The sequence below is a fragment of the Amblyomma maculatum genome, chromosome 2 (assembly GCF_055883805.1).
Source record: "Amblyomma maculatum isolate TAMU_Amacu chromosome 2, ASM5588380v1, whole genome shotgun sequence".
NCBI lineage: Eukaryota > Metazoa > Arthropoda > Arachnida > Ixodida > Ixodidae > Amblyomma > Amblyomma maculatum.
This window is the reverse complement of record NC_139345.1, coordinates 76,102,253-76,210,231: the sequence shown is the minus strand read 5'-3', so window position 1 is coordinate 76,210,231 and position 107,979 is coordinate 76,102,253. Positions and strand designations below refer to the sequence as shown.

At 45.2% G+C, this 107,979-nt stretch overlaps 3 protein-coding genes across 4 annotated transcripts; 2 read left to right on the top strand and 1 right to left on the bottom strand.

The window, feature by feature from the left end:
• Positions 1-13,370: 13,370 nt before the first annotated feature.
• On the bottom strand, positions 13,371-51,549 carry mys (position-specific antigen beta subunit myospheroid). 2 transcript variants are annotated; one of them, XM_084594541.1, is made up of 21 exons: positions 51,380-51,549; positions 50,295-50,423; positions 49,503-49,597; positions 48,691-48,795; positions 48,494-48,578; positions 46,660-46,888; positions 45,520-45,691; positions 44,821-44,904; positions 42,171-42,431; positions 41,216-41,295; positions 39,906-39,957; positions 38,890-39,045; positions 37,611-37,753; positions 36,311-36,383; positions 32,789-32,870; positions 31,306-31,415; positions 30,872-30,970; positions 24,881-25,010; positions 23,781-23,900; positions 16,143-16,309; positions 13,371-15,535 (listed from the first exon to the last, which is right to left on the bottom strand). In XM_084594541.1, the coding sequence occupies exons 2-21, from the start codon at positions 50,392-50,394 to the stop codon at positions 15,467-15,469; spliced, it is 2,412 nt and encodes an 803-aa protein (XP_084450667.1). In that variant the 5' UTR covers positions 50,395-50,423; positions 51,380-51,549; the 3' UTR covers positions 13,371-15,466. The 2 variants fall into 2 exon arrangements, with proteins under 2 accessions (XP_084450667.1, XP_084450666.1); XM_084594540.1 differs by lacking the exon at positions 51,380-51,549 and adding an exon at positions 51,001-51,174.
• Positions 51,550-52,155: 606 nt separating this feature from the next.
• On the top strand, positions 52,156-73,369 carry LOC146199052 (uncharacterized). The gene is made up of 7 exons (XM_084594539.1): positions 52,156-52,759; positions 52,894-53,403; positions 57,777-58,124; positions 63,375-63,575; positions 67,977-68,300; positions 68,818-69,160; positions 71,200-73,369. Exons 1-7 carry the CDS (start codon positions 52,706-52,708, stop codon positions 71,385-71,387), a joined length of 1,968 nt encoding a protein of 655 aa, XP_084450665.1. The 5' UTR covers positions 52,156-52,705; the 3' UTR covers positions 71,388-73,369.
• Positions 73,370-78,282: 4,913 nt separating this feature from the next.
• Positions 78,283-81,560, top strand: LOC146199051 (uncharacterized). The gene has a single exon (XM_084594538.1). It carries the CDS (start codon positions 78,580-78,582, stop codon positions 81,091-81,093), a length of 2,514 nt encoding a protein of 837 aa, XP_084450664.1. The 5' UTR covers positions 78,283-78,579; the 3' UTR covers positions 81,094-81,560.
• The last annotated feature ends 26,419 nt before the right edge of the window (positions 81,561-107,979 follow it).

Here is a 107,979-nt window from a genome sequence, read left to right as displayed (position 1 = left end):
GCATCAGTTTCTAGAAGGGAACGGTAGTTCAGGCGGTAGGGTTTGATCTCGGAGCGTCCCGTAGGAAAAGCAGGGCAATCCCAGAGTAGATGAGATATGCCGTCGCGAGTTAGAGTCGTACAGTGGGGGCACGTAATCATTTTCTCCGTATACTGACGCCAGCGGGCCATAATACGTGGCGTGTAAGCCGCATGGGCGATGAGCTTATTCTAAAAGACTTCTTGACTTCGGGTGAGGTGGGTTTTTCTCGTAAAAGGTGGGTCTGGTGTGGCCACCTGCATGCGATGCTGACTGAGGCTACGAAGACTGGTCCGAGTATAGTGCTGGTTGGTTGGTTGGTTGGTTGGGTTTAACGTCCCAAAGCAACTCAGGCTATGAGAGACGCCGTAGTGGAGGACTCCGGAAATTTCGACCACCTGGGGTTCTTTAACGTGCACTGACATCGCACAGCACACGGGCGCCTTGCTTTTCGCCTCCATCGAAAAGCTGCCGCCGAGGCCGGGATTCGATCCCGCGTCTTTGGGAACAGTAGTCGAGCGCCGTAACCACTGCGCCACCCCCCGCTCAAGGTCGAATAAGGATGAAGCAAGGGGGGTGGGGAAGTAAATGTGGACATCCCACCTGCCAAGGCAGCCGCGGCGTGTGCCGCCGCATTGCCCCCTGATTCATCCGAGTGACCTGGGGTCCAGTGAATAGCGACAGTTCTGGCTGCGAGTTGGTGGCGTTTAAGGAGGGGCTGTATGGCCGTAGCTGTTGCATCTTGTAACCCGGAGTAGCGATTTCCTTGCAAGCTTCATAGGAATCAGTAAGAATACGTATTGAACCAGTTCTAGTGCAAGGCACTCCTGACAAGGCTCCCCAAATCGCGAGGAGTTCTGCATGAAGAGGGGTACCTTGAGGTAGGTGGCAGGCATAAACGCCTGAAAGGGAAGGGTTGTCATCGCATACCCAGGCCATAGATGCAAATTCGCTTGTAATCGATGCGTCGGTATATATGTCAGTCGTATCAGGGATTCGCTCTTGTCGGTGATGGGCAGCGAGGAGCTCTCGGGGAATGACAGGATCGCGGTTTATAGGTCGGCGATGGAAGCGTGTGACTACTGGTATCTCCCAAGGGGGAAGAGATGCATATAGGGCTGGTGTTTTGTCGTTACGCTGTTCATCCGAGGCCAGCAGGCGACGCCCTTGGACAGTGTTCTCTAGACGTATTCGATGACGCGTCTGTGACTCGGTAACGATGGTAGTGAGCGGTGGAAGAGCGGTCAAACGCTCAAGTTCGGCTATAGGAGTGTGCTTAGGTAGACCGGTAATAGTGCGTAGTGTTGCGCGATGAAGGCATTCGACCTTAGCGAAGTCAGTCTTCGACGGTTGGAGGACGGGTGTGCCATAGAGGATTTTTCCGACCGCCGCTGCTCTGGCCATCGCACGGCAGACATGTTGCCGCGCACCGCCATGCCGGTTGGACAGGCGACGAATAGTATGTAGCAGTGCTGGCCAAAGGCGTTGTAGCTGATGAACCCATTTCTGGGGACTGTTTCAGCTTGAGATAGGCAGGCAAAGAATGCGGATTTGCCCATTTGAGGAGGTTATGGTGTTGCCTCCGATGTGAAGATGGATCTGCATACTGGGGTTGGTTTTATGTTTTCCGTCGATACTAATCAATTCTGTTTTATGTGGTACGAGCTCGAGGCCAATTTTGGTTAGTGTATCTTCAAGACAAAGAAGGGCTGCCTGAAGTTCAGTCTCCGTAGAATATTTGTCTACGTAATCCGCTGCCTCAGTCTAGAGCGAATCTTGCGCTTGTGCTGATTTCCAGATTCTCGCATCATAGAGAAAGGAAATTCATTATTAACGCGAAAGCCTTTAATGACTCATGCTGTCGTGGACAAAGTGCGTCCCGCTTTTGGGGCGTTCTGATTGGCCGAGGCAGGATGCGGCCCTGCCATCTGCAGTGCCACATTTGAACGCGCGCCAAGGAGCGCCATGCGACAGGAGCGATGGTGTACCGTCCAAACACACTTGCTGGAAAAAGTGTGATAGATACTGCGCATTTCCTTTCCTGCGCAACAACTGCTTCTTGCTTTACGCACGAACTATGTTTAAATCAGCACGAACAATGCGCCCACTTTGATGTTGCTGTGGATGAGAAAGCCAGGCATTAAGCGTATAGAGTTTTGAAACCATTTGATTTGGTTTTCTTTGTCGACAAGCAAGGTGTTTCAGTGCTCGATGCAAATGCGTCCGGCTGCAAGGTTTGCAAGGCGTGCAGTCCAGCGTGCGCCACCATCCGTGAAAGTTTCCGCTAAATAGACGGGCCGGTATAGAATTGATAGAACCAGCAGAAGTAGACTGTACAAAAGCTGAGGACCACGGGAAATGGCTCAAGTTTCCTCGCTCGTTTTAGCGTTTATTATTTGTCTTTCCGTAAAAAAATTCGAAAAATCTGTAGTCAGAATGGAGAAATGTGCTGAGGAGCCCCGTCTTCAGCCGATTCGTTGACCGACTTTCTTACCAGAGTGCGCCGGTAGACGTCGGTATGTCCCGTTCGTGCGCCATCGAGCACAGCGGAATCCCCGAAGACGTTACAACATGCCTGAAGCGCCTCCTTTCTACATCTCGTCTCTTCACCACTAAATGGGTTTCTGTATAAACATGGATAAGAAGCCTTGCAATCAACCGTACACAGTATTTGCCAAAGTGGTGCTCCTGTTTTGAGGCCAGCGGTGGACAGATGTAGTCAATACGTGCTCGCGTCAGTACAGCCATTGCGTGACGATATTCTCGGGCGAATTATACGCTAGCGCGCAAACGCACCACCACCGTCTCAGGATAAGCACTGGATTCAAAAAGGGCACCTACTACAACGTGACCTTCAGTGACAACCAGACGCTTGTGACCATGGGCAGAGAAACTGAGTGTGCATCGTGCGACTCGAGCGCCCTGCGCGCGTGTGAGCCGCTGCGGCTCACCAGACAGGTACCTCTCCTGGAGCACGAGCTTCGAGTCTACTATATATGCCCTTACATCTGCGAGCACCCTACGTTCCCGCTGCTACCAGAGGTTCTCCGTAACAAGGGAGCCATACTGACCACTATCCCGATAGATAACTCCAGTGAAAGCAAGCAGCACCTCGGCGAGCCTTCTTCATGCATAGCGTGAGCACAGTAGTCCACAATTTGGTCCCGGAGATCGGAAACATGGTCAAAGTTCCACATATATCGGCCCCCGTGTACTACGATTCATTCACATACTCGATCTTCGTCAGGCGACGTCACCCTCTACCGAAGAAGGCCGTGATCGAATTCCATTTAGCTGCCACGTCTGGATGGCCCTGACGGCCACCACGCTGATGGTTGCAACGACGCTACGGCTTCTTTCACGAGTGCGTTGGAGCAGGCGTGCTCGTAATGGGGCTCGCTTCGATGGAGCGAGCACGATGTACGTTTTCGTGCGACTGCTACTACCGCAGAGCTGCCAGCTTCCGGCGTCACTGAGGAAGTTTATGACAGCACGCCTGATCGTGGGCCTCTGGCCTCTGAGCGTAGTCGTGATCAGCACGGGCTCCAGGGCGTCCCTCATGTCTCTGCTACGCGAAGTTCCGCTGGATGGTCGGCCGTTTGAGTTCACCAGTGAGCGCGATGTTAGTAAGCATGGCTTTCACCAGTTGTAGACGCACGTACCAGGGAGACAGTATCTCGTTGAGCCTTCGAAAGTTTTCGCCTGTAAGGCGGGAGCGAAACGACTGCATATCTGCAGACAGCGAAGTCGAACACACGAGTTCCACGGACGTCGTGTACCTCTTGCACTGGCCCAGCATCATAACTCACGAAGGATACGTGAAGCAGCTGTACTGGAACGACTATGCGCCGCTGCCACAAAAGTTGTCTGCGTACCTGACTGGACCGTCGATCAGGTTCAACTCGAGGTACAAAAAGGCGGTGACAATAACCACTGTCCAAGCTTTCGAGTGCGACATTTGACCAGCACGTGAAGAGGTACAAGGCCACCCAGAACAAGCAACCTATAGAACCTGGAGACCGAACGCTGGCGTTCGGTGACCTTAAGGTCTGTCTGTACATCGGAGCTTATGGATTATGTGCTTGTTGGTAGAAGTCGTTTTGAAAGCTACTCTTGCCACCGCAGCTTCCTTCAAGGGCATGAACAGACTTTATTGGAAATCGAAGTAAATTCAATTGAGCGGCAGTGTTCAAAGCACCGTTTAATTCCCTGTGCAACATCAGTCGGGACATAAGTCGAGAATACCGCTGCATAGACGTGACATTGGTATTCTGTTTATAAGACAGCAATAAAGAGGGACCAATCAGTCATCGTGCATGTTCGCTTACTTTTCTCTTGTCCTTTTTGTTTTTCACATAGAGAATGTATAACAGGGGAGGTTAATTACAAAGTTAATGCAGTGATTATTCGCTGTTGTCGTTTATGTTATAATCAATGAACGATAATCTCACAGATATCATTCTGGAGTGCATAATAGGATAAAATAGTAAGACCAGGTGTCCTAGGAAACGAGCTGATTGAGAAACGTCAAGGCATGAAAGCCACTAAATCCACAGACATAACAGGACTGGCAGAGCTATAAAGGTTGATCAATAAGCGTAAGGTATAATAGACATAACGAAGCATACAGACTTTCCCTTTTGTCTGGAGCATGCGCGGTTGCGCACGATCGCGCTGTCATTCGCGGAGGCGGCATGTGATCGGAGCGGCAACAAGTGTAGATAAGGGCGACGGGAGTCCTGCTAGGGGCGGCTGCACAGTCGGCAAGCGGCACAGGCCAGCCTGATGTGTACACGGACAGTGGAGCGGACGAAGACTTGAGTTGCTGCCACGCGATAATGAGCAATTGTTCTTGTACCATTTGGAACCATTTGCCCATGTCGAATCGCCCGATTCACGCTGTAGTGTTTTATCCTGCCGCAGTGAAGCCCTAACCACCATTCTGTTTTAATCTTGGCTGTGTATTGTCGCGAGTCTCAACAGTATGCTTTATTTGCTGCTACAGTGTACTAGACGTCGTCCGATGGCTTTTCAAAGCACTTTTATATTGTCCGGAAGAATAACCCGTTTTTTTCTTTTTTTTTTTTTTTTTTTTTTTTTGAGACAGATTGGATTCGTCACTCGTCGGGCAAGACCATAGCTGGCAGTTCAGTCCTCTAGAAGGCAAAAAAAAAAAAAATGAAGAAAGGAGAGATAAAGGCGTGAACACTGAAATTTAGAATGACGGAGAGGCTATGATGTTGTCACAATCTCGTGGCACAGGCCCGTCCGCAATCGAGGGCACTGTCCCCTCTGAGAATGCTGTAGATGACGCGTTCATCTATAAACTCGCCACTGGCGGACGTTTATGTGGTACTAATTTTCCCCAAATTTGTATTTAATTGTAAAGCAACGGTTCGTCGTATACAGCGTTCATGGTGGTGTCATACGCAGGGCTCAAAGTCAGGGTGGTTACCCCCAGTAATATTTGAGAAGGGCTTGAGGCCCCCCGAGCTTGACAGTCAAGAACTCAATTTAACGAAACCCGATTTAACGAAAGTCCCGATTTAACGAATATATCCCGATCCCCCCTCAGACGCTCATATGGTCCAATGCTTTGAGCAGCTCGAAATAATGAAACTAATTTCGCTATCCTTCCCAATTTAAAGAACCTTTTGCTGAAAAACGAAGGTGAAAGTCTATTTTTGATGTATTTTGCACAAAACATTCAAGAATGTGTTGACCGCGAGCCAACGGTAACATCGTGCAGCAGCTACGTGCCGCTTTTGCCAAACCGAATACCAACATCGAGACAAATTATGGTTGCCCTTAATCTACTACGACAGTCTACCGGAACACATGAGGGAAGAACGCACGAGAAATCCAGGCAGATATTGCTTACAAACCGCAAGCAAAGATCAGCGATGTCTATTCTGGGAAAGATTTTTAATCCCCTGGGACCCTTCCCGTGGTAAAACTTTCGTTGCTACTTTCCATACGCGCTGTCGGAGTCGGTGGTTGCGCGGGTCGAAATTTCATTGTAGCAACATAGCACAGTGGACAAGTTAGTATTGGATTGAAAGATGACGTAACACCAATGCTTCTTTGGACCTTCGTTTATGTGGGCAGTCAAGTCCTTTCAAAACAAGATTTCGTTCCCAGCGCATATACGCTTCGCAAATATATCCAAATCCAAATCCACTTTATTTCCAACCTACAAGTTGGGGGCCCCCAGGAAAAAAGCTGTCACAGACAGCTTGACTGGGCCCTGGGGGCCTACAGGCAGCATCTCGCAGAGGATTTCACAACACAGTCAAAAAATGGATATGTACATGAGGTCAAAATCAAAAGAATTATACACACATCAGATATCAGAAATGAATATGACATCGCAGTATTTATTCATTGCCTCATCATAAAATTTGTTAATTCGTGTCTAAACGTGTTAAGCGGGGCAGTAAAGTCAATGTGGGCTTTAAGTTCATTATAAAGTGATGGTATGCGGTAGTCAAGAGTGGCCCGACCATAATTTGTTCGTGTATGTGGCACTGGCGTTAGTTTCCTGCGTAAGCTGTAAGCATGCAAGGGACGGTGCGTATCATTGGGAAGGTTACGTTTATGCATATAGAGAGACAGTTTGTAATCATATAATTTAGTTGCTTTAAGCATACTATGTTTAGTAAGTAAGGGATCAGTAGATAGCTGGCTAAGGTTTCCATAAAAGTTTTCAAGAATTCGTAGCACCTTTTTTTGTAGCCGCTCGAGTTTATTATAATTATGGATGGTTGTAACTCCCCGTGGTACTTCTTTGATGCCACGACGCCATATAATATTCGACTGTATCGGATTAAGTGACCGAGAAATACCTCCGTCGACTTAAGGAAGTTCCAGATTTAACGAAATATTTCGCGGGTCCCCTCAACTTCGTTAAATCGAGTTTTAACTGTATAAGGACTGTATAAATACAAAGCAGGCAACCATTTTTGTTCTTGTCAGTTGTGTAATCGAAAGGTTTCTTTTCTATTGTTTCGGCAGTTTCGCAATGAGTATTAATAAGAACCATCGAAAACCAGAGATGGAGAAAAATAATGAATTCTCCCCTTTGTATAAAACGATTTGCAAAACATACCACTAGCCGCTTTCTTTCTCTCTTTATTTTTTTTTTTTCCATCAGTGCTGGAATCACTACAGACACCCCTCCGATGACGCCAGACTTTAAGCACTGGTCATGCGATTTCTCGCTGTATTGCATGCCTCGGTTAGTCAATTGTAGAGGGCTATATCTCGCGAAAGGGTTTCGAGCCGAAGACCATGCGTACCTCGGCTGCGTGAAGCGCGCACGCGCACGCACGCACACACGCACAAACCCACACACACAAACACATACACACACAAAATACAATACTAGCAGAAAGAACATTATTACATGTTGAAAATTTTACTCGAAAATATTCCACCCGCGGGGCTAAAATGTTTATGAACCCTAAAATATTTTTGCACGCCAGGTATAAAGGAGGCTATGGCCAGGTATGCCCTCCCAGCCGTTGCGGGAACCGGACCCAACCCCATCAGCCTTTTTGTCCCTTAACGTACGCCTTTCTGTCTACCGCACACTATATACTGGGAAAAGAAATTAGAAACAGCTACATGGTACCGTTTTCTTACCCGCATGATGGGAAGGTGTGAAGTGACAAACAGAATAATCCGATAAGACGTCGTTCCTGTCGCGTTCCCACAGCGACTCAAGCTATGAGAGACGCCGTAATGCGTAGTGCGAGAGAAGCCGTAATGGGCTCCAGAAACTTAGACCATCTGAGGTTCTTTAACGTCCACTTGACGCCGCACAACCCACAGGCGCCTTGCTTTTCGCCTCCACCGAAAAGTGCGGCCGCCGTGGCCGTGATTCGATCCCGCATCCTTGGGCACAGTAGTCAAGCCCACTGCACCACAAGACGGGGCCAAAGAAATTCTTATTGAAGTTTTGTTTCTCTTTTGCTTTTCTCTTGAGCAAAGCAATACATTTATTTCTGGTAAGACATAGGCATCTGCGGTATTCATTGCAAAATGGAAGTGGCAGGACGTGCAGTAAAAGTTTTTTTTTTTTTTTTTTTGCGAAATAAAGCGGTCTTGATCCATAGGAAAAAAGAAATCCTGATTCGCATATAATCAGTGGGTCTGTATCGCATTGCAAGCAGCTCGCGAGCTACTACTTGACCCTATATTTATAACATCAAGCAGTGTTCAGAAAAGAAAAATGATGAAAACGATAACGGTGCTAAACAAAAAAAAAAATTCTTGGCAGGGAGCCCCTGCACTGGACTGCTTACCGCTAACGCTTCGTTACACGACGCTTATCGACTTGGCAGTCGACGCTCTCACGTTCAGGTTAAAAATTGGGAGGCTGTACGTAAACAGTCCTTTCTGTCTCTGCCGAACTTTTCTTTTCCCGCTGTACACTCAGATAAAACATCTCAGTATAACCTCAAAGCACTGCCTATTCCTCCATCGTCCTTCGCCGCAGCTCTTCAGTTTCGACCGTGCCTCCTTTTGCGCGGTGCTAAGGCTCTCGGGAGGGATCGCGCAATGCGCATTGCATATCGTTGGTCGTTGCGCCGCTGCTCGCGTTATTTTGCCCCGCGGGGGCGGATGGCGCTTAGCCAGTGAGATGATCGAACATGGGGAGAATAATCAGGGTAGTAAGTAGGCAGAATTTTGCAAAGTTGGCAAATTTAATTTATTGAATGGTTTTACACGCAACCCCACCAACCTTGCTCACCAGGCTCATTAGCTGCGAAGAACAGCCAACATCTCGGTGACGTTACGGGAGTACTCATTGGCGACAAAGAACTGCTGCTAGGCGCGTGCGAATATTAGAAACTTTTCGAACATCCTAAACATTTTACGAATATCTTGGTCATATGAACTCGCGGTGAATAACGAAAAAGAGCGCTATATCTTGCATGTGCCATATGAGTTACCTTGCTCTTTCCTTATGAATCGACTACAAGCATATGTTGCAAAAGAGGGCGAGTGGTAACGCCTTGTAGAAAAGCGCCTTTAAAACCACCTTTTAATTCCGCGGTTTTGACATCGATACCCTGGCACAGAGTTTTCGAAAGTGTTAAGCGTCTTTAGTTGGATTCTGGTTTGGTTTTGGGAGAAAGGAAGGTGTAGTGTACTTGTCTCACTTCGTCTGTCTGACTTCTCTATGGCAAACTTTCCTTCAGTTTGACTATACAGATGGATGCTTAATGGGGAGCGAAATGGTACAACACCACCCAGAATGCTGCACAAAGAACAGTTTGTTCGATACGAAATCACATGTGTCTGTACGCTTTGTCGACACCTTTCCCAAAATTAAACTAGGGTATGGCGACGGTTCTTCGGCACGAGCCCAATACGCTATCGCGTAAAATCAGTGCCCTGATGACAATCTAGTGTTAGTTACGGCCGCTGACGGCTCGCACGTCGGAAAACTAAATGCAGCGCTACGCGTCCCATCAACCTGTCGTACCATGCAGCAATCCAACTGGCTGTGAACCTAACTGGAAGCGATTATCTCATTTTGGCAGGGCGTCCTCATAGTTTCGTTTTCGCGTCTACGGTCGACAACTGTGTTTGGACCTAACATAGGACTCATGATGGGACCATGATCGGACTATATCATCGCGAAATCGAAGGCTAAGTAGAATGCGTACCATCGTGAACGTTGCATTCGGGGCGGCATTCCACAACTGGCCTTTTGTCTTAAGAAGTCGCGAGAAAGCATTTCAGGGATGCTCCTATCCGTGTTCCAGCTCGGACTTCTACTCGTGTCCTTTTCGCGAGTATTGATGTGTTTTGCTGGCATATGTCTTGCCCCACAGATAGACTGTAATTGACGCCATATGTATACAGTAGGTAGATACCTACCTAGCCACCGTACGCATGCTTAATGGCAGCATTCAGTGTACATCCGCTTGCTTTGTCATATGAGCAATCAAGCAAACTGCGATATCAGGCTTCCTTCTTTGAATGCGATTGATAACCAAAGAAACCTAAAGATGTCAGTGTGATAAGCGAAGTTCATTATTTTGACTCTTGCATGATCATACTCCCTCCCTTATTTAATGCCAACTAGCATGCAAGTGGCGGCGGTAGGTGATGATGGTGATCGGCGATACTGGCTGTACCCTTTTTAATGGGGAGAACGCGACGTCAACCACACGGTCAAGCTATAGTCAAGCTCTGTAGTCAAGCCGCGAAGTTTGGATTGGATTGGAATGGATTGATACTGAGGCTTCCCTTTTTTACCAGGTAGACCAGACAGGTCCTAGCCAAGTCAATTCCCTACTGTGACGGAGTCTGTCCCGCCCTGGTGCAACGCCACCAACACTATTTATCTAGTATTCCTTATCCAGTTCTCAAGGCGTCGTTTGGTTGTCTCCACAGCCGCAGCCCTCTCACCCCGCTGTATCGCATGGATGGATGGATGGATGGAATATAGGAGCGTCCCCTTTGAAACGGGGTGGTAGCAGTAGCTATCATGCTCATTTTTCTCCATATATCTTAATTATTGATTTAGAATTGTTAACAAAACAAACATTCTATTTATTAAATTTTGCTCCTACATTACTAACATTATGTTACTTCTCTGCTTTTAAGCCACCAATCTTCCATCCGTTTTTTGCTAGTTTCCACCGCCGGTTTATTCACCCGGCCACTGTTATCTCTAAACTCCAGAGCTTCAGGAACAGTGATTGCGCCTGCATCAACTTCCGGATGAATACCATTGCATTCGAGTATAATATGGTCAATTGTTTCACTGGAGTTTCTACATACAGCACATGCGTCATCTCCAAACTTCTTTTTGTAACTGCGTGTTCTAAGGCACCCTGATTTAGCTTCAAAAAGTAGGGCACTGCCTCTTGAGTTATCAAAGAAATCTTCCTTCCTGATCTACATTTTCCATTTTCGGTATAATTCCACACTCTGTTTTTTTTTTTTTTTCCATCGAATTTATCCAATTTTTACCTTCTGTGTTTTTCACCTGTTGCTTAATGCTCTTTATTTCTCCGCCCTGTCCACCGCAGCGTCTCCTTGCGGCTGTCCAGACGTGAACCCCAGCATCTGAGGTAAAGTTGACTCGCTAGGCTGACATGGCATGACATGACATGACAACATGACTATGGACATGGCAAGTACACCAGCTAGGGTTGCCAACTGTCCCGGATTTAGCGGGCCCACGTGCATTTTTATGTGGGCCAGACTTGCCCTTGTTAGGGTGTCCCTTGTCGGTACAGCGATGTCGGTACACGCATGGATGAAGCGAGCACTCTTAACTCGCTGGCCTACGTGCAGCGTTTTGCTTTTGCTTCCCTCATCGCACGCTCGCTTCATCTATGCGGACCACAGCCATTGCCGCCAGCAAAACCGTGCTGCCTAAGTCGCCATATCTGGAAAGAATGAATCTGTTCCTCCAGTGACAAAACGAGATAATATACGCAAAAAAAAATTTAACGGAAGCAAAATTATCGCAAACCGGATTAGCGCACCTCTCTGTGATGACGGCATGCAGCCTACCTGAGCTGGACCTTCCACGCGCTCCGCTGTTTGCATTTGTACCCCGCTGTTTGTACCCCCGCGGACAAAAGTGGTATATACCGCGCGCTGCGAAAAAACTGCCCGCCAGATTTTTCCGACAAAGAAGCAGTTATTTCTGAGATATGCATAATGTACCCTCCTTGATATACTTTCCATCTAGTCCAAGCAAATTTGTGTGGCACATTTTTTTATAACTGAAAAAAAAAAATGCAATCGTTGCGATTCGCGTGGAGTATACCGCTTTTGTCCGCGAGTGTACATGTAAAAAGCTCAGCCTTCAAAACTCGAGGAAGTGCTAAGAAGGGTTCGTTCATTCTAACGTAGTTGCATGACGCAATCACGGTCTCCACTCGGGGTTGTCTGCGGCAAGGGCGCCGCTGTCATGCGCATATGGGCTGCATGCAAGCGATGGCGGAAGGCGACGCGTGTACACGCGCTTTCACGCGCAGCATCTCCATTTTTTACGACGAGAATTCATATCGGACATAGTCAGTTTAAATTTTAAACATTGCGTAACTATCCGTTGAAATTTGTACAAGTCGGTTTGTACCACCTGGGGATCTTTAACGGGCACTGACATCGCACAGCACACGCTACTTCATTTCGCCTCCATGGAAACGCAGCTGCTGGAGGTCGGGATCGAACTCGGGTAGTCCGGGGGCCAATAAAGGAAAGCGTGGGTGGAAATTATGTGAGAGGCTCACTGCCGTATGATGTGAAGTGGTGGGTGCAACTAGCATTATTTCCAGGAGTGCCATTTCGATTTCACAAGCACGCGGCTCCAAAATTCTTCAAGCTAGCCGTAGCAACAACAATCACATTTTGGAAATTATAAAAACTGGCATGATTATTATGGCTTCTGCTCCTTGCTCCCTTTGCAGAACCTCGTTCAAGTATATGTGCATAGCAACTCACTGAACCACCAATCTAATAATTTGTGCTTGTATCATCTCTGCGCACTCAATAGCCTAGTCGTAAGCTATCACATTATGTGGAAGATCGCCCGATATAAAGCTCTGCTTTAGCCAAGCCACAAGAATATGCCTGCTTGGCCTAGAGGTCAGGTAGTATGTCTACGGTAGCAAACCAATCAAGGTTCAAGGTCAATTTGATTCCCAAATTCACCCATCTCAAAGGACCTGTCTTAGCAAGCAGCTTGTGCGAACTCAGTCATGTCACACGTCTTGTACTGTCACAAAAGTCGACAATATAATCAGCGACCAGACATGTCACTTGCCTACTATAGCCTGGCAGAGGTTTCTTACTTGCGATGATACCAATGCTGACATCAGATTTTTCGGTGAACCGTGTCTTTACCTTTAATGCCGTCACATTAAAATATCCCAGCAGTGGCCGCAACTGTTTGAAGCCTCGCAGCCTTTAAAAATAATTTCACAGACATATGCATGCATGACACAGAGGAGGGCTTACCAAATTTCGATGGCGATTGTTCTGTGCTACGTGTAGAAGTGTATTATTTGCCAGAGTTTCCAGGTCCCTTTAAAATATAACGTGAGGTACTTTCTCAATCACATGCTTAAAAGGTAGAGGTGACATTATACTCATGCATGTATGGTAGTACTGCTTTTGAATATGGGCCTTAGCAATGCCTATAGGCTTTAGCAATACCTAACACGAGAGACACAGCGGTTGCTTGCACAACGATGATATGAACAATCTTCAGTACACAGCGGTTTTTGATGCTGGCTTGCAACTGCACTCAAGTAAGAACATTCCTCAACCAAAGATGTCCCCTCGAAGGCAATTTTTCGCAATAAACACGACCAAGATCAGTCTCTTTAAAACCCAGTCTTTACTCCGAAACAAAATTTTGCTTCAAAACATTGTGTTGCGCATGAATACAGTACTAGTTGAACACGTTATTCACCAGAAGCCAGAAGTACTTGCTTGCCTCAGTGATACATATGGCATTGTGCTCTAGGAAGCACTCGACAACATGTGCGTGATCCACAACATAGCTCTCCTCTCAAAGTGTATTGCACACACACACGCACCTCAATGCCCACCCCACACATCGCACGTGCATGACGCAGCAGTTCACAGGTAACGCTCGGCTACAAAAGTTCATAGGACATGGGAACGGTGAACAAACTGAATCCCCTTACAACCAACATATGAACCCTGGATTTGAAATGTGCATTCCACGCATTTTTGCACTGTGACAGTGGAACACCTTTCGCTCCCAGGCTGCTTGTGCCGAGGATATGAGGAAATTCAGTCTTGATCACTGCTCTTGTGCTTAACAAACTTCAGTGAGCAGACAATATGCGCAGGCTCACCTTGTGCCAGTGTCGGACAACTCCAGCGGCTCCATAAAACAAATGATGCTATGTACAACAACTTTGGGCCTGTTGTTCCTCGGTTGTGATGCTTGTGCATCTTACAATTGGCAGTAAGTGTAGACAGTTACAGCATTCACTTTGTGCCAGAAAAATGAAACTTTCCTCCTTTCAGGGCAAATAAACGAGGCGCTGAAAAACTCAGTAACAAACAACGGGAAATGAGTTGACATTTAAGCAAGTAAACGAAACAGGAAAGTAAGCTGAATACTAGACACAGGCTTCAACATACAAATGCGGTATTCATAAATAGAGACACAAGACTAAACTTCTTACTATCAAGAAGGAAAATACAGACTGTATGATAAGATAAAGCCTTCACATGATGACCTGACTACATTAACCTTGTTCATGCATAAAGTAAGTCTTCTGTGCCGACTGGGTTACACGGCAAAGTAGGGCATACTCTTTTCTATGCTACCCAGTGGCTAAGGCAGCGTTGTTTACATGAATAAGATAAATAGACAAGACTAAAACAGTCCAAAGACTTGTGCAGCTAACTTTGTACTCAAAAGCAGCAGTGCTAGCAGTGACAGCGCATTCTAGATAAGGCCACCCAGCAGGTAAAGTACTTATGTATAACATGCTGCATCGTGGAGTCAGTGAATATGCAATCAAAATGCAGCACTGCCTACAGTGGCCGGTTAAAAAACTTTTGCTTGGCAACAGAAAAGGAAAAAGAATGCATAAGTGCATAAAAAATACTTTGAGACACTGTTGCAAGAGTAAACAAAGGGCATGGTAAAACCCCTAGAATTCTTCTACGTTCAGTCACCAGTTCCTCACTATAGCTTTATAACATTCACAAGCACCAGCAGTCAGGACGGGTATAAGTTGCGTTGGCAAGCTATTAATCATGCGGCTTAGAAGTACATACACCTTGAAACAACCAACAAGAAGGCAGCCAGCCAACAGTGTCAAAGATCTGCAATGCTAGTCACATATATCAAGCTCGTCTTAAAAAAGGCCGTGCCACCTGTGACTGACTGTAACCAGCTCAATGCTATCAATAGCAGGTACTTCATTTCCTAGCCTCGACAATCCAAAACCGATCGGAACAACAAGGGGTAAATCTGCCTGAGTTCAGCTCGGAGCCGATCAACTTCATCGAGCAAAATTATTAATCTCGCATTACAGAAAGTTCGTTGCACCCTATGATTAAAACTATATTGACAGAAAAAATGCAAAAGTCATCAGATATACACAACTTCATCCTGCAAAGTGCTACCCAGTAGCAAATCAATGACACTCAAGACGAAAATGATTACAAATATTGACCACCGATTCTACCTTGTAGTAAAATCTAGCCTCGCCCGACAGTTTGTGAACATAAATTAGAGGAATTAATACAACCAACGAAGCACAAAGGGACATAATGACAAGAATGATGACGCTCTCCTCAACCACAAAATCACTCGGCAAATTAAAAAATAGAGAGAGAGAGAGATGAGAGTCCACTAGTAGTTTTCGTTTGCCTAGACATGCAGACAACACAGTGGCTGCACATCTTTCCATCAAATGCTGGCCTACTGCTTTCCACCATAGGTAGGATTTTTGAATGTGGAAACTGCACCTTTGTAGATTGGGTTTTCTCCCTGGAAGAGATGACAAGTAACGAGATCAATCACAAGTCGCCAGACGGTCCTCCCTCTATAAACTCCACATGCTTTGCTGAGCACAGAATGGCTGTAGTTCCCCGGTTAAAATTTAACATTCCTCAAATTACACTTTACTTTTGCTACAATACACTTAAGTTCCTCAACCGGTACACAAAACATGCAATTAAGTGAAATATGACCTTGTCTTTGCCATTTGTGTTTAAACAAAAAATAACGACAATATTGCACAATACCAATAGAAACTCCTGCAACAGCCACATCATTTGATATGGTACTTAGTTGCTTTCAGCGCAATTTTTTTTTTTCTGGCATTATTTTGAGTCCTGCTTGCATTCCCATTTTTTTTAGTCTTCTTGACTATTTGGACCTGATATTACATATGTTTTGCTACATCAACTCATCAAGCAGCCCCCCCCCTCCCCCCCCCCCTCCCCCCTCCCCCCTCCTCCTTTTTCACCCTAGACACAACTGTCCATACTTTTTGCATCAGGTTATGCAGACTCCAATACATCGGAACCTTAAAGGTACACGTATGCCACCGAAACTAAAACAGGCAGACAGAGCACCGGAAGGACAAACTTACGGTGTCCCACTTGGCCATCTGTCGTTCCTTCTCAAACTTGGCAAACTCCCTGCGGTCATGGATCGTGGTGAAGAGCTTCCAGATAAGGAGCAGTGCGAGGCCGATGAGGACGATGCCAAGGATCACACCCAGGATGATGGCCCAGATGTTCACCGGCTCAGGGCACTCTGTGATCCAAGATGAAAGTTACCAGGTCGACAGCACTGTAACTGCATTCTTTGGGGGGGATAGGAACCGCGACTTAAAAAAAAAAAAGGGCATCTGTGCATTACAAGGAAAGAGGAACAATCCAAGATTATCCCTCGACAGAGGTAGGCGAGATAACCACTGATAAAGCACAGAAAAGTGCAATAACACGTGCGTCACAGGTTGATCAAAAACTGAGTTTCTTTATCCAAAAAAGCCACAGATGGCTCACTTACACACGTGTCTACAGTCACGATTCCTATCCCCCACAACAATGTCGAATCAAACTTCCCCTTGTTGAACATTCTTTGGGTTTCCTAACAAGAAGCTGCACTAAAGCAAGTGCTTTGCAAACCAATAAAATCTTAATGAATGGTTTTGCAGTAAGCATTTCACTTAGGCTGAACCAGTTTCTAATAGACCCATTACAGCTTTACCACGGTAAAATAGAAACAGTACTGTAAAAGCTCGTTAATTCGACATTGACGGGACCGTAAAAAATTGTCGAATTATTGAATGAAAAAAAAAAAAAAAAAAAAAAAAAAAAACGAAATGAGCCCCTGGATGACATACCTTTATTTGGTAAAGAAGTTAGTTATCACGATCTGTTTTTTCGGACGAATTTGATCGGCGACAATAACGCTAATCACTGCTAGATGCTCCGTGGCATGCGCACCATCGGTAATCTGTTCGCAGAATTCTTCCAGAACGGACAGCGCTTCTGCGGCTTCTTTAACCGTGCGCTTCGAAGGCGGGGGCAGCTGTTCACAATCATCTTCTGATGAATCGTCGTTGAAGGTACTTTTAACTTCCTGAATTATGTCGTCCTCAGTCAGCTGTCCGGCGACTGCGACACCATTATCGATGGCGATGTAATCAGCAAGCCGCACAGAAGAAGGCAAGACATTGTCAAAACAGCTGTCGTCCTCTGCGTTGCGTCAGCCATCTCACATGGCAGTGTCTCTGCATGGCAGCCTGATGATACAAAACCGCTATGCCTGAAGCAGTTAGCGATCACTTCTGGAGGCGTCTTGGTTCATTCATGAGCCAGAATGTTTATAGCTCTGAGGAGCGTAAGCTCGTATTTCTTCCCCGCTGCATGCACTGCAAGACGTGCTTTCTGCATTTGCATTTCACGAACTGAATTATTCCCTGATCCATGTGTTGTAAGGCTGAGGTTGTATTAGGTGGGAGAAACACCAGCTTGATCCATTCAAGGCCCGGCACCTTGCAATGAGCACTGCAATTATCTACAACCATGAGGACCTTGCGCTTCTCCATTCCAAAACGCCGGTCAAGCTGATACAGCCACGTCCGAAAAATGCTGGATGTCATCCAAGCCTTCCTGTTAGCGTGATAATTAACAGGAAGGTTCCTCACGTTTTTAAAGCATCTAGGCTTCTGCGCCTTTTTAATCACTAAGAGCCGCAACCGCTCTGTTCCCGTCATGTTGGCGGCAAGTAGAATAGTTACTCTTTCCTTCCTGCGTTTTCCTGCTGTGCACGGGTCACCTTTGAAAGTTATCGTCTTGTCCGGAAGAGCTTTAAAGTACAGTGCTGTTTCGTCAGCGTTGAATATGTTTCTCGCGTCATACACAGCCAGATGTTCAAGCAGGTCGTTGGTCCGCCACTCCTCGATTGCTTCTTCGCTCGCGGCAGCGCTTTCGCCACACACATTCTTGAACGTGAGATTGTGCCGGCTTTTAAAACGAGCGAGCCAACCTTCGGAGACTTTAAAATCTTCGACATTCATTCTTGCGGGTGAATCTTTCAGCCTGTACACAAATTAGTGGCCCACTCACGGGGAGATGGGCCTCTCGTGCGTTTGTGATCCAACGCAGTATGGCTTCTTCGAGCTCTGGGTGGGCCGCCGTCCGCAGTCTTTTCCTTTTAGCATTGAAGCTTGCACTGTCGAACGCCACCAAGATGCTCTTTTCATTTTTGACATACGTGGCCAAGGTTGTCTTCTTCACTCCATACTTGTACATCATGTCTTGGCGTGAAACGCCGTCCTTGATCGCCTTCAATATTTGCACTTTTGTGGCCAGGTCCTTCGCTTCATACTTCGGCCGCTTTGCTGGTGTCGCCATCGCAGCAGCACTCAGCGTCAAGTTGCGCAGGCACAGCACTCTATGCACACACGCAGCACAGTATAAACACGTAGGCGAAGCATGACCGTAAATGCAAAAAGCACGTGCAGACGACACACGCTGAGGCGAAGCTCGACGACTCCACTGCGCGAAGGTAGGGCTAGGAAAGAAAGAACTTCCAGCTGACCTCGCTCCCCTCGCATCATTCTGCTGATGGCAATGACAGTGCGGATGGCGTACACTGCCTTTTTTTTTTCAGCTTCACACTAGCGCCGCTCTTGGCAGAGTTTTTTTTCTTTTTTTTTTTTTACCCCTTCCGCAGTGAAATGCGAAATGGCGGGCTACGGGGCTATGGAGCTATGTTGAATTAACTGACCCACGGCAAAATTTGGTCACATTAATCAGAGTTTTGCCCCATAGACTCCTATGTATAATTGGTAGGACCTCGCGTGCACGTCGAATTAACCGATTTGCCGAATTAACGGGGGTCGAATTAACGAGCTTTCACTGCATTGTCATCAAAGGCCTAGCACATTTGTAGGTACTCTCCTAGTGCCGTGCAAATATTCTAAACGTTAAACAGTTTTCAAATACTATTTTCTATTGATTTGCACTGCACTTTCACATTTAGAACTACTTACAAGTAGTTTGAATAGTTGGAAGTGTGATTCACGAACCCCCTAAATGTTCTGAAACTATAGCAATTGTTACCAAGTACAGAAATACCTCTATACAAGAAAGTCCTACATGAAGCCGAAAATTTTGTTAAATTTCGTTACGTCGAAGTTCTTAAGTTTTACCTATCCAAATAAAGTAACAGCTTCGTGGAGCACTGCTAGTAGATGGGAACTTGTAAATTACGAATTCAAACAATAAATAAGAAACTCTAGCAATAATAGAACTAACAAGGGCATCGAATGTTCTTTTGTATATCAGGAGCATAATGAGCAAGATCAAACGGACGCGAAAGCGTTACTTTTTGGTGTGTGCAAAGCGAAGAGCGAGTGCAGCGCCTAATAATCAAAGCTGCCACCAGATGTCTTCACTGGTATCATCATCGCCATCATCCAACGTTTGCAAACGGAGACTAGAAACTCAAAATCAGCTGATCTAGAGACATTAATAGGGACGCTGTAGTATGTCTGCATCGCTGGCATGGCTACCTTACGCGTGGCAGTTTTTTGCTCAGGCCTCGCGTACGTGCACCGTATTTACTCACGTAATACACTCGAATAATGAGCCTTCCTTATTTTTGCCAATCATTAGTGGGTCCCTCCAGTTCACGCCGTTGCAGTGTACTGCGAAATTCTCGAAGTGCCTTTTGAAATGCCTTTTGAAGTGAACGACGCGAAAAGCTGGCGTCATGATCCCGGCTGACCGCCTGCTTTTTGTGATGATTGATGGATGGAAGGATGGACGACTCTCGCAAAAAAAAAATCTGTTAACTCACGAATTATCCCCTTTAAAATCCCATTTAAAGGTATAGGAAAGCTGTGTCGTATATCAAGCTCAATTTCAGCCATATTGAACTCCGCATCACGCACAGGAAGGCGCGCCTTCCCCGAAGACGAGATCGCATCACCCTTGGCCATTTGCTGCATGACGTTTCCAAGCCATGCACAGAAAGAATGAGAGGGAACAGTTAGCGACGGCTGGTCTAGGGCAGCTTTCTCTCCTCACTCTTTCCTGGTCTTAGTTCGCAGCAGCATGCACAGTGCCAAGACAAGCCAGCTCAGCCCGTGGCAGACAGAACGTCGGACGCTTTCTCCAGTGTGTGTTGTGAACCCTTCGCGAGCAGCGGCTAACGTGCGATGCGCGTCTCGTGTCCTCATGCTGAACGTGCTTAAGCGATGACGGCTGCGGACGTTAAGCAGCGGCAGGTGTGTAGGTGTGTGTTTTTTTTTGCAAGAGTCGTCCATTCTTGTCATGCTGAACATGTGGCGTAGCATAAGCTAAGGCGACTTTGGAAGTTAAGAAGTGGCAGATTTTGTTTTTTTGCGAGTTGTCCATCCTTGTTGTCATGCTGAACGTGTGGCGTAGCGTAAGCTATGACGACTTCAGAAGTTAAGAAATGGCAGATTTTTTTTTTTTTTTTTTTTTTTTTTTTTTTTGCTGAGAGTCGTCCATCCTTGCATCTATGAATCAATGAAAGCACGCGATCAGCTGCGATCGTTATACTGACTTTTAGCAATGTTTGTTTCAAACGGCATCTGCAGCTACAGTTGACTCCCGGCACAACGAACGCCACTTCAACGAAATTTTCGCCATAACGAAATATTTTCCATTCCCCGAGAAGCCCACATAGGAAGTAATGTTTAAAAATTCTCTCCAAAGAGAATTATTTGTGAGTACGCACACACTTCAACGAATTTTTCGCGAGTGTTCGCCATTCAGTGAGCCGTCCATTTTAAAAATTTTGGGGCTGTACGGGTTGGCTCGTCTTCGGCGCAGTCGGTTGAAGACGGCTGAAGACAAATCCAACGAAATCCACTGTCGCCAGCTCTCCCTCCCCTGCTTTCACATCGCGTCGCCGGCATCGCATCGCCATTTTCTCGTTGTATGTCATTCATGAGGATTATCGACCACGACCTCGCCGTTTCTGCCAGTCGCTACAATGTCGAAATCGCCACCAACTAAAAACAAAAGTTTCTTTCACTTGAAGATAAGGCATTATCGCCCAAGCGGACAGCGGACAGAAGAAGGCACTCATTGCAGCTGACTTCGGCATCGCCCCGAGTTTGCTGTCCATGATTTTGAAAAGCAAGGACAGCGTAAGCAAAGCACTTGCATCGGGAACATCGGCCAAACATAAAAAAGTGACGCAGCCGACGTATGACGCGCTGGACAAGGCTGTCTACACGTGGTTTAGACACTCGGGCGAAAAATATCCCGCTCAGTGGGCATATGGTGCAGCAGAAGGCCCTTAACTATGCCTGCTTACTAGGCCTAGACAATTTCAAGGCCATTACAGGATGGCTAAATCGTTTTAAAGCTAGGCACAATGTCGTCGGAAAGGTTTTGTGCGGCGAATCTGCTTCAGCGGACAAGGAAGGTGCCTCAGCATGGGCTGCAAATAACTTTCCTGACATCATGAGTCGGTACGCTCCATCCGATATATGTATATACAATGCCGACGAGACTGCCCTCTTCTACGAGATGCTCCCAGCGAAGACTCTCGACTTTAAAGGGCAACGTTGCCACGGAGGAAAACATAGTAAAAAAAAACATTACTGTGTTGCTATGCACTTAACTTGGACGGGTCGGATAAGCGCCCTCCATTAGTAATCGGGAAGAGTGCAAAACCGCGATGCTTTAAGGGAAATCAAAGCCTTCCTGTAAAGTATGTTGCGAATGCTTGTGCATGGATGACTCGTGCCATCTTTGCAGACTGAGTGAGTGCACTTGACAGTGATATGAGCAGACAAAAACTGAAAGGTTTGTTTGCTCGTAGACAATTGTTCGGCCCATTGCATTGACGACGCGAAGCTGACAAGTGTGCAGTTGCGCTACTTCACGCCCAACTGCACTTCTGTAATTCAACCGCTCGATCAGGAAATTATACGGAGTGTAAAGTGTGCCTACTGTGAGCGGCTTATCCAGCGGCTTCTCCTGAACACTCAGACGGAAAGAGAAACGAAAGTGGACCTCTTCGTAGCACTGCAAATGATGGCTGCTTCATGGATTGTCACACCGAGCACACTTCTCAGCAACTGCTTCAAGCACGCCAGTTTTTTTCTTGGCGCGGCGACCAGCACCATCGCAGCCCCAGAAGACGGCATACCATCGTCATCGACCCCAGAGATTGATGCGACATAGAGTTCGCTTCAAGAGACCGGGAGCATCTCTGCTGACATACAGCTGGAAGACTTCCTCGGCGTTGACACGGAGGTGGCTGTTCACGAGGAACTAAACGACGAGGACATTATAAAAAGTGTCCGTGAAATACAAGAACCGTCCGATGATGACGACTCCGTCTTCGACGTGATCCGGCATTTCCTTGGCGCTCACGATGATGATGTTGCCATGGCTCTGTTAGCAAAGCAGAAAAAGCTAGTGAAAAAGTGAAACCAAAGCAGAAAAAGCTAACAGATTTCTGGAAATAAAATAGTGTGGTTTCCAGAGTCATTTTTTGTCCCCTTTTTTTTTTCGGACTTCTTGACAACGAAATTCCGCGAAAACAAAATTTTTATCGCACCCCATGAGTTTCGTTGTGGCGGGAGTCAACTGTATCGCGCTTTCCAATGATTTTGTGGCAGTGGACTACACCCGCCCCAAGCGCAGCATGCTAAATCGAACCAGGCTTACGAAATCAAGGCATCAATGGCACTCTGCCAAGTTCGGTCCCCGCCAGCACAGGAGCTACCATCAAAAGTATAGTCGAAAGAGAAACATGCCCCAACGTTATTGCTGCGCAACATCTTGGCGCGCTGCCAATAAATGAGCTGTGGATGCGACGGCCAAAGTGGAGGGGCGCGCCACTGGCTAAAGGCTGTTTTCCATGCAAGCGAAAACGCTCGCGATTTCCGCCGCGGCGATGCAAAAACCTGTTTTGAGCTGCCACAGCGACAAGAGCGACGTCGCTCCAATAAGTTGGAAATTTTTCGCTCTGTCGCTGCCACTCGTCGCTGTGTTTGCTCAATCACTTGTATGTGAAGCGGCCTTAACGCTTTCTTTTTTTCAAATTCTCGGGGGCAAAAGTGGAAGGTGGGTTCATTATGTGAGTGTGTTGATTACGTGACAAATACGGTATCATTTTTCACAACGCAAGCGGCGACTCAGGCTGATTCCTGTATATGTCGAATTATCGATATATCGAACTATTTCGCGACCCCCTTCGAGTTGGTTATATTCGGGCTCGACTGTATTTCCGGTTAGCACTTTGCCATTCCAACTGGCCAGTGATGTCATGGCTTGACGCGTCCCAAAACTTCTGTACCGCGGGTTTTGTATGCACACTGCAGCTGGAACAGTAGTGCGCGCCTATCATCATTTTGCTTGGCTCACGGTTTCCAGACTGGCGACAAAATTGGCGAGTAAAGGCCAAACACAAACTGCGGTCTGCTTCGACTAAAGTTTTGGTTCTCAAGCAATTTTCAAAGTGGCTGCTGGTACATGCATGAGATGCGCAAGGACTTTATTAAATCGAAAGTGCAGCATAAAATTACTGCGTTAAATCACGAAAAAAATATGTGGCTTTCAATAGGGCAGAGAATGGGAAATAGAAAAAATGCGTTAACCGCAATATCCTTTTCGTCGCGCTCCACAGTTTGTAAGAGTACCCACTGAGTTTTGTACAAAATGTGCAAAATATTATTGGACAAGAAATTGCAATATGCAGTGCAGAGGATGATTTCCTCACTTACCGCGTTCGCTTTTGGCTCGCACCATGTACTCGTTTGTATTGGGGTCCAGCTTGTAGATGAAGGTGTACTTGCAGTCGTCTTCATCACGGAAAATACAGAGCTTCTCACCCTCATCGGCGACTGCAAAATCGCAAAACATAGTAATGTGAAGCATGCGTGTACTCAACACTAGCTGCACTAGATGTTTAAAGTATGATGTATATGATGCAAGCTGATAAGAAAGCTTCTGCGATGATAAAATATAGGAGAGGAGGGAGTACTGATTTTTGAGGAATGAATAGGCATACTATCTGTCCCACTTTTCAGTGACATCAATTCAGCATACAACTGGAGGCGAATATGTCGTCGTTTCGAATCACCGTTGCGAACTAGCCTTCAACTTGACCAGGAGATGGTTGCTAAATGGGAGCAAAATAGTACGACACCACCCTGAATGCTGCACAAGAACGGCTGCATCATAATTTTGATACAAAATCACGTGATATTATCGGTATCACTTCCAGCTCATGCCACTCATAAGCCAAGCAACGCTTTCGCAGTATGTGCGTGTTTTCGCAATAAAATTTTTTTCTTGGGCTCAATTTCTTTTGACCAACTGACTTTGTATTAACAAGGTTTTACTGTGAGGCACAGTATCTGTCACACTTGTTTTTGTGGACAGCTGACCCGTACCGTAAGGGAAGGGAGGAAGGTGGGAGTGAAAGGGGAAAGAGAAAAAGAGGAGCTGCAGTGGAGGGCTAAGGAATTATTTCAACCACCCGGGGATCTTTAACGTGCACTGACATCACACAGCACACGGACGCCTTTTTGTTTCGCCTTCATCAAAACGCTGCCACCGTGGTCGGGTTCGAACCCGGGTACTTCGGCACAGCAGATGGGCATCTTAGCCACTGCGCTACCACGGCAGGGCTTGAAAAGATCGCACCAGCAGAACTCAAGGCAAGGACGTCTATTGCCTTAATGTTGATACTAGCAGCATGCCCACTAAGTGACTTACTACAGGCATCGCTTAAAGCGGTGAAGCCTAAACAGCAGTAACTGCAGTATTCGCACGTTGAGGGTGAGTTTCAAAGCCCGACTTGTGCGAGCACTGCAGGCACCTTCGATTTGTGGCGCCTGGATGGCCAGGAACTCGCACTTGGTCTTGCACTCTTCCTCAGTGTAGGGGCCCAACTGGAATACTTGGCACAGCACACAGTCCTTGAAGGCCTCACATTTGCCGGGGCAAGTCTGCAAAGGTGGCAGAGAGACGCATACAACATAAGAACTCAGTCCTCGATAATCAGAGTTCACTCTACTCTTCCGGCGACAAAAACATTTTTTCAGGCTTTGAAGTCTATGGTCCCTTGGGTTATTGATGGTGGCACGTTTTTGCATGGGTGATCCGTGTACGGGCACTCCAACTCAGTGCATGTAGTATGGTGTAAAATGCAGCACCGAATTTCCTTCCAGTGAGTGCTATGTGTGACTTAACAACGAAGATCTAGCATTTTAAGCCTGCTAGATGCCGTATCATAAGTTACTTTGAGGAGTGAAAGCAAAGAAGGCAACCAAGCTTTCCTCTTTTCCTTCACCGTGCCAAAAATTTCGTAGCCAAAAACTCCCATCCAATGTGGCCATTCCTTTCCGAAAGAACAAGTGAACAGAACATGAGGCAGTAGGGTCATTTGTTTAACCTACACCAGCTACACCAATGCAAAATCCATTGTAGGTATAGGAGGTTTTCTACACTGGTGTAGCTGGTGTAGGTTAAACAAATGGCCCTAGTGTCTATCCAAATGTGTCCTAAAAAGCTGCTCACAAATCTTTCTGCATGAAAAGCATGTACAGTAGCCGACAGATTTCTCGGACGCCCGATTTCCGTGATCTGCTCCGCAGAGTCAATGTATAACACTGATCGAAATTTCGGACGTTTGAAACTTTTCTCATTCGATTTTCCGGCCTTCTTCTTTTGATCGCGGGTAAAAAGCTACCAAAAATTGCCGCAGCACTGCTTTCATTTTGTCTTTCTGCAACCTCGAACTCGCATGCATCCCACATACCCCTATATATAGTAGGCACCACTAGCTGTGACAAGTCAATGGACCTGCTACTCCCCGAAATTGGGTGGCCTGCACCATCCACGGTTCCATTGAGCGGGAACAAAGGAGCTTCGCCCCACAGAGGACGGGCCAGTAAGAGCAAGCGTGCTTCTATCACGTGACCATACATCACAGCTTGTGTGTAGCTGCGAGCAAGAGAGCCAGCGGTATGACTAGCCGCAGCGGATGAGTCTGCTTGCAAGCGGTGATACGCAAACACACAGGAAAACAACGAAAAATGTGCGCATGTCCAGTGCCCCGAAAAGCGCCCACTTCTAACTGATCACAGACGCCGATTTTACTTCATTCTGCAATACACCGGGCCTCCCAACTAAACACAACCTTCGTGCGAGCTTGCGGGACAGCAGCTCTTTTTTTCTTTTTCAAACGAATGAGCACGCAGCCCACGACTTGCACCGCTCCCGTGGAGACAACCACCGCTGCCACTACTTCTTTTTCTCTTCTTTTTCACATGAGAGAGAAAAAAAAAAAAAAGGTGCTGACATAGAGCGCCTTTGTTTTGGTTTGCCAGTGTTCCATGCCTCTCTGTTTGAGCATCCCACTGCTCCGGCTGTTGCGCTGTTTTCCCCGCCGCCGCGCCGCCCGTGAGAATGAGAAGACTGACACAGAAAGACGAAACAGTTTTTAAAGCTGCTCATTAAATACTGCGGTTGTTATTGTGAATTTGTCTTTTCAGGTTGCCTAGCTTTCCAGCCGCTTTTTCGGCCCCGGTCGGCGACTGTAATTAAATTGGCTAAGCATGGTTGCACCTAAGCATTCACGGCCAAAGGGGAGTGAATTTCTTTTATATATATATTGTGGGAATTCAACATTTCCCTCGCCCGCACGACGCGACGAACACCCTCTCTTTCTCTCGGGGAGCCCTCATCTTCCCCTTCTGGCCTCCTTCCTCCGGTGCTGTGGCGGAGAGCGCGGGGGTGAGAGAACGGCCCCTCCTTCCCCCTCCCCTCTCATCTTGGCGGACAGCAGCTTCACCCGAACAGACGACGCCACGACGCCGTAGCGTGCGGATGCTGCAATGACACTGAGGAAGAACATTGGGCGTTCCCAATAAAGAACTTGGCCAGCTGGCTATGTTTGCCTCGGTGTGACGTTCTTCACGGCCACTGCTGTGGTCGGAGCTAGCGGTGTGGCCTCGGTTCTCAGAGCGGAGCAGCAGCCCCATGAGAATCCCCACAAAATGGCGCACCAACGTGGGGCCCCAACCCACTGGCAGTCCAGTTGGGGAGGCTAGCTCACGAAGAATGGTGGAATTCCATGCAGTAAGTCGTCCGAAGTTGGCTGGGCGATCCTGGCTGGTATGCGAAGCCTAGCCCAATGGCAGGGGCTTCCAACCGCTATAGCGATACGCTTCAAGTTAAATCGCAGGTGTGGTCCGCCGAACGAGTCATTCTCAAGGAGATCCTGAGCTACTCGTCAAGCTACTGCCAGTTGCCTACGCTACCGCCCTTACACCCGCAGCTCGGGAAAGCCGGCCCGTTGGTCCAACTCACGATAAGTGCCCATTTGCCTACCTCCGCCTAGAACCGCCGATGCGGTAAGTCAGTACTGCCCGTTGCCTCAAAACCGCGCTATCTGTACAGCGGAGAATGCGGGTGAGAGCGCTGCCGAAGCGCGCCGAGCACAGGTTCAAAGTTCACCGGCTCAGGAGAGTCGAGAGCCAAGTTTACTTGAGCAGCGTCGCATGGATATGCGGTGGGGTCCCTCGCATTCGGCAGGTCAGTTCACGAGCAGCCAAATGCCGTTCGGAAAGGGAGCGTGAATTAGTCGCCTGTGCGATGTCACTAGGAGCCGTAGTACACCAAATTTGCGGAAAGAGGTCGCAGCGGGAAGCGCCCTATTGCAGAAACCTCCAAAGCACGTGCATCTCGTAAGAGTGGGGACACCCACTTGAGCTTGCGTTCAGCAGTTAAGAGCTGTCAGGGGTTATTAGGAAGGCTCATATTTTTTTATTTTGTCGTAAAAGGGTCGCTAGTCTTATTGAAGAGACAGAACCCCGCGACGATGCAGGCCAAATTGCGCTGTGAAGCCACTTGTACTGTGGTTGGCGTTAACTCTAGTGTAGCTGGTATTGCTACGAGTGAGTTGGAGACTTCCTGCTGATCTATGATTAAGCTTTGCTACATACGTGCTAGGCAATAACGCCTCAAATGAGGGCAGAAAAGCCGTTATTCGCAAAGGAGCGAGCGCCGATATCGGAATATAGAGCCGCTATAGGGTGAATATGCGCAATCGCATAACTACCGGAATGTGCAGTGGCACGCCATTTCCTTAGCTCTGAGCATGAACGCAAAGGTTGAGACCAATGTCAACGACTACGCAATGTGATCGCGCGAGATTGTGGCCAATGCCAATGGGAAGGCTAACCGCAGCCGCGGTAAGAACATTGCAAGTCCGATGGCTAGCTATGCTTACGCACTCAGCGACGTGACCTCGAGATCGCGACAAGTCGTGCGCCCAGATGGGTGGGACCGTTAGAGGTTGCTGAGATTGTTTCGCGGCTGTAAGCTGAAAGGCCTGAGGTCGGGCGGAATCGGCGAACCCATGCCAACAGTACTTCCTTTGAAAGTAACTGTAGAAGCGGACCCTGCATGCGCATAACAGCGCGTAGGCAAGCGATCCCGAGAGCGGTCTCTACGGGCACCGCTGCAAAACCCGAATCCAGCGCAGTCGCTGCGACAACGGGAAAAATGCCGTGCAAGTGCAATCACTCAAGCAGCGGCTCTGTAGCACCCACAGCCAGCGAAATCGCTGAATGACTGTCAAATGCTGCGCATGTGAGATCACGCGCACAGCTACTCCGTGGGCATCACTACAACACCCTCCGTCAGCGCGATCGCTGAAAGAAGGGGGAGTGCTCCGAGCGTGGAGGCCACGCACACAGAGCAGCGCCGGCAGAGTCGGCTGCCTGTGCAGCTTGAGCTGACGACGGACAAACGCCAGGAGCGGAGTTCGTGCGAGCAGATATAAGGGAAGGCAGTCCTTTCCGCGATGATACAGCGCGGAAGGTAGGCGCAATCGCCTAATGTCAACCGCAAGGGCACGAGCGGTCTTGTGTGAAGTTATCCAGCAGGTGTCGATACACAAGCCGGCAGTGTTCCTGTACGCGAAGCCTGTGCTGAGCATGTTCAGAGGGACCTAGCCCGCCAACTGGCCTTATTTATGACACCAGCACTCCGGGCGCATGGGCCACGCTGTCTGCATTCAGGCAGTGGGGAGCGGCAAAGGTGATGTTTAGTCTACCAGCCCAATGGCTGTGCAGGCATACAGTGGTTCCCGAAAAACAGCTCGAGCTCGTTCATGGAGCAGCTCGCATCCGAGCTCGAATTGAAGAAGAACCCGGCCCGTGTAGATATGCAGGCCGGAGTGGTTCCTGTACGCAGAGGGACGGAGCCTGCTGCCCTGATTTACGACTTGCGGGGAGTCGGCGCGGTCGTAGGCGATCAGCGCACTGCAGGTGCCGGCGGCACGCGACCGGATGGCGGGTCAGCGGACTTCGCCCCCTCTTCATCCCCTTGACGGCAGCGGCAGGGATTTGTGCGGCCTGCGGAGCCAGCCCGAGGCGGGGGCGGCCGTTCCTGCTTTGGCCGCCTGTCCTGCGGCATGGACCTGCTGAGGGATCAGCCGTGCAGCTTCAAGGGGGAAAACGGCGCCCAGGTAGAGGTCACGATTAAGGGAGGAAGGGTGTGGGAATTCAACATTTCCCTCGCCCGCACGACGCGACGAACACCCTCTCTTTCTCTCGGGGAGCCCTCATCTTCCCCTTCTGGCCTCCTTCCTCCGGTGCTGTGGCGGAGAGCGCGGGGGTGAGAGAACGGCCCCTCCTTCCCCCTCACCTCTCATCTTGGCAGACAGCAGCTTCACCCGGAGAGACGACGCCGCGACGCCGTAGCGCGCGGATGCTGCAATGACACCGAGGAAGAACATTGGGCGTTCCCAATAAAGAACTTGGCCCGCTGGCTATGTTTGCCTCGGTGTGACGTTCTTCACGGCCACTGTTGTGGTCAGAGCTAGCGGTGTGGCCTCGGTTCTCAGAGCGGAGCCGCAGCCCCGTGAGAACCCACACAAAATGGCGCACAAAAAATATAGCTATATATATATATATATATATATATATATATATATATATATATAGCTATATTTTTTGTCATCAGTACAAATGCGGAATGGCCATGGTTTTGGAATAGCATGCAAAATGTTTTGCAAATAGCGTAGTCGGGCAAATACAAAAAGAGCCAATAGCCATTGACACAAAGCAAAACATGGTATATATATTTTTTGTCATGTTGAGCAGTGTGAACTAATAAAATGATATATATATATATATAAATGTGTGGGTTCTTCACGGCCACTGTATATATATATATATGCTCCTTGAAAAAAATCAGCCTAATTCAGTCCAAGTGGATTGGTGAACCCCATGCATAATGGAAGGTGAATTGTCAGAACAGCTAATGAGTTGCTCTGCAAGATGTACGTCACCCTTTGTGCAACAACGCAAGCTGCAATTAGCCCGTCAGACTTCAATTATTTTTCATCATCAAAAATGAATCTTTCTTTGTATATATTTAGGCCTCGGACAACATTTTAGTACCGGTTTATTTTTTGTACAAATGTGGAAAATTTCATACATAGTGTCATAATTGAAGTAAACACTAACATCATTATGCCGCAGATTATTAAGTAAGTATCCAAAGAATCATAGCAATAATTTCTGTTTCAGTAGAGCACATCAAACTTGAAATTGCAGAAGAAAAATTTATTACAGGTGGCAGCATACGCCAGCACGAAAAGGCCAAACGACATGCTGCACATAATTGCGCATGCAGCTTGTCAAAGGTTCAAGACGTTGTGCTGTAAGGGCAGACAACGTGTAACCTCCCTTCCGACACATTCTGCCATCACCAGAAACCTATGCTACAAGTATAAACTGGATCCCAAACAAACAGCGGCATGAAGAATGTGCAACGAAGAGGGGTCGGCACTCACCGGGCAGTCCTCGCAGAAGAGTCCGCCGTAGCGCTCTTCATCCGTTTCGAGGCACTTGCACTGGCCACAGACACACTCGCCGTAACCGCTGCAGATTTTCTGTGTTGCAAATAAAAACGTTACCCAGCTCAGCGCTCATTCAAATTCCTCACAAGTGCAACTCAAATGCTCCTGGGCGAAACAAATTCATAGTGAACAGAACAATTTGCAGCAAACACAGCAAATGTGCACAAACCACACCATCGGCTTGCCCGTCAACCAATATAAAATCTTTCTCCAAGCTGCATGAAAGTGACAACAAGGCGGACTGCTTCCACTAAATGTTCGACTTCATAGCCCTCCAAGAGAGAAAGCAGCTATAGAATGCAAGCCTTGCACTTGCTTTATATCATGTGAAAACTATCACCAATGCTTTAGCCATAGCCACTACTAACCCCATTGGGACCGATGCAGGTGTCATTTGTGTCTCTGCAGTTGCAGTCAGGTCCAGTCCAGCCATCACGACACTCGCAGGCTCCGCAGATGCAGCTGCCCTGTTCTTCACCTGCGTACGTGAGGTCATGCTTAACCGCTTGGTCATCTCAAAATAAACCTTTTGGCAGTGCGAGAGAGCATAGGAGGAGTCAATTTTAGACTTCCGCGCTCATAGACCGACGGCCCTCTAAAGAGAAGCACAAAACGGCTCCCTATCCCAGCATTCGGAAGTGAAACCGATGCCAGCAGTAGTCAATGGCCAAGCAAAGATGAGTTTTGTTTTCAGGTGCATGCACGTGTATCTATCACAAGGGGAATCATGGGGGCCCATCCACCCCATCCACACTCTTCAGGCTCCGCTGAAACCTGGCACCATGAATGAGCAACCGTGCTCTTTGTGTGGCACTGTTGCTAGCATACAACAGCCAACTACAAGACATCGTGCTCGGAAAAAAGGCAGCCAAGGAAGCACTGTACACGATGCCAGCATTTAGCATCATTCACTTCAAAAGACCGTTGCTACTATCATGGCTCCAATGGGGTAGTGGAAGGGGGCTGTCCCAATCGCGGCATGGAAGTGAAGTACCAGAAAACAGGCTTGCACAACGGGATGAGCTGAGAAAGCCATCTCCGGCACTCCTGTCAAGGCCGCTGGCACTCTGCCAAGTTCACCCCGACCCCATTTGCCTCTACCTCTGGAGCTAACTTCAAAAAATACACATTGTGATGTTATCACCAGGCAGCATCTTGGCGCGCTGCCAAAAAGGCACTGCTACAAGGACTGCTAAAAAGGGATAGCACGTACTATAACTACTAACATTTTTTTCTTTTAGAGGGGGGAGTTATGCAAGTGGTTTGCTCTTCAGGCGAGTGTAGACATGAAAGTTGCTGTAATGCAAATGGTTCTTGTCAGTTTTTTCGGAGCCATTTGATAATTCGAACATTGAATAATTCAACTTTTTTCCTGGTCCCGTGAAGGTTGAATTAATGAGAATTTACTGTAGTCATGTTAAACCTTCATTTTCTAATTTACGACATGTACTGTTCTTGTACAACATTTGTCTCCTCAGTGCAAGCATGTTTCTGCCAACTGTATCGAGAAAATCCAAGACTATATAAATTTGTGTAACAAAGTATGTCTCTCCCTGGAGCATGCCTTTTAGAAGTAACATGGCTACTGAACTAGCTTTCTGCCACACTTGTTAATGGTGCAGGCTTTTTAAAAGAATAAGGAAGAAAATAAATCGAAAAAAAGAAAAACGTTGTTTTTTTTTTTTAGATATAGGAAAAATATAATTGTGCGAGAGCGCTCATATTATTATTTCTGATCTTGTCAGGAACTTTCCCGTAAGTCCATCAAAAAACAAAGACGTGTTAAAAGCTGTGCCCCTCCCCTAAAAAAATTGCTACAGGTTGAAAGGCAGATAGCTACAGTGAACTTGCCTCCACAAAGCAATCTGTCGACTCGGTCACATGAAAAGTTATCACACTCGCAGTACTTTCCAGTCACGGTTTCTTCACGGTTCTGAAAAAAAAAAAAAAAGAAAGAAAAAAGAAAAAAGTTGGAAGGTATTGACGGGTAATTGCCCTAATAAACATGACAGTAACAGCTGAAGACTGTCACACTGTCCTGCTCAGTAAAAAGAGAGGGAAAACAATCGCTATGCAGAAGAACGGTAACAAATAAGAAAGACACAGCACTGCATCACAACAGCTCACACAACTCAGCATGGGACTGATTTTTTTTTTTTCTCCAGGTATATTCACTACTGTACATTAAGAGCCATACTTAATGATCACTGCAGCATCTAACAAAGTGGCTCAAATGCAGCTTCAAAATCAAAACAATGCTGGACAGATAATATCAAAAAAGCGACAAAAGGAGGTGCCAACTTCATATCATTTTTGCATTAACCCTTTCACTGTCGGCTGTTTCTGACCGGGACGCACCCCCAGTGTCGGCTTGGTTTCAGAGAACGAGCATATCAGGGAACGAGCATAAAGATTTATTTTGCATTATGATGGGTATACAAATGAATTAGTCAATGCAATTTGCACATTTCAGTGTTTGCAGGTGTTTAAATAAACATCATCATCATCAGTGACTATAAATGATATATGATAAAATAAAAAAAAAACACGCTCAATACTTCTTCAGAGTGTGGTAGATCCTGAAGCATGGGTCCAAGCACAATCCCTTGTCGCACACAGGGCACATGACACGAGTGTCTTTCCTTTTCTTTTGCCCTCGAACAGTGTTCCAACAGACGTGACACCTCCGTTGAGTGCGGCTCCCCTTCGCTTCGCTTTGAGGAACCATCTGGGGAAAGTGTCGTGCCGTAAGCCTTGTCGGGTCATCACCACTCCGTTTCCTACCTCCACTCCTAGCAGTATGAAACTCTTGAATGAGTTGGTAAACGACACTCAATCGGAATTCACCGAATGTTTTGCGTCCACCATTTTCGCGCCACAGGATGAAGGCATTGAGGAGGCACATGTCCATGATATGAAAAAAAAACTTTTTGTACCACTTGAGGGTCTTCCTAATACTTTCCGAGAAACTCATCATCATGTCAGTCTTGTCCACTAATCCCATCTTCATATTGTATTCGAGGACACATGCGGGCTTCCACTTCTTCTCCCCTGTTACTCTATCCACTTTCCCTGTGTCTTCCAGACGTGCATCATGCATTGACGTTAGGACATGTACATCCCTCTTGTCATGCCATTTGAGCGCAAGAAGCGTCTTGGTGTGAAATGACTCCACTTCGCCTTTTTTCATCTTTTTTGAGAAAGTTGGAAGTCCCTTTCTGTTGCACCGAAGAGTTCCACATGCGTTAGTTTTTTTGTCTTGCAGGCAGTTGAATAATGCAGGACTACTATACCAATTGTCCACAAATAGCGAATGTCCTTTTCCGAGGTAGCCTTCCAGTAGCTCGAGAACGATAGAGCCAGAAAATCCCAAATCTGTGACCATGGTCATTTTTGTTGTGGCACCAGTATACACAACGAATTTCAATATGTAGCCGGTTTTGACGTCGCACAAAACAAACAACTTGATGCCAAAGCGGTGCCTCTTTGAAGGAATGTATTGTCGAAATGACAGCCGCCCTTTCCATGGCATCATAGACTCATCAATGCAAAGGTCTTGGTGGGGAATTAGTAGACTGCCTAGCTTGCTTTGAATTGCTTCGATAAATGGCCGCACCGTTCTCAGTCGATCGGCAGTATCTGTGGAGTCGCTGAGATGCAGGAGCCGCAGGAGGAGCGCGAACCGGTTGAATGAAAAAATTGTTGCAAAAAATGGTGTCTGCAACATAGGGTCAGTACTCCAATAGTCTTGCAAGGCATTCTTTCTGACCAGGCCCATCATCAAAACGACCGCAAGAAAACAGTACATTTCTGGCACACTTGTTTCCACCCAAGCTTTCAGCCGCGATGTGCGCGCCAGTCCTGGTGCGGTTGTCTTCACTCGCGCGAATCTGTTCGTTTCGCTAGCGATGTGCGAAACAATCGACTCATCAAAAAACAGCTTGAAATAATCAACTTCTTGCGCATCTGGCTGAAGAGTTGCGCTAGCGGACGGTCCGGAATGCGACGCGTCGAAAGGAAACAACTTCGGCGTGAAATCGCCTTTTTTCCATATAGTTTCGGTTTGCCGTGCACGCTTCCGGGATGATGGCCCCGCCGTTGCAATATCCGAATCTGATGACGAGGAACTCAACCCTTCCTCCGATGAGACGCTGTCAGAGTCCGAATCCGAGCTTGGCTGGTAATCAGAACCCGAAGAGCCATCGCTCCAGTCAGCCGTCGAAGGACCCGCGCGGTCCGCCATCCGAAAGTAAGCGCGCGCGGAGAAAGCACATTCAGTGGCCAGTACACGGGAGAGAAACGGCGCGTAGTGAAGTCGAAAGAGAAAAAGATGGAAAGAGGCTAAAACACTCGTGTGCTGCTGCTGCTAACGGCAAGCTGTCCTCAAGCGAGGGCGCGTGGAGAGAGCGAATGCAGCAATCGAGTCATATGTCAGTCGGAGAGAGGCAACCGCGTGTGGCCCTGAACTTGCCACGCCGTAGCGGAAGCGCGACAAAGAAATAAAATAAAAACCTCCAAACCTGCCGCAGATGGCAGAACAAACTTTGAACCCATAACCGCGCGCGCGCGCCGAAGGATCGCTCGCTCGAGAGAGTAGTGTCACGGAGCGACCACGCCCCCTCCCGCGAGCAAAGAACGGGCGGGCGCGGTCGCACCATACTCTTCCATATATGTGGTATATCGGCTCGGAGCGCGCATATCAGCTTGTAGAAAGATTCAACAGATGGCGGAGCAAGTCCAAGCGCGGTAGCTTTACGGTGAGGCGCGAAGATTTGAACGCAAGATAGAATACGTACGGGTACGTTATTGACACTGCGGGGAGGAAACGCGAATACGTACCGGTACGTTCGTGACAGTGAAAGGGTTAATATTATGCACATTTAAATATGTATTATACTAGTGCTAATTTATGTGCGCATATGTGCATGCATGCATCTACTTGTGTCACGCGAGGAAGGCACTGAGCTATACGGCTTAGAATAACTATTGTCAACGATGACAGTATAGAAAGCTAGCTGTACAAATAAATACAGTCAAACCTCATTATACCGAACAAGTGAAAAATTGTAGTAAAATAGTTCGATACATCCAAAACTTTCAATATAAACTTTCATGAGAAACGATCCTTGAAAAGTTCAATAAATATAGCCAACAATTTGCAATATCAGTGTTCTTATATCAAAGTCTGATTGCACCATAGAAGCGTAAGATGGCAACAGAAACGCGAAAGGCAAAATTGAGAAATTATTCGCTGAACAAGTTCTACAACACATGTACGCAATGCCTTACTTCTTTAACAAGCTGAAAAGAGAGTCTCAGGATATTTGAATTTCACAATACATGAAAACAGTGGGCAAATAAAACCGAACTTACCTCTCTCGGATGGCACTCACAAACGCCACAGCGGCAGTCCCCTCGTCCAGAGCATGGCTTGGTGTCATTAGGACTGCAAACACACCAAAAATGTCCAATCAGTTACAACAATGTAGCACCACTGAAAACGATAATGTGCATGCAAATATTTAAAATTTTGAACAGTTTGCTGATAACATTTGTTGTTCAATTCGATTAGCACCAGAATCACACTAACCAAACAACCTGAACATTCAGAAATAACAAAAATTCATCAGAAATGACTGTCAAACATTGTAGCATTACAGAAGAATGGCATCTTGCGATTGACACATCAGCTGACTTGTAAATTTCTCATAGAATTGGCCAGAACGCTAAAAAAGCATGCGTGCTTAAGTTTTTGCTCATGGCCACTGAGAACTATTGAGACATATCACCCTCATATAATGTCATAATGTCATTAATAAGTGGCAGTAAACACACTAGCGACAAACATGAACAGGCATTAGTGATACTTTGACTGCTAATCGTAATAATAAGAAATGCAGCACTAATGGAAGTTGAGTTTGCGGACGATAGCAAAATGTTCAAGGCTGTGGTTGTTTCCCAACGAGAGCTTTTGTCCTTAAATATTTTTGTCAATGTATTAGAATCTAGAAGCTGTGCATCTTTGGCCACAGAGGACAAGGACAAAGTTCATGGGAGACTCATAAACCTCAATACCCGGCCACTCTAACACATTTATTAAACTGCCTGCATTCATATTCAAGACTATTCGAAAATATTTGATGGGTAGCCAACTTTTATGATTCATTCCACAAACAAAAATTTGGTATTCATACGATTTACTGAAAAGATCAGTTACCAGCACAAGTGACAATAAAAGTAAGGGAAAAAAAACAAGTCTAACAGGAAGATAACGCAAGAGAAAAGTGTAAAGGACACACATAAGAGAGTATTAAATGTTGTATTCATCCTTTACTGTGGGTGTTCAGAGAGTCACAAGCAACTGAAAGCGCTTTTACTGTTTGTCTTCCCTCCCTTTTTTCCACCTTACTGGAGTTCTTCAAGTTGCCAAAACCCTCCACTAAAGCCACCGTTTCTTCCCTCTCCTAGTGTCCCCGAATGATCAATGTTTCCAGCATGCCAGAAAGTGCAGGGATAGCACTAACAATGACACTCGATGTCTGGTGCTGTTTCTTCCTCACAGTCACTTCTGAGAATGCATATTTGCCAATTTCACAAGCATGCACACTTCTTTGCAGAAAGAAGAGAAGATATAGAACAAAAAAAAAAAAGAAAGCTCGAAGGAAAACCTTACAAGAAGCATCCTTTCTCGTCCCTGATTTGATCCGTGTCCTTGGCATCGCACTCGCACTCTCGACCGTAACGGTTGTTGTAACAATTGCAGATGCCGCACTCAAAGGTGCCTTTACCCTCCGAGCATTTGGGACTGTTTGGCTCCTACATCAACGGTGCAAACAATCAAAAAAGAAAGCATTACTTCAGTTAGTCAAGATTTCTATAGTCCCCGGGCATAGCGCACAGAGAACAAGCATTTTTCAGCTATAGCTGAATAAAACTTACGTTTTTCAGACTGTAAAAAAGAAAACGAAAGAGAAGCGACAGGGGTAAGCAAGCAAGCAAGCTGATATTAAAATGTGCATACTCTGAACAACCTAAGAAGAATAAGAGTACAATGCACAATCAACAACTACAAAGAAAGCAGCATTCACACTTTCAGAGAAGATTCAGTGTTGAAAACAGTGCAGTAAGTTTCAACAAAGCATGATGTATGAAGTGTTATATATTATACTATTATCTGCTTGCATGGGAATCAAACAGCCATTTAAGGAGTTGTAAATTATCACCAGTGTAACCCTGACACATACTTCAAGTGGGACTGTGGATGCATGAAACTAGTATCATTTATACAAAGCAATAAAAGAATTAAAGTAGATGAACACAATAAATGCATTCAAAATTTTTTGTGAGGGAAAAAGACCATAGCACAAAAGAAGCATCTCAATCTGAGACTTCTGAACACAGAATGCCCAGAGTTCTCAAAGGGTTGTCAAACACTGCAGTTCAGATATCAAGGATGCATACAGCTGTGCTCTTAAAAACAATTCTTAGGTAATTCAATCCCATCAGGGTACAAACTGATACCAGACTCCTTTGACAGCACACAAAGCACCTCAAACAACTTCCCTCACCTCAAAGCACCTCAAACAAGCACCTCAAAAACAGTATTCCCTGTTTACCAATGGGCACACAAGCACCCACCATCAAGAAGGGGAGAAAACATTTGTAGTTCCAGTTTCGCAAAGTGATTGGCATTGGAACAACTAAGAGGCTAAAGTTTTTTAAAAAGCCTTATGCTTTTTAAGCTGAATGTAACGAGCACAACAGAAGTACAACAAATTTTGTTCCAACCAGCAAGCAGCCATTACTCAAACAGCTTTACACTCTCCCCATAATCCTTGTATGTATACACTACTAAATGTTTTTACCATCATATTGAAGAAAGATGTGCGAGAAACACTTTTCACAGCAGGCTGCATGAAATTACAGAGAACCACGGGACTCTGCAATCTCACCTCGTTCCAAGGCTTCTCACAGTCGCATTCGCAGATCATCTCTAAATGCACGACCAGCGACTCGCTAATGCCAACAGGGTAGATCTGTATCGTCTGGTTCCACTGGCTGGGATCCTTGGGGCATGATTTGACCTCAATAGTTGCCTCGAAGGTCACCTGGAAGGTCACAGTCAGTCAGTCAATTCAGTCGTGTCCGACTCTTCGTGACTGTATGGATCATATCACGCCACACTTTCCTGTCTCTCACTATCTTCCTAACATCACATAACTTCATTTGCAGCGCCTCGAAGATGCAATCTCACAGCAGCCCACAAAATAAGACAGCTCAATATTGTGCTTTCTTTCTTTGTACGTTCATTACTTGCTGCACAACAGCTGTGTGTGGATCAGAAGACAAAATATGTTTGTTTGTATCTTTTTTTTTTTCTTTTTTCAATGTGTTCACTTACTTTTTGCTCACTTTTTTTTTTCTGGGTACCAAACTTTAGTCGCAACTGTCACAAGAGTAGCAACCTAGGTTGCAGGCAAAAGTTTCTGGTTAAAGGCAATAAATGAGCACATGCACACATACATATCTGATTTCCCAATCGTAACCTTAACCAAAAGTTAGCTGAACTTGTGAAGATGTTCTTGCTTTCTCTGATGCCAAGTTTCAAGAAAAAGATATGCATAAAAGAATTTTTTTTTGTTTTTAGATCCAGAAGCCAGCTACCACTTCAAAACATATCTACAATAGGTAAAGCACACCAGGATGTAACATGTATGAGAACACGTGCAAAATTAGCCCATGTTTAACGTAATTATTGCAATTTTTTTTTTTTCACTGTTACTGAAAGGCAAACTGCCTTTTTCCTACAATGGCCAAGAGTGAGCTGATGAGGCCTTTTTTATTTGCTTGCACACCAACTAATCACAAACAGACACACATTAACTTCAAAAAGAAATAACCAATCCTTTCTCCTACACCAAACGTAACAGAATAAATGAGACTAGTTAAACTAGACTGAGTTACTCACATTATCCCCCACTTTCAGACCTTTGCACACGTTGGTCTTCTCCTTCTTGTCTCTGTAAATCATGAAAAGGATCGGCATAAGTCGACGCATAACCGTCAAAACAGACTTTACATGTGATAAAACTTTCCTGCATGACGACTTCTGGCAAGGAGATGACCGAAAGATATGTGGCTTAAGTAGGATTGTAGTAATATCCAAAATTTCTAACAAAAATCAAATATATTTGTCATATAATTCATATTAAACAACCAGAAATCCAAGAATTATTGAATATTCAAAACTTCCGAGAACATATTCGACACAGATTGAACACCACATCCAGTTTCATAGGTCAAAGTGTGGCAAAATGACATCATAAGAGCAATAACTATTTGAAGATCGAATTTAAAGTCCCACGAAAGAGGTACAAAGCCATGCTCTTAGCTTCGCTCTCCAGCACTCATCCCAAGAACTGATCACATCCAGACGTTGCTAGGCGTGGACCTCAATGCGAAACTCTACAAAAGGGCTTTCTTAGATTCCCGGGACGAAAACTATGTGGCCGCCTACCCACTCCCTCTCCCCCCCCCCCACACAAGAAAAAAAAAAAAAAGAGCATGCAATCACCCTGTCGCCTTCACAGCTCTCCGAGCAAAGAGCTCTGGCATCTGATTTTTTAGTAAACTATGACACATGAAATAGCACACTTTCAGAATTTCATATGGGGCACCCACGGGGGTGCCAATTATATATCAGCTCCTAGCATTAAGCCTTCAGCAAGTTACTGTGTACTACAGAAAAAAGCAAGCTGTATAAGGTATTAAACCAGACACATAAAGAAGAAGTCTCACTTTAATCACTGTTTCTCTTTTTTTTCTTTTCTGACCAAAGTAAAGTAAAAGTGATTATAGAACAAAAACCAATGCAAAGAGAAACAAATTTCACTGCAACAAAAAAATCTCAAAGGCACGAGTTTTGGACTAGGGGTGTGTGAAAATTAAGAATTTCGAATATGAATTAAGTATGTCTATTATTTGATTCGTACTCAATTCGAAAAATTGATATTTGACTTCAGTGAAATTCTAGTTTAATTTTGTTTGAAAATATCATGAAAATTCTGTAACAAGCCAGATGAACAATGTTCACCATTTCTTTATGTTATTTTAATTGATCAGATATTCAGTATTCAATTTGATATTCGAAGACGTATTTTTTTTCTCACGATTGTATTTGGTTTGTATTCGGAAATTTACATATATGCACGCCAGTAGTTTTGAACACGCAACCATGGAACACAGCAGTTTTAAAAGCTCAAGAAAGGCATTAATTACCCAAGACAGCTGGACATGTAACTGATCTGAATATGGCTGCTGGTCACATTGTCCTTGATTTCCACTTTGGAGGTGATTTTCTGCAGAAAAAAAAAAAATGTGAAGTGCTTTTTTTTTTTGCAGCTGACAGAACCTCTCCTGAAGCAGTAAGGCTAAACATTCGGTCTGTGTGGAATAATCTTCAAAAACAAAGATGTAAACAGGTTCTTGCACGTGGCCACGATGATTCAATATCATAACACAAACTGTTATGAATGTTTATACAATGGCGACAATTTAATGTGGCAACTGGCACGCAGAATATGTACAGTCAACAAAGTTCCCAGGCTCCAAAACATCAAATCCTTTCAACATGTCAGACTTTCTGAGCGACAGTGAGAAAGTGAAGCTGGCTTGTAGTGACTATATAATTACTCCATTCTAATGACAAAAAGGCTACTTCCACTTAGGATGGAACTTTTGCAAACTGCGAAAGGACAAGAAAAGAAATACAGCTAACAATGCCATTGACTGCCACGGAGCCCAGTACCTTTTAATATATTGAACATTCCAACGAACGAGTTTGACAATTGCGAACACTGTACAAATGATCAGAGACGATTTCACAATTGTAACTTCCTTAATTAAAACCTATTTTTTGTAAATCCCATACTAAGATTTAAATTCATTCCTCAGAAGTGACATAGAATACTGCATTTAAGCATTTCACTAAGTGTAAGCAAGGCCACTCCCAGTACCTTTTAATATATTGAACATCCCGATGAACAAGTTAGACAATTGCGAACGCTGTACAAATGTTCCGAGATGATTTCACAATTGTTACTTCCTTAATAAAAACCTATTTTCTGTAAATCCCATACAAAGATTTAAACCCATTCCTCAGAAGTGACATAGAATACTGCATTTAAGCATTTCAATAAGTGTAAGCAAGGCCACTAGCAGGCTTGACACTTACATCATACTGTTCGCGCACGAGCTGCACAACATTGGAAGAGTCGTTTTCCAGGCGGCCACTGCTGCACCCTTCGAGCTGGTTGCCCAGTTTCTCGTAGACGCTGATCTGATCAGCTGTGACGGCAAAGATGATGTTGACCTTGTGCTCCTGGATCTTGGCATTGATCTGACTCAGAGAAGGGTAGTCCTGGTGCACGCTCTGGGTGTACTCGCCATTCTCCAGGTGGCATCGACCGTCATTTGGCTTCACTATGCCCCCAAGCTGAGCAGCAGTACAGAGACAAAAGGTGGAGACAGAACCCCACTTCTTATCATCCACAAAGGACACTGTCACGCTGAACAAAATGTGCACTGCCTCAAAACATTTCTATGCTGTTTCTTTCGAACTTCATTCATTAGGGGCATTTTCTAATGTTTGAGACTAGTGCCATCATTTTAAACAGCCCATCTCAGAAGTTGGCTGCAAGTTTTAAACAGAGTGCCACGGACAGCGACAATCTTTCTGCCTTTGACGCCCACTGTGTGCAGTTGCTGCTATCACTGATGTTATCTTATTTTCCACTTGTGGGCACAAGTTCACAGCATATTTTACTCCTACCTTCTATGCGCCAAGCCTGTCATCACCACCATGTGACCGTGACACAGATGACAAATTAAAAGTGCTTTCAAAGCTTGACCTCGAATTAAATACATGGCAACAGAGGCGTGACCTGCTGAGACAAAGAATCCATCATAAACAGGGCATGATTGAGGCTTGAATAAGCAGAATAACGATCCTGTGCCCAACAGCCCGTTCAATCTAGGTGGCTTTGATAAAAACTACTGTCAGTGAAGAGGGTGTTTCCTGAACGCTGTCATGAAGCTATGGTAAAGTGACACCTCCTTGATGGAGGAGTGACATCGGCGGTCGATTAACAGCGAGGCAAGGCGCTGCTGGAAAAATGCAACAAGGTGGTTGGTGAAACACAATGCCCCTTGAAGGCCACAGTAACGACAGTTTACTGTATTCAACAGCAATATGACAGCGATACCTGGATACATGCAGGTCCTAAAACCAGTATATAGAATCCTGTACAGTGAATGCTCGTTAATTGGACTCCCGTTAATTCGGAAAATTCGATAACTTGACCTTCGTGCCTGGTCCCTACAATTATATATAGGAGTCTACGGCATGAAACTATCGTTAATTCGGAGGGATTTGACCGCACATCGAATAATTCGGACAACTTTGGGAAGTTACCTAGGCTTGAAAACGAAAAGACGAACGTGACACAAAAGCGCTACCCAAACGTAGCACCGTCATAGACATCAATTAATTAACTTGGCTCTACTTGTGACTGGATGGGCACTTTTTCTTGTTTTTTTACATGTTGCCGTTATCGGCGGCACCATTTTGTCATTTTGTTCTCGATGCGCTGCATCCTTGCGCGCTGTTTTATCGAGAACCATTGGATTTAGTGCATGCTTTTCTGTTGTGCGCTGGTTTCACCACACTCTCTGTTGATGGCAATGCAGGCAAAACGGCCAAACTGCTATGAGGCCAAGGACTTGGCTACCAAAGTGGAAAGTTTGCAGGACCTTATGGCGGGCTCTCCCGACAAGTCATGGAGAAATACGATGTGAAAAGGAGTACCCTGAGCCCATATGTGAGGGGCCATGAGTGGAGTAGCCTCAGCCCCCTGTGAAGCATACTGCGGGAGTGCTCGTTGTGTTAGAAAAACTTTGTTCGGGCACTGCAGCCAGCATGCAAGCTGCTGAGCATCTAGAAGGACTTAGAAGTATTATCTGCGTGGGTTTCTGCAGGAAAGCAGAGAAACTTCCTCGGTTACTTAAAGCAATAAAGGTATGTTGATGAAAGTTGTGCATTTATATGTAGTTTTTTTTTTTTGCCCTCTCGATAGTTCGGGCATTTTTTGCAGTCCCTAGAAATCCAAATTAACAAGCTTTTGCGGTACAGAACTTATACTGGATTTTTCAGTGGGTTGTACACTTCTGTGCAATTATAACTTCATTTTATTTCCAAATAGCATGCAAATTCTGAAATAGACAGGACCAACAATGTTTGCTAATTTTTTTATTTTCCGTTTTATTTTTTTTTTCACCGACAAGATATTTGATATTCACTTTAATACTCAAAGGCATTTTTTTCTCATGCTTGTATTGTATTCATATTTGAAAATTTCAATATTCGCACGTCCCCAGTGAACAGTGAATGTGCGATGCGAAATAGATCAAATAGCAAGAGTATAGAAAAAAAAAAAAGAACTATTCAGAATAAGAGATTTCCACAACCCTAATTCTCTTTCACTGATTGCCACTGCTGATAACACTGCTGATAACACTGCACTGTATACAATGTCTTGTTGTAGTCTCTCCTCCCCCATTTAATTAGTAGTTTTTATTTACTATTATTACTGTCCATGTCCACATCAACTGTTGCAATGAACTTTGGATGCAAAGAGAACCCTTAGTGGCTCCGAAGTAACCATGAGAGCCTAACATGCTTCAACAGAACAAGAGGCTATAGACATAGGATGCCAAACACAACAATGAATTTTCTGAACATGACTCCGCCCGTTTAGCTGGAACCCTCCGACAGAACAATTTGTTGACTAGAGGGCACGTGAGAAGACTGTTGAACTGGTGCTCACCTTGCCATCACCAGCGTAATGGAAGCCGCTGTCTGTGGAGAAGAGAAGAAGCCGACGGGCTTTTTCCCTCCAGCCAATGTCCTTCTGCAAAACAAAGAAGAATGACAAAGCAGCAGTCGTTGCTTGAGAAAAGGAGCATTTAGATATCACAGTGCTGTAAGCCACCTCAACATGGCTCCCCATGCAGTGGAAGTCATTAGCCATATCTCTTGGGACGCTGCTACAACTACGTCAATGTGATCACACGGGCTGTGTTCAGAACTTTTACGCTAAAAGCAAATGAATAAAATGAATGCAGCTACAGTGTGTCTAAAGCCACTGGAGAAGCCAGCACCCCATGAACCCGACAGTGATAGCCTGTGCATGCAATAAAATTGTTTAGCAGTCTCACCACATATGATCAAACTTTCATTACCATACATCGCCATAACAAAATCTACACTATTTTAAATGGTATAAATTACCATACTCAAATTATCATTCCACTCCTAAGCCATGCAGCAGAAAAGGCTCTGTTAGAAAAGAAGCAATGCAATCATACCCCTAAGTACTTCAGAATTATTCTCGCTAAAATACTTGGGTAAGCCTTTTGCACTTCCATCATGCTGTATTTGCTTTAAGTCACTCGGTCATCATTTAGAGGAGACTGTAAGCCTCGCAGTCACACATCCTCAAGTGACGCCACAGGAGGCGACTCACGTGGCAGACGACGGCTTGCATTATGGCGTCAAACCCGCCTTCGGGAGCATCGAGGTTTCCAGAGACCTTCGCTTCAGCCACCTGTGTCTTAAACAGGCCAGTGTTGATATCGAGGGGCATGTGGTTTTTGAAGCCATAAGGTGCAACGCAGCCGTCACAAGGCCTGTCCAACCTGCAAGAAACGGAAACAGTTCACACATCAAGACCCCAGAAACATTTGACATCTCTCTAGGCAATTTGGATGGTCCTTGTAATAATAAACATTAAGCATAGCACTTTAAGCATTATGCATAAGCCACTGCTAGCCCAAAGAGTGCAGCCGTAAGCCGCCAATACTTATATACCCACATATTTCTATCGGACCAGAGTGGCATAAGCTTTACATCAGTGCTTCGTCAATGCTTTCATTTTTTAATATGGGATTCCTGCCATGCTCCCCTCGACTGTAACCTGCCTTTGCACATGCTCTACACAAGGCCTATGAGGCATCCTAAATAAATAACTGCAGTGCGCTGACGTTATGTTCCCTATATTTCAGTGACTTTCTTTTAGGATGGCATTCTTTACACCTGCAGTAAAAGCTGCTTGGAACGAGCACTCGCAAATCATGATTTAATGTCCACTTGTTCATTCAGGTTCAGCCAATGATGAAATAGTGTTCCGATAATATGCGATATATATACTTGCTCAAGGTTGCTGTTAAAGCATTTAATCAACACCTGTCGAGTGTGCACAGCTTTTTTTCTACAGGGACATAAAGAGAATTATGGACTCTGCAATTATACAGCAGCTCATAAAGAAAAAAAAAAGTCAATGAAGTCCACTTGTGAAATGGTTTGTGGTGATATGTTACCAGGTTATAAAAGCACCATAATCAGCGAGAACAGCATTTTATCAGTATATGCCTAGTTTAATTTGTCCCAAGTGCCTTTTAAAAGCTTGGACTCCCCTATATACGTCACCCGACAGTAGTGGTTGATAGGACTAGAAAATTCGACCAGCTGGAAGCTGTCCATCACGGCCATAACACATCTCGTGAAGAATGATAGTTGCTCAATAAAGCACTGTGCTTTGACACATGCCCAATAGAAATGACTAAATGCAGTGACACGCAAGCGAAAAAACAATGAACTAACTTACTTCTCAGGGACAGTGTTCACGTAGGGCATCACGACTTTGTCAACAAAAGACCCAAAGCCAAGGCGGAAGTTTGTCGTTATCTTGCCCATTTCTTCGGCGAGAAGGTCACCCAGCAGTGCCAGCTTATCTTTGTCATCCTTCATCGAATTGGATAGGTCCATTAGGTAGTACAAGTCGACCGGGTAATCCTCAGCCTGCTTGAATTCCACGTGAAGTGGGAATGGAGACTCTGCGCATGCAAGACCACCAATTTTGTCAGCCAACACAACTGAAAGTACACACTTACAGCAAAGCAGAATGTGTCCAGGCGTGGCAAAGAGAACACAAAATGGCATGAAGGAGGACCATTTCTGGATGTATGTCATCGAATGGTTTAAACGACTTTCTCTTTGAATATCAGGTATGCACGGCCAGGCCCTCCTAGTACTGCTAAGCTTTTACTTGTCTCTTATTTCTTTAAAGCTTTCTTTCTATAAATATATGACATACTTATCATTAAAGCAGTCAGCTACTACATTTTTTCTTCCAAGGCCATGGCACTCAAGCATGCATTCTGTTTAAAAGGCAGCACAGAAAAGAACTATTCTTTTTTTTTTTCTGGGTAATGAGGCCAGTATTCTCAGCTGATAAGATATGAACGTGAACACAGTTCACCACAATGCTGGTAGCTGGGCAGCTGCCTATTTATTATGCACATGCAAGCATCATCAACCCTTAAAAACACTATGTATGCTATCAAAATTAAAGGAAATATTAGAAGAAATAATTTATTTTTAGCACCCATATTTCATGCATCCTCGAAAAGATATTTGCAGACAAGCTGCGACTCTATGAATAACTTATTACATGAATGAACGTCGCCAACTACGCTTTGGTTTCGGAAAAGTAAAATAGCAAAATTAAGTAAATTAAAATTGAATTGAAATTTTAAAAAATAAATTAAAATTAAGTAAATCAAAATTACCTTCCATTTACTTTGCGCAAAACAGTCAGCGGTGTAGCATGTTGTCCACCATTTTATGCAGAAATATTATGCCACAATTAGTAGCATGAATTTTTTTTCGCAATGTGCACCTTCCAAACAAATTATACGAATCAATAGGCTGCTGCATTTAGATGTTGCTATTACTATCTATTACAACACCGTGGTAAAATTTGGCACATCAATGTAAACAGCTGACAGCCAAAATTTCGGGTTAGGAAATTAATAATTTGTATTTGTTAAAGCCTGAAAACACACTATCTGGCAGAAAAGTATTTTCAGTGGAAACTAGAAGAAAACTAGAAGATAGATCACTTACGCACAGCGGTCAACTAACAACCCAGCAAATGCATCTGTCTTCAACCATGCAACACAGACTCGTATAAATAACTTAGTGCCCACAAAACTCATTACGAATGTCAATTAGGCTCGCTGCTACAGATGGAAGGTGCCAAAAACTAAAAGCGAAGTGTGCAGAGTTTTGCCAATGAGCAAAGACATAAGGTGTTGCAAAACAAGCAATATGGCATTATACTCTGAATGCTGCTGATATGAGCTTCACATAGTATTGTTTCTGTTTTGCTTAATCCACAAGCAATGCAACTGCAAGATGAGAGAGAAACTCTTTAAGAGGGCAGAGAATTTAGGTCGTAAGATGAGACCAGTAAAATCCCTATAGCATTAGTGCCACTCAGAAGGATGACATCACGTAACTACTCTGATAACAACATCCGATTGTATTCCAGGTGCTCTGCGCAATACAGAGTTGTGCAAAAAAGAAAAGCTTATGATGACAATTACCCCAGCTTCAAAAAGAAAAGGTGTAACAAATAAGGATGCAACTGCACTTACTTGGCTTTAGCCTGAGCAGAATTTCTTGTGGCTTGATCTGAATGGCCTCTCCTTCCTTCACACCTTTGTTGCTCAGCTCATTGTCCTATTGGCATTAGACACGGAAGAAATGATAAGTTTATACAAGATAGCCTCATTTATCATGCAGAGATGTGTCCAGGGGATCTCCAAGGAGAGCTCCACAAAGATGTACTTACCACAAGTTTGGTCATAGTGTTCTTGGGATGAAAATAGTCTTCGGGACAGTACTGGGCCAAGTTGATAAGGGTATCACACCTCGGTTTTCCATCACTCGTGTACCCCTGAAAAATAAAAAATGAAATTGGAAAAAAGATGAATGCGGGCTGCTAAAGTGGTGTTGCATATGTACTTAAAAAAAGTACCGGTGCCACATATCTCGTAAATTAGATGTTTCTGCTTTAGAATGATGCTTAAGATATCAGTAAACATAGATCATCACATATTTGACTGCACTCTGCGAATCAATAGACAAATTACTTTTTCCGAGTAGTTTCAGTTTTGGTTTCAGCAGCTCGGTAGTAGTATAGTAATGTTGCCAGTATGAACGAAACTATGAGATGCATACAAAAACTGCAGTATAATAAATATTTGTTCACTGGTGGTCATTTCAGATTCTGGAGCAGGATGGCACAAGAACTGGAGCCAATTAAAATAATTAAGCAGCCATTATACGGCAGTTTTCATATGCTTCATGCGATATACATACTTTTGATGTTACAACCCCTATTCAACCATTGAAACTGAGACTATGTGGGACAAAAATTTAATAAAATTTTATTTACTGTTAGGTTAAGTGTAGGCACACTTCACACGGCAATCCATATTTATTGATCATATGGATCAACAAACAAAATCAAATGCATGCTAAAAAAAAAAAATAAGGTTGGTCTCCACCTCTTTAAAACATATGAAACTACATGTACACAGGCATAACTTGCGTGTGAGAGAACGGTGTAGCAATTTTGTTCATCTATATACAAGTACTTGCCTCTTTTGTGCACCAGCCACAGTCAGAGTCAAATGTGATACATTCAGAGCATGTTTCTCGGCCACTGCATGGGTTACTCAGCAGTTTCTCGGGGCCTGTAAATACAAGAATAAAATGAAAGAAGTTCCACTATGGAACTCGTTTGAAAAATAAAGTTATAAGGTTATAACACGGTGAGAAAATATATTCCTTAAGCAGTGGGTTAGGAAGAAACAGTAGATCGCGAGAATCTAACATAATAATAATCGGTTTACAGGCAAGGAAAGGCGCAGTATCTGCCACAATTTTCTGTGGACACCTGAACCGAGCCGTTATGGAAGGGGCAGTGAAAGTGGAAAAAGAGAAGTGCCGTAGTGAAGGACTAGGGAGGAGTAATTTCGACCACCTGGTCCTGGCCCTGATGGGGCCGAGACAGGTAGGTCAACGCCGCTTGCGGCGGGGGCTAGCCTGCCACCGAATCTTTATCTGTTGTAGGCCGTCATTGCACCCGCCACCGCTTAGATGGTGGACGACAGCTGTCGCGGCGCGCGTATTTCTCTCCCTCTTCTTTTTCTTTCTTTACTTTCTCTCTTCTGTCCGCACGAGGCAGCGGAGGTGGCTCAGCTACAGAGCCAGTAGCAGGCCCGTGCGTTTCATTTTCCTTCTTCTTACAGCCACAACAGCACTGACATCGCACAGCACACGGACACCTCTTCACTTCGCCTGCATCGAAACGCAGTCGCCGGCAGTCGGGATCGAACCCGGGTACTCCGGCGCCTAACAGCGCGATATCAAAATGCGAAATGACATTACCTTTTTTCACGCTTTCTTTAGTCTTCACTTGACAATTTGCAACAGAAGCAAAGAAGAACAGAACGTAGCACAAGTACTTGGCGGTGGAGTAGGAGATCATGTTCACAACTTTTGTTTGACAACAAAAACCTGAAAGCAAAAAATATTACCAACACATTAAGAATTTAGAGAAGTTAATTTTAATGTCATGAAAATATTACCATTTTTACAAGCAATAGCATAATGCAAGCGCAGCGCAAAAGGGTTTCCTGATAGAGAGCGTGCCCACACCCTTCCAACGTATCCGACAACGAGGAACTGGCGGTAGAAGAGGTAGATAGCAATTTCCGTCCCGATCGGTTCCACAAAAAGCCATTACGCGGTTGCTTTACGGCTTCACGAAGTGCACGCCCATCAATCTTCATTCTGAGCACGAGAAACCCTCAACTAGAGGCCAGATGGCTTACAGATGTGCCCTGCCCATTGTTTATGCGCGCCGTTGTCGGCTCATCAACAAAGTTACGAACTACGAAAACTTCTCACAAGGTGATGCCCTGGATAGCATTACTTCCTCATAATTTTCACGCTCACTAAAGACGATCTATTTGCGCAATTTAATTGGGTAGCAAAACAAGCAACGAGAAGTGTTCACAAGCTCACAACGAAAGCTTCAGAGCGCCAAGAAACCAAACTTGCAAAGGGTTACAAAAAAAACAAGAGTACTTACAACTGAATGAGGAGTAAATTAAAGATACGTAATCCCTGTTCTATAGCTCACGTCATGGAGGATTGTCTACCTATAGCGCGCTAAAATCACAGAGATGAAATGGGACAGCGAAACACCCAACGCAAAGTACTCGGACAAGCCCGGTTGCCTATGTAAGGAAGGAGACTCATGGGGGCAGTGACGTCACGCAGGAAGTGTTGCTCACTGCCTCACGACGGCGGCGGCGCCTGCGTGTGTTGCATCTGCCATAGTAACTTGAGACTCAGTTGACGCGGTCTTGATCGGTAAAAACTGTAAATCATCAGTTCCCATTGCCGCTAATGCACTGGAGGCAGAAAAAGCCAGATGCGGTACAAGCTTTGAGGGGAATGTCACTCACTAGGTTCAGGTGTGAAAGTCGCACTGCTGGTGGGTTCTCGCTGGAAATGGGGTACGCGCACGCGCGCCCTGTGACGCCCACGTTTCGACCTCCTCACAGATGCGGGATGCGCCCCGTTTCTTTGAGGCGAGGCGGTTGTCGTCGAGGCATGGTCGGGGTTCTAAAAACGGGTTCGCGCCACTGTCTTTTTTGTTCGAAACCTCGAAGGCGGGTTGTCGCCTCTGTGAAAGCGGAAGTAGCATGTAGCATGACACTTTATTTCAGTGTACGAGAACCGCGTGCGCTTGATCATCGAGCTATAAGCAAATAAAGATTAAAAAGAAATTGCGCGATATCTGCGCGCCGTTTTTGCTTTTCAGCACATAAAGTTCTTGTGGCCTGTTTATGGCGAGCTAGCACGGTCATCCTACCTGAGCCATGCCTGAGCTCCGGACGAGAAATTTGGAGGTCGTGGGTTCGGACACCGCAGGCAGCATGTGATTGCTGTTTCTCATGATTTCTAATAAATTATTTCCATTATTATTTTATTAGTTCACACTGCTCAACATAACAAAAAATATATATACCATGTTTTGCTTTGTGTCAATGGCTATTGGCTCTTTTTGTATTTGCCCGACTACGCTATTTGCAAAACATTTTGCATGCCGTTCCAAAACCATGGCCATTCCGCATTTGTACTGATGACAAAAAATATAGCTATATATATATATATATATATATATATATATAACTAAAATGCGTTTTTTTTTTTTTTTTTGTACGCTTATAGATCTAGCCACCGTAACTGCCGCATAGTGCGGGGTGCGGGTAGTGCGGGGTAGTGTTTAAGCGCTTTGTCAAACTTTTCTCATAGGGCTGAGAAAGCGTTCGTGTGCACATAAAACGGTAGTTGCGGGATGCAGATCTTCTTATATTGTTCCTGTTATCTGTTCATCAGCGTTCAGAGCACGGTGGATTCAAATGCCTGCCACATCGCGCGGTGACCTACCTCGACTGAAATGGATGTCCGTAGGAGCGCATGATGTGTTCGAGGTGATGTGATGTGTGGTGTCACAAGTGGTGTGGTGCGCTGATGCTTTGCAATGCGACGTCTCGTCATTGAACCGAATGGTGCCACGCGGTTTCGATGTAGTATGTGCAACGATGACGCGAACGCGTTTCGAGTGGCGTAGTGATTAGACATCCATGCTCAGGCTGGATTTTGTGCGTGCTTGCGTGCGTTTGTGTCTGTGTGCTGCATAAATGGTGCGTGATGGTGACTCAAATGTCTTCAAGTAAATTGTTCTCTCAGATGTCGGGCTGAATCTACTATGCACAAAACGAACCATGCCTACTGCAGGAGTTCGAGAAGAAAAAGAAAAAAACGAGCACCTCTTGGAGGTAAAAACGTGACGCATTTTCGCATTAATGTATTGTTAAACGCAGACAAAATGCTCGACTGATGATTTTGACGCATGCGTATTATGCCAAATCATTGACGTGCGTTTTTCCTTTTTTTTTTTTGCTATTTTTAGGTCTTCGACGATGTGCAAGCGTTCTTGTCTGATCAAGTCATCCATTCGATTCCGGAGAGCGTCGAGACGTTTTTTCGGGACAATGGAGTTCCTGGAAAGCTTTGCGAAGACGTTTCGGACGACTGTTTGCGCTATATGATCCATGGTTCGTTCCTTGACATCCTCACGGCGCGCAAGATACTTCAGAAGCATCTCTTGCAGCGTGACGCTGTTGGCCTGCAGCAGATTGCTGAAACTGATGACGTTGCCCTGTCAGTTGCATTTCAAGACCACTATGCCGACGTAGCATCGCACGAAGTCATTGGCACAGATGTAATTGAAGACTGTCCTGACTTGGCTGCTGAAGAAGATGCCTTCTGTTCCCCAAGTGAAACAACGCTGCTTGTTAATGTGGTTGCTGACGGGAGCACGTGTAATGAGTTCTGTTCGGCATCCCTTCAGCATACTTTTGACCAAGTGGAAACAGTTGCCAGCAATGTTGTCGACGGAGTTATTGGAGAGGAGCCTCAGGTGATCCTACATTTCTTCAGTGAAAATTTACAAACTAGAGCAGACACTGACACACATTAGTTTTACGCAGTGGGTTTCCGTTCGTAATCGTTCCTTTCACTTTTTTTTTTACTAATAGCTGAACATATCTTCCACCTGCCACAGTATCTAGTGGTTAAGACGCTCGACTTCTGAATCCAAGGACATGGTGGCCGCTTTTCAGTGAAGGCAAAATGCAAGGCTTCATGTACAGTCGACGTCACCCTTGTGTAGAGTGCTCGGAAGACGCACGTCCCTGTAAATGAGGCCAGATATCACCACAGCTGGTAGGTTCTTGCGGCAACACTCGAATGAAAGTGGTGTCACAGATAGCCGCAACCAAAGTAGACACTAGCACCTAGCCCAGAATTCTGAAGCTGGAGTCTATTTACGGCTTTTGTAGCCCGATGTAGCTCTCTTGAGCGCTCTGCACAAGGGGGACGTCGACTGTACTGTGCTATTTCGATGCACATAAATTTCCAGGCTTCCTAAGCTCTTTTACATCCTTTCTGTGAAAATTCATTTACAGTGGTAGGATCAGGATATTTTGCTGGAAGTAGCTAAGAGCAGTTCTGGTTTCACCTAGCCAGAGCCGAATAAGGATTAGCCATCCGCAAATACACCTGCCGCACTGCACTGAATCTGTTTAGTCTATGGCTAAAGCATGCAGGCAAATCTGACTCTTATTTATGTATGTATGTATAACTTTATTAAGGAGCCGGCAAACGACGGGTTAAAGCGTCGTGACGCTGGCCAAGCGTCGACCCGGGGTTATGCCCTACTCTGCACTACCTCATTTGGCCCGTTTGTGGTGGGATCTTCTAGCCAGAGACCAGAAGATGCCAGCACTACACCTAATTATTATCCTGCAATTTGTTGCATTCTTGATTGAGAAAACATCATTCATGGAAGAATGCATGCACCAAACTCCTCTCGTTTTCGCCATGCATGGTCAGCAAAAATAGCAGACTAGGAGTCTCTGCACGTTTGCAGAACAACAGGAAGACAAGGCCCATTATTACCTGTCTCTAAATAACCTACTCCTAGCAATATTCACATGTCGATTTGACTATCTGCAGTCCTTCTACCTTCCTTTTCTTTTTTTTTGCTGTGCTGCTACCGTGTTTAGAGATGTGTCACGCTTACTGCATATACACCTATTTCCTCTTCTCTTCACTTCCCTCAATTTTTAACCATTTAGCGTTCTTTCTGGTCTCTTGGATGTTTATATATTTGATCATGTTATTAACGCTGGTATTTCTTTTAACCTTTTTTTTTCTGGTCTTTCTACTGACTACTCTGCAGCCCTTGGTCTGAGCACTCCAAAAGGCATCTTAGGTGTCAGTAGAGAAGAAAGTGTAACTAGGTATGTAAGTTTGTGTAGAATATAGGGTTTAACATTCCATATCAACACATTAGCTTTGAAAGACACCAAGTGAAGGGCTGCGGAATGATGTAGACCACCTGAGGTTCTTTAACATCAACTGATCACCTAACACAGTTGTCATGTCCTCTCTCTTCACTTTCTTTCCTTGTTTCTGTACTTTTGATGCCCCAAACTCATTTTATTTGTTGTCTATGTATGTGGCCCCCACACTTTCCCTCTCTTCTCCAATGCTCCCATGTTCTCTTTCTCACCATCGCTTCCTGCTATCGGAGTCACCACTTCCGCGTAGCCCCTTTCGTGCAAATGCTGGCTGTCTGGACTTGGACTGCATTGAGTGTATTCACAGATGACCCGTGCATGTGTTTTGAAATGGTGTATCTGCTACTGCAACTTTCAGTGGCCATAATGACCACTTTTCTTTCTGTTGCATATAACTTATTCGGGCTTTGCATTATGAGGTACTACAGGTTCCTTGCTTTGGGCATACTGCCTTATCACAGTTTCCTTGCTTTCATGCATTAGAAAATATATGCAGGCAGTCATATGATGTGATGCAACAAGCCATTATCCATTATCAGTATTGGTTTTACATTTAACTTTTGTATTTGTTGCTTTGCAATTTCGTCTTTGGCTATTACTTAGCCATCACTTTAATATTCCACTGCTGCATCAGCTTTTGGGCCGTGGAGGGTAGGTGATATGTGAAGGCTCGTAAGGGAGAGACACAGTTTTACTGGTATGTACCATTGGAGAGTGTTCCTATCCACTCTGATTGGATAGGGCTTTGGGGGCAGAGTTATTGCATAGACACATACATGGGGCTGGGACAGGTAGGTCACCGCCGCTTGCGGCGGGGGCTAGCCTGCCACCGAATTTTTATCTGTTGTAGGCCGTCATTGCACCCACCACCGCTTCGGTGGTGGACGACGGCTGTTGCTGCGGTGCATCTTTCTCTCCCTCTTCCTTTTCTTTCTTCTCTATTTTCTCTTCTGTCTGCACGAGGCAGCGGAGGTGGCTCAGCTACAGAGCCAGTAGCAGGCCCGTGCATTTTCTTTTCCTTCTTCTTACAGCCACAACAACAACCACCGCAGCTTTTTTTTTTTTTTTTCTTAAAGAGGACTATACTGCTAATGCTTTAATACACATTCACTCGCTCATTCTCACTCACTTATTCTTTTCCTCATTTTTTTCTTGTCCAGTTCTGTTTCGAAGGCCTCGACATGCGAGGACAGCTTAGCAATTTCTCTAGCCTGTTCTGTCCACTTCTGCTTTGAACACACATAATGTACTTAATGAATTCCATGTCTCCTGCTTCCTCAAAGTTCTCACACTTGGTTGGATTCCTTTTCTCACTTGTGGCATCTAGCCTTCTTAATTAATATTACTCTACTCGAATGCAAAAATACTCTAAAGGGTTTGAGCCAAACATTGCATGCAAATGTGTCCTGCCCTAATCACCCAGGCCCTGCAACACAAATAAAATCTTTATAGCTATCTAAAATAGATGAACACCACTGGCTTTAAAATAAATTGGAAAAAAAGCAAGCTCTAAACATTCAAAAAAGATCTCTCATTTTTTTGCTGACTAGACCCTTGGTCTTGAGATCATAAATGTTCATTAAATATAAATTTAAAAGGACCAGCAGTGTATGGCAGCTTCGTGTTCAAAGTGCCTGATCCTACAGCAGTTGCATCTGAAACGCTGTAAAACATTTTAGGAAGAGTTTTTTAATTGCTAAATGGACATGTGTTTATGCATATGCACCCCATGCTGGAAACAATGGTAGTGAGCACAATAGCTGTCGGATTCCAAAAGAAGTGGGATGCAGGAATGAATGCTTTCTAAAGAATGAAAATAGTTTTTCTTTTAACAGCACAATTTCCCAACTTAACACATTCCTTCTTAGTTGTCACATTACTTCTATGCCACTGTATATGTGCTTTTATGCATGTGTGACTACAGAATGTTGGTGCACATCTCACCATATCCGGTAACCTGCAGTTTTGCTCGTCAACAGAAAGGCTGCAATATTTTTTGACCTGAGTTTTTATGTAGCATCAGAAGACGCATTGAAAAGTGTAGTGTGCTAATTACACTCTTCAACAGGCACTTCTTAAAAAAAAAAAAAAGTACATCGCATTTAACAACAGCTGGGTTATGTGCACCAAGCAATAAGCAAAATTCATTTATTTAGGTATGCCAGTAATACCCTGAGTTTCAGTTCATAACATCTCTTTATTTAGTTGTATGCCAGCTGAATTTTTTCTTTTCAGATGTTGTAAATGCAAAGGCAAAACTGCACGCATAGCTCAACCCTAGAATTTTGTATCCCTGCTAATTTAATATATCTCTCCTAAATCTTCTTGTGCCAGCTGTGACCATTATGCCATCATGGGTTCATAACATCTTTTAGCAGCAAGGTTTATTGTTAAGGATTATATTTAGCATTGTCATTATCTTGGTATTCTGCATTTTAGTGCTATGGCTTTTTTCGCTCTCACTTGTACACAGTTATATTATAGTACCTGCATTGTCAACAAAGCTTCCTTAAGTCCACAGGTCATGTCTGCCTTCCTTACCAGTTTGCTGAGTTCTTTAACACTTGTCAATCACTCTTCAGTATGTCACTGGAATGCAGCAAATGGTATAGTGAAAAGGCACATGCTTGCTGCTTGAAGTGCTTTATTAATGTTGACCTTAGTTAAGGTTGTGCATTAAGATGAGTGCATTCGTAATGCATCCTGTTATGAACACAGGGATGGCAAAGTTTTTATGTAACATTTTTCTTCCATCATTGAATGTTCATTATAGATGTGATGTCTTTCATCATAGAAATCACAGCAACTCATAGTTTTGAGAAACGTTAACCCTGAAAATTAGTGTATTTCCGAGTGGAGTCTCGTTAGTTACTAACAGTTTTATGTCATTGATGTCCTCTCTTCTTTTCTCCATATTTCTTTCAAACAGCAACTCAACTGTGAACCAAGTTCTGTACCAAATCCAGTTGTCATTGAGATCCACTGCTCAAAGCTGGAGGATGCCATGCTCAATCTTCCTCTGGACATTCCCCTGGCCCAAGAAAACATTGAGGAGCCATTCGTGGAAGATGCCCCTGTCATGGCTCCGACATCTGTATCACCGGACCAGCTTGCTGATGACCATCAGGATGATGCACCGTTGGAACAGGCAGCAGAAGCTCAGAAACGAAAGAGGAACTATGAAGAAATCACACCATTCAAGTACTTCTGCGAGCTTTGCTCTTTTAAGACTAAGAGGAACAGCCACTATCTGAAGCACATAAAAATACACGAAAAGGTATTGCATATTGCCAGTGGTGTTACTGCTGTGTGAGGTCAGAAGGCTGAAATAAGTGATGTGCCGGGGCAGTATGCTGGAGTAATAGAGGTTTCTCTTGGTAGTACTACACTTATGATTTATCAGCAAGCTTGTGTGAGTCGGGGAGGCTGATATGTTCATTCTGGTGCAGGTTCAAAGCCCAGTCGCGGCAGTGTTTTTTTTATTGAACCCCACCCTGCAATGAAATTTTTTGTTTCGTAAAAGGAGTGTTTTCTGGTATATCAAGCGAGGACACTAAAAACAAAATATAGCATATGTAACTGAAGTGAGTGTTTCAGGAATCGCTCACAAAAGCCATCGTTTGTTGAACCGGAACTGGAAAAGGGCGGCCATTACTAAGAGCCAGAAATAACATAGAAAGGGGCGTGATTGGACCCTCAGGCTTCATAGATTTTGCATACTGGCCTCTTGTTACTTTTCACAAAAACCTCAGGGATTGGGCGCTGGTTTTATTTGGGTCTTGTGAGAGACATGAACGTCGATCGTATTAATTTACAGCACTGTAAACGAAAATCAACCACCAACGTGGGCAACAATGTGTTTTGACCTATGTTTTCCATGCTTCTGAAATGCATGCGATGCGCGCTTTCGTGCCCCTGAGGACTGTACACTGTTTCAGCATGATAGTCACGGTGAAAATTATAAAAACTTTGGTACTGGTACAAACTTAGTACCACCATGCCACGCTTGAGCCTTAAGCTTTTGACTGCACACCGTCTATCGACCGTTACACGCATTGGGCCGGTTTAGGACACTTCTAGAGTGCCCCCTTTTATGTCATATCCGGTAAATTGCCCAAGTAAACGACTTGCCTCTAGTTGCATGCATTGTGTACTACACAGCTTTGAAACGCTTGTAACTACAGAAAAATTTTCTATGGAGTATGAAACTTTCTTTGCGTTAGTTCTAGAACTCGCCGATCATACTGAAGCCGAAATGAAATTTCGTTTCGGTTGGCTTTTAATGTCGGTTCGCGCAGGTACGCTTAGCCGACACACTGATGACAGGCTCTAATGACTCCACTCTTGAGGCAAGAAAGGCTTTCGCCTTAATAAGTCGACGATCAGGAGTTCGCAGTTTCCGAAACAAAGCTAAGTCGCTTAGTTTCGGTTTCACGCCATCCCAAGGCTGCAATCAAGTGCACGACTGGAGCAGCCACACTGTTTCGGATGCTAGTTGGCGCATCTTTGCGTATATTTTGTTATAGGGATTGCGTCACGCTGTTCTTATGCCAACGCGTGCATCCACATGCTTCTTCCAGTACGTTGAAACTGCTACTGGTCACGCGTAGTTTCACCGCTCAACTGCGCGCTTCATCGCAATGCTTCACCGTGTAGGGAGTGTGGTGAAGCGTCCTTAAAACGCGACGGTCTCTTTTGTGGAGAAGCATCACACTGTCGCATTGAGAAAAGGGTAGCAGGGGCTTTCGCAATTTTGGACCAGTTCTTCAACGTTCAACGGCAACGAAACTTGGCCTTCAACGTTCCCAATAGTGTGCACAAAGCAAACGCTTGACGAAACTGGGAAAAACCATCGCCCTCACTTATGTTTCATCTCAAATGCAGAGAACCCTTGAGGTCCATTCGATAATATTTCTCAGTTCTAACGTTTTTTTTTTTTTTTTTTTTTTTTTTTTTTCTGGTCTCTTGAAGACCGAATTAAGGAGTGTTTACTGTAAACGTAAGGAGAGTGCCTTTTAAACGGTGTGAGTTGGCAGCCATCCAGTCAGGTCTTTCCGCATGCTCGTAAAAGGGAGTCGCCAACTAGCCCCATGGCTTGATTTGTCTGGCCTATGCAATCTGGTGCCACATATTTATATTTATCTTATCTGCCCGTTGAAAATCGCCTTTCATCGAAGCGCACTGTGCGACGCAACCAGAGAAGAGTGCATGTGAAAGTTGATAGGACAGTTAGCATTCCTGTTTAATAGGAGGTTCAGCAGTGACAACTGCTTCCTGGACCACTTGGACTACGCCACATAGCTGCATGTGACCGTAGCAGGCTCAAACCATGCTGCGCTCTAAAAGACACATGCTGTAGTTCGTGTCGCTATGCATAAAGGGTGCACGAATCTGGAATGCCAAATAGTGCAATGCAATTCTCTTCTATTCCTCCACTCTAATGCTGCAGGACCGAGGAAACTTGGCCTTAATAGCTAGCACTGTAAAATTGGTTAATACTTGAAGGCCCCTTTCCAGCTGTGGACTGCAGCCTTGTGGTGTAAATGGAAGCCTATTTATGGGTGTGTGAGGTCATTTTGTGTGTGTCTATTCTTATTGACTTGGAGGCCAGCATAACATTTTCGGCACTTTGATGCTAGTTCAAATGTTTCGCTGGTGGACACAAGGCACATTACTGTAAATCCACTAGTAAAAAGTGGGCTTGCACCAAAACCAACTTGCATTTCTACTTATATACCTAAAGATGTTTATATACCCTTAGTAGGCTACAGTCTAGTAGAAGTAAGACTCTTTCTTTCAGAATCTCTATGAAAATGCTCTAAACATCACACTGGTGTTTTGCTTGCATATTTGTCTCAGTTTATGGAATAAAGAGAAATGCACCGAGCTGGAGTTACAAATTTGCTTCCAATTACATAAGCTGAGATGTAAATTTGTATAATTTGAGTTTTTACAGCTTTAAAGAAATAAGGTTAGAATTAACAATGTGGCTCAAAACTTTTTCAAACACTCAAGTTACTTCAGTTTTATTTTATGTGAAACCATTTGTAACCTTGAAATGCAAAACATTGACATTATGTAAGTCCGCTATGGGATCTTAACTAACTTCTATACTCGCGGTCGACTTCTTTTTGGTTATGCAGTCAAAGCTACACAGCTGAAACGCATCAGCTCACTGTGTAGCCGAATAGAGTCCCTTCAAAAATTTTGTGGATCATGCTCTGAAATGTTATGACATGGCAGAAATATTCAGGTTGTTATTATGTCACGATTTTGCTACAATGCAAGGCAGTACAACGTTAGTGTAGGAGGGCATTTTCAAATCTTTACAATATACTGAGAAAACGGGATGGCTGCACCATCTGTCGGGAATCTTACGAAGTGTACGTCGGCTGTTGCTGCATCTACCCACCGGTTTCTGACTGCTGTTTAGCAATGTGTGTGTTTTGGCAATGTACGTAGGGCATGATGTTCATTAATTGCGAATTCACAGTAATTTAGGCCGTAAGTAGTTTAAAGAAAGCCATTTCCGCGTCTTTGGCGGCTAGAAAACAATTTTTTCATGTAAAGGCGGAAGTGCAACCGAAACCGTAATTGAAGCTAGATTAGCCAGAACTACACGGTGTAGTAACATTGTGATGAAAGCTCCGTTCCCATAGCCTTAGCTGCATAGCCACAAAAGTTGTCCGGCAGTGTAGTTTTTGAGCTTTAGTACATTCACTTGAGTGCATAATGTGGATAAAGCAACTATCCTACAGTGTGTCGTATGCAATGCTAATGCACCACAAAGGCAAGGTTTTGGTGCTTGAAAAAGAGCAAGTGGTAGCTGTCTCCATAGCTTTTATGATATAACATGAATCGCGTTCATTCGAAAGAAAGGAGGGTAGGAGTTTGAAAGAATTATTGCCAAGTTGGTGCAATAATTGAATCGTATCCCATTGTGTAGGTGTCACTGGCTGAAGCTGAGACTGCATGTACCAGATATTTTTGATTGTACCAGTTGGAAAACTCCACTTCAGAACGTGACTAGCTTCAGCATGCATTTTTAAGGCGAAAGCCTTTAATGCCTCATCGTTGTCGACAGAAGGTTGTCAGCAGAGGTGTCACGCTTTCGGGAGCGACAGTTAAAAATAAATTAATAAACCTTGTCTTCACTAGGAATTGAACCTTCATCCCTTAGATCCCCAGCCCAGTGCTTTACCAACTGCGCCACACCCCGTATCGTGAAACGCTCTTCATAATTCCCCTTGTTTATTGTGAGGAGGATAGTGGGATTCCGCGAGTGACAGATACTGTGCCTTTCCTTTCCTGTAAACGAATTGTAGAACGCCGGTGAACTTTGATGCGTTCAATGAAATGCTAATTGTGTTCGACAAGGGACGTACAATGTACCTTCACAACAGGTCATGACGTCACCAGGGCCGGTATTACAGAAAGTGAATGCAAACTGAACGCTTTTATGTCACCGGATACGCTCTTTCGGTGTGTAATTTTGCCGAAAGGAAGAAGGGGTGTCGTGCCGTAAAAGCGTTCAGTTTCGAGGCTTTAAGTGGAAGTGCTTCCAACCAGTCACTGAGCGTTCCGAACTGAATACAAACTGAGCGCTGTTCTGTAATACTGCCCCAGGCAATTCATGCATATGCGAAGCTGACCCCGCCGGGCGTCCGATTCAGGCATCCATGCGGCGCCTTTCATTTGCTGCTTCCTCGAACGCCGCACCACACAGCAAACGGAAGCAGACCCAGATGTCTAGGAGGCGTTAGTACAGCGGGTATCAATGGCACTTAAAATTTATTTACTGGATAGAAAAGGCGCAGTATCTGTCACAATTCTCCGCAGACACACCATAAAGGAAGGGAGCAAGGCGGGAGTGAAAGAAGAGAGGGGGGATAGAGGTGCCGTAGTAGAAGGCTGCAATCTGCTGCGCTATAATGGCTGTTGCCTCATTGCACTTTAGTAGTCCAAAATGTCCTCTAGAAATTTTTGGGGGTGCTTATGAAGTATAACACCATCTAGAAGCGGCCAATAAAAGCTGTCTGCTATTGCCATCAGCGTCTTCTGAAAATCACTTTATCTTTTCTTTTTAACTTTGTTAGTTATCTCTGACTCGCACACCTAGGAATTTTTATTTTTTTTATTTTACCTGATTTTATTTGCCAGATGGTTGTGCATTAATCGAAGATGTGAAAATTTATTAACCACAGTTTAATGACAGCAGGCACCACCGCTATCCGTATACACCCGAATCCATCCAAAACCGTTGTTTTCGATACATAGTTCCTGTGGGAAGTTTCACAACTATAGTAATATTAAAGAGCTCAGTGCACGTCCTGGCTACAATTATTTTTTGTTTTTAGTGTGCATGCAGTTTGCAAGTTGCATTGTTACTTCCTTTTAGTGCATTGTCATTGTACGAACTCTGTTCTTATGGTTTAGTTGATCTGTTGGAGAATAATTTCAGCAGCAAGTGAGCTGTTATCTTGACTGGCACTAATCACTGCGGATGTGTTCGTCTCCCAAACAACAGGTGACTACACTGCATAGCTGTGACAAGTGCTCCTTCACCACCATGCGCCTTGGCCATTTGAGGAGGCATGCATCAACGCACAGCAACCACCTTCATCGCTGCACCCACTGCAGCTACACAACAGATGACCAGAAGCTGCTGTTACGCCATAACCGAATGCGACACTACCGCAGCAAACGTCCTCGGGGGGCACCACCTAAGGTGTGTGGCTCGGTTGAATCTGCATCATTCTGTTCCTTATTCCTCTTCGTTGCAGCCAACAGTGTATGCTCAGCCTAGCTCTTGTAGCAAAAGGACTCACCACAATAACCAAGTGGCTGCAGTGTTTGGCAACCGAGTCTTAGTTTGAAGGATCAAAACTGTCTTCAATGCAACATTAAGCGGAAGCAAAACAAAACAAGAAGAAAAAAAGACGACCTATGTACTGTGTAATGTCAATGCACAGCAAAGAGCACCGAGGTTAGAAGTATGTCTGGAGCCTTTTGCTGTGACATCTCTCAGCCTAGGTACAGATTCGGGAAATTTAATCTCACATGCCATATCACACCTTATCATACGGTACCATTTAAAGGGACACTAAAGACAGCCAAAGATGGTATGAAAATCTAATTAACTACATTTGGTGACACTGTCGCCGCATATCCGGCAGCAAAAAATCGAATAATTGCTGAGATATTGCGATAAGAAGTTGAGGTTTTTTCTTGTTCCCGCCGGTCGAATTCAAACTGTGGCCTCCAACTACGTAGTTGGAGTTGAGTGACGCACACTACGACTAGTGGAGACTCCGTGATAGCTAGTGAGCCGGCGCGGCCCGCGGCGTCACATCCCTCAAGGGCCAACTTGGCAACAGCGTACTCGCAATGACGGCCTCAGCCGAAATAAATAAAACGATGAAGAGAGTAATTTACCGAGCGATGGGCCCATAAAGGAATAAAAAAAAACATAGAGCGCTTGTAATGCACAGTACTTTACATGTTTCTCAAGCTTTTGCGCTCCTTCTTGCACTGTGTATAAACAAACCGAGCCCTCGGTCATCGCAACGCTTCCTGACATGTTTACATGCAAATAAGATTTAGTTACCAGCAAAATAGTGTCCTCGCTGCTGCGCTTGTCAGTTTTGAAGCTTCGTCGCACTTTTTTTCTTCAAGGTTCGTGCTACAGCTCCGTGTTCAGCGAAAATTACGTCCACGATAGCAGAACATGACCGAAGTGCCGGCGCCACTACATTTGCCAGCGCTGTGAAATTCCATATGTTAAAATGGATCCAGTGCACAATATAGTTCGCATAGGCATCCAGAACATTAGTTGCAAGACGTGAGAGCAGGCAGCGTGCGCCGATGATCAAGAAGTTGTAATTTTTAGACCGGCAGCAGAAACACTTTATTGTAAATGGGGCCATGACATAAAAACTAGAAATATTTCCAAGGTTCTCGTGGCGCGGCGTGGCCGAGCGGTTAGCGCCGAGCGTTACGGAGCAAGCAGTAGCGAGTTCAAGTCTTACCGCTTCTGGCGTTTTTTTTTTTTTTCTTCTTCTTTTTTTTCTTTTTTTTTTTTTACAAATCGATTTTTATTTTTAACCTTTTGTAATGTATTTCTGGTGCTTCGTTATTTTTAGTTTTTACTTTTTACCCGAGGCCCTTTTTATCGCCGGGCGACGAGCGCAATATATCGACGCTCTCCTTGGTATGAGCGGCAAGTATGCCCCTTTTGTTTACGACGCCTGCAAATAGCACGTTGGAGGTCTTGTTGACGCAGTATATGTTAGTCAGATGTGCCATGATTTAGTGAACAATTGAATGATAATGCGTTTTTCCTTCGGTACTTAGCATATGTATGCTTTTCGTGGCGTACGTAGCTGCAGTCAAGCGGTCAGGTCGCAGTCGAAGCGGCAACGGCGGCGATTTGTTGGCGCAGAAGTGTGAACGAAGGAGTGTGTCGGCGGTAGCGGATTTCGCTCGCTCGTGCCTCCGAATGCTCAAATGGGAACCATCAAGGCGCATCTGCTGCTCCAAGCTCGTAATTCAGGCGCTGCAGGTTCAAACAAACTATCCGAGTGCGCACGAAATGCCTGAGCCGAAACATAACCAAAACTGAAGTGGGCGCCTGTGGCGCCTCCAAGTATATTTTTGTATTTGCCTTGCAACGTTTACGTTGTCTTTTCGCCGTCGTTAACGTATGATAAAAGCGTGTTATCATGTTTGAGAAAAAACGTACTACCGCATTCAAACATGCAACGTAATTCGCATTTGTCAGCCTCCGGGATCCCTAGCGCGTCAAGTGATTTGTAGTTGCGAGCCTCGGCCGTTTGGCTGTGGTGGCGATACCTGTATTTCTGTTATTCTTCTTTACTACCTTATAACAGCTCTGTTTTCAGTAAGAGTGGCCTTTTTGTAATCAGGAACTGGCATTCTATCGATGCAAACCCACTTCCTTTCTCTCTTTAGTGTCCCTTTAAAGCAGAACGCTGAGCTTGTTAGTGTTTTAATTTTGAAAGCACGGTATTAGTGCGGATGACATGGACTAAGAACGAGAAAAGACTCCACAAAAGCTAGTTTTTTGATCTTCATGATCCTCTTGGCATGCCGTAGGGATGGAAGGCATCTTTGTGATGATGTGCCGTGCAAGGACCCTCAGCTTTTTCTTCGAAAAGTGGTCTTGTCCTTCTCGAAATAAAAGCATTGTTTTCACCATCCCTTCCATTCATACGGCATTCCAAGAAAATATTTGAGATTGAACAAACTAGTGTTAGTGGTGTCTTCTCGTTCTTATTCCGTGTCGTTTATGTTTATACCATGTTTTCAAAATTCATACTTTAACACCTTGCTACAATGGCTCAGTGGTTAGGGTGTTCGCTTGCTGATCCTGAGGGCACGGATGCGATCCCAGCTGCAGAAGCTGCATTTCAATGGACATGAAATGCGTATTGTGCATTGTCAGTACACCTTAAAGAATTCCATGCTGTTGAAATTTCTGGAGCCCTCCACTACAGCGTCCCTCATAACCAAATGTCCTTTTAGGACGTTAAAACCTATAAACCAAATCATACCTTGCTGTGCCATACTGCGCCATACTACAGTCGAACCCGGTTATATCGAACCCGGATATATTAAATTTTGGTTATATCGAACACGGAATATCCCCTTGAAAATCCCATGTAAAAGTATAGGAAAGCCGCGTCATATATCGAACTTAAATTCACCGGTCGTTCGATATATCGAACTCCGCACCAAGTGTGCCTTCCCCAAAAACGATCGTATCACCCTTAGCCGTTTGCTGCGTGACGTTTTCAAGCCATGCGCGGAAGGAATGAGAAGGAACAGTTCGGCGACGGCTGGTCTGGGCAGCGGCACGCGCATCTGCAGGTATCCTTTCCCGCGCGCCAACACATGAAATTTGCAAGCCATGTGCGTGGGTGTGCCCATTCTTTTGCCGAGCTATCTCCCTCCTTCAGCCCGCGCTATGCATGCGCCAAGCCAGCTCAGCCCGTTTTCAGACAGACGTCGGACGCTTTCTCCAGCGCGTGTTGCGAACCCTCTGCGCGCGGCGGCGCGGCTGACGTCGCTATGGCGCCTGCAGACGTTAAGAAGCGGCAGCTCTCTTCTTCTCTCTCTCTTTTTTTTTTTTTGTCATCCTTTCTTATCGTTGTGCTGTTCAAATGTTAAACGGCGGCATTGTTTTTCTTGTTGTTTTTTTTTGCGGGAGTCGTTTATCCTGCATGAATGAATCAACGAAAGCAGGCGGTCAGCTGCTGCGATCATGACGCTCGCCCCAAGCGCGGCGTAGCTTGTGCAATCAAGCCATCATGGGTACTCTGCCAAGTTCACTCCCCGCCACCGCAGGAGCTACCAAAAGATAAACGCGCCCGGACATTATCGCTGCGCAGCATCTTGGCGCGCTGCCAAGAAATGAGCTGTGGGTGAGACCGCCGAAAGGGAGTGACGTGCGCCATCGACATGCAAGCGAAAACGCTCGCGATTTCTGCCGCGGCGACACAGAAACCTTGTTTTGAGCTGCCGTGGTGACTCGAGCGGCGAGAGGGACGCAATTCCAACAAGTTTGAAATTTTTTGCTCTGTCGCTGCCGCTTGTCGCCGAGATCGCTCAATCGCTTGCATGTGAGCGAGCTGGCGTTTACGAATTTTATTTTTTTTTTTCAAATTGTCGGGTGCAAAAGTGGAGGGTGGGTTCATTACGCGAGTGGGTTGATTAGGCGACAAATACGGTATCGTTTTTTCGCATCGTAAGTGCCGTCACAAGCCGATTTCTGTATATCGAATTATCGATATATCGAACTATTTCGCGATCCCCTCCGAGTTCGATATATCCGGGTTCGACTGTACACTGTTCTATACTGTATCATACCATATCAGCCCAAACCAAACTACATCATGATAGTTACGCCAAGGAATTTGCCATGATAGCTTGCTAAGCTGTGTCATCTCTAGGCAACTTCCCTCTCTTGTATGCACCTTCTGTGCAAAATTTTGAATGTAATGTAGTCATTGTCTGGGACGGAACAGAGATTTCTGACCTTTTTTTCCTATTTCCCCCCCCCCCCCCTCTCCCTAACGCCTGTGACACTCCTTCGCGCTTTGCTTTGCAGCCGATGGAATGTCCCCACTGCAGTTACCGCACCACGCGACCCCTGCTGCTTGCCAGGCACCGCCAGCGTCATGCAGGTGACAGTGGGGCGCTCCAGAGCAGTGCACCCCTGCACCAGTGCACCCAGTGCGGCTACCAGACGCACCGCAAGGAGCACCTGGTGCGACATCGTGCTAACGTGCACGGAGGAGCGCGTCCTTTCCTGTGTCACCAATGCGGGAAGGCCTTCAAACGGGCCGATGCCCTGCGCCAACACCAACTGACCCACAGCAGCCCCAGTGAGGGCGTACCTCAGGCCTCATTTCCATGCCCACAGTGCCACAAGGTGAGGCTTCTCCATTGCTGTTTCATCGCAGGATTGTGCTAGATTATACACTACTTAGTGCTGTGACTAGAGGTGCAATAGCCGATCTTAATTTTGGTTTGATTTAATTTTGGCTTCTGGGATTTAACGTCCCAAAGCGACTTCGGCTATGAGAGACGCCGTAGTGGAGGGCTCTGGAAATTTCTACCACTTGGGGTTCTTTAACATGCGCTGACATTGGACAGCACACGGGTGCCTTGCTTTTCGCCACCATCGAAAAATGGCTGCCGCGGCTAGGATTCGATCCCTCATCCTTGGGCACAAAGCTTGCTCAGCCAACATCTAGTCATCCGTTGAGTTGCTCATTGTAGACTAGTTCTATAACGGAGCACCATAGATCTGCCTACTATGCACGGCTTTTTTTTTTTTTCTTTTTTTTCTTTTTTTTTTTTTTAAAGTATGGCAGCTCCTTATTAATAGTAATTTGAGGATAAGCATGAAATCACGCCGATCATTGATGGATGATTTCAAAATGCAGGTATTCCGGACGCACTCGCACCTTTCGGAACACCAGGCTATCCACTCGACAGCAAGGCCATTCTTGTGCGAGATCTGCGGTTCGGCATTCAAAACACGGTCAGTGCAGCGCAAGCATGTGCAATCAGTTCACAACAACCCGCGGGCATTCTGCTGCAACGGCTGCAGCAAGAAATTCAACACTCAGTATGCACTGAAGCGGCACCAGAAGCTCCACCAGCCTTTGCAGCAGCAACCACAGCAGCAACCACAGCAGCAGCAGCAGCAGCCAGTGCAACCACATCTGCTTCTTCCACCACCATTGCCACCAACGGAAGAGCAGGTTCATACCTCTTCACTGCAAGGTAGGCAGATGCAACTGTGCCTAAATGCAATTGCTGCCCTGTGTGTGTGTTTTTTTTTTACCTAGTTGCAGCTGGAGTTGCAGTCAACAGCGCCAATTTAGTGATTCTGAAATGTACTGGGCGTTCTGTATCTATCTGTCCATATTGCAGTTCGCCAAATGGCAAACTGCGAGGCAAACAATATCATACCTGCCAAGTTTTACGATTTTATCATAAAGTGCCCGATTTTCAGCGCTTTCTTACCAGTATCGTAGTGCCCACTCTCATTTTATGATTTTTCTTTATTTGTATGTTGACTAAAAAAAAGGTAGCAGGGTTAGACCAAATAGACGTGCGAAAACGCAAACCCAGCTGGTTTTGTCCCGCGTGCGCCGTCTCATGACGGGCTGTGTACACCACAGCACATCTTATTTGTTTGCCACATCCCTTGTCGGCGCCTCTACTCCAATCAGATGATGCCCGATCAATAAAATATGGCTACGTCGTCATCGCAGTTGTTGACTTTTCAGCTAGCCAAAGCTGTCAAGCTGTTAGTTAGGCTTACTGTGTTGGCAGCGTAGTCGCTGCGGGTGTGATTTTGGGATGTCTACAGAAGTACTTTCAAGTGTTCATGCCCAAATATTCAACGGATTTTTTGGGCATACAAAAATATAGCAAAGGCGAAAGGTACGCTTTGTGCACCTACTGCTGCTTGTGAATATTGCACATGCCGGTCGTCGGGAAATTCTGCTCCATCTAGGTAAAAAAAAGAATAAGGATTCAGCAAGTATCGTTGACACCAATGAGAAGATTAGTGGGTATTTTAATTGTGAAGTGGACCAAGCCACTATTCAAGCTGAGTGTCTTTTCACGGCTTTTCTGATAGAGAAGAAGTAACCATTCAGGAGTGCATAGATGAGCAGGGCACTCTGTTGCCAGTCTTAAGGGCATTGATCGTATTTTCAAGTATGATAAGCTCTCAAAAGTTATGTTAGGTATTCTGACTCTCCCACGCAGTAACGCGGAGTGTGAAAGAGTGTTTAGCAAATTCAAGAAGAGGTGCACCAGGTTTTCATCCTCCATGCCAAAAAAGGGCCTAGAACAACTGTATAATTGTCAAATGCAAAAAAGTCTGGAGTTTGTCAAAATCAGGTGTTCGACAAGGACTTCCTGCGGACGGAACCTCCTCAGTACTGTCCCAACTTTTCACTTCAAATATGTTTTTCTGAAGTTTTGTTTGCGTGGCTTTTCGAAACTCTAGCTTAGACTGCTCTATTCCATCATTCAAAAGAGATTTTGGGTAATAAAAACATTTGAGTATTTTTCACTGAATCTTAGTATTTTCTGGCATCCTCTATAGTAAATTGAGCACTGTGAAGCTGGCAGGTCTGCAATATCCTGCAAAGGTTGCGGCGTGCCTTGCAGTTTGCCAAGTGGCACAGTCTGTCAAATTGGCTGATCTGCTCGCCACAATGAGAAGTTCTGCTGCAGATGACTGCAGTTTTTTGCCCATTCCGGAAAATGCAAGCAAGTTCGGACGTCGCATTACGTTATCAAAAGACATAGACAACCACAAGCTACCTTGTGGTCAGCGTTTGGGCCCGAATGATCCAGTAGTTTGCGCAATAGAATTTTTGACAGCTTGGACAGATAATACGAAATGCGCTGTGGAAGTGCAAGCAAGACCCTGCATCTTTTGCTCCAAGCTTCTTTTTTTTTTTTTCTTTTCTTTTTTTCTCCTAAATTGTATGCAGTGCATGGGTAGCATCTTTGGTTTGATTCAGCAGGACATGTGGCATCAGCATACTTACCTCCCCATTGTGGCTGGCAGAGATAAAAAAGAGCTGTCGTCTGGAGACCTGGGAAATTAATCCCAACGATACTACTGTGGCGATCTCACCATCGGCCACATTACTGCTGGTGGAAATCATCCGATCCTTTATGCTGTCCCTTGGAAATTTGCCAAAGCAGCAATAAGTCTCGTTTTGAAAATATAGCTAACCAGACCTCTTGTGGGACTTTGTTGTGAATGCATTTTTTCTTGCTTTTCTTCATGGCAGATGTCCTTGGGAGCACTGCTACCGCCATGTCGGGACCGGTGGCTGAGGTGCCCAGCTTGGAGCATGTCATAACAACAGTGCCCATACAAGATGCATGCGACGTGATTGGGCAGATATCCACAGCCATGCTGCAACCTGCAGAGACAGCGACCCTGCTTTATCTGACAAGTCCTCTGCCGCCATTTTGAATGATTTTGAGAACACAGGAAAAAGACAGTGATGTGGTGGGCTGTGACTTTCGAAGTGCCACATGACTCACCGAAACTGTGAATTGTAAACTGTGTCCTGTGTCATGCACATTGTTGAGTCAATAGTTGCAGCATTAAGGAGTTGATCATCAGCAGGGGTGTGACACGTAACATTCGACATGCATCAGTTGTTATTTTGTTTTGCTGCAGGCTGCATTGTAAATATAAACATTGTGAATAGGGTAACTAACAGCACTTCACACTGTGCTCATTATGTGACGTATGGTATTGGTGTGTGGTTTATTTTTTGACTTGGCAGATAATGCACAATAGTTGACTTACTATTGAACCTGGATATATAGACTCAGAAAGGATTTCAAACTAGTTTGATACTATATAGATAATTTTATATATATAAAAATGTCTGTAGATGAGCTTGTCTGCAACTTTGAAGCAAGAATTACATTGCACTGACACTAGCAGTGTCTAAACTGTAGCGACTTGCTACCCACCACCGGGCTGGCTACGTACCGCTCACAAGGCGTTGCTAGGCCTAACCTTCTTTGCATTGAAACTGTAGTGGACGGTGCATTGGAACTTGCCACTGCCTGTCATAAGATGCCCAATCCTTTTACTATAGTACTTGTTTAATGGAATGACCTCGTTTAAATTAAAGTACAGTTGATTTTCACAATGCATTGGACTGAAGCACACCAGTTGAGCGTAGCTAGCTAGACTTTAGTTAGGTTATCTTCAACTAATCACAGTGATGTGGCATTGAAAACGTCTAGAAGAGCCCAAAGGCTGCTTCCAAGCAGACCCCACGTACATCTCTTCACTTTGTTTCACAGCAGTAGCGCTGCCAGCAAGTGCTCGGATCTGTGCGGCCGGCCTGTCTTCATGCGCAAAAAGAGATTGAAGAGTGCCATTAGGAGAAGCGCCATGAGCAAGGGCCCTGTACACCTTTCTATATAGAAATATTGAATATTCCACTGAACAAGGGTTTGATAAACTGTAGTGCTAAACTTCGGCTTAGGAATTTCAACAGGATGTGCCGATTGTTTGATATAAACAATACACAATTTGATAAATCAGTAAAACACGTTGTTGGGCTAGTTGGTGCATTGCATTAGTCTTACTTCACACAATTTGATACATCCAGGTTTAATACATCTAGGCATGACTGTATAAGCAAGCAGTCAACTTTATTGTTTATTAACCTTGACTGCCTAGTGCTGTTCTAGGAAATAGTATTGATGGAATTATCCAGGTGCTGATGTGGGACGGCTTTGTAAGGACTTTGAGAATTGTGCTGGGGCGAGCTGCTCCTAACTCTCGAAAAGCTCTGAAGGATGCGCAAAATCCACCATACTTTGTAATTTTCACACTTCATCTCTATACTAATGCTGTCATCAATGAGTGGAGGTAGATGTGGAGGTAGATGTTATTGCCACTTTGAAGAGCAGACAAAAACGTTCATATTTCATGTAAGTACATCACTGAAAATTTTACATTTGCATGATCGCACTTGCCGGCTTCCATATAATATTTCAAGCTAGCTTGAGGCACATGTCACGAAAGTGCTCATGTAAAGAAAGGAAAGGTCCTTTTCTCATTGTACAGTGTCATCGAATGAGTGAGTGGGCGTGTGAGTGGATGAATGGGTGTGTAAATATCAGGGTTCCTTGAAGATCCCAGTTACTCGAGTGCATTTGCAACCATCCTAGATGGTTGGAAGTGTTTTGTCCAGAATGCTTTGGCTGATGGTTGGAAGAAGTCTTCCATGACCTCACCAACTAATTTAAGTTGGTTTATTTTTCATAGCAAGTTACTGAGATGACGAATAAAAGATGAGTTCATTTAATATGATTAAAAAATCGTAATTTGTGGGCAAGCTGTTACTTCTGTTTATTGTAAATAAATTAGCATATGGCTTGCTCTATATCTTTTGGGTGATAAAGCCCAGGATTTGTGAATGTCAAGTGGTCTGGTGGTTTTGGAATTGGAGAGTTGTCCGCTCTGCGGACTGTGACTTTGTTCAAGTTGTCTGCCACTGAAATGGATGCCAGATAGAACTGCGGCGCAATGTACACAAACACGAGGATAAAAACTCAACACAGGCACACGCTATCAACTGTGTACAGTTGGTAATGCGTTGTGTTTGTGTTGTGTTTCTACCCTCGTATTTGTGTATGTTGCGCTGCAGTTCTGGGTGCTACGCAGCAAGCTGTTATTCTGGATGCCAGATGGTCACCTTTAGCATGCATACATAGAAGTAGCCAGAGGTTTCTACGCATGCTAGCTTTCTTACCACTGCGAGACATCCGACCATAAAATTGACTTTGAGAGAATGATTATACTGGATACCAAAGCTAATCCATGCAGGAGGCTTTTACTCAAGGGGAATGTTAATCACTCTTTGGGCACCCTTTCCTCTTCATACCTTCATCGATTGCGGCCATTGACCCAAAGGTCATCGACACAAGGCCTTAAAAATACAAGCTGCGCCTTGCTCGAAGACACACCATGATGAAGGAGCCGAGTCGGCTCCGAAACGCCATGATTTTATGTTAAAGCACTTGGTTGAAGTCTAATGTTTTCTTTTGAAAAATAAGCAAAAATGTGGTGCCCATTAATGGTGATGCCCTCAGTTGAAATGTAGCAAATTAGTTTCAAGTATATAGTTTAAAGAAGTTCAGCTTTAAATCAAGTGATGCTGGCACATTTAGAAAAACAACCCTTGAAGAAAAAAATGTCATTTGACTCACTTCAAAAAAAGCAGAGGAAGCAAAAACAAGTGTATTGTGAACTCGAGATTTAAAGAAGTCTTCTTGAAATTTTCTTTTAAGCTCTAGGCCAAAAAGCCTCAGGAACAGCATTCTGCATTACAATGTTTTGTGAGATCTGACAGCTTGCATGACATCATTGGTTCCAGCTAGAACATATGTCAATGGATTTGTTCCTCACCAGCTGACACCAAGGCACAAAGTATTCTATGCAAACTTATGCAACTGTTGCATGCAGAAGTGCGAAGCAAATCATATTTAGCTGTTTGAGTATGAAGAAAAGATTGCACGAAGGAATTGCTTTATTTTTTCATGACCCTAAAGCGATTTTTCACCACAGCTATGGCCATAAAAATCGGGGATGCTGCCTGAGCAGTGTCATCATTGAAGGTCAACTTGCCTTTTGCCACCATCTGTGAGATTAAGTATGGTCTCTGCAACCCTTTAAGAGTGGTATACTGAGTAATTGGAACTTTAAATTAGTGTGCCTGCTGAAGGTTTGTAAGAAATGGGTAGCTTACGTAGAAGCATATGTATAAGCAGCTGTGCACTTTCGTTTCGGTCAGTTGCATGATGTAGTTAGCAGGTGTAAGCCGAGTGTTCGAAACCAGGAAAAATTTTCTATTCGATTCGCACTGTATGCATATACATTGGTTGTTCAAACTATACAAGTCTTTCAGAAATTTCGAATGTCTGGTCCATATGCATTATCAGCGAAACATCGCAACATTTTTCGAACGGCAGCACCTTGCTTATTTCATTTGAGTTTGCTTACTCCTCGGCTGTTAGAGTGCAGCAAAAGCCTGCACACGCGGAGTGCGGTAACAGCCATTGAAAGCTATCATGCAGTGCACTCGGAAAGCGGAATGAAAGATCCCTGCTTTTGCGGTAAGGAACCAGGATGTGACATTCTCGGGCCCACTTGCGGAACTCTGTAAGTCAGCTTGTCTGCAGGGCTAATTTTTTATTTGAAAAGTCTCGTTACCAGACATTTGTAACTATTCAGGTAACGTTTTGCATTGCTGGGGTGGATATGCAGTTCCTGTTAGGAAGGCCTCCGACCTTGGTCCAACCCAACCTGAGCCCATCTTGGTAACCATATGTGAACGTTGACGCCAGGTCTACATGAGGCCCAGTAGGATGACCATTCTAAGACCAATAAACGGCATCGAGCTGGGCCCAACCTGGTTGACCGAGTTTTGGGTCAAGGTCGGTCATGTATGTTGACTTTAGCCCAACGTAAGGCCGTGGTTGATTTTTCAGTTGGGTAAGCACCCGAAAAGTGCAATACTAAATGACTTTTGAAGCGATAGATTCACCACGTGAGGCAAAGCCAGGGTCACCGTGTGCTTCCGATAACTTTCAATTGACTTCGAGTCAAATAATTTGCTCACAGGAAAGGAAAGGCACAGTGTCTGTCACACTTGTGCTGTGGACACCTGAACCGCACTGTAAAGGAAGGTGAAGTGAAACGTAAAGGTCAACTGATGTGGAAAGTAGCTTGAAGCGTGAGCAGCTGCGTGCTGAGACACGATTGCTGACGTCTATATTGAATATATTGGAGGCGCACCTCGGCCATAGCCGTGCCATGGACTCTTAGTGTGCCAAGTTCAATCCAAGACGGACTTCTTCATGGATCACCAAGACATTCACAGCCATAAAATAAAAACCTTCTGCTGAATAAAGAGCTTCACATGTAACCACGCTTCAGCTATCACTTCATACAAGGCTTAACGGAAGCTAAACCACAGCCAATTTTTTGAAGCGGAGTTTTCAAAATAGTGTGATCAAAAAGCTATCGATTGGTGTGGTATGTGATGTCCCACCATGTGACTTCTCCATCCAGGCAAGTCAACACCGTCTGGGTGCTGTTTTTGAGAGTTTAGATTTGAATCTTGGACTGTGTAATGCTGGACAGTATTTGCCTGGACGCGGTGCATGATAGAAGGGGAAAGGGGGGGGGGGGGGGTGCACTTTAACGGCGAGGAAATGTGAAATTAGTAGTGAACTTAGGGAGGAGCATTGCACTGGTGAAGGTGTTTGCTCAGAAGTTTGCAGTAGTACAGTGTATACCAGTAGTGGTTGACGCGACAAGCATCATTCGAAACTGTAAGACTAGCTGATCGCACCTGGCTGTAGCCGCGGGATGACACGAAGTTAAAGCGAAACTATGCCACTGCATTACTCTTCGAAAGTGGAGGACTCAAATCGTCATCATGGATGCATGCTGTTCGGGAGGACTTTGTAAACTTTGTCGGTGATTGTTGGCTGCGCGGGCTGTACCACGATGCCCCCCCCCCCCCCCTCCTCCTTTTCTCTCACCGATATTAACTGCTCCACATGGTAACCTTTAGTAAAAAGGCGAAGGATTAACACGAGAGCTTGTAGAGAGGCCTAAGCGATCCGGCCGAAGCTTGCGTGCTTGGGACGGACTGCACTCTTAGTCCGAATTCACAAGGGTCTGATTGACAAGAATTTACCAAACTTGTGTAGGATTAGAGCGGTCGCCGCGAAGCGACCGCACCAGCTAGGGCCCGATTGATTAAAACTTTAATTTCCGCCGATTTAGGAGGCCCCCTACTCCCCGCTCCCGGCACGCGCAGGCCTGAGGAACGGGGCTGGAACCTCCGCGACTATAAGGACTGGCGAATGTTATTCGCCGCCAGTTTCAGTTTCAGTTTAGTCGTTCAGTCGTGTCCGACTCTTCGTGACCCTATGGACCATGTCACGCCACGCTTTCCGGTCTCTCACTATCTTCCTAACATCACATAACTTCATCTGCAGTGCCTCGAGGATGCCATCTAACCAACGCGTTCGCTGCCTACCCCTTCTCCGGCGACCCTCAACCTTTCCCAACATCAAATCTTTCTCCAGCGACTCCTCTCTTCTCATCAGATGACCAAAGTAGCTGAGCTTTAACTTTAAAATTTGACCCTCCAATGAGCCGTCCAGGCGGACGGCTTTTTGCTGGTCAGCGGGGACATCGCTTCGCAGTAGGGTTACCCAGGTTTCGATCTACTTTTAATGTTGTCCCTAGCGCCCGGAGACTTAGGACATTCCCAAAGTATATGGTCGAGGGTCCCCCTCGCTTCGCAGGCTTTACATTTATCGTTTTTTCTCTCATCTATCTGGGTATGATCTGGGTGTGAAACAACCAGACAGGGTTTGGGAAATTTCCGGCTTGTAATCGCCGCCAGGCTATGGCCTCTTTATTATTTAAGCTAGGATCCGGTGGCGGCATCAGACGTCTTCCTAATCTATAATTTTCGATTATTTCTTTATAGGTTTGCAGACGTTCGTCCATCGCCTGGCAGTCGGGCGGCTCTGCGTTTGCCCGGAAGTAGAGGTCTCGGGCTAAATCATAGGCCGCCTAGTTGCGGGGGATGGACGTGTGTGCTGGGACCCAAATTAGGGTGACTTTGTGATTGAATAGCAGCTACGTCGAGCGGCTTCTTGCGAGACCCTGCGTTTTCCAATATTCCAGAGAGCAGTTTTACTGTCGCTAAAGGTCAATCTAGCCTTCGTTCCGACGCAAGCGAGCGCTATAGCATAGCAACCTTAGAGTTAACTCTATGATAGCAACCTCTTCAGCCGTGTCTATGTTTCTGCTTCGGATGGTGGCGGAGACGACTGATGGGCTGCTACCATCGACTACCGCGGCGACTGCCGCCCCTGATCGGCCGCTTGCAGCGTCTACATAGGCAACTTCTTTTACTCTGAATTCTTTTGCCCTTTTAACCAGTGCCTCTCTTCTCCCGTCTCTCCTTGTGGTATTCTGGGTGCATGTTGCGGGGGAGAGGACGAACAATGATGTTCTCGTGACGTTGTGGCGGTAGGGCAACCTTGTCGGCTGTGCCCCTATCTATTTTTCGAACCCATTCCAAGATGGTTCGACCCGTGCTCGACCTACTAAACCTCATGTTGGGCGATTCTCACCGCTTCAGAAAGTTCCGTCCAGCTATTATGCACTCCCATTTTTATCAGGCGTAAAGAGGAGATGGGTAAACCCAGCGCCCTCTTGAGTCTTGACGCAACGCCTAATAACCAAAAAGAAAAAAAAAAAAAAGAAGTGAAACCGTGACTTCGGCTTCCTTCGTTTGCAAGCCAAAGCCAAGCGTGGCCAAATGAAAGTGAGTGGTGGTCATGGTTGGTGGTATATTGGTGGTGTTCGAAACTCATTCGATGGCGCCAATGGCGCAGAAACGCAGCCGCACAGCTGTAGTAGCTGTAGCAGCTGTAGTTTGCTATAATCGCGACACTCACAGCCCGGAAGCAGTTTTCGAATGTTCGGCAAGCTTTTTTAATTTTTGTTACAACACGGCTTCGTCGTGTCGCGCTGCGATCTTTCAGTTACTACGTTACTATACGACGTCATAGCTATGGCATAGGGCGTCCACGAACAGTCTATGATGGTTTCGAGGAGTTTTACGGCCTCTGTAGATGCGGCACATTCAGTACCACCGCCGCAGGATGTGCCCTTGGAAGCTTTTGTCCCGGTTCGCGTGACCTACTACGACGGGCCGGCCAAACTCTTCCTGCGTTGCAACCCGCCCGACTCGCCTGAAAACCTCAACGAGAAGTTCAGCGTTGTTGGAACAAGACGCAGAGTCGCTGAAGCCTTTGCTGGAATGTATTGCCTTGTATGCGATGGTGGCAGAATGAATGAGGGGCTTCGAGCGCAGGTAAGGGACGTGCATAGAGATTCAAATGGCTTACAAGTACTTCTCAGAGTCTTCTACGTTGACCTCGGCAGCGAGGATTTTGTGAATCCGAATTGCGTGTATCCAATAGACGCGCAAGCGGCTGCCCAACCACGCGAGGCCTTAGAGTGCTGCCTGCATAGGTTACGACCAACAGCGAACAGCTCGCGCTCCGACTTGACAGATTTGTTGCCATCCTGCAACTTTTCATACGAAGCCATATTTCACAGCGTGACAGAGATAGGCGTCTATGAGGTTGATCTGTTTTTTTCGTTCCACACAGAGGATATGGGACTTGTTAAAGTAAATGTTGGTGAAGTGCTTGTCCAGAACAGCCGTGCCCAATTCTTATTATTCGGTAAAACCACGGCTGTAGAGGGAAGCCTGGCGCAAGCCATAAGAACGCGTACATTGTCCGCATGTGAAGAAGACACCTTAAGGGCGCCCGAAGCATCTCCGTCGAATTCTTCAGACCACGCTTATACGCCGAGTGATACCCCGGCTGTAGAGAGAAGCCTGGAGCAAGCCACAAGAAGCAGTGCATTGTCCGCATGTGAAGAAGACACCTTAAGGGAACCCGAAGCATCTCCGTCGAATTCTTCAGGCCACGCCTATACGCCGCGTGGTGAGTCGACGCCATGCTCTGAATTATCGGCGATGGTAGGTCCAAAGAAAAATCACTGGGAGGTCAATGTGTCATATATCTGCACTCCTGATCACTGGTATGGACAGCCGAATTTCATGTTAAAAGACCTTTCAAAAGTGTGCAGCATCATACGTTCCTCTTGCAGCGAGAATGCAAGATGTGAAGTCAAGAAGGGTGCATACTTAATCTACCGTGATTTGCCACGTGATACAGGGGCGAGGGTGCGAGTTGAAGAGGTCGTGGACTTCGAAAAAAGCCGTATCTTTTTAATAGATTATGGCAATAGAAAGGTTGTGAGTTCATCTTGCTTGTTCAGGATGGACGAAAGGCTTTATTCTATAGGCCCACTTGCATTAAGGTTCCGTCTTGCTGGCATTCAACCATGGACCGTGTGGACAGAAGCAGCGGTTGTTAGTTTCGAAACATTGACTCATTCTGACAGGTCACTTACAGTGGAAGTTCTTGAGATACAAAGCTCTGAAGATGAGTTCGATGACGAAGTGCACCTAGTAAATGTGTTCAGCAAGTCTCATGGCAGTGTGGCCAAATGCATGATCAGAGATGGCTATGCAACAGTGCCGGTGAAAAGAAAAAAGAGCGAAGCAACGCCTATGCAGCATACCAATTCTGGAGACATGCAGTCATTTGATCCTATGCAGGATGACTACAGTCATGTGCTCAACAGCTATGGTGTGGACACTGACGACCCAGGTGTGGCAACCTCGAACTTTGCTCTCCCAAATGGTCCCCGCATCTGTAAGTTTTTCAGTGCAAATGGCACTTGTAGGCAAGGACAGTATTGTGTCTATAGCCACATTGCCGAAGAAGCTAATTCAGCGCCCGTGCACTTCAAAGAGCCAGTGCTCAGTCTTTCAAAAAAGATGCGGCCACCCGAGGTGGGGAGCAAGGTGCTTGGACAAGTGTCTGCATGGAATAGCCCAAGTTTTTTCTTTGTGATATTCCCGTACGGAACAAATTCAGTTGAGGAGCTCCTTGTCAAACACACAGATTATTCCAAACCGAAGCAGACTTTGAAAATACTTATCGAAGACTTGCAACATGAGTGCAATATGAGAAACTTTAATGAAGATAGATTGTTCACAAAGGCCAAAGGAGAACTTGTGGCTGCAAGGAGTAAACGTGACAAGCGCTGGTACCGAGGACAAGTCGTATCTGCTGTCCATGATGATGTTCTCCAGGTGTTCTTCGTGGACTTTGGGTTTTGTGAGTGGCTATCGATTAAGGACGTAAAGGCTCTCGATGTGAGCTTCACACACTTGCCAATGCAGGCACATCCAGCTCGTTTAGTAGCTGATGGACTAAGCGGCCTAGATGACAAGGCGGGATGCGACGTTGAAATGCAAGAAATATTTCTAGACTGTGTCACTTATAAGGACGTTGTTGTGGAAACTGTCCATATTTCAGATGGACTTCTGCATGTCAGGATTTACTTTGCCAAGGACGATATGCTCCATTGTGTAACTGACGTTATGAAGGCTCGCAAGAGGTGCTCAATCAAAGAACAATGTCGTGTGCGCTCCATCTTTACAGAAACTTGTATGGTGCCTTTTTAGACATGCATGATCATTTGTTTTTGAAGTTTGCATGCATTGTGAAACAAATGAATTTGCCACTGATCATTTGTTTTTGAAGTTTGCATGCATTATGAAACAAATGAATTTTTCACTGACAAAACTTGATAACTGCTTTCTAGTTGAATGTGCACTTCATCTTTACAAATGCCTGTTGGGGCCCTTTTTAGAATGCACTGTCTTTTTTGTTAATTTAGATAATTTCCTGACAAATTTAGTGATTGCATCCCAAAGTTATTGAATGATTTATGTCTTTACAAAAATCTATACTGTTTTAGTTTTGTTTTTGATTGACTTGCATGCATTGTCATGTATATGCAACAGTGCCAGTTAAACCTTTGACTGAGCTGTGTTCCACAACTTTATAATTACAGGATTAGTGCTTATTTATTGGTAACAACTTTGCAGTGTGCATGCACTAAGTAATAAATTATTTTCTATGCTAGGTGTATTCTGAGAGAAATGATGTTCAGTTTATTAAAATGCATATTTTGAGGAATGTAACCCGTACCGACTACAGAAAAACATTTGTATATACTGCACATAAAATATTGCAGCTGAAGGAAAACTTCATTATCTTAAATGTGCTCAACTTTTATACATATGTGGCACTATACTCTGTTTCATACATCAAGTGCAACACTACCAAAGCTACAGCTCTTGTTTGCGCTCTCCGCATCCGCGATAAAAAATAGTGCTTGCTCTTGACGAGAGAAAATAATGGTTGCTTTGTCTGCAAGCCTAATACATTTTACATTTGCCATCAACTTCATAAAAAGCACCTTTTTTAGGGAGAAAAGGTCGGATTCAGCTAATTCGTATGTATTTTTATGTCGTTTTTGTTCGTGCCGCGTTTTGCTGCCTCGCAACCTTGCCAGCTGTGCCACCAGATGGCGCTGGCTGTGCCCTCCGCGCTGCGCATCTTTTTTTGAGAAAATGGTTTTTTGGTGAGCATTTTTTCTATAAGATCCGCTCTGTGAAGGTGTCTAAGCATGCGAAGCATGTTATTGCAAACGTGTATGCTCGGAGTAGAGCCCGTTTCGGCAGAAACCACTCGCCTACAGAACGAGCGCGTAGTGATACGCCTCCTGTTGTTGTTGTTGTTGTTGTTGTTGTTGTCCAAATAACTTATGGCACATACCCACAGAGGGGGATCGGCCAAGAATTGGGTAGCAAAGAATTTTTTTTTTTTTTATTATACTTGCATAAAAAGAAATATATATATATATATTAATAATAATTTGAGGGGTAGAGGAAACGAAACAAAATGGGAAATAAGTGAAATATAATATGAAAAGTGGTAACACTCACGGGAGATTGACACTATATTTGTAGGACAAGTGATGTTTAAATATTTAGCAAGGAAAACGATTTGAGTGCAGTAAAAAATTTTGCATGGCGGTAAAAATAGACCTGTGACAGTGCCCAAGGATGGTGGCGCTTGTCGGGCCGCTTAAACTAAGGCCAAGCTGTTGCAATGGCCTTTCCATCAACTGTTTTCTCAGCGTAGTAAAGCGGCGGCAAAACAATAAAAAGTGATCTAATGTTTCTTGTTCACCGCAAAATGCGCAGACGGGAGACATTGCCAAACCAGACCTGTGAAGATAGAAATTTAAAGGTGGGATGCGGCATCGCAGCCTTGTTAGTGAAATCTCATGTTGCCGTGAATGACATAATTTTCTATTCCAAGAATAATTTAGATGCTGGTAGTCCTCAGATCTTAAAAGATGTCCGTTTTTCATATTTAATAGAACGTTTCTTCGAAACCTCGCTGCGGTGATGTACGCGGTCGCCGGAAGGATAGATAATACGGGGCCATTAAGGGACTCTTTTGCTAAATTGTCAGCATATTCATTTAAATCCACATTGCTGTGGCCTGGTACCCATACCATATGTACAATTTTCAAATGTTTTGGGATCAGGGAGACAAAGGTTTTTACTATTGCAGAATCCACCGACGAAGAGAGAGATGAACACAATGATAGAGAGTCGGAAATTACTGCCACTTTAGAAAAAGAGGAGTCTAATTTACGTAGAGCGAGTACCACCGCCAGAAACTCCGCCTCAAAAATTGGGGTGAAGTCTGGAAGCCGGACAGAAAAAGACCAGTCTAAATGTGGACAATATATACCCACTCCCGCCTTTTCATTACTTTGAGATGCGTCAGTAGCTACAACTAAACTAGCAGAAAGACTTCTTAAATGATCTTCTAATAATCCGTTTAGAATAACGGATGATAAGTTTTTAGCATTATTCGGGAATATGTCGTCAAAGACAATTTTAATAGATGAACCGATGGTTTGTATGGGTAGAATACTAGGAAGGGAAACATTTAAGGGGTCCAGCAAATTTTTGACCATAACAACCTGCGGGGTGTGAAATTTAGACCAATGGACACCGAAAAAGGAGGTCGGTTGACAGCAAAAAATAGACATAGATCGGTGAAACTCTGATTCATATATCCTTAAGTACGTCTGAACGGCTAGAATTTGTAATCTATATATCAAGGGTGGAATCCGGGCTTCAAGGTAGAGCACATTGTTGGCAACAAATTTTGGAAGTCCCATACACAAACGAAGCGCTTCTCGCTCCAAAAGAACAAGCGGTCGAATTTTATAAGCTGCTGATCCAGAAAACAAGACTGAACCGAACTCTAAAATTGGACGCACATACATAACATAAATCATTAAAAGGACATCTCTCCGCATTCCAGACCTGGGACGACTAATTCGGCGCAACATGCCCACGGCCCGAGCCCCTTTCGTAGCAATATGGTTAATGTGGGGCTGCCATGTAAGATTATCATCATAAGTGACCCCTAAATACTTTAATGATTTAACCTGTGGTATTATTTGTTGCTGATACATTACAGACAGACTTACAGAATCTTTTATATTAAATACGAGGACTGCGCTTTTGTTGACATTTAATGTGAGACGCAAGCCACACAACCAATTCTCAATAGAGTTTAGGTACGTTTGCAAGTGGAGATAAAGGGATTGAATATCCGATGCAGTTGCAAAAGACGCAATATCATCAGCATATACGTAAGTGCGAACGTCATGATTAACAGGTATTGAGCTGAGTAGTATATTGAAAAGGACTGGTGAAAGGACTGCTCCTTGCGGCACTCCCCTGGCTTGCTTATATCTGCCAGAATGGACGCCATTTAATGCACAGTAAAACTCTCGGTTTTGGAGGAATTCGGATATCCAGGCTACTAAATAATGTGGAAACTGAAGAGATTTTAATTTTTGCAATAGAATGCTATGCTCAACGCTATCATAGGCCTTGGCTATATCTAGCGTTATCAAGGCAGCGTGCATTTTTTGGCGCCGCGCTAGAAGAACTCGACTCTCGAGATCAGCATGCGCATTCCAGATGGAACACTTTTGACGGAAACCAATTTGGCAAGGACTGAAGATATTTTCTTTATTCATGAATTCCGAAACACGTATAAGCATGACTCTTTCAATTAATTTTACAATGTTTGATGTTAATGCAATTGGTCTTATATTATCAATAGACAAGGCACCGCCTTTATTCTTAAGTAAAGGAATTATTTTGGCAAGTTTCCATTCTGGGTGTATCCAAGCATGTTTAATGGAATAATTTACTAGCTCTAATAACGTCTGAGGTGACTCGTCAAAAAGAATTTTTAACATTTTTGAAGTTACTTTATCAGGACCGGGAGCAGCGGCTGGTAATCTCATAACTATTGGAGTAAGCTCAGAAATGGAAATTTTAGGATCATAATTAACAGGTTCCATTGGCATTACAGATATCGAGCCCGAAGGTAGTGCAGACGAGAAACGTTTCTCCAGTCCTTTGGCAATTTTTTCAATTGTGTCTATTGCTTCATGGGGAGTCAAAATAAAGGAATGTAGATTTTGTGCTTGCGGAATCTTTTTCCGCAAGCGTAAAAAACCAAAAAGTGCAGTTCGATTGCCTGATTTAGAGAGGAAATCAAAATGCTTTGTATCATACTCGTCCTTCGCTTTTGCAACTGTACGTTTAAATGTAGCTGCAATGAATTTGTAATCCTGCCAGTTTTTCGGGCACTGGTTGTGGAGAAGCTTTTTCCATGCCGCCTTTCTACGTCTGTAATCTCGCCTCCTGTTTTTTTTTCTTGCGGACTATTTGCGTAGCTTTCGCTGCGTTGCACCTGATGTATGAAAGTGACTGCCCATGCTTGAAGCCAGTATCACAGCAGTAGTGGAAGCAATAGCCAAGTATTACAATGTGAAGAAATCTGTAGGGTGATGTAGTCTGCAGGATGAAAGATATATTAAGCAACTCGTTAATCTATATAAGAAAGAGCAACGGTCCTAGCATTGATCCCTGTGGGAGACAAGGGGTTACATTGCAAAAATGCGAACTGTGGCTGTTAACAGTTACAAATAGTATGCGGTTAGACAAGAAACATTCAATCCATTGTAAACCACTTTTACCATACATTTTTATTTTTAACTTCACTATGCTTTCTTTTCTAACAATCGTTGAGGATCCATTGCCAGTTTTCTTTTAACACTGTGTGCTTTGCATCTAGTATTTATTACTTCATGTGTGAACGAAATTCATTTCACTTTTAATTTATTCTTTCCTCACTCAATTGCATGAAATGTCACTGTCTGAGGGCTGAGTCTTTGCACGGTGAGCAAGCTCTTCTTTCACTTCTTTTTTTCTTTCTGTCACATTTTTTGTTGCGAGAAGGTTCAGCAGAGAGGGGCCAACTGCACCAATATTAGTGGATGATGTCTACAGAACGAACATGACTCATTTTAGCGGCTACATTTTACAAAGCACCCCATTTGATGCGCAACGTCCCAGGTGGTTGAAATTCTTCTGGAGCCCTCCTCTAGTCACTTTTCTCTCTCTTCTTTCACTCCTACTTCCATATTTTCTCTCAATATGCAGTGAGGGAGCTATAGAGACGTGAGACTGTTACTGTCGTCTTTTCTTAAAACCATTTTTTTCCTCAGGTACTCCAATTAGGTGCATTAAAAAAAAAAAAGTCGCTATCCACTTGCCTGTGTACACATTTGCTTTCTTTGGCAGCTTAATGCTTGTGTTGTGGCGTCGCTAGCAACAGCATTACACACATCACCTTATGAACACATTTTGGCAGAGTACCACACTGTGTGGCTTATAAAAGCATGCGGTGCTACAGCCCAAGGAAGATGTCTCCTGTGCACATCCTGTGCATATCAGCACCCAGTGCTGAAGCAAGCCCAATACTCTTGTGTGCTTGCCTGAGGTCGGGCTCTAACTATAGTCTTAATATTGGAGAGCTTTTGGTAGGTTAGCTCTAGGTGTATTATTATTAGGGGCAAAACTGGTGTATTCTACGTGCCACTGCATCCCTTGCTGCTTTTGCAATGCCTTTTGATGTCATTGGACAAGCAAATTCATATGCTTCGGAATAAAAATAATCGCCTCCTCGCTTATGTTATTGGCAGTTGGTACTACTGCCAAGAAATGATGCGTGCAAAGTTTTATGTCACATTTGCTCCCAGCAGTACATGTCAGTATGACATGCACTTCAGAAAGCATTAATGGTGTAATTGGCATAAAGCAAGAGTGTAGAAATAATGGTTGAAGTAAATCAAAGTTATACGAAGCTAAGGTCATTATTTTGTTGGCAGCAGTTCTCTAGTCTAACATTGATCTTACAAATTCTACTTTCATCTTGAACTTTGCATTACTTTTTTTTTCTTCTTTTTTTTTCAAATCTCCTGCAATCTTCCTCTGTCATTACCATGATTGCAAAGTAATGCTCATAACGTGTTGCTGATTGGCTTTTGATTGATCATTTATGCCAGCATAATAACAGATTGTAATAGCTGCAGTAACAGACTATAAAACAATAAACTTTCATAATGTCATGATATTTTGCTTGATTGGGTCGTAAGTTCTCCTGGTGTGTAGAATAGTGGGCAGAGAGGGACTACATATGTCTCGGCTGTGGGTCCACATTCGATTGGTGCAAGCTAGGGCCTTGACTTTGTCTTCTCTAGACCTTTGTTACTAGAGGTTCAGGTGGTGACATGATCTTGGTGTAGGGTGTAGTCCAAAATCTGCAGGACAGGTTTAGAGACTAGGCCACACCAAAATGCCCAAAAATCAGCTTGCGAGTGGGTGGTAATGTGAAAACTGCACATTTATCCTGTGCTTTGATGGCAGTAGCCTTCACCACAGCTTGGTCAGGGGCCTCAGAGGATCCAGCAGGGTAGGGAGAGGAGTGATGAAGAGCTAAACAATCACATTTAAAGGGGAGAGGTTAGGAGGCTGCATCCATATATGCCAATGGATCATCGTTGCAATACTGTCTGAGGAGGCAGCAAGAACAAGCCTAGCATAGATTTTTTTTTCATTTCTGTAGCTCAACCTTCACATCTTATGAAGACTTGTCACCAATTTCTTCTCATAACTCTTTCAGAAGTGCTATTTTCAGAAGTGCGGGTGGCTTCCAGCATTGTTAATATCAAATCTGCAGATAGCATGGGTGTTCAGATATTGCCAGAAAAAATTTCTTATATATTGAGCTGTGTGACACCAACATATTTCAGTAAGCGTATTCGAAGGAACGAGAACTTCGTAAGGCTCACAGTATTTAAAGAAAGAGGATTAGAAATGACCTTTGCAGCTATCGCCCGATTTCTGTTCTGCCCACCTCAACAAAAGTTTAGAAAAAGTGATTTGCACATACCCTCATGTACTTTATTAATCATTGCAATATTTAAGTCTCAATTCAATTTTAGGAAAAAACAGGTATCCTGAGCTTTCCCATCTTCCTCAAAAAGTGTGTATGTAACATAATTTTGAACAAAATAAATTAATCTTGGGGTTATATACTCAGATTTCTCAAATGCATTTGACAGCATTAATAGCAAAACATTACTTACCTAGCAATAAAATATATTTTGTTGATATAAACAGCCTCTCTATATCATTCATCATTGTATTTTGTAAGGTAGAGGTCAGAGCTCTTCATTGACCATGAAATAGGTGGCAAAATGATTGGCCTAAATAGCAAAGGCCTGTTGCGAATTTGCAGGGTCGCAGCGGAGCAAGATGACCAGCGTGGCAGGCTTCTCATTCTGAACAGCCCGTGCCGTGCTTGCGCTCCGAGCACGCGCTGTGCATCTTTATTTTCATCTAACACGTGCTGGTAACGCTGAGCTCAGCGCCTCCGAACGGCGAAGTGTATGCGCCGACGGGGCAGAGATCAACGTTACTAGGTTGGCAGAGATGGGGGTGCCACGGCGGCAAGCAGGTCTGCAGATAAGCCCCGCTTTAGTCCCTGGTACGGGGCATCGCCCAAGGGTCCAGCGATAATATCCGCCACCTCTTGAGCCACTTCAGGAGGCAGTTTGGAAAGTAAATGACGAAACCGAGATGCCTCCGAGGTGATGTGGTGCAGATGGAAGATGGCTTCCACTTGGGCGAACCCAATCTGCGGACACTTTGGGTCAGAATGTTGGTAGGCGGAGCAGGAGAGCTGCGACGTCCCGTTGGCGCAAGGTAACGTCTGGCGGAAGGTCGCCTGAGGACGGTAGGTTGCTGGGGTCTATTTCTTAGGCCACTGTTGCGAATTTGCAGGGTCGCAGCGGAGAAAGATGACCAGCGTGGCAGGCTTCTCATTCTGAACAGCCCGTGCCGTGCTTGCGCTCCGAGCACGCGCTGTGCATCTTTATTTTCCTCTAACACGTGCTGATAACGCTGATCTCAGCGCCTCCGCTTTATAGCGTCGGCGGGCGCTATAGGCCTAAGTAAACAGTAGGCGTCAGCTGGTGGCTGCTGTGCTGCTTTGCGCTGACGCTCTCGCTCCAATGCGGCCTTCTTAGCTCTAACTTGTATTGCGGTAACAATACTGTGTCAGGTTTCGAGCCGTCGCGTATCTCTGGCGGGCGCCACGCTTGACCTTGAACAGCCGAGGAGGATGAGGAGGAGCTTTTGCGGCGATGATACTTAAAAAATAAATTAATAAACCGGGAACCGAACCTCGATCCCTTGGATCCCCAGCCTAGTGCCCTACCACTGCGCCACACCCCGGGGTTTTTTTTTTTTTCCTTTCTTTATTGCATAGAAGTACTTCGTGCAACTTAACCAGGCGCATTCCGCAACCTGTCAATACCTGTCAATACATAGTTGCACCAGCATCGAGCTGTCACTTTGGCCACACATCAAAATTCCGGGAGACATATGGTGAAACGCGCTTCATAATTCCCCTAGTCTACAGAGAATGATAGTGAGATTCCGCGAGTGACCGATACTGCGCCTTTCCTTTCCTGTAGACAAATTATTGAACGCATGCGTTCAATGAAATGCTGGTTGTGTTCGACAAGGGGCGCGCGATGTACCGTCACGACAGGTCATGACGTCACAAAGCTATTAAGAAGAAGGCTGGCAACTTACGCTCTCGCGTCATACTCTTAAAGGATGAGCTTAAGTTTCCCCAATAATGTAGCACCTTACAATGATAGGGCGTGATAGGGGAATAATGTAGCAGGCAAAAGAAGCTTCCTCTGTGGTTATCGCAATTCAACTAGGGTTCATCATCATCATCAGCCTGACTATACCCACTGCAGGGCAAAGGCCTCTCCCATATTTTTCCACTTAACCCGGTTCTGTGCTAGCTGCATCCACTTGACCCCTGCGAACTTCTTAATCTCATCCGCCCACCTAACTTTCTGCCGCCCCCTGCTACGCTTTCCTTCCCTTGGAATCCAGTTTGTTACCCTAAGCGACCATCGGTTATCCTCTCTTCGCACTACATGTCCTGCCCATGTCCATTTCTTCTTCTTAATTTCCACTAGAATGTCGGTAACTTGAGTTATTTCTCTGACCCACTCTGCACTCTTCCTATCTCCTAATGTTACCCCTACCATTTTTCGTTCCATAGCCCTCTGGGTTGTCCTCAACTTAAGTAGAACTCTCTTGGTTAGCCTCCACGTTTCAGCGCCATAGGTGAGTACAGGTAAGATGCAACTGTTATATACTTTCCTCTTTAGCGATACCGGTTAGCTGCTAGACATAATCTGCGAGTGCTTGCCAAATGCGCTCCATCCCAATCTTATTCTTCTTGTTATTCCCTTTTCATGGTCCGGATCTACGGTTACTACCTGTCCTAAGTAGACATATTCGCCTACTACTTCAGTACTTCGCTACCTAATGTAAACTGCTGTTCCTTCCCGAGGCTGTTGAACATTACCTTAGTCTTCTGCATATTGATTTTCAAGCCTATACCTTTCTACTTTTCCTGTCTAGGTCATCAATCATTATTTGTAGTTCATCCCCCGAGTTGCTTAGCACGGCAATGCCATCAGCAAATCGCAGATTACTGAGGTGTTCTCCATCTACTCTTATCCCTAACTACTCCCATTCCAAGTCTGAATACTTCCTCTAAGCAAGCTGTGAATAGTACTGGGGAGATTGTGTCTCCTTGCCTAACACCTTTCTTTATGGGAATTTCGTTACTTTCTTTACTTTTCTAGGGTTAACCAGAGTTAAACAACAACCATTTTTTTTTTTTTCGGAGATAGCAGCTCCGGAATTTGGAGGCCAATGCCGTGCTTCGGTTTTGCTTCGCCAACGATCGGTTTTTAGCTCGGCGACCAAAAATTGTAGTACTGCGCTCATATTGCGTGTTTGTGTACTTGTTATATTTTCACTTCTTTCTTTCTTTCTTTCTTTCTTTCTTTCTTTCTTTCTTTCTTTCTTTCTTTCTTTCTTTCTTTCTTTCTTTCTTTCTTTCTTTCTTCCTTTCTTTCTTTCTTTCTTTCTTCGGTTTTGTTGTCAGCGACGTTGCCATACGGAGCTTTTTATAGGGATTAGGCCTAACTAGCCGAACAGTGAAATCTCGAGGAAGAGCGCACGCTCTCCACCGGCCGTGCTCGGAAGGACACATCTCGAGAACGCGAGATTTTCACCATGAGCCTAGAAGGGCTTTCGCCTTAAAACATTGCGAAATCGGGCGAAATTCCGTCGGCGATCAATGGCGTTGTCGAGGCCGAGATGCCGCCAAAGAGGAGCACTCTTTGCGCCGATAGATATGGGATTACGTCGTGTTTGAGTCGGCGCTTCCAGTGCTCCGAGCACAAGTCCGATCGGAAGCCAACCATCTCGTGCGGCCACAGGTTGTTTTTCTCTATATAGCGCGTCAGCTCCCCATGCATGATGGCACAGAAATAGGTCTTAGATTTTCTATAGTTTCGCTGCCGAGGCAGGCGGCCTTTAGTCCAAATTTCTTGCATATACTCCGCAAGAGCGCTGATGGAGTCATCATCCAGGTTCCTTAAAATTTTGTTAGTCATCCTGTTAGGGTCCGCGGTCAATATCGCTTTAAGTCCCAATATTTCTGCCCTGACCTAGCTCCGCCTCCGTGATCGGTGCGTCGAGCTCCTCGTTGGGAGCTCCGTGTCGTACTCTAGAAGGGGGATTCATGAGTATCGCCAATGTATGTACATGTTGATTAGTGCGTCTGTAAATTCCGCGTTTGTATCCTTAAACGCGCGCATGGCTTCTGATAATCTAATTCCCGATTAGGATTTTGAGTTGGTCGGATCTAATAGGTGTCTCAGCAGACCTGCACGTTCTGGAAAGTCATGCCCCCTTCCATCTCGTCGCATCTGCTGCACCAGTTCTGTTCGCATAATTTGACCGCATAATTTTCAATTTCTTTGCTATTTCTTGCTATCCTCTTTCTAAGGTTACAGTTCCATTTTTGCTTCTTTAGTCAACGCTCCATACCATGTTTTGCCTCCCACATGTGAAGCAGTTTGCTATCAGCTATCTCGGGGGCATTGTCGCCTTCAAGAATTTTTGCTGCCTCTCCAACGTGACGCATGAGGGTCTCCGTCCATTTTTCTGTTTGTATTATCTTCCGTGTGGCAACTTTCGCTCGCTTCTCCCTAAATAGTTCCCATTGCGTAACTGTCGCATGACACACACGGCGCGTATTACTCTTTTTAGTGCGGAGCACTACTAGCCGCAATCACGGATTTCGCCGGGGTCTGCCCGAAGCCGCTCGCTGTGGGTCGCTGTGCCGGCGGGGGGCCGAGGGGCACTTATCGACAAGTGAAGTGGTGGAAAAGCGTCGAGTTCTTGTATCTTGTTGTGTGCGGCAAGCTTGAAGACTGTGCAGCACAGTTTGATAGGGAGGTGTTGGGCTCGACTTACCTGGAGTTTGGACAGTTGGCGCCAAACCGACTGAATTATGGGAAGAGCGGCCGGTTGCTGCAGGACAGAGTGTGTGCGCTTGTTTACAAGCCGGAGGCCTCCCTTTCGCAGAAGTGTCTCGGTCGCGCACGTGTTCCGGTTCGGCGCTAACTGCTCTGTCTCTCGGTTTGAGGGGAAAGGGCGCGGAGGCCATAGAATGCGCGGCAGAGGAAGCTGCTTTCGGTGCCTTCTCGGGAAGATGCCTGGACATACGTCCCTTTGAAACCGCCGCCTGGGTGCAACCGACAAAGGGCAGCGATCGAAATATTTGGGCCTTAGGTTTGTGTGTTGTGTGTTTTGGAAGCGCAACCGCCGGCGCTGTTTGTCTTTGTGACTGCTGGCCACCTCTTGCGTGAGCTGAGGGAAGATTTTGGAGAGAGTGTAGATCGCTGAAGTGTATGCATGAAAGGTATAGCGGGGATAAGCGGTGCTACGCACCTACTTCGTATTTGATTAACTATTCAAATCGGCCATATTTTTTTAAGGGTTGAGACCAGAATGAAATCGCTGCCGAAATTTTTCTCCGAATTTTGCCAATTCAGATTTATCACATTTTTGGAGGTCAAGTCAGGGGAAGTGCCTACGTAGACGCTGTTACCCACCCTAGATGGTCCGTGTGCAAGGTGAGTCCCAGCTCGTGCGCGTCCTACCCATAACTGCCTGCCTTTCGGATCTTTTTTAGCGCAGCCCCATTCCTGGTGCGCCACATTAAAGTCACCAACTATTGGTAAGGGGTTACTCCCGGCTGCCATTTTCGCTTTGCAAATGAGGGCCATGAATCTCACCTTTCTCTGTTGTGGGCTACTATACAGTTTTAAGAGGAACACGCTCGGTTGCTCTTTTCGTTCCGTATGAATTTCCAATATCACTGCCTCAATTTCTTTCGAGTTGATTTCGTGCACGATTGCCGCAATTTCTTTTAACCAGTTCTGTGACGTGAGAAATCTCAACCTTGTCACTTGAAAAAGAATGGTATCCCGAGAGATTTACTGCTTTACCCGTCTCCTGCGGAGCTATACTAGCTAGCGGTTTCTTTTCTAATAGCGTCAAGTACTGTTGCACGTACTAACGCACGTTTGCGATGGAAGCCGCGACAGTTCTACTGCCAGATTAAAGACTCACTTGGTGCGCCTCTGGCCATTTTGGAGCTGGTTTAATTTCTTTTTATTGCTATTCGCAGATGGCAACTAATTCTGCCCTTCTCTCTCACCCCCGCGGGGTGGCGCATTGGTTACGGCGCGCGACTACTGTTCCCAAGGACGCGGGATCGAATCCCGGCCTCGGCGGCCGCTTTTCGTTGACGGCGAAAAGCAAGACGCCCGTGTGCTGTGCGATGTCAGTGCAAGTTAAAGAACCCCAGGTGATCGAAATTTCCGGAGTCCTCCACTACGGCGTCTCTCATAGCCTTAGTTGTTGTTGTGGTTGTGGCTGTAGGAAGAAAGAAAAGAAAATGCATGAGCCTGCTACTGGCTCTGTAGCTGAGCCACCTCCGCTGCCTCGCGCTGACAGAAGAGAAAATGGAGAAGAAAGAAAAGGAAGAGAGAAAGAAAGACGCGCGCCGCAACAGCCGTCGTCCACCACCTAAGAGGTGGCAGGTGCAACGACGGCCTACAACAGATAAAAATTCGGTGGCTGGCTAGCCCCCGCCGAAAGCGGCGTTGACCTACCGTCCCAGCCCCGCAGAGCCAGGAACTGCCACCCTTCACCACCTCCACCCCAGTCTGAGTCGCTTTGAGACGTTAAACCCCATAAACACAAACACACATAATTCTGCCCTTTGCAGTTGTGCTTCGCCTGTAAGGACTTATTGGACCTGGCTTTGAATCTGATTTATTGCTCCCATAATTTGGGTCATGAAAGATTCGAATTCAGCTTCATTTTTAATTGGCTTCTAATCTTTTCTCTAGTGCCACCAACGGATCAGCCTCTTTCCCTTTGCGTTTCATTGGGGGGCGGTCTAGCCGACTCTACAATTTTCTTTTCCTCCTCTGGTGCCGCAGGCTGCGTGGGAGTCGCAGCCTTAGGGGCCAGGGGGGGGGGGTTGGTTTCGATACCAATTTCGGTTGCGCTCTATGGGGGGAGGGGGACCCAGTACTCGCTTGTCCTTTAACATTCTCCATTCTCCACGACGGGAGTACCAGTCACTTCCTGGACTCCTGTAGGCTCTGCAACAAATGGGGATTATCTTCCAGTCAGTTTTGAAATTGTGTGTCCAATAGTGTTGAGCGGTGGACTCAGCTACTCTCTAATGAATTATTACAGTTTTCAAATATCAATACCCCGGGGACTGAAAACAGTCCCGAATTCTTCTAATGAATGTAAAGCGCCAGCCATTTGTTCCGCTATAGATAGAGCGCGGAAGCAATCTGAACTTGTGGTCCGGAATGGCAAAGTCAATTCTCAGAGACCATGGCGGAACGCAGAATGTACTAGGAATTATAGACGGCGAAAGGCAGCCTAGAAAAAATAAATCACATTCAATGCCCCCCAAATTAGATATATTACATATTTATTGCAGCAACGTTTAAGTGACCAGTGTCTAGGGCAAAGCACGAATATGATGAACAGAATTATGAGTATTTATCTCGATCAGAAAACAAACGAGCCTTGTTTCGCTTCTTGAGCTCGATGTATAGGTTGCCAGTGCCATACAATACGCCCTCAGTTATCTTGACCCCGACGGAACTTGAAAAGGCATTAGAATAAATAGGTAAAGGTTTGAAGCGTCACTTTTCTGCGGTTGTTCCCCGTGCCCTCACAACGGGTAATCAGTATGACGACTTTGTTAATGTATTTATATCGGAACTCTACCAAATTGTGAATCAATTACCTGCTCCAGCTCTTGGCCTGACAGGGTTACCTCTGGGATGATTAAACTAATTTTTGACGAATCACCCAGGGATTTACTGCACCTTGAAAATTACTCTATTAGGGCCCCATGGATTCCAGATGTCAGGCATCTATCAAAAATTGTCCCTGCTCTTAAAATGCAAAGTGAAGGGTTAGTCTTAGATATATAATATTAGACCAATTTCTTTAACTTCAAATCTGGTAAAATTGGTGGAACATGTGCCGAGACATGCCTCTAATCACCGAAAGGGGAATGCTGAGTTCCTGTCAGATTGGTTTTAGGCCGGGGTGCTCAATAGGGTGTGCGCATACTGATTTAGAAAGCCGTGTCCGATTAGCCCGCCGACATCACCAATATGCTGCACTGGTTACTCTGCGCAGACTACAAGTTCTAGGCTTATCAGGTTACTTCATCGCATGGGAGTCAGCACTCCTGATAGACAGGAAACTTTATTGCTGCCAACGTGAGGTATCCTCACCTAAATTCAGACAAACCCGAGGGCTGCGCCAAGAAGCGGTTCTCTCTCCCTTGCTTTTTAATCTTTTACTCAGTTCTGTTCCGACAACTTCTGATATGTCTACATGTGTGTATGCTGATGACATAGCTTTCTTTGCAGCAGCAGATGACTTACATTCTCTTTTCAAGGTTTTGCAGTCATACTTAGGTGCCCTTGACCGATGGTTAACATATATCCACTTATGCCTTAATGTACATAAATGTGCATTGTTAGTATTCCCCATTTATAATCAGGCTCAGCAAGTTAACATCTTGCTAACTTACCGGAATAATGTGATACCTCAGGCTATAAAGTACGTCGGAGTCACATATGACGCCTCTCTGACTTGACAGACTCATATACAGCGAAAGTTATTGCGAAATGAGTCAGGGCGGTGGAAATGATGCAGCTGAGCGTCCCCCGTTGCGGTATGCGCAGGCACGCTCTTTTGATGATTTACAAAATGTATGTTCACCCTATTTTAGAATTTGGCTGTGTTTTGTTTTCTGGAGCCGCTGCATATAAACTGCGTCAGCTTCTACTCTTAGAGAGAGAAGCTCTTCGTCTCTTTTTGGGACTTCCTAAGTTTTTGTCCAAGAATGTATTATACCTTGAAGCACGATTTCCACCCCTTACCGCGAGGTTTCGCCTTCTGACAGTCCAGACATTCTTAAAGTTATGCGATTCGGAGCGACATATGACTAAGTTGATTTTCCTTACTCAACCAGGGGAATTCTTTAGTGTAAGGTGGTCTAGATTTCAGTCTCTTCAAATTTGTTTCTTTGAATCTTTGCTGGAACCAAATGTGCGAATGGCAGAAATTGTTCCCGTATAGGACCAACCACATCATTTGTGAAAACAATCGTAGATGATATTTATCCACGTAATGCCTTTCCCCTTGGCAAACGGCATACTGCAGGACTACTTGAGGACCTTTCGCTTACATGTTTTAATTGCGACTGATGCCTCGATATGTGAAGAAAAGGCGAATGTGGGCATTTTCTCTGTCCCTTGGCTGTTCTTTTTCTCTTCGTCTTCAGAATTTACCCCAATTTATTTAGCAGAGTTATTAACTGTAGTTCTTGCCCTGCGTAGGCTCTCAAAACTGCGTCTATTGAGTCGCAGTTAATTCCCACGTTTAAATTTCTCATCCCTCATCATGTTCTATCGATCAGGATAGTTTGGGTTCCTGGTCACAAGGGCCTTCATTTCAATGAGTCTGCTGATACTTAGCAGTAAGGGGTCCGATCTTTGACCTCCTTCCAACTTGTGATATAGTCACGGCAGCAAGTTTTCGTAATTATGTTTTAAGGCGAGAATTTCGCACTAATGCCCTTATTTCCGTGGATGATTTTCGTCACCTTCCATTTCCTTGGAGGAGTAAAACCTGGCGGTCTCGCCAACTTGAAATTTCCTTCACGCAACTTCGTTATCGTGTTCCTCAACTAAAATTTTACCTTTACAGGCCTGGTCTTGCAACCTCTCCCTTGTGCCAATATTGTGATGAGCCAGAAACAACTGAATATTTTTTGCTCTTCTGTCGTTGATATACATCGCTAAGGAGGCGGATTTCTGAAATGCCATTACAGAAACTTAGTTTGTATTTGTCATCAGCGGTTGTTCTGTATCTTGGCGCTTCTACGCTGGGACGTGCCGATGGGAATGTATGCTCTGCCGTCCAAAATTTTCTACTAGGATCAAGACGTTCATAACTGGTTGTTATGATTTTTGTCCTTTATTGTGGATATGCTTTTTGTTATTCCTAATTATGGATTTATTTATTGTTATATTGTTCTTTTTAATCTCACTAATTAGAATTTCAGCACGCCCATGCCACCCTCCTCAACCAGTGAACTGGAGTTTATCAAAATTCTAAACTCAGTTCTACAAATGGAATCGCAGAAACTGTAATAACCGCCTGGTCGTGGGTAATCTCCCTTGTGGGTATGCGCCATTTTATGAGGACCACAACAACATGGCCGAGGACTAACTGGACGTAGGGCCTGACATTATGTTTGGCAGGAGCTGCCAACTCGGGTCTTTACTTTCATATTGGGAGGGTGATATCACAATCCGCCTGCCAAAACCGTTGCATTCACGTTATCCCTAGGCCACGCAGGTGCGTTCATACGCCTCGGCTAAAGTGGGGCTGGTAGTTTACGCTACCACGTCATCGCGAAGGTGGGAGTGAAAACAAAGAGGTGCCGTAGTGGAGGGCTTTACCACTACGCGATAGTGGCTTTTGGCCTCATCGCATATTAGGGGTCAAAAGTGCCCCCTATGGCATAAATAAAGCTGAAACCATAGAGTAAACTACTATGTGCAAAAGCCATGTATCTACTTTCAAGCCGAACCTAAGCGTAGCTCTGCAGATTGCTTTCGCGTAACTCCAGGTTTAACCACGAGCTAAACCACAGCTAATTTTGGTCTATGCAACTCTTGAGTGAGCTTACTAATGATATCTTTAAGCTCCCCAACCTCTTTTCTTAATTTATAGATCTCTTCGTCTTATCTTTCGCCTGGGAAACCGCACTCCCAAAGTTTACAATTTTACCGTCTCTGCTCGGGCTCCGCATCTTAGTCCACGCGGGTTCTCCGGGTCCCTGGAACTCGATCTACCGCTGCGTCTGGATCCGGATTGCCCCCTGGAGCGGGAGCTCGACCGGCCGCGCTGCTGTGGCCCTTCGATGGTCTCCTCCAGCCTCGGGAAGGAGTCGTTTCTGGCGCGACACTCCTCGATTTCGCTCTTGACCTTGGAAAGACCTCCGTGATTCTCCTCGACGGTCGCTCCGCTGCAACTTGCTGCTGCTGCTTCTGAAGGTGCTGCTGCTGTTGCATGTTGACCTTGCGTTCCCATTGCCTCTTCTTTACCTCGCAGATTTCTCGACATTTTCTGTTACCGAGCATGTGTCCTTTCCCGCACATTTAATTGGCACTTGCACTCACATAAATGTTCTTTTGATGGTTGCTCCATATCATAGCCATGGCATTTCACATTTTCGGGGTCCGGGCAGACGTCTTCGTGGTGTCCGAGCCCGCCGCAGGCGTTGTAAGCTTCGAACTTCTTGCGGTATATATGTACAACGCAGCGCGCGCCTCGGGCGTGAATCTCATCCACCGCGGCACCTCCTTGTCTTCGAGCTGCATTAAAACTGTCCTCGATTTTCTTCCGAGTCTTCGCACTCCCAGGACCGGATGATTCCCGTAGATTTTCAGCCTTTTCAATATATCTTGGACCGAGAAAGACAAAAAGACTTCATGTACGACGCCTTTCGAGCAGTTTTCCGGCATAGCGATGTACGTAGCCATTTCAATTTTTTCCCCTTCGAACACGAGGAGCTTCAGATCAGCGTATTTTCTCTTCCTTTCAGCGCTGACGGGGGCGACAACAATGGAATTTTGACTCTCATTCAATGAGATTACATCCTCCCCGGCCAGCCGCCCTAACTATTACGTCAGCCAAATAAGCACTTCCGTATTTCATCAAACGTACGAGGCCGCCGCGCGGTCTCATGACTATTTTCTCGGTGCGATCTAGAAGGCGGGCAAAAGGCCTTTCAACCGACTTTTCCGCCATCTTCGTCCCTGTGAGCTTCTCGGCGGCTCGCTGTAGTTCCATATTGCGTGCCTCGTTGTTCACTAGGAGGGCCCGGTTTTCTTTTCTCCTTGCCGATCTGAAGGTGGGACGTCTAATCTTTCATTCCTGTGTGCAGCCGTGATTTCCGTGTACGTGATGAGCGGATCCTTCGACCCGGGTAAGGGTGATTCCAAGGCCGCCCAGGTGTAGATATCTCGGGCGAGACTGTTAGCAGCCTCATTGTCTGGAATCCCCTCGTCAGCAGGGACCCACATGATGGAAATATCTCTATCCAATACCGATTGTCTAAGTATACTAACTTGTTCTTTCGAAACAATCCACTTATTAAAGTTTCTTACCGTTACCTTGCTGTGGCAAAGTAGGAATTCGGCTTTGGTGCTCCTTAAGGCTAACGCCAGAGCAGCCTCTTCCGCTATGAGCGAGTTTCTAGTGTTGAGGGATTCGATGACCACTGTCTCGTAGTCTCCATCGATTACTGCCATTACAGCCGCCCCTTCTAGGCAGCAGGCCGCATCGCAGTACGCAATTTGAGTAGAGTCTCTTTTTTATAACTGACTCTATGTACCCTGCGCTCCTTGTTGCGTGTCGGGTGCATGTTCTTCAGAATTGGAACGATCTTAAGTCTTTTTCGGAACTGAAGATTTATTTCTGCTGCCACGTATGACAGCTCCCACTGGTTTTTTCCTATGCGAGCCAGGATCTTTCTTCCCGCTTTCGTGGAACTCAGTCTCCAGAGTTGCGCCTCCCTCACTGCTGTAGCGATTTCACGCCACGTATTGTGTACCCCCGTTTTCAACAGCTTCTCAGTTGAGACTCTGGTGGGAATTCCTACTGCTCTTTCATATATAATCTAATCAGAATATCTAGTTTTTGTTCCTCGCTCTGGCTTAGATTCAGGAACGAGGTTGCATATGCGATCCTGCTGATAATAAACGCGTGTGTTAGGCGTAAGAGGCAGTGCTTCCTTGAGTGCGATTCTACGGAAGATTCCAGTTACCCGAGACACATAATTGGTTAACTTGTTTATGACTATATTGTTTTTCCATTCTCTTGGAGAAGGAAGCCTAGAACTTTGATTACTGGCACCTTAGGTGCCCTATTGCCCCCCACCAGCACCTCTGGGCCCGCACCTGAGGTCCAGCCCGAGAATCGCTCTTGCGCCAGTCTGTTTTTCCTTATCTAGAACGCTGTGTTTCAACTGAAGCATGACATCCTGTGTGCTGAGGACCTGCCTGTACCCAACCATTTCGTCTGGCCAGAGCCCTTGTCTTTCTATGTATTTAGTCTTTTCTGGACTACCTTTTCCATCAGCTTCCCCAAGCAGGAAGTGAGGGTGTCAAGAAATCGGCGCACATTTTTATCAAGCCGGCGCGGCGCGAGGCCCGCGCGGCGCCGCATGAAAGTTTCCACAAAGTTCGAGAAAAGCCTCCTTCCCCGCGCGAGAGAGAGCGTAGCTTTGTACGCGTCGCCTCTATCTCATCACCCTGCGATGACGGCGATTCATCAGTCTGGAATATGCCAGAGCTCTCCAGAATTTTCTACGGGTCCTAGCCAATGACGACGCAAGGGTCGACGGGAGGACAAGGGAGCGCTCTAACCAGCGAAGCCAAGTGTGTGTGCGCGCTATCTTTAACGTGCCTTAACAGACAGACGCGGCGCGCCCTATTTGTGGAGGCCGCGCCGCTTGTGTAGTCAGTCAGTCAATCAGTCAGTGGTTGCGGCGTGTTCGCAAGTGCGACAACTGGACTCCCGGGGATCACTCGCTGCTGGCAAGCCCACGGACCTGCGAAGCAGCGCTCGTCTTGCATGACGGCCACATCGTGACTCTCGAGGCGTCGGACTGCGACAGTGCCCGGTGAACAATTTGGGGTTTGTTTATGTGACTCTCTCGTGTTTCATCTGTGTTGTAAAGCCACTGTGTTATTGAATACCTCTGCAGATGCATGCTTAGCGATTGTATTCTGTGAACCTCTCGTCTAGGCATTGCAAGTGTTCTTGTGTATTCCTTTGTATCGTCTCTTGCTGTATATAAAGTTTGTTTTGTTTGTTACTTGTGACTCCAACCCTTACTCTGGCTTGAACCGGCGACAGCTGAGCACCAAACGGCCACCCCCTTCTGTCACTACAAGGTAGTTGAATTCCGGCTGAGCTTGCCACGCAGGTCGAGGGCATCTCCTTTGCGACCGGAACAGCTACCCCCACTTTCTCTAAGGGTGTCTGGAAGTGTGCGCACCGTTAAGGGCGCATCGTTAATAATACCTTCTAATTATTAACGGGTGACAGAGGGAGATGGGTATCATATTATTCAAGTCCGGAGGTTTGCCTGGTTTGAAAATAAGGACTAGGTTGAACTACTTCCATTCCTTCGGTATTTCGCCCGTTTCCCAAATCGTTCATTATTTCAGTCAGATGCGAGATCGAATTGGGCCTTCTAGATTTTTAAGTGTGGCATTGATTATTCCATCTGGACCCGAGGCTGTACGCTTGTTTAGCTCGGTCAAGACCGCTCTTACCTCTGCCTCTTCGAAGGGTTCGTCCAGTTCCGCATTGGGTGTGCCCGAGTACTCCGGGAGGAGCATGCCCAGTTCATGGTTGATGTATACCTTTCTAATGTGGTCCAGTAGTTCCTCGTTTGAGCCATCAAAGTTGTGCTTAGAAGCGATCTGAGTTACCCTAGTTTGGTCGCTTCGAACGACTAGGATCTATTAGGTATACCGTAAGCCAATGGCTTGGCGCCACATTGGAATGTATCAAGTACTAAGATAGTTAAGCCAGTCATTAGCTCCAATGACTGACTTAATGATTTTAGTACTTGATACATTCAAATGTGGCGCCAAGCCATTGCCTTACTGTAGACAAGCGAATTTATGAAGAGCATTTCAAGGTCCGGGGCGTGGCACATGCATTCTCTTTACCCTCCGCCAGGAGCTAAGACCTTTTTGTTTTTTTAAATTAGATACCGGAACATTACCAGTAAAGAAGTTTTTGGAGGGAAAGGGATTTTTTTTCTTTTTTTTTTTTTTTTTTTACCGCGAGGAGCACAATTGTTTAATCTGTAAGCAGCCGGGAACAATAGATCATGTTTTTTACATTGTTGGAAAGGAGTATATTTCTTAAAATATTACAGCGGACCATAAAGAAGGATTTTCCACTAGACTCGCACGGCATTCGATATTTAAGCATAGAGAAGGGGGATAGGGTTCCATTTGACGTAATTATGCTTATGGGCCTCCACTCTATATGACGCTCCAGAATGGCAGGATATCACTGTGAGAAAAATGCCAGACTTATTTATTTTCTAAAGGGTGTAGAGTGGTTTATTGCCATCCATAAAAGTGGCCGCAGAACCTCCCGAATGGCTCTAAAGGGTAGAGCCTTTGTTGTCGCTGCGGGAGTTTTAATGCGACGAGGCCAGTCTGATACTGGCTGATCATGACATTCATTTATGTACATTGCCTTGTGTGTCTTTTTCATGTTTTGATCCGAGTTTCGTGTTATGTCGGGTTCCAAAGCCAGGCAATAAAGGAAAAAAATCCGGGGCATGGCACAGTGGTAAAGCGCATGGCTGGGGATCCAAGGGATGGGGGTTCGATTCCTGGTGGAGACAATTTTTTTTTTTTTAATGAGGAGGAGTGGTACACCTCTTAAGTGTTGTTAGGCAATGCTGGCAAAGCTTAGCGAGGGTGCTGCGCAGCTGGCCTTGGCTGTGACGTCACGCGCATGCACAGAACTAGGCTATGTGGAGCCACGCGAAGCTGCGGTCTGATACGGGTAGTGAAGCTTTCGCTTCAAAATCGGCGCGCAGAAACGAGAGTTATACGGTTTATAAAATTCTAAATACAAGAAAAAAAAAAAAAACAGCGCGTCTGAGCTGGTGTGAGAAGGAGCCCATCTGTCATTTCGCTCGCCCAGCGCTCGACTTGGGCGGAACCTGTGATAAACGCACCTTTCTGCTGACGTATCGGAAGCTATACACCATGGTCGCCTGCCCAACTCAACCTGTAGCCACGCTTTACCGCAGCGTCGTTACCATGGTAACAACGCTGTGCAATGAGGGCCGGATTCTCCGTCTGCTACACTCGTGCGGCGCAATGATGGTACTCCTATTAATTATTTTCGCTTTACTAGCACAAAAGCTCCTAAAAGTAGATCTATAAGGAATTAAAGTTCATAAAGAAATGTATTCAAATTTTTAAGTTTTACGGTTGTAAAATTTAAGCGATATAAACAATATAAAGGTTGATAAAAGCGTACTTGTGATAGTTTCGTATTGTTTCGTGTGCTGTACTTGGAACTAGAGGGCGCTGGCTGTAAGCAGCTGTAGCATGCGAGAAGTACCATCATGGCTGCGAACACGATTAGCAAAGGTGTGCAGATGGTTTACATGGGAGTGCCGCCGTCGCTTTCGCTCTAGTCTTTGTAGTATTGCCTCTATGGCCCAAAGCTAGTCTAGCCCACCAGACTCTACTCCACACCATTTCTGCGGGGGTGTCGACGAGGTGGAGCCGACGGTCAGCAAATCTGCGTCTCCGTTTTGGTGTTCCGCCGGCGTCGATCGCTGCTGCTGCTGCAGCGGATCACTCGAGCGCTACTTGGGCGAAAGTTCGAGTGCGAAAGACGGATACGGAGGAATGGCGTACAGGAGCTAGGGCGAAGCCTACCCTGGACCTGTACAGAGCCAGCAATAAGGTCATTTGCCGGGAACGACTATATGACAACTCCCTGGGCAGCTGGGGCGGATAAACAGGGATGAGGGCCCGGTTCAATAAATGTTAGGAGGGCCCCTAGAGCCCTACACCATCCTACGTCGCTCCATGTGGTTACGCTTAAGACTTGACCCGTTTTAGAATTTGCCATATTTACTTGACACATGCCATATTTACTTGAAAAACCTGCGGACTGTTTATATACATCGCCTGAGAATAAACTTTCCTTGGAGCACTTAGACAGACCGTCGTCTAGACTGAGTCCTAGGAAATCACTGAACACACAACATCCTCTCTCAAAACCCAGAGCGCGAATTCATAAAAAATAAGCTCTTCGAGTGGTTATTTCCTTGACTTTCGATAGCGCAGGATTATTCACTGCGTGTGAGCACAGACGAAGTAGAGATATGAGTCTTATTCGCGATTTCTTACCATAAATACGCCGCGCCAATCATCCAATATAGTTTTGTGAATTCATCCAACGAGACAAACTGAAGATCGCCTAAGGCAGTGGTTCTACAGAAACATGCAATATTATGTAATATATGCTGACCTGAAGTAAGGCAAATGATGTTTATTACTCCAAACGTTGTCATCATGTGAGGCGTTAAATCTGTTCGAAATGGTGGGGTCTGCAGAAAATGACATCGCAACTGAACTAGCACAAAATTAAACATTTAACGCGCTCGAATAATCAGTAATGTACCTTTACATGTTATACATTATGTCCATATTTAATATGCAATATATTTACATATTGATCATAATTTCCACTTTCAAAACAAAAGTAAACACTTTGACATGCCTTACACACCTTTTCGGCGTTCACTTTAGAGAATAAATTTACATTTTAGAAGGTAATTTATCCAGCTCGTTCCACCGAGCATCCGCCGTCGATGCCGTATACTCCGCCTTTAAGTGTATTACTGGAGAGCGTACATTCTTTATAATCTTTCGTCTCCACCAAAAATCGAACAACCATCCCTCCGAACTCCAGCTGAGCGCGAACCACTACATCGGGATCGTTAGAAGCAGATCGTAAATCTCCTTGTCTAGTGTAAGGATGATAGTAGCGATGAAAATGACGCTGCAGTTAGTGATAGTGATAATGATGACAGTAGGGCCATTTGTTCAACCTACACTAGCTACACCAGTGTAGGAAATCTCCAATACCTACTATAGATTTTTGCTGCACAGTTGTAGCTGGTGTAGGTTAAACAAATGGCCCTATACATAGCGATGACAATTATGCTGCAGTTTTGTGATAATGATGGCAGTAGCGATGAAAATGACGGTGCATTTAGTTGATGGTGATAATGATAATACTGGTGACAGCCTTGCTGCGGAGGTGCAGCGGTTAGGGAGCTTGGCTACTGTGCCCAAGGATGCGGGATCAAATCCCTGTTGCGGCGGCCCCTTTTCGATGGAGGCGAAAATCAAAACGCCCGTGTGATGTGCGATGTCAGTGCACGTTAAAGAAGCCCAGGTGGTCGAAATTTTCGGAGCCCTCCGCTACGGCGTCTGTCATAGCCCGAGTCACTTTGGAACGTTGAACACCATAATAAAACGAAAACAGTACCGATGACAATGACGATGCAATTAATGAAAACAGTCCTGTCAAGTGGCTTTCGCCATTTACGCTGTTAAGCAGACATAAGCTCAGTCGCGTATATTCGTAGAACATGTCCGCATTTTCCATTCCACTTTTAAGTAAATAAATAAAGGTATTTACGTTACTATAATCGTTTTCGAACCTTTAGCGTGGAGACTCTCTTGAAGAGATCTTCAACGTGGACCCCCCTGAGAACCTCGCGTCTACGCTCACAGCAGCGGCAAATTGTTAGAGTAATCATCTCTAACTAATAATTTCTTGCTTTTGTCACAGCTCTCATTGCTTACGCTCAGATTAATAACACACAGCTGACCTGAACAGCAGTAATGACAGACGTCAGTTGGCTTACCAGCTGGTACGAGCTGGTTCACAAGAGAAAAAAGCCAACTAGAACCTTTTGATTCCACTTGATCGCCAACTCAGGCCCGCTGACTTCCGGCTGTTAGGTATCCGGAAGCAGTTAATGCCAGTTGAGTACCAGCTGGGACCAACTGAAACCAGCTGAAACCAGTTAGAACCAGCTAAAACCATTTGGATTTTCCCCATCTATTTGTGCGAGCACAAAGTTTTGTACTTTGACTGGCGAAACATGAGGCTGGCGTTGGGATTAGGTAAGGGCATGATGCGACGAACAGCTTTTGAAGCTTTCAACATTGTAATTTATAAGCACTATTTTTAATCTTTGGAAATCAGGAAAACGATTTGACTCTATTCAGCGAAACCTCTAAATCCGCGAATTGTTTTTCCAGCTCTCGGGGAACCCCTGAGAATGGAGGGCCCGGTTCATTTGAACCCTTTGAAACTTGAATAATTCGGCCCTGCTGGGCAGTGGCCTGTTGGCGGAAGCCCACTGCGGAGTGCTGCGGACCCGGTTGTGGCTTGCACGCTTCACGAGCGATCTCGACACAACTTGTGCCATCTGTGGAGCGTCGGCAGAAACGATGAGCCAAGTGACTTTGGACTGACCAGCGATTTTGCCGACCTCCGAGATCCGAATGTTGTCAGCTGCCTTGGGATTTGAGAAGCCTTTGGGAGGGTAGGCCACAAAGCGGCGTTTCGAATTCCGGTGGCAGCATGAATGACATCCCTACTAAATGTCACGAAATTAAATTTTTAACAAGCTCAATAATCAGTAATATTCCCATTTATACACGTTGTCTACATTGCAATGACAACATATTTACATTTTACACATAATTTGCACTATTAAAACAGAAGGACGCACTTCTGCATGTATCACCCACCTTTTTTGCTTTCACTGCACAGAACAAGTGTACATTTTACGAAATAACCTATGCAGCGCGTTCTACCGAGAAGCCGCTGCTGCCGTAGACGGCTGTGGACACTTTACACAATGGAGAGTATATATAAGTTTAAATATTTCACAGTAATTCCACTTTTGAATGGGGCGTGTTTTCGTATAACGTGTTTCTTTTCCCACTTCGCTTTTATGCAAATCAATAAATGCATTTACTTTTCTGCAAGCTTTTTCGAGCCTTTAGTTGGGAGAATTTTTTGATGAGATCAACGTTGACCAGCCTGGGAATCTCGAGTCTCCACTCCCGGAAACGATAAGTTACTGTGGCGGCTATCATCTATGAGCAGTCAATCTCTAATAATTTATTGCTTTTGTCACAGCTTTCAATGCTTACGCTTAGATTAACAAAACACGAAACACAAATAACCCATTGATTCCACTTGACCACCAAGTGGGACACGCTGACGTCTATGTGTTAGGCATTCAGTTTAGTACCAGTTGAATACCAGCCGGGACGAAGTGAAACCAGTTATAACTAGGTAAAACCATTTTGGATGTTTTTATTTCATCTATTTGGGCGAGTACAAGGTTTTGTACTTTGACTGGTGAAATATGAGGCTGACTTTAAGATTAAGCATACGATGCGACGAAAAGCTTTTGAAGCATTCAACATTGCAATATAAACGCTTCAATTTTAATCATGGAAAGTGAGGAAGAATATGATTTGACTTTTGCAGACCACACGTCCAAATCCGTCATTTTTTTTTTCCCACCTCTCGGGGGGCCCCTGAGAACGGAGAGCCCGGTTCAATTGAACCCTTTGAACCCTAGATAATCCGGCCCTGCGAATCAGTGACCAACCCTATCCCAAACTGTCACCTGCCAGGAGCACGCTAGTGATTTTTTGCCACATCTTAATATATAACGTAAAGGATATCTTTTTTATATTTTGTAGTTGATATTGGGCCTGAATTAGTCATGTGATGATTTTAAGGAGAAATATTATTAAACGCAAAGTAAAAGAAGCAACAACGCACCGATGTTATATATTGTATATTTTTGCCATGTAAATGGGTTTCATCGTAGCCGAATTTAATGCTTAGCTCTCGCCTTAAAAGCACTTGAGA

Bases quoted from the DNA above. Each gene is read 5' to 3' on its own strand.
- LOC146199052 (XM_084594539.1), top strand. From the start codon at position 52,706: ATGCCTACTGCAGGAGTTCGAGAAGAAAAAGAAAAAAACGAGCACCTC. The intron at 68,301-68,817 runs GTGAGGCTTCTC...TTCAAAATGCAG, and splicing joins CATGCCCACAGTGCCACAAG to GTATTCCGGACGCACTCGCA. The intron at 69,161-71,199 runs GTAGGCAGATGC...TCTTCATGGCAG, and splicing joins TCATACCTCTTCACTGCAAG to ATGTCCTTGGGAGCACTGCT.
- LOC146199051 (XM_084594538.1), top strand. From the start codon at position 78,580: ATGATGGTTTCGAGGAGTTTTACGGCCTCTGTAGATGCGGCACATTCA.
- mys (XM_084594541.1), bottom strand. From the start codon at position 50,394: ATGATCTCCTACTCCACCGCCAAGTACTTGTGCTACGTTCTGTTCTTC. The intron at 23,901-24,880 runs GTGCCTGCAGTG...GCGATTTTGCAG, and splicing joins CCAGGCGCCACAAATCGAAG to TCGCCGATGAGGGTGAGAAG. The intron at 15,536-16,142 runs GTAAGTTTGTCC...CATCTCTTCCAG, and splicing joins AGATGGCCAAGTGGGACACC to GGAGAAAACCCAATCTACAA.